General features: G+C 51.1%; 4 protein-coding genes across 8 annotated transcripts in view; 2 read left to right on the top strand and 2 right to left on the bottom strand.

The window, feature by feature from the left end:
- Positions 1–40,176, bottom strand: part of LOC144948475 (formin-binding protein 1-like) — a 73,660-nt gene extending 33,484 nt beyond the window's left edge. For 3 of the 5 annotated variants that reach the window (XM_078877969.1, XM_078877970.1, XM_078877971.1), the window contains exons 1-2: positions 39,694–40,176; positions 274–389 (exon numbers count right to left, since the gene is read on the bottom strand). In XM_078877969.1, coding sequence (XP_078734095.1) covers positions 274–389; positions 39,694–39,717 — 140 coding nt within the window. In that variant the 5' untranslated portion in view covers positions 39,718–40,176. The remainder of the gene's footprint in view (positions 1–273; positions 390–39,693) is intronic. The other 2 variants (XM_078877972.1, XM_078877973.1) reach the window with 1 other exon arrangement.
- A 6,243-nt stretch (positions 40,177–46,419) lies between these two features.
- On the bottom strand, positions 46,420–57,156 carry DR1 (down-regulator of transcription 1). The gene is made up of 5 exons (XM_078877968.1): positions 56,973–57,156; positions 53,440–53,721; positions 52,538–52,688; positions 51,750–51,913; positions 46,420–50,413 (listed from the first exon to the last, which is right to left on the bottom strand). Exons 2-5 carry the CDS (start codon positions 53,506–53,508, stop codon positions 50,270–50,272), a joined length of 528 nt encoding a protein of 175 aa, XP_078734094.1. The 5' UTR covers positions 53,509–53,721; positions 56,973–57,156; the 3' UTR covers positions 46,420–50,269.
- Positions 57,157–60,836: 3,680 nt separating this feature from the next.
- GPR107 (G protein-coupled receptor 107) lies at positions 60,837–97,395 on the top strand. Its single transcript, XM_078877967.1, has 17 exons — positions 60,837–61,049; positions 70,243–70,356; positions 71,423–71,473; positions 73,150–73,232; positions 73,965–74,145; positions 75,157–75,471; positions 78,292–78,399; positions 78,728–78,861; positions 79,766–79,841; positions 80,363–80,436; positions 80,866–80,983; positions 81,543–81,673; positions 82,951–82,994; positions 83,497–83,546; positions 83,963–84,046; positions 85,410–85,528; positions 88,161–97,395. Exons 1-17 carry the CDS (start codon positions 60,891–60,893, stop codon positions 88,255–88,257), a joined length of 1,938 nt encoding a protein of 645 aa, XP_078734093.1. The 5' UTR covers positions 60,837–60,890; the 3' UTR covers positions 88,258–97,395.
- A 4,655-nt stretch (positions 97,396–102,050) lies between these two features.
- Positions 102,051–132,841, top strand: LOC144948471 (sulfhydryl oxidase 2-like). Its single transcript, XM_078877966.1, has 12 exons — positions 102,051–102,709; positions 116,549–116,649; positions 117,133–117,181; positions 118,582–118,672; positions 119,659–119,764; positions 121,116–121,264; positions 122,431–122,583; positions 123,989–124,118; positions 124,847–124,969; positions 126,943–127,087; positions 129,553–129,738; positions 130,550–132,841. The coding sequence occupies exons 1-12, from the start codon at positions 102,478–102,480 to the stop codon at positions 131,209–131,211; spliced, it is 2,127 nt and encodes a 708-aa protein (XP_078734092.1). The 5' UTR covers positions 102,051–102,477; the 3' UTR covers positions 131,212–132,841.
- Positions 132,842–144,179: the final 11,338 nt, after the last annotated feature.

Raw genomic sequence — 144,179 nt, 5'->3', positions numbered from 1 at the left:
CGCACGTATTTAATGAATCGGATGCATTGTTCGATCAAGAACTCGGAGGCAGGAGCCGAAGCTCATGTCATCCAGAACAAGCAAGATCCTGGACAGCTGAAAAGCCTGGACAGGTGAGATCCTGAACAGGCAAGAAGCCTTGAGCTGCTGCCTGAAGGTGGATGATGGTGATGGCGCCTGGGTGCTGCTGGCGCGGGAGAGAGAGCGCTCCACCGCGCTGTGCGTGGTGCTCGGTGAGAACCAGCGGGGGGGGGGGGGGGGCGGGGACCGTACCGCAGCTGCTTGGCGTATCCGATCTCGATCTCGGCGCGCTCCTTCACGAACTTGGAGAAGCGTTCGAGGAACTCCACGCCCCACAGCGTGTGCCGCTCCACGCCCTCAAACTGATCCTGCACACGCGTCACGCACGCGCCGAGGCAAGGGGGAAGAAAAATCATGCACGCGCACGGGACTCCGCAACGCTCTCCGACGCCCGTGTGCCGCACGCTCGCGTAAGCGTTTGCTCGGCGATCGCCCAAGCGGTGGCGCTCACGTCGGCAGGAAGGCGGTGCGAGGAGATGGTGACACCCTCGGCCTCGCGCAGCCCACGGCACCTGCAGGGTTATGCCCCGTGACCTGCTGCCAGTGGGCGTTCGACACTTCATGCGATAGCCTCGAAGGGCACGCAGCCTGGCACAAGTGCCGCGGTGACGTCACCGCCACTTAGTCAGTGAATGGCGGTCGTTGTCGTTGGCCTTATCAAAAAGGAAACAATACATACATGACAGGCGACGTTTCGGGCAATGGCCCTTCTTCATAGCACCATAGATTGTGCTTGTGCACCACTGCCAATGCAGCATCGCCGAATACTCTGCTTATTTGCAAACGTTAGCGGTGACTTGCGTGACCGGAACACGCAAACTTCAACGGCGCACGTGACGCATCGACGAGGAGTGGGAGGGGTTGAGCACCTTGTCCCTTTGATTTTTGTCCTCCCGAAGGTTGATAAATATTACATCCACCGCCATTGAATAATAGATTCCCCCGATTAATATGGAGTCGTAATGCACTCAAAGCGATGGGCTCTGCATCCACTGAGATGTCCAATAAGTGGAGGGGGACAAAGGATAAATAAGTCTGAGCGGTGTTAATTTACAACCGCACCACGAGTAAACCACCCTGGTTAATACCGCGAGTATTAACCACGAATAAACCACGCCGGTTAATACTGTGGTGTATTAACCACGAAGTCGCCCACTTCACAGCAGCCGTTAAAGATTCCTAAAGATCCCGTGAGGTTTTAAAAAACGACGAAGGAGACCACTACGTGCTGGTGCGGTGTCGCCGTCCCAAACGCGTGGTCCAATTTGAAAAATGGCCTTCATATTATTTACCTGGGACACACAGAGTGACATTGTCGTCGTCGTCCCCCCTCTCTACTGTGAAACTATCAGAGAGCCTCCACTCGTTTGTGACACACACACAAAGCGGCTTCCTTCGCGCCGTAAGGCTGGCCGCGATTACCAAATGTACTTGCGGCACGGTCACAATAAAGCGATATCGAAAGAGCAACGCGGCTTCCGTGAGCGGTGTCCGAGTTACGACGAGCGAGCGACTCGAGGTCATGCGTACAAAGCACCGGCTGGACCCAGGGGGTCGGCAACCTTGCGGTTCCGGAGGCCCGCACGCGGTGGCTCTTGAAGGACCGCTTCAGGACGTTATTTATTAAGGGCCGTCGCTCCTGTATTCACCATGTGCATCGCGGCCCTTCAAACACCGAGGTCGAAAAAAAAAGGCTCTCCTTGTTCTTTTGGTTTGCCGACCCCCTGGGGCTAGACACACCACGGTCGCGGCGGTCTCGATTTTTTGCGCGGGCAGATGCGCTCGCTCGCGCCACTCCCGGCAGAAGGGCCTCCACTGGAGGGGAGCTGTAACGGGCGTGTTTCTTCGGCCTACTCCTCCACGCTTGCCAGCCGTCTTGGAAGAGGTGGGAATATCCCAGCGTTTGGCCCACCACACGCGACTTGCCGATGGACTGACCGTGGATGAACCGTCTTAAAACTGCTCGGTAGGCACACATGGTCGATGGGGGGTGGAGGGAGAGGGGAGGCAGGAGAGGGGGGTGTAAGAAAATGTTACCATTGTTCTAAATGCCGGGCCAAGATGGAACCGAACTGGTACCCTCTGAATTTTCAAGTTCATTGAGCTCGCAATTAAATTAAACAGTTTATTAAAAACATTTTTACCAGGTAAGGCCCAACTGAGCTATGTAGGCTCTTTTTCAGAAGCGACCTGGCTACAAAATGAGAGTCTAATGGCGTGGCTTATCACGTGGAAATCCAAGGCAGACAAATAATCTAAACACAGGCTTGTTTTTGTTCCATTACAGCACTGCGGCAGCATCCCTCGGCATAAGGTACAGAACACTATTATTACAGTCCTAGCTAGAGCCGGCATACCGGGCCAGAGGTCACAGTTCACGTGGGGAGAGTTCCTTAGTAACATCGCCGTGTAACGATCCTCAGGTTTTCTGTGTCAAAGCTCGACACTGCAGAGTGGCGGAGGGTTTGGGGGGTGGGGGGGGCGGCGGTGGTGGTGGTGGTAGTGGCAGCCTCAGTACAAGCCGCGAAAATTAAACGCATCTGGACGCCCGCTTCCTGGATGTGCGGCGGGGAGGTCAGAAGCGCGGCAGCCAGAAGCAGCGGGGAAGCACACGCGCACAGGAAGCAAGGCCGAACCCAGCCATTGTGTGTCCGTCGATGTATGCAGCAGCGTAGAATTCTTGCTGCGGACTGAGCCGACGAGATGTACATTCAAGTGTCTTGTCTGGATGAGCATTGGGAGCTCGTGTCAGAGAAAATGTGATCTCCCCTGGAACTAAGTGCACCAAGGAATAAATACTTGCTTCACCCCCAAGGAATCAATATTCTGGAATATCAGTGCATAGGATTTTGCGGTTTGTATTGTTTTTGTCACTGCTGTTCACCCACGGTGGCAAGATGTTAACTAGCTCGCCGAGTACACAGACAGTTGTGGGTTCAATCCCGAGCCTGACGCCCGTATGTCTGGAGTTTGCGTGTTCTCCCCGTGATCGTGGATTTTCTCTGGGTCCTCCGGTTTTTCCCTCCACATCTCGAAACATGCATTTACAGTAATTGCCTGCTATAAATTTCCACACGATAAGCCACTCCGTTGAGCTATCATTTGTGGCCAGGCTGCTTCTGAAAAAGAGCTACATAGCTCAGTGGGCCTTCCCTGAAAAAAATAAAAACAGTTTGTCTTTGTACCCAGGGAAAGCCTCGCCGAGTCTCATGACTCTTTTTCAGGAAAGTATTGCCAAGTTTTATGAAGTAGAATGGAGGGATGGTGAGGAGAGACGCTTGCTACGTGTGATCCCGGCTAAGAAATTTACGGAGTAGATTTTTTTTTACGTGGCAAAGTTGAACCACGATGGCCTGACACTTACCGAATGACGCCACGGGGATCTTTTAACGCCCACTGTGAAGTAGACGTCGCGCGCAGAACTTTGCTATTCATCTCCTAACACACGCGCGATGGTATAACCAGTGCGGCCTGGCGGATTCGAACCACGAACATCTGCAAATGCAAAGCGGTGAACGCTCCACCTCAGGGCAGCGCCACCGCCCCAAAGGACCAACATGCTTCGTAATTAAACGCATCATTTGGTGATGCTGCTGCTACTACTACCAAATAGCGCAGTTGGCTACGTATGGTGAGAAAGAAGTTCTACATACATCCATACAATGGTGCACAAGCAAAATTAGCCAATAGCACCGTGGCCTTAACAGGAAAAAGAAAAACCTACACCTTGTGCAAGGGGACAACACTATCCCCGTACAGGTGCAAACAGATGGCAATTAGTTCACTTTGCTGTACCGCCCTCTCCTAGCAGAGCCAGGAGTATGGCTCTTTCTCGATGCCCACGGGAGAAGAGTTTCGCAGCCCATCTGTCTGATAATCCACCAACCCTCGCCGCTGCTGCTGCTGCTGCTGCCTCCACTATGCTGGACTACAGGCAGCCATGTGCAGTAGCTTAGCCGCCACTACCAGCACCACCGCCCGGCCGACGTTGATTATGGTATCAACATCACACGGGGGTCGGCCTGTGATGCCCGGCACTGCCGATCGCACTAAGCAAAAGAGCTTGGCGGCTCATCGGATTCCTCCGGCCTTAATAAAGATCCCGACGCTTGACTCACGCGACAGGGATGGGTGACATTGCCCAGTCGCCACGACCTCCCCCGTAGGCGCTACGGGCCTGACCGCGGAACAGATTTCGTCAAATGTTCAATGAAGCGTCTGTCCTCCCTCCCCACTCAGTGGAGCAGGAAGACGGCAAAAGGGCCCCACCCCCCACCGCGGGCAGATGGGTTGGTGGGGGTAGATTGCCCTGAGGGCACTCGTGTTTATTTACAATACGCATACAAAGACAAAGACCGCCCGTATAGCCTTTAGCAGACTGTTTTAACGGGCAAGTGCTGATAGCGAAGTAGCACCTTTGAAGGTCGGCACGGCACAAAGCCCGGCCGCCTTTGTGGCGATGTTCACACACCGCGCCAAGTACTCATTTGAGGCCGAGTCGACCTAGGTGAGACCCGGGACCGGTTCAGATACTCCTCGCCGGTGCTCGCCGTGGTGAGCGAGGAATCGAACTCGAATCGCCGGGGCTCGGAGCGCAGGGCGCTAATCGCTGCACCGCCGCTCCACACCACCACCCACACACACCCCCTCACCCATAAAGGTTAACGATCTCCTGTAGAGACTCGGATGCCACAGGCGCAAGTGCCGTTCGCGAGCACCTATTAAAAACACACCGACACATTTGTATAGCATCATAGGGGCCCTTTAGACATGTGCTCAACAACTGATTTAAAAAAATAAAGCCTACATAAACACACGCGCACAATGGAGCTCACTGTAGCATGCGAGACTGTTTGGACAACCGCTGTTAGCGAGCACCTATTAAGGCCCGGGATGATACTCAAGGTGGTGGTGTGCCCAAACCATTCCCGGCCACATTTGTCTCCCCTTTGCTTGCTTGCTTGTTCATGTTTGCAAACTACACCGGGTACACAAATAAGTGTGTAAGCCTACACGTGCGTGCGTGTGCGTGTGTGCCTGCAGCGCTGTGAGTGTGCGTGTGTGTGCGTGTTTATGTGTGCGTGTTTATGTGTGTGCGTATTTGTGCGTGTGTGCGTGCGCCTGCAGCGCTGAGTGTGCCTACACGTGTGTGCGTGTTTATGCGTGTGTGTGCGTGTGCATGCGTGTGCGTGCCTGCAGCGCTGTGATTGTGCCTACACGTGTGTGCGTGCGCGCGCTTATTAAGGCTATAGGAGGGATCTTTGTCTTGCACGGCTGCATGCGTGCACGTGTGACTGCACTGCTGCGCATGTGTGCGTGTGTGACTGCACGTGTGAGCGCGTGTGCGTGCGTGCGCCTGACTGCGCGTGTGCAACCGACAAAGAACATCTGGTTGGGGGTGAGTCACACGCCATGATGTCAGGCGAGATCCCTTTGCCAAGAAAAATATCTCAAAATTAGTATTCACCCGGAAGGGTGCCTCTCACAGGACCAACACTGAGACTGAATTGTCGAGAAGAAGAAGAGGAGGAGGGGGAGGTGAGAGTGAGCTGATCCACATGGACTTGGGACACAGACAAGCGAGTAACACGCGGGCCACGCGTGGACCCGGTTGTGTAGCCGCCAATGCTGGAGGCCAAAGCCAGGGTTAGAGGTTAGAGGTAGGGGGGTGCGGAGTGGAGGGGGAGGAGGGGGTGAACATTCGGACGTGGGCTATGGGGGGAGGGGTGGGGGTTGTGGGAATAAGTGGATGTGAGGTTAAGGGTAGGGGGGTACAAAACAGGGGGGGGTGTAGTGTTAATGGGTTTTCAATTGGGGACGACGGCTAATAACTGGCCTATAAGGGGGCCCCTTTTGGTGAGAGTGTAATTATGGGTGTGTTGCTCATGCAAGAGGTACGCGCACACAGCTAAGAGTGTGGTTAGTGGGAATGCGTCACGCACCTAGGGGGGGGAGGTCAGACATTTGTGACGATGTGTGATGAGGGGGGGGGGGTGAGAAATGTGACGTCACCTAAAAATGCGCAACTTTAAATATAGACAACACGTTCTACTTCATTAAATAGACTTTTGATAAATGTTTCTTCTACAACATCAGAGTGCAGCGCCACATTAAATACGCACTACAATGACAATAGTTTAAAGCGATTTGAAGCATGTTTTATATTTTTTTTGGGGGGGGGGCAGAGGTCGCAACCGGGTACCTGATACCCGTACCCTACCCGATACCCGGCTACCCGATACCCGGCCGGGTACGGGTACCCGTTTGTGACCCTGGTGCGGCCGGGTACGGGTAGGCCGTGAGTCACTGGTGAGTAACCGTTTGTCACTCATTTCCCAACGTCTTGTCTCTTCTCACAATTCAAGTTCCTAGAATCAACCCACCCGCGCCTGCAACATGGCTTCATCCCAGAGGTCGCAATCGGGTACGGGTACCCGTTTGCGACCCTGGTGCGGCCGGGTACGGGTAAGGAATCAAAACCCGTTTGCGACCTCTGGGGGGGGGGGGCAGAGCTTTGTGACGTCATATTTGGAGGGGGGGGTCTGACTTTTTGTGACGCCGTGTGACGAGGGGGGGGGTCAAAAATCGTCCAAAATCGCGTGACGTCATTTATGGACGGCCCCTAACAGACCGTTGAGGCAAGTGCTGTTAGCGAGTGGCCCCTGTGTAGGCCGGGACTAGGACTACGACTACAGCAGCCGAAGAAGCAACGCAGATCGCCGTGTACCCATACCACGAGACAGACACTGCTGGATGGTATTGGTGCAATAAGCAACGTGGACGGTGGACGAAACGTTGTTATATTTTTGGTTCTTTCGGTAAAGTCACGTAGAAGGGAAATAATAAAAATTAAACAATTTAATTCTCACGACATTTCGATTGCAACACAAGCAATCGTCATCAGGTGATTGCTTGTGTTGTAGTCGAAACGTCGTGAGAATTTCATTGTTTTATTTTTTATAATTTTTTTATTTACCTTCTACGTGACTTTACCGAAAGAACCAAGAAATGAAATCCCTGCAGTAAAAAAAAATTGTTATATTTGCATGCAGACACACAGCAACGGGGTCTGTTGACATCACGATATTCGGAATAAAAATTCCACACCAACGCGACGTGAGTTTGTGTACCACGTGACTTTTTTATTCTTCTGATGAACAATTCCCCCACGATAGGTTAGATGGGAGTGCTCTTGCCAATAACATCTGGCACGCCCGGCAGTCATTTGTTTAACACGTCCCGGCCTAGTTATTGTTCCGGAGAACCGTGTGACCGATGGATGAACAACACACATTTAGACTTCATACACGGTGAGACACGGCGCACAATTGCGCTGTATATTTGTTATTACCCGAAAATGAGCAAGGATTATCGTTAGATATGTGGTGGCCGACATTCCGTAAGAGTAATATTCCACTCCTACGGAATGCGTGCCAAGGAATTCTCCCATTGCACCCACCCACCCCTCCACCCCCAACCCTCCCCGAAGAAAATCTCAAAAACGCACGGTTACAGTTGCTATCGCGTTACATAAAAGCTTCTGATCCTAATTACGCATAACCACTGCGACCCGTGGCGGTGTTGACAGGAAGCGGGCTGTGTGGAGGGAGGAAGTCGACGCCGGAGTTTTAGCTGAAGGGCCAACATCATGGCTCTGTTGTCATCCCGCATCTCCACGGGACCAGGCGAAGGATGTTAACTCCCTCGCCTGGTATGCGGGAGGTTGTGGGTTCTTTACCAACCCTGAGGGGCCGTCCATAAATGACGTCACGCAATTTTGGACGATTTTTTACCCCCCCCCCTCGTCACACGGCGTCACAAAAAGTCAGACCCCCCCCCCCCTCAAATATGACGTCACAAAGCTCTTCCCCCCCCCCCAAAACCATATTTCCATTTAAAAAATAAAACATGCTTCAAATCGCTTAAAACTATTGTCATTGTAGTGCGTATTTAATGTGGCGCTGCACTCTGATGTTGTAGGAGAAAACAATTATTAAAAAGTCCATTTAATTAAGTAGAACGTGTTGTCTATATTTATTTAAAGTTGCGCATTTTGATGTGACGTAACATTTCTCACCCCCCCCCTCGTCACACATCGTCACAAATGTCTGACCCCTCCCCCTAGGTGCGTGCCGTCATTTATGGACGGCCCCTGACGCCTGCTGCATATTTGCAGTTTGCGTGTATCTCTCTCTCCCCATGGCCGTGTGGATTTTTCTCCGGTTCCTCCGGTTTTTCCCTCCACATTTAGAATCAACGTCACGCGTTTAGAGAATCTGGCTGTTATCAATGTCCACACGTCATTTGTGATTGCCAAGTGGCTTCCGCAAAAGAGCTACGTAGCCCAGTGGGCCTTACCTGGTAGAATTAAAACACAATTTGTTTTTTATCTATAAATTGAAAAAATGACATCCACATTTGAATCACACTCACGGGGCCGTATTGCCACAGCTGGGAAGCCTCCTACACATTGAGCTCAGAGCAGCCACGACCTCTACACCATCCGCAGCGGCTCGCGGGAGTTTCAGGAACATCGCAGGTACACGGTAGGGAGTGCAACCGGGGGGCAGCCGCCAGTGGGGAGGGCACCAGTGGGAAGTTCGAACCAGGGGGGGGGGGGGGGCACCGGTGGGGAGTTCCACAACTGGGGGACATCCCCAGGAACGTGACCAGGATTGAGAGTTTGCTTACAGGGGGGGCACCATCAGCGAGATCTTTAGGTCCCTGGTGGGACATGAAGTGGAGCGAGAGACCTCGGTAAGGCCTTCAACATACGAGCATCAAAAATATTAAATTACACGCATCGGCATTTTACTCACGCGGCGATCTGACCCAAATATCAATACAGGAATCACAACATCGGGGGCGTGTGCCTGCACGTGGCGTGCTTGTGTGTGTGTTGAGGCTTGTAACAGGTGCATTGATTCACGAATTAAAATCGACTCTCGCGCCCCCATGGTCGATACGTGTGTTGAGGAGAAGTCTGATGGCGTCATGGGATAGTGGGATGACGTCACGTGACGGGGATTGTAAGGGGGTACACTTTAGGGGGAACCCGTGACGTAACGGGGGTCGTTGTGGGAGCCCGCGATGGAGAGGGGTTGGAGAGATAGCCAGGGGTAAGGCTGGGAGTAGTCTGCACGAGCCAGCGAGGGTTAGGTGAGGCGAGATAGCTGGGCTAGCAGCAGAGAGAGCCTGAGGTCCCCGTGAAGGACCCAGTGTAGGGGCACCTACCTCTGGTGCAGTTATTGCTCCCTTGTGTTAATAAACCGGCGCAAGCCCTCACCTGCAAACCTACCTCCGATTCGTCATTCACCACACGACACGTGTGACAGATTGTTTGATTCCCGCTCATGGCCAACGCCGATGACGATCATCTGAACCGGTGCTGGGCCTCCCCGAGGTCGACTAGCTAGTGTGGTGTGTAAACATCGCCATTGGGGAGACAAAAGCGGCCGGGCGTGGTGCTGGCCACCCTCCCCGTCGCGTGCCGTGCCGAGTTCGGAGCGGGGAAAGACTTGGAGATTTCCGAGGACACATAGCTAGAGGACGATGCTGAAAAAAAACCCAGGACAGGTGGCAACTGTAGCCACCACTGCCACCACCACGCCTGGTCCTCTGCCCCTGTTAAAAACTCCACCAAACACGGACGGCCTATTTTAAGGAAATGTTAACACTCACCATAAGGCTCCGTCGTGTGTGCATGGATGGGAGGCGTACGACATAGCGTTACAGGATGCAGAGTTACACATTTAGATACACAGCCATAGACCATCCATCATCATCGCCACCGCCACAAGTCAAAGGCAATCCACTGCTGGAAAACGGCCTCCACCAATTCTCTCACGATCCTAAATTTGGTCACACGAAGTTTAACTGTCACATCTACCTCATCCATCTCACCTTATTCTGTCATCATTGCATGCTACATTCGTAGAAGCCTTCTCATGGGATTACAGAGAATACAGGGTCAAATAGCTTGTAGTCTAGTGGCAGTGCCTTACGCCGGTAATCCGAACAACTCCAATGCCAGCCGAGCAGAGTTCCGGAAAATAATTTATGAGAAATTTTGCCCTGGTTGTAATCAAGCAATAGCAGGCAAATATTAAATAATTATTATTATAACAGTAGTAATCGCATAATAATTTGTAAAAATTCGTAGTTTGTATTAGTAATAACAATTATTAATCATAACAATTATTATTACTTAATTATTACTTATTAATAGTAATATTATTAATGTTCTTTTAACTACGCTTGTTTTACCGATCAAAATATCACCAAGTCTCAAGGCTCTTTTTTTTCAGGAGGGTCCTGCAAAGTTTTCACAGGAGAGCGGTGTGCGCGTGGGATATTTTGGGCCAAAATCGGATCGAGTGTATCGGGAGATTTGTATTGATTGGAGAAAACCAGAGGACCCGGAGGAAATCCGCGCAGAACAGGGGAGAGGCCATACAAACTCCACACTCACACACCACACTCTGCAGAACAGGGGGTGGAAACATACAGAATACACACACCCACACACCACACTCACACTCTGCAGAACAGGGGGAGACCACACAGACTCCACACTCACACACCACACTCTGCAGAACAGGGGGTGGAAACATACAGAATACACACACACCCACGCACCACACTCACACTCTGCAGAACAGGGGGAGACCATACAGGTTCCACACACACACACACCACACTGACTCTCACTGCAGAACAGGGGGGGGGGAAACATACAGAATCCACACACACACCCACACACCACACTCTGCAGAACAGGGGAGAGACCATACAGACTCCACACTCACACACCACACTCTGCAGAACAGGGGGTGGAAACATACAGAATACACACACCCACACACCACACTCACACTCTGCAGAACAGAGGGAGACCATACAATGACCAGAAAGGCACCCGAGTTTGGAGTCGAACCCAGGTCTTCTTGCCATGAGGCTCGAGCGTTTCCACCAGTGCACCACATGCCGATGCTATATCGCTCACGGATGCTCCATCTCTGCCAAACAATTCACAACTGCGATGACCCACGCAAAACCGTGAGTCACACACTCCACTCCACCAAACCCACTGCTTCCTCCGCTCAGCTTGTGTTTAACTCGGAGCCAAGAAATGGGGGGGGGGGGGGCATTCCAATCTACTAATGTCTCTAGAATCCGTCCTCCATTATAAAAAAAATTCTCTTCCATTTATTTATTGCCGGCTTAGCATCCATAGGGGGAATTTACACTGACGGAGAAAGAGTGACACGTGGATCGGAGGCAAAGGCGCAGCCTTGCAATTGCTCACGAGCGCCTCGCGCTGCTGGAACAGCCTCCACTGGAGGAATCTGCGGTGGCGAGTAGTTAACTCCCTCGCCTGGTATGCAGGAGGTCGTGGGTTCAATCCCGACTGACGCCTGCTGCTGTATATTTGAAATATGTGTGTCTACCGCTCTCTCCTCGTGGTCGTGTGGATTTTTCTCCGGGTCCTCCGGTTTTTCCCCTCCACGTTTGGAATCAACGTCACGTGTTTAGAGCACTAGGCTGTTCGTAAATTTCCACACGATGATAAGCCACTTCGTTGCGCTATCATTTGTGATAGTACGGTCGCTTCTGAAAAAGAGCTATATAGCTCAGGTGGGCCTTACCTGGTCAAATAAAAAAAAGTTTAGTAGTATATAGTAATGGCTCCAGATGGCACCCTCTGTGGCCAGAGGCTGACCCAGACCCTGGCCTGCAAACGGAAATGAGTCTGTCAGTCAAGGGCGATAATCGCTGTGTGCAATCCCAATTGAGTCATTTCCGTGGCACTTTTAAAATGCGAAGCCTGCACAAATCGGCCTACTCTTCCGAACGACGCCAAGGAATCAATAACGTCCCCGGTCTTTCCATAAATCATCCTCGGCATGATCAATGGCACAGCTGGATGAAGGCCTTCCCCATGCGGTCGCCGCACCTCAAGATTTACAACTGCCCCGTTTTCTCAGTGGACGACGCCATGCGATTCCCCCTCCTTCGGCTGCCACTCCGTTGCTGGTCTCGCCCGCCGGCCGCCGCCTTCACCGCTCCCCTGGCGATAATTATCCCGCAGCGAGCACAACAACGATCTTTTCCCGGCCGTGAAAAAAAAATCAACTTGTTGACCCCTAATAGGGTTTTTACCCTTTTTTCTGGCAACAAAACTGACACCTTTTGCAAGGAATCATGCTTACATTAACCACAATACTTGCAGTCAAATGCAAACAAAAAACAATACTCTGATAATTTATGCATTGTCTTCGACCAGATGACGCTTTTTGGCATCATCTGGTCAAACACCATATGAGACTAGACTCTAAAAAAGCTGTCTCTGGTGTGGACCAATCAGTTTAAAAAACAATGCATAAATTATCAGAGTATTGTTTTTTGTTTGCATTTGACTGCAAGTATTGTGGTTAATGTAAGCATGATTCCTTGCAAAAGGTGTCAGTTTTGTTGCCAAAAAAAAAGTAGAAAAACCCTATTAGTATATTTTGGTACTGGCAAAGGAGGTCCCATGTTGTTGACCCCTGTGCATCCCCCCCCACCAGCCCAGCCACCCGCCCCTCCCCTGAAGAGCTTCGCAGCTCATCGGATTCTTCCTCCAGTCTTAAAAAAAAATGGATTCCGATTCTGAGAAATGAATTCTGTTTTGACGTAAAATAAATGCGGTAAAATCTCGCAGCACCCCCACCCCCCCCGCGTCCACGAACGACACTCGGAACTATAAAAAATAAACGTGAGGCTCAGAAAGGGCGTGCGGGTGGCATGTGGAGGGGCGGCAAGGGGATTACGCTCTCTCTCCCCGCAGGGGTTCCCTGTTAATCATCAAATGTGGGGGGGGGGGGGCGGGGAGGGCGAAGGGGGGGGTCTCACGCGTAGCTCTGTGGTATTAACTTTCATGGGCAGTTCTCTTAGAACCACGGAGGGTTTCGCCGCTCTGCGGTCATTCCGAATTAATTTGCCGTCTCATGACGACGCGACACCAATAGCGCACTCGGGATAAAACTGCCGGGGTGGGAGGGGGGAAGATTTAATTATTATTACAACTACGCTTAGTGAGCGGAATTCTAATGGAGTAACCGCCCGGTGGCGATGCAACCCGGAACGAGGGCGGTGGTGGCGCCGCCGCTAAGAGGAAGCGGCGACTTCCCGCTAGCCCGGCGAGAATGGCACAACCCAGACGTGCGAACCCCACCCTGCACCGCCACGGTTAGCGGATGTCCAGGACGGGACAACAACAATTCACCCACAATAACTTGCTGATCCCGTCAAGGAGCATAGACCAAACCATCACGCGAACTCCGGTCATCCTCGCAGCGGCGGAATTTGGCCAACCATCGAACGACGACGTGTCACCGCATCGGGCGCGTTCAGATGCGCTTCTGTGGCCGTCTGGAACGCTCTTCCGATATCAGAAAGCCCCTGGGAGCTATACACTTGTAAATCATCATCTAGATCAGGGGTGAGGAACCTTTGTTCTGCCAAGGGCCATTTGGATATTTATAACATAATTCGCGGGCCATACAAAATTATCAACTTAAAAATTAGCCTGTTATATTTGGTCAAACATTTAATTAACTCACCCCTAATGTGATGGCTGGAACTGCTTCTCTTTGGCGAGGCGTGTGACGTTAGCTGGTATTGATGATGTTGCTACTCGCAACTGCTTTTCCAGGTTTGCTCCTAGATTTATTGAGTTTCGAGTCCCGCCTGCGGTTGCCTTGGCAGGGCCACACCAAATGATTTCGCGGGCCTTGTACGGCCTGCGGGCCGGACGTTCCCCACCCCTGATCTAGATTGACAAACTCATTTGTTTAGAACAGCTTTTTGTGTTTAGTTTGTTGTCCTTCCCACGTACCTCCGATTAGCGTGGTTGGCTACGTACGGTGTGAAAGAAGCTCATCACGCATACATACAACCACGAACGTGCAACTCAGTGCACGTTCACCACGAAGTGTTATTATTTCCGGGGCGGTGACGCGGCCCAGCGGTAGCGAGTTCGCGCCGCTTCTCGTAGAGTGTCACGGTTCGAACTCGGCGGGCGGCCCTGGTTAACACTGCGGTGCTGTGTTAACCGCAATTATAGTACCGTGTGCCGCCCGATTCAGGGTGGGCGTTGAAGATTCCCGTGACGTCATTCGAAATGAGTAAGGCATTACGCGTCGGCGTGACGGTCCACATTTGTTGACACGTTTTTTTTTTTAAGAAATTACACCGCAAAAAAATTACCCAATAGGGATTACAAATGGAAACATCGGCCCCTGTTGTGAAACTGCTGCTGACTGTGTCCATGAAACAGAGCAAGCAGCCATACTTGGTGATATCCCTTGCGCTATGGAAATGGCACAAACACCAAGTGCTGTGAAATATTGCGGATGTGAGAAACCCAACTCTCTACGAAGTGGGACATCAAATAACCTCGATATGATCGCATGCCCCCGCAGCGTTACGCTGTTACCACTCTACCAAACCATCACTGCCGCAATCCAGCTCGGACCAGATTTGAATCCGCTGTTGCCTGCATCGGCACACCCTCTACACGCCCGTGCCCCAATGCTATATTGACGCGCGTATTACACCAACGGCATAGGACGAGGTCGATTTTCCAGATCGTCAACTGCAAGGACGGGCGTCACGCAGAGCCATGCTAATGCTGGTGCAGCTGCTGCTGTTAAAGCAAAGGAAACCGAGGCATAAATAGGAAATGGAGGCAGAGCGCGTCACGAGAACAGCTGGAGAGAGATGAAATTAACTCCGGAGTGGAGACCCAGAGAAGGGCAGAGAAGCAGAGTGGAGACAGTGGAAGAGACGGCAGAGGTGAAATCGCAGAGTCCGGAGGCCACGACTGCACAAGAAATACGGGGAAAGGAAGGGATGGAGGAGATAGGAGAATCGGGGAGGTTTTTTATCCAGCAGTTGGAAGTTGCATGCTGAATAAATCAATAACAATATGCGGACATAGAGCCATAGACTGACAAAAAGAACCATCGACTCACACAGAGGCCCACAGTCACATCGGGACCCATAGACACGCACAGAAACCAGTCGACTCACACAGAGGCCCAAAGACTCGCAGAGGCCCACAGTCACATCGGGACCCATTGACTCACACAGAGGCCCAAAGACTCACACGCAGACCCATAGACTCGCACAAAGGCCCATAGACACAGTCAGAAACCCAAATACTTACACAGACATCCGTTGGCTCATACAGAGACCCAAAGGCTCGCACATAGACTCATAGACTGGCTAAACAAAGCAATGGGAGAAAATACGAGAGGCCTTTTCCTTTCCCTGCAGTGGGAAGTGACAGGCCGACTACAACAACTTCAACAAAATCCAAGGATGTGGGATTATAGGTGGGGGCACAGTAGGGGATGGCTGCCCCCTCCCCCCACCCCAGATTATGAACATGGGAGACAAAGCAACACGCAGTGGCCACTAAAATAGCAACGTTCATCGCAGCGCGGCCGCTAATGACTGCACAAATTGGTATCACTTTACATAAAAACTGGGTCTGCCACTTAATATGAATGAACTCCCTTAACGCATAAATGAACTCGTCACAGCGCCGTCACTGAGAACCGGGTTCCTGACATATCTCCCGGGCAAGTGGAGTGAAACCGTCGGACGTTTCGCCGCACAACATCGACCGCGAGAACCCGCGCTGCCCATCGCTTTCGTCCAAACCTTGACCCCGGGGGGGGGGCAGGGGGGGATGGCGGCTCTGTGTCAATCGGATCTCACAACCTGGCTTTTGAAACAACACACACGCCGGGAAGCCGCGCGCCGGCGATGATGACACTTCCGCAGATTTACAGCCGGCGCGGCTCGCTCGTTATCTCTTCGGCGCAAAGCGCGGCGACCACAATGGTGAGCGCCACTAACCTGAGCACTGCCACCACCAGCTGCATTGTGCCCCCCCCCCCCCCGTTTATGCAATCGTAATTTAACGCTCACCGGGTTTATTGTGCTCGCTGACAAAACAACGGGGGGAGGGGGGGGGCAACCGATAATTGACTTTAAAAAAAAATACATATCATTTTTTTATGTTTCAAACAGGGAAATTCACGCTACCCACCCACCGCGATGCCACCTGCCCGTGTGCCCACTGCGATAAGTGCGGCTCGTGGGGAGGTTGCTTAAACAAATAAATCCGCGCATTATCAACCCACGCGAAGGCCTTGCCTAGTGAGTGTCATTATCGCCGACACCACCACCATCGTCGTCGTCAGCCGTGTTCAATCTGCTGCTGGATGAAGCCCCACCCCCCCCCCCAAAGCAGTCGTCATCTCTCATGGTTTCTCACGATGCAACATTCCACCTAGCACCCTATATAAACACGTTGTCTCGTAATAACTCTCTTCAGACGTGGATATTTTTTGCTGGAGCAGTCAACACCTGATGACGGTTGCTTGTGTTGCTTCCGAAACGTCGCGATTTAATTTGATTTGTTTTAATCTTTATTTATTTTATCTTTTTTTACCTACGTGACTTAACCGAAAAAACCAAAGAGGATGGATCCTTGCAGTCACGAAAACTTCAAATCTAGAATTCCACCTAGCATAGGGGTCGGCTAACTAAAAGAACAAGAGCCATTTTTTTTCGAATTCAGTAAGAAAAAAACTCGACTCTTCAAGAGCCAGAATGCAATGTGCGTACGAGATGGTGGTCCTTAATAGACAACATCACGAAGAGCTACAGGTTGCCAACCCACTGATCAAGCACCTGCACACGAGCTAAATTCATTGCTCCATCTCCACAGCAGACGCCCCCTCTCTTACCAAGTCTTCAAGACGCCTTTTCAAGATTGGGATGTATGGCCACAATTTGTAATGACAGATGACACAGATGGCCTTTATTTATACAGGAAAGCCTCGCCGAGTCTCAAGAAGTGTCTTTTTTATTTTCAGGATGGTCCCGCTGCTACGTTGGGATGTTTGACCAAAATCCACGAATGAGTTTGGTTTCGTGCGAGAGGAAACCGGAGGACCCGGAGAAAACCCACGAAGCGCACGAGGGGATAACACTCAGCACCGCCACCCCAATGGGCACACCACCTCAAAACCCCGTGACAACAACACCTGGGCAAGCCCAGGAGCTGGTCCTGAGTCCATAATAATACTCCATAATGGGTGCCAGAAGAAAACTGAGAAACCGGAGAAAACCCCAACACTCGCGTGCGAAGGGATGCCCGCGTGTGGCTAAAAGGCTGCACAGACATGTCAGAGAGCCGCACTTTCTGTACTGCTACCTCCCGGCGATGACGACGACGATGATGATCTCCTTAGTGATCCACCAACCCTTGCCTCCTGGATTACAGCGTGTGCCGCCATCACCGCCGCACCTGATGGTGACAAGTCCGGGCGGGCTGTGTCAGGCCCGCCCGCCCGTGCGGTCGTGTGGCACGGTGTCTGTGCATGTGGCAAATAATACACCGGCACCAGCTCAACCAGACCAGCTGCTTTATAAATACACGGGCGCACAAAACAAAGATCCATCGTACAGCTTTGCACAGACTGTTGGGGGGGCAAGTCGAGAGAGAGACACCAGGATCTTCGCAAGAGCGAATGATTGAGTGAATGAGCGAGATGGTGAGTGAGTGAATTCATGATGAGTAGGCAGGTGGGTGAAGATGGTGGGTGAGTGGGTAATTCAATCTAGATTTGAAGTTTTCATGACTGCAGGGATCCATACTCTTTGGTTCTTTCGGTAAAGTCATGTAGGTATAAAATAAAATGAATTAAATCACGACGTTTCGGGCGCAACAAAAGCGTCCATCATCGGGTGAGTAGGTAATTGACTGAGTTCACGTTTATTTTGTTCTACCAGGTGAGAACTCAAGAGACCAGTTTAGCCTTATTCGAAAGAGTAAGTCAATGAGTAAGATCGTGAGTGAGTGAATGATTGAGGGAGTGAAAATGGTGGGTGAGTGGGTAATTAACTGAGTTCACGTTTATTTTGCTCAACGAGGTGAGAACTCATCCCCGAGCGTGTCCCTGGGGTGCGTACAATCCCAAATGAGTAAAATGCGAATAATTTTAGAATTCCAAATTATTGACCGTGGCTCATGACGATGGATTGCGAGCATCAGCATGCAAAAGCAGAGACTGCGAGTAAATATGAAACATGTTTACCTTCCCTATTTCAAGATGATGACATGCCTAGCCTAAAGTGATACTGTACTGGAGAATGCAAGTGTGTTAAACTGCACCAAAGAAGGCCTGCCAAGCGGTAATAAATCAGCTGATCCACGCGCTGGCTGCCAAGAAAACACAGACAGACATAGCATACATGCATTGTACTGTCCCCTTTTATCAATCCGCAGTTCGATGAGGCCTTCCAACACCGGTCAGTCGTAGAGGTTTTATTTGACCATGCTTTACCACGCTGGTCAGCACAAGTTGGAATATTGCTCGCCACTGATATTAGACGTGGAATCCAACTCGGGAGGGTGGGTTCATGGAGTGGTGCACTAACCACCACTACCACTACCACGTGTACAAATCAAAAAATATAATTATATTCGCTTTTACCCATAACACTATAATGAGTTTGCATACAATATTGTTTATTTTTCTTTCACTGAACAGGGCCCCATCTATCTATCTAAATTGGCTCAGGACTCCCGTAAACCACGTGGCTTTTGTGTGTGGCCACCCCCACTCTGAGCCCCTCCCCTCTCCCCATCACCGCCCACTGTGAGAACAGACGCCGCTCCTCCACTATACAGCAGCAGCAGCGTCAAGGCCCTGATTCAGCCTCCTCCTCCCGATCCTCCTCTCTGCTGAACCCTCTGCTGCCGTTCCTAGGTTCCTCTTCCCATAATTCTCCTCTCGATTCCCATCCTGTCTCTTTTCCTCTCTTCCCTTTCCCGTTCCTTCCTCTTTTTCCATTCATTACATCCGTAACCGCCCTTCCCTGTCATGTGGCACTGGTTACAGGTTGCTAATAGTTTATGTGCAAAGCCCTTGCCAATAACATCCGGTTCATCCGGCAGCAATTGCTTAACTAGCTTCGTTCTGCTGATGAAACCGAGACGGTCGAAACGGAGGTTGCTCGCTTAAACAAACGCTGCTCGCAATATTGGTCTGGAAAACCAATAGGCCGATGGACTAAGTGATTTTTAAATTCATCATCCTATGTCTCTGCACAACCACTCAGGGTGGAATTCTCCACAGCAGCAGCCCCACTCACCAAGGAGCAGGACCCTGGTCACTGCCTGGCGTCGTTTCTCCGTAGCAGCTCCCACACATTGTCCTGTCGCACATTACACTGGTCAACAAACAAAACAAAAATTCTGGCCTGGACTTTTGCAGCTGTTTTAGACTAATTTCAGGGTGCTGATTCCAAATCTGATCTCAGATTTGCTCTATCACATCTCATTTTTATGCTATCGGCATACCCCATTTTCATTGATTTTACCCGAAATTAACTCTGTCACTTATGATTGCAAGTTGTTGTGAGTCAGTGACTGCTTTAGTGTTAAAATATGGTGCTGTATTTTTAGGATAGTGTGTTTATAATATCATTTTATGTAGATATCCACATTTATTTAATATTTTTCTTCTGCAGTTTTTATTGAAAATGCAATATTTGATATCTCAAAAACCTGATGTGATAGACAAAAACTGAGGCCAGATTTGGAATCAGCACCCAAAAATTACATTAAAACCGTTGGAATACCTTATGCCAGAAAAAGTGTGTTGACCAGTGTTATCAGCGGCAGCATCGGCAGTAAACTAAACCAAACAATGTTTTTAATTTACCAAGGTAAGGCCCACTGAGCTGTATAGCTCGTTTTCAGAAGCGACCTGGCCACAAATGACAGCCCAACAAAGTGGCTCATCACGTGAAAATGTATAGCAGCCAAATACTCTAAACGCACGTTGATTCTAAATGAGGAAAAAACCGGAGTACCCGGAGAATAATCCACGCGACCACGGGGAGAGAGAGACAGACACAAACTCCAAATATACAGCAGCAGGCGCCAGGGTCGAGATCGAACCCACGACCTCCTGCATGCCAAGCGAGGTAGTTAACATCTCCTCGCCACCGGGGCACCCATGGTGGCGCCATGATAACAGCGTTCAATCAGTAGCCACGTTCAATCACAGGAGCTTTTGGCTAGTCATCGAACAAATACAGTCACCGCATCGCACACTTTCAGATGCGCTCCTGCGGCCTTCCGATATTATGAAGCCACTGGAGCTACGCACTTTAAAATCTAGATTTAAAACTAATTTCTTTCGAACTGCTTTTTGTATTTATGCTTTTGTCCTTCTCCCCCCGCACCTCCGATTAGCACGGTTGGCTTCGTACGTTAGGAAGGAAGTTTAACAAACATACGTAGAGGCAAATTAAGGCCCCATCTCGCTCTTTCTCTCCTGGCTCGCGAGTGACACGGAGCCCTGGCGCCGCGCCTCGGGTCACGGTGTCTGTGAAATATCGCCGCATCTTAAATTGCATTGCAGGATAATTATTATTTATTTGGTCGAGACACAGGCCAGAGTTCTGTTCATATTTGCCTCCAAGCTGTGCACGAGTGTTTCACGGAGGGATGCCTTCATTAAACTCGCAGACCCTTTGCCCACCCTCCACCCCCCCCCCTCCGTAAAGGTCTGTGGCTGCCTGACACTGCGCAGAGAGGGAAAAATATTGCACGTAAACAAATATTGCACGCGTTTATATAATAATGTACGATGCATAATGCAACAAAGACAAAAATTCCCCCGTATAGCCTTAACAGCCTGCCGGGGCAAGTGCCATTCGCGAGTAGCAGCAGCAGCGGCGATGAAGGCCGGCGCGGCACACGAGGGGGCGGCTGGCTAGCACCACGCCCGGCGGCCGGCGATGATATCACACCACCGCACCAGGTATTTTATTTGAGGCCGAGTGGATCTAGGGGAGACCCGGGACACACCGGGCAACTTCGCCGCGGCACACCGGTCGCGGGGCGCTGCCCCGGAGCTCCATCTGGCTGAGGGGCCCCATTTCCGGCAGCAGTGGCGGTGAGCAGGCGGTTGCAAGGGGGGGGGGGGCTGGCGTGACCTCAGGGTGGACGAGGCGCCGAGTTCGGCGGTCAAGACTCGCGGACGAAGTAACTGCGGAGAAACGTCGGGGGGGGGGAGGGGGGCACGCGACGGGAAGCGCGGCAACGTGCACGCCGTCTCTCTCGCGAGGCCGCCTGGCCCAACCGTGGGTGCGACAAGCTCGGCGGCCTTCCCGGCCGGGGAGCATGGTGCGCTCCCGAATGATGGGAAGCGACTCCGCCATCACATTGAGGGGCGGGTTGCAACATCCTTGGTAAGGGCCCTGCGCAAGGATGTCCTGGTTAGCGGGCTCAAGCGAAGCAGCCTCCCAAGCCTCTGCTGAGCTTGTGTAGCTGAGCGTGATGAGGTCGGGGCACATTCCCCGCGATTTCGGTCACAGGCAGTTGCCATTCATTGGGTTGGCGTTAATGATGAACGGGGCGCCGCCGGGATGTTATTTATTTATTTAGGTAGTTAGTTATTACCCCCCCCCCTTCCCCCTCTCAAGACGCTTTAGTCACGCACTCGTTTACTGCTGCTACTACTACTACTGCGAACCCACTTACACGTGTTCCTTTTTGGTGCCGGAAGCCCGGAATGGTGCAATGTACCAGTCACATGGAGAGCATGTGGGCTATTTGTAACAATGGGTCGTGGTGGTGATTCACTCTGGCAGATACACACAATCGTTCGCTTCTGACACAGATTTTTGTCTTGGGACCCACCCCCCCCACGCTCCCCAGCATTGAGCCGCTAACAGCACATCCTGCACAGCAGCCTTTCCAAGGATGCTGCCCCCCCCCCCCGCCTTAAATGTAATGATGAAGCAGCTTCGTTCTCGCCAACAGTGATGCAGCCGCTTCCGTTATTCAGGAGCGGCCCCTCCGTTCCCCCTGTCCCTCCCCCCAACCCCAAATGCACGTGGCGTGACAGAAAAGAGTACAACGTTGGTGCGGCGAGCTTTGAAATATCCGGAGGCCTTAAAGTTCAAATTGGATCATATTTACGAGAGAAAGTTGAGTTCAAATTGGACCATATTTACGAGCTTTTTTGTAAGACATTGCTGTTTTTTCCTGGATGATTCTATTGCGCGTAGTCACTTTAAGATGTTTCTTGTTCATGTTTTTGTTTGTTGCGGTTGCACCCGATTCAAGAGCCGAATGGCTCACAGGACTATACCTAACACGTAAATGAACTGAATGAACTGAACGAGAGGTCTGTCGGAAAGACAGCAGTCTTTTACCGAAAGAACCAAGAAGAAAAAAAAAGTGTTATTGTTGTTGATTCAGAGAGCCTACTTCAACTTGTGATCAACGCGCATTCGTGACGGACTGGACTCATAAGAGTGTGCAATATCAAATGTTCTTACTTACTTATTGTCGGGGGGGGGGGGGGTGGTCGCACTAAAGGCCGCCAGGGGGCCGCCAATGGCCCAGTGGGGGCCTTGCAACGAAGAACACTGGCCTAGACAGACAAGGCCTCAAATGAACACTGCAACAACAACCGCCATTTGCTACGAAGTGGCGGGGACGTCACCACGGCCCTTGTGCCAGGTTATGTGCACATTGAGGCCACGTGAAGTGTCGAACGCCCGCTAACACGAGGTCACAGGACAGACCCAGGTGCCATGTGTCAACTGACTGAGATGACTGGCCGATGTACCATCTGTGGCTCCTACTGTGCCAAAATATCCAACTAAAGAACACTGCTCTACTACTGCCACAAACGTGGCAGGAACTCCCCCCCCCCCCCTAAAATTAAGAGTCGTAAGACTTCTCTCGGTATGGTATAGAGGCAAAATAATTATAATCATCGTAGTAGTAGTAATAATGATAATACAGCATTCGAGGAGATTGTAAACTCGGTGTGACGTGCTCCTTGCGCGCCTATTCCTGGCTTACGGTGTTTCGCTCGCGAGCGGTGGTTGGGTCAGAGTCCTACAACGGGCCCCTCGTGACGGCGATGATGGTGATAATAGTGATGACGGTGATGACGGTGATGACGTTGATGATGGTGATGACGTTGATGATGGTGATGACGGTGATGATGGTGATGACGGTGATGATGGTGATGACGGCGATGACGGTGATGATGGTGATGACGTTGATGATGGTGATGACGTTGATGATGGTGATGACGGCGATGATGGTGATGATGGTGATGACGGTGATGATGGTGATGACGGCGATGATGGTGATGATGGTGATGACGGCGATGATGGTGATGACGGTGATGATGGTGATGACGGTGATAATGGTGATGAAGGTGATGACGGTGATGATGGTGATGACGGTGATGATGGTGATGATGGTGATGACGGTGATTACGGACCGTGCGACGATCGCAATGTCAACCCGGGGGGTGGGGGCGACAACGACGACCGCCGTCGACCGTGCCACCTACCCCTGACCCCCCCCCTGACCCCACCCCACCCCCCCTGACCCCACACTCGCCCCCCCCCCCCAAGGCTCGTTCGTCCGATACGAAACGTCGTACTCGAATTGTGAATGCCGCGGGTTTACTCTCCAACACACCGGTGTTGCTGAAGTAGTAACTAACTGGCACGTTTTTTGTGTTTACGTGACAAACCTTCCTAATTCGGGTGTGTCGATGGTGGTGGTAGGTTTTTATGACGCATTTATATTTACGCAATCTAACCCGCCCCCCCCCAAAAAAAGCTTGATTATGAATACGATTATACAACGCACACGTGGCCGATTAATTATACAACGCACGCACACAGCGTGGGCCCTGTATACGGCACGTAGAGCCGGAATGTTGACAGTGTCTCATCACGCTGCAAGCTACTCATTCGTAATCACATGCGGCAGGAGCAGCAGCAGCAGCATCAACAACATTGCTCCCACCACGACTGCGGCAGTCGCCCTCCTGGGTCTTAAGAGGACGATGTCTGGCCTCTCCTGCGTGAACACGTCTCATAACAAAGGACAAATGAGAGTAAATTCTCGTCCCGAACCCACGGTTGTCGTCCAGTAACAATTTACCGTCGGCACATTGTTCAATTAGGGGGCCCCGTAGCCTCTGTCATCAGACCCCCCTGCCTGTAATTAGACCCCCCCCCCACAGCCCCAGTCGCCCCACTCACTGTTTGCTTGCTTTTGAATTCAAAGCAAATATTTTGGTGCTTTTTGTGTCTGTGTGTGTGGTGTGTTGGGGGGGGGGTGGCGGGTAGCGCTACGCTGTGAACCTTGGCGAGCCGGGTTCGATTCTCGCTCGCGGCCAATACCAGGTGACGATTATCTGAACCGGTCTTGGGCCTCCCATGGATCGGCTCAGCCTCAAATGAGTAATAAACATCGCCACTGGGGAGACAAAGGTGGCCGGGCGCGATGTTGACCACACACCCCTCGTGTGCCCTGCCGGCCTTATTAGGTGCTGCTACTCGCTCACAGCACTTGCCCAAACAGTCTGTTAAGGCTACACGGGGGGTCTTTGTCTTTGGTGTGTCAGGGCCCGGTCCGATTGTGTGTACCCCCCTCCAACACGGCAGTCACCAAATTCCTCCCCTCCCCCTCACCTCTCTTACACCCCCCCCCCCCATTGTCCAAATGTCGCTCTCCCTGCAAGAGAGGGAGCTCTGTGTCAGATTAGCCAAGTTGCTACTGGCTTGCTACCACTGTATACATGTTGTTGGTATGTATATGTGGCACTTAAAGTGCACATAGCCTGGCACAAGCGTCGTGGTGATGTCACCGCCACGTAGTAGCGAATGACGGTTGTTGTATATGTTAAACTTCTTTTGCACCATACGTAGCCAACCGCACTAATCAGAGGTGCGGGGGGAAAGGACTACAAACTATGAGTCTCTGTGAATTTATAGGTCTCTGTGCGAGTCTATGGGTCTCTGTGCGAGTCTGTGGGTCTCTGTACGAGTCTGTGGGTCTCAGTGCGAGTCTATGAGTATCTGTGCGAGTCTATGTATGTATGTATTTTGAACTTCTTTCACACCACACGTAGCCAACCGCTCGAATCGGAAGTGCGGGGGAACAGACTACAGACTAAACACACATTGCGATGAGCCGCGCTCTCCTTGCCCGAGTTGATTGGTAGTGGGGGGATGTTTTTTTTTATTCACTCAGTTGCTGAGCACAAGCCCATAGTTCCCAAAAAAACTAGAGGTTGTCAGTTAACAAACATCTCTTATCACGGTTTTTATCGGGAAGAGTAAGCGCGTTTCTTGCATTGAGCAAGGTGAGCGAGTGAATGGGCGAGTGGGTGGGAGGATGAGTAGGTGGGTGGGTGAGTGGCCGAGTGATTGAGTGAGTGGGTGAGTGGAGCAGTGTGAGAAAATGAGTGGGTGAGTTGAGTGGGTGGATCAATGAGTGATCAAGTCGGTGAATGAGGGAGTGAGTGGGCGAGTGAGCGAGTGACACGCAGCGTGTGACACGGGTGGTGGCTGAACAACACGGTACGAGCAAGACATCCACCTGCACCGCTCTTCATCGCCAATAACGCGCTCTGGACCCGACATCCAACAGAGGCAACAAAACTCGCGTGTATATCTACCGAGCTACTGCAGTGCTTAAGAGTTGGACGATGCAGCCACCAAGGAGTTGGTTGGGCGGCGCGTATCTGGAACGAGAACGCCCTTGGCTACGTCTGCCTGGGCTTCCGTCGTCATCGTCTGCTCTGGGGTGCTTTGAAGGCGACGCCTCTCCCCCTAGGTGACTTACCTGGCGGTGGTGGGAGAGGGATGAAGGCGGCGGGGTGGGGTGGTTCTATCGGGGTTCGCCGTGTCCACATGGGGCGTGTGCGGCACGCAGCATTGTGTCACGAGCGGGGCAGGTGCGTCGGCGCCGCTGACATTCAATTGTGACATTTAAATTGTGAGCGGCCACACGCATACATGAGCGGGCGAGCGAGTGAGCGGGTCATCGAGTGAGTGAATGATTGAGCAGCGGAATGCACGAATGAGTGAACGGGTGACCGAACGAGTGAACGAGTTAGTGAATGAGTGAGTGAACGAGTGAGTGAATGAGTGAACGAGTGAGTGAGCAAATGAGTGAAAGAGTGAGTGAACGAGTGAGCGAACGGGTGAACGAGTAAGCGAACGGGTGAGCGAGCGAACGGGTGAGCGAGTGAGCCGGGCGATGTTGCCACTCGCGTCCATGAACCGCAGACGGCACGCTCCATTGCGGCACAGTAGGGGACGGTGAAGCGAGCAGTGCAGCTCAGGCGCGGTGCCGCTAGCCCGGCTCAAACGGAGGCGAGGATTCGAATCCCCGCCAGATGTTCACCAGGATGTTCAGCCGTCGCTCGCTGCACATGCGGTAAAGGTGCAGCCCTGCAAGTGCTTGCTCACGCTACACGATGGTGGTGGGTGGGGTGGGGTCACCACTTAGAGGGAGAGCCGCTTCTCTCCAGAGGGTACTTGGCCTACTCTTCCATGTAGGCCAGTACCGTCTTGGAACAGGTGAGGGGGGGGGGGGACCGCACACTTTACCTCACCCACACGTGGCCTGCCAATGGACTAAGCCGTGGTTGTACTTCTGGGTGCATGGGAGAAAAGGGAACACAATCTGAAAAAAACGCACGTGGAGATGGTACAACCGCCGTGGAACTGCACTTGCGAGGGTGAGGAGCACGCGCATGGGAGAACAAATACAAATTGGAGACATCGCACTGAGCGTTGAGCAAAGTGAATAATGGGGCTTGGGCAGAAAACGTGTCACCCGAAGTGAAAACGGCTCGGGGTTGAGACTGATGACAAAGTGGCAGCCAAATGAGGAGACTCTCTCTCGAGAGAGAGAGGGGAGAGCGGGGAGACGCTCTTTCACTCTCTCGAGACAGAGGATGTCTCCTCATTTGGCTCTCTCTCTCTCAAGGGAGAAAAAAGGAGAAAGACAGCGACAGGGGACCGTGCGGAGATGGAGCGAGGATTAAAGCGACATACGTTCACACACCCTGGCAGCCTTCCACGACAACCCCCACTATCGCCCCGTTCACTCCTCAACCTTTCCTGGAGCAAAGCACCCAACATCCGCTCTGCAGAATTGGCAAAGCATTACCAACTTCACCACCACCACTAACTAAAGACAAAGATCCCCCGTATAGCCTGAACAGACTGTTGGAGCAAGTGCCGTTAGCGAGGACCTACGAAGGCCGGCATGGCACATGAAGGGGGTGGCGTGGCAACACCCGGCCCCCTTTGTCTCCCCAGTCGCAATGTTTACACTTCGCACCGGCTACTCACTTGAGGCTGAGTCGACCTAAGGGTGTCGACTGTGAGCGGGAATTGAACCCGGTTCGCAAGGGTTTCGTAGCATAGCGCGCTATAACCGCTACGCCACCGCTCCCTACACCACCACTGCCACCAACGCTGCCAACTTCTCCTTCTCAGTGTGCCACCCACACACTTTTGGCCACGAATTTCCATCCTGCCCACTCGCCCGCCCGCTCGCTCGCTCGCTCCGAGAAAACATTCGCCCGCAACTTTACGCCCGCATCCGATCCGTTTGCTTGCCATCGAACGACGACCAAGTTCCACGCATCGGGATCGGCTGGGTGGATCGGCTGGATCGACTCAGCCGACACGGCCATGGACACTTCTCAAAGCAGTGCCGGATTATATCCTCGTAGCACAAGTAGCTACATAATGCTACGGGGCCCCCACACTTTCAAGGGCCCCGCGCTAAATGCTTTCAAGCTATCAATTCCGGTTCAGTGACTCTGCACTTTCTCTATTACTATAGTACTATACCGCCTTCAACTTTTATGAACGACTGGGTGTTTAATGTTAGCGATTTGTCGTATTATCTGGCAGTATAGCAAATAAAAAATACAATTACTTTACTACCCGGCCGGGTACGGGTAGCCGGGTATCGGGTAGGGTACGGGTTTCGGGTACCCGATTGCGACCTCAGAGCCACGTACGAGCGAATTCAAACCGCACAGTGGAGCACGTTTTCTGTAGGAATAGGTTAGCCGCACGTACGCGAGATCGCACGAAGCCGAGGGAGGCCTGTAACGACACCCGAGTTGACAGGGAGAGGAAACGCATCATGACGGTTGGATAAGAGCCGACATGTCGGCATATCTGTTCAGCGGGGCGGGAGGTAATGCCATACGGTTTAAATCTTGATTTATAGCTTTCGTGACTGCAGGGATTCATCTTCTTGGTTCTTTCGGTAAAGTCACGTAGAAGGGAAGTAATAAAATAATAAAAATAAAACATCATAAAATAAAGACAGCTCTGTCTTCACCTGAGGACGGCTGCTTGTGTTGTGGCCGAAACGTCATGAGAATTTTATTTTATTATGTTTTATTTTATTATTTTATTATTTCCCTTCTTTCGGTAAAGTCAGGTAGATAGAAAAAATAATAATAAAATAATAAAAATGAAAATAAAGTGAATTAAAATAATATAATTAATATTATTAAAATATAAATAAAGCGAATAAAAATATTAATATTCTTTTTATTCACTTATTTTTATTATTTTACTGTTATTATTTTTTCTATCTACGTGACTTTACCGAAAGACCCAAAGAATATGCCGCACGGTCTCCCTGAAAGTCGCGTTAAAAATGGCTCGTCGCTTCGCAGCGCCCGGCGCCCCTCTATAAATGGAGCTCCCGGCTTTAGACCGCATTCCCTGGATTCCAATCGGCTTGTTTTGTTTGAGGCTGTTGCTGCTGCTGCTTGCTGCTCCTGCCGAGGCTGAAGCTGCCCGGGATGCGTGGGCGTGCTGGAGGGTGGCGGACGGGGAGTGGTGGGATAGGGCTCGTGGGTTAATCAGGGTAATTTAAAAAACTAGGCACGCACTCACAGGCCCGGTTCACAATGCGTCACTTGCTGGTGCAGTTTAATCCTCCACCCGTCTTGGAATGACATGGGGTGACGAGGCAAGGGTGTATGTGTGCGTGTGCGTGCTAGTGGGGAGCGGTAGTGCAGCGGTTAGCGCGCTGCGCGACAAACCCTGCGGGCCCGAGTTCGATTCCCGCTCACGGCCAACACCAGTGACGAATATTTCAAGCGGCCTCAAATTAGTACCTGGTGCGGTGTGTAAACATCGACAATGGGGAGACGAAAGGCGGCCGAGCGTGGCGCTGGATACTCACCCCCTCGTACGCCGTGTCGGCTTTCATAGGTGCCATTCGCTAACAGAACTTGCCCCGACAGTCTGATAAGGCTACACGGGGATCTTTGTCTTTTTGCCGTGGCCGGCCTTCATAGGTGCTGCTCGCTAACAGAACTTGCCCCAAAAGTCTGTTCAGGCTATACGGGGGATCTTTGTTTTTGTAGTGGTTAGCGCGCCGCATGACGAACCCGCCAGAGACCCCAAAATCGATTCCCGCTCAACACGGCCAACACCAACGATGATTATCTGAACCGATCCTGGGCCTCCCCCTAGGTCGACTCAGCCTCAAATGAGTGTTTGGTGCGGTGTGTAAACATCACCGCTTAAGGAGACAAAGGCGGTTGGACATTGTGCTGGCCATCCACCCCCTCGTGTGCCGTGCCGGCCTTCATAGGTGCTGCTCGCTAACAGCACTTGCCCCGACAGTCTGTTAAGGCTACACGGGGATCTTTGTCTTTGTTGCTTTTCGGATGGGGAGACTTCTCGCACAATGAAGGTGTGGGAAACACCTGTATATGATGTCAGCGATGAGTGACAGTTTAGGGGTGTGAGTGATCGAATATGTCAGGGTATATGAATGTGGGTGTGTTTGTGGTTGTGTGTGTGTGTTTGTGTAGAAGCGGGAGTGTGTTTATGGTGGGAAGCGGCGGTCTTGTGGTTAGCGTGCTGCGGCCACGGACCTGTCGACCCGGTTTCGATTCCAGCTCACGGCTAACATCAGTGGCAAGTCATATCAGAGCCGGTCCCTGGCCTTTCCCGAAGACGACCCAACACTGGTGAGCTTTTGGCCAGACCCACCTATCACATGCCTTTATGGACTTATTAGGGGCTCGCAAACAGAACCTGCCCCAACATTCTTCACGTGTGTGTGGTGTGTGTCTTTGTCACTGTGTCAGTATCGTCCAGTAGTGGTGGGCGTAATAAACACGTGACTTTTGTTTAATGTTACGTGGATATGCTCACGCATTTCTAGCAAATATCACGTCCTATTCCACAGGTGGCAACGTTCGTCGCACTCGTTGTGGAGAAGGATTCAACAATAATCATCCATGGCTCGAGTTTCCTGGCTTGGCTGCTGGCTGGGCTCTTCTCCACGCTGACGACAACTCTGGTGTTCGTGCCTGCGGGCAGTTGCCAGCAAAGCCAGCCGTGTGAATCATTACACCTCCTCCCCATCAGCATCATCCCTCCCTCCCTCCCAGAGTCAGTAACATTGAAATCACCACTTTGTTGGGATATTTCAAGCGGTCGTCCTACGGACCCAACTTGCCCCCGTGATATGAATGTGGAATTTACACCCGCTGACGACCCAGGAGTGAAAACAGGAAATGAGCACCGATGCCACAATCCTCTACAGCAGGGGTCCCCAACCCCCGGGCCGTGGACCGGTACCAGTCCGTGGCCTGTTAGGAACCGGGCCGCACAGCAGGAGGTGAGCGGTGAGTCCGTGTGTGTACACACTCTACACACCGCATAGTGGTGAGCGGTGAGTCCGTGTGTGTACACACTCTACACACCGCATAGTGGTGAGCGGTGAGTCCGTGTGTGTACACACTCTACACACCGCATAGTGGTGAGCGGTGAGTCCGTGTGTGTACACACTCTACACACCGCATAGTGGTGAGCGGTGAGTCCGTGTGTGTACACACTCTACACACCGCATAGTGGTGAGCGGTGAGTCCGTGTGTGTACACACTCTACACACCGCATAGTGGTGAGCGGTGAGTCCGTGTGTACACACTCTACACACCGCATAGTGGTGAGCGGTGAGTCCGCGCGTGGCCCGCCCAATTATTTTATTATTGACCACTTCTGTCCGCGCCTCTTTCCCGCACTGCGCACTTGTCTCAGTCACAGTTTTGGTCAGCCCACAAGCTGCTAACCCCTAGCCAAAATGAGTACAAAACAAACGTCGCTGGAGAGCTTCTTTGAAAAGTTGGAAAGACCCAATGATGACCGCCCCCGGTCCGTGAAGAAAAATTGTCTTCCACGAAAACCGGTCCCTGGTGCCAAAAAGGTTGGGGACCGCTGCTCTACAGTACAGTGTATAGGCAGAGTGTGCGGGCCTGCAAATATATGTCTCACACCACTGCTGGCGGAAGGGCCTCCACTAGAGGGAGCTCCAGATAGCCCCTCTAGAGGGAGCCCTAGAGAGCCCCTCTAAGAGGATACATTTGGCCTACTCTTCCACGCCGGTCAGATGTGTCGGAAGTTGTGGGGGTACCCACACTTTGCACCCCCAATACTCGCAACCGGCCGCTCATAGACTGACCGTTCAAATTCTTGTGGTTGAATTCCCGTCTCTTACGAAATGTCTGGCAAGTGCCGCTTTGGCGATTTTCTCAATTGTTGTTGACGGCGGTCGGAGGGGGGACGACAGGGGCGGGAGGGAGGTGCAGGGGGTGTTTGGAGGGCGAGGGGATTGCGGCACGATTGCGCTCAAGAATTTTCGGCAAAAGGAAACATTCTCCACGACGTGAATCGGTCCCATTATCAGGGGGCATAAGTGGCCCTGCACCGGCTGAGTAAACTACGGCGGGCAAAACCAACAGATGCGTGGGGGGGGAGGCCCACAGAACCGAGGTCTGTGCCATCACCAGAGCCATCCCCTAGGGTATACGGCAAATCGGGGCGACCGTCCCAGGCCCCGCGCTGTGGGGGGCGGAGGGGGAGGGCACGCTTCGACGAAACGGGGTCATGCTTGATACTTCCGGTTTAGTTTGAAGGCGTCGGGAGGGTGGGCACGCAGTGTGATTTTCCACGGGCCCCAAACCTCCCATGTGGACAGCCCTGCCCATCATCATCATCTCCATCACCAGCATCATCACACCATCATCGCACACAACACACGGTCAGTTTGAAGACAGACAATCGGCTGCTCGTTGCTAAAAAGTCATATTAATTTCCTGCCGCTCAAATGAGCATCGAGACATTGGAGCTCATCTCCTGCTTAAAACCCTGCAGAGCCAGTGCTGGAAATTCCACATTCATGTGACGAGCAGCAGGCACAGCCCGCACCCATGACCCTAACATACAAGCTGGAGACACAACCCTCATCAGAGAGCTGCGCAGTAGCACAACCACAAAAACCCACACAGTGATACTGGACTTTGTGTTAAGACCGAAACAGGAAGATTTTCTCCACAACTCTGGCTGTCGCCTGATGATGCTGTTTGTTGTAATTACTGGCGAAACGTCACGGTACTCGAATCTTAAATGTTGTGAGTTTACTCTCCAACACACCGGTGGGCTGAAGTAGTAACTCATTGGCGTGTTGTTTACGTGACAAACCTTACTGGCTGTGTCAGGTGGTGGAGGGTTACGACACATTGATACTTATGCAATCTAACCCAAAAACCTTTATTATGGATGTGGTGTGATGTGTGAAAACAAAAATGTATGGGGTACTGGTAAGACTGGAGGAGGTGGCACGTGTCTTGTAGCCACAGCAGCAAAGTGGTTTACTGGATGTGGTCTGCTGTGTGCGGAAATATATTCTGGCCCGCCGATATGACTGCGATGTGTGGCACGTGTCTAGTAGCCACAGCCAGGGGGTATGCCGGATGTCGTGCGCTGCTGGGTGCGGAGATATTTTCTGGCTCACCAATCCAGACATTCCCAGCTGAAATGATGACACCCCTGGTGGCTGGTGACACAAATATTGGCAATGCTATATCGGAGGAAAATAAATATCCGCCAAAATGTAAGTCGGCTGTGATTGACTCCTCGGTACGTAACATAACTCTCCAGGCAACACTCTCTCAAGGTGTCAAGGGTGCAGAGCCAACGGTGCAGAGTCATTTGTAAGCGGGGAGAGCGACAGCGCAGTGGTTAGCGCATGGCGCGATGAGCCCAAGCGTTACCCGAAGGGAAAAAAACCTCGACAGAATAATCGTTAACGCCACGGCGGCCGTGATGTTACCTTCCTCCCCTGGTATGCAGGAGGATGTGGGTTCGATCCCGACCCTGACACCGGTATATTTGGAGTTTGTATGTCCTCCCCGTGGTAGTGTGGATTTTTCACCGGGTCCTCCGGTGTTTCCCGTCACATTTAGAATCAACATCACGTGTTTCGAGTATTTGGCTGCTACAAATGTTATCGTGACAAGCCACTTCGTTGAGATATCATTTGTGATAGCCAGGTCGTTTCTGAAAAAGATCCATACAGCTCAGTGGGTCTTACCTGGTAAAATAAAATAAAGAGTTTGGTTTAAGTGATATATAAGTATATAATAGGCAACATTTTAGGCAGTGGCCCCTTCTCCATTGCACATAAACAGAGGCGAGTAGAGAGACAGAGTGGATAATAAGAGTTGCTTGTTTACACCATGGGGTCCGATGACAATGACAATTTGAGATGTTTTCTGATGACCGGCTATTAAATCGGTATGTGATTAGTCGCGTAACGTTCAATTTGCGGATACGAATATAATCAGCGGTGAATGATATCTGGTCCTGTGTCTGCCCCCTCCCCTACCCTTCCTGTTGTACAAATTTAAGTCCAGCTCCCCCTTGCAAAACAGACTCCTGGCCTCAACCAGCTTTTAATAACAATTAGAATGATACACTGTAATGTACAGCCCTTCATCAATCCACAGCTGGAACAGTGCCTCCCAAGCCTTTCGGTCGTGGGAGTTCTTTAATTATACTTCACCTCACTGCTCATTGTTGATTTAGTACACTGCGCCACGGTGGCGAGATGTTAACTACCTCGCCTGGTATACAAGAGGTAGTGGGTTCGATCCCGACCCTAAAGCCTGTATATTTGGAGTTGGCGTGATCTCCACATGGAAGTGTGGATTTTTCTCCTGGTCCGCCGGTTTTTCCCTCCACATTTAGAAACACGCGTTTAGAGTATTTGGCTGCTGTAAATTTCCACTTCTTTGAGCTATCATTTGTGATGGGCAGGTCGCTTCTTAAAAAATAGCTAAAGAGCTCAGTGGGGCCTTTCTTGGTAAAATAAAAACAATAGTTAGATAACCTCGCAGCACGGTTAACACCGACGGTGAGGGATAATCTGGACCAGTCCTGGGCACCACTACCCACGCATTCATCGACGGGGTTTTTTTTTACTTGGTCGTAAAAGAAATGCCTCTCACTGCCCTGCCAATGTCCTGGCATGAGGCCTGACTGATGGAATGAAGCGATGTGTCTCGATTGATCAGCAACACCAATTCCCACCCACCCCGGCGCCCCTCCAGGGCCCGCCTCTCACTCAGGAGCAATAATAAATAACGTTTCAGAGAGGCCATGAATTTCCCCTGCTCCGTGTGGAAAAGCTCCTCCTGAGTCTGAACAAAGGAGGGAAGAAACCCCCATAAAGTGGGAAATTTACGGCTCCCCTCCCTTTTTAATCGATGCTTTCATAAGGATGCGCCCAGCGACAAGTTACTCGAGACACACTGTGCTGGGCGTGCATGTTCGTGTTATTCGTATTCACGGGAAGTTGTCAGTCCGCTGCTGAACGAAGGAACTCCCCATGCCACGGTTGGTTCATGTCGGAGCTGTTTGACCACAATCAGAGTATTTATTTACACTGCAGGAATCCAATGCGCTCTAAAGCTCTTTTTCACAGGTGTCCAGTAGTTTCACAGATATCCCCAGAAGACCATACTTCACCACGCCGATCTGCAAGGGCTGTTAGCCGCTACCCCGAATCGAACCGAGGTTTCCGGCTTCGTAGCACAGCGAGCTAACCACTGCGCCACCGCTCAACGATAAACATGTGATTAACACATTCCTGCGGTGGGAGCTGGTAGGAACGTTGGGTCGCTCGGTCAATGGCCAGGGTCAACGGCGGCGTGGTGTATTCCGCAAATATGCCCAACTGTGAGGGCGGGCACAAGCCGGCGTGAGTAGGTTAAACGTTGAGTTTTATAAGGGCACCACGGGGTAACCAGCCCCTCCCCACCCAGCCCCTCCCCACCCTCCCCTCCCCACCCAGCCCCACCCTCCCCACCCAGCCCCTCCCTGCCCACCCAGCCCCTCCCTGCACGACGGACACAATAATCCCCTGTGGGCTGGTGTAACCAGGAGGTTCCTACCAGTATAATAAGAATGTACAGCCCTTTGTCAACCCACTGCTGGATGAAGGCCTTCCCATGCCACGCTTGGTTCATATGGAAGTTATTTGACCATACTTCACCACGCAGGTCAGTGCGGGCTGGTGAAGGGATGTGGGGGAGGGTACCCAGGACCGTTTCAAATATCGCTCCCCCAAACTGATCTTGGCTGTGGTGAGGAAACGAAAGTCAGGTCACAGGGTTCATGGCGCAGTGCGCTGACCACTGCACCACCGCTCAACCCGCATCGCTAACAAAAAAATCACCCCCCTTCTCCTTCCTCCATAGTCTTTTGATGAATTGCCACGATTCTCGGTCAGCGATTCGATTTCAGAATCGGAGGAGTTTGGCCTACTCTTCTTGCAAGCGAGCTCAAGGAATGCCCGTCGGGCGTCACACATTTCTCGAGCCCACGCTGCATGTGGCTATGATTAAAATAAATTACTGTACGTTTCACACGTAATCAGGGGCTCACGTATATAATCCGAGCCATGTGAATCCACAGAGCTAAACAACTCCGAGCTTGGCCTTAAGCCACGGCAAGGGAGCCGACGGCATGGATGGCTGGGGGGGGGCAGTTTAACACAGTGGTGGCAGGGGGGCAGCAGAGGAGCGAAGGAGGAGAGGACTGCTGATTCGCTCATTTTTTATTTCATGCGGGTTGAAAATGTACGTTGCAAGTTTAATGGATTTTACATGTTCGTGAGCGGCTGCATATCACTGGCTCAAAACGGAGTCATGCAGGTTGGGGGAAGCTAGTGTTGCTTGGCTGCACAAATACAAATATCCCGCATATAGCCTCAACAGACAGTTGGGGCAAGTACTACACACATAACCACACATTATAGAGGTGTAGGGCACAGGTGTAGAGCACAGGTGAGAATCTATACACAGGGCACGCCGAATTAATCACTCCATCTCCCCGCAGGGGATGTCCCCTCCCGTGCTCATCATTCGGGAATGGACATCGTCTGGCTCACCCAAGGTCAGGAGGGGTCATACGCAGACAACGCTGTCTGTGGTGATTCCGCCGCATCTATAGCAATCGCTTTCTTCCTTTTGCTTATCAAGTCACACACCCAATGTTCAAGGGCGGCTTCTGCAGTCTCAGCGCACTCACTGCCATCCATCTGGCTTTAGGTCTTCCCGTGAGTCGCTGACCTCTGGGCGTCCCTTCAATTCCTGTCTTGGTAGCCTTCCCTCTTCCATCCTGCACCCGTGTCCCACCCATCGCAACCTCCTCTTCCTTACGACATCACCCGCACTTTCCTGCCACGTTCCATTCCCAACCTACAAGTTGCGTACCCTATCCTCCTCCATCCTGCACCCGTGTCCCACCCATCGCAACCTCCTCTTCCTTACGACATCACCCGCACTTTCCTGCCACGTTCTATTCTCAACCTACAAGTTGCGTACCCTATCCTCCTCCATCCTGCACCCGTGTCCCACCCATCGCAACCTCCTCTTCCTTACGACATCACCCGCACTTTCCTGCCACGTTCTATTCTCAACCTACAAGTTGCGTACCCTATCCTCCTCCATCCTGCACCCGTGTTGTCCTTTCCTCCGCACCTCCAATTATAAGCACAGTTGGCTACGTACGGTGCGAAAGAAGTTCAACATACGCGTACGTACATTACTAACATCTGCATGTGCGCCTGCGTGCTTGCCCGTTGCTGTAACGGGGATCTACATGGCGTGTGCTGTAGTCGCAGCGTCTTGCGACCGTGGCGGTGGACATGAGGCGCGCTGATCATGTTCTGCAAGCTGCCCTGTCTGTGGCCAGGGTCGTCAGGTGTAGGTGGTGAGACATTGGGGCGATTTGCGCATAACAATCGCAGGAGGCCTGGTCATTGACTCAGAAAACAATTCTGTGTATTTGTCGGGAGGGCTGCACGTCAGGGGCCGCACTAAAGGCCACCAGGGACCGCCAGTGGCCCCGTGGGCCTTGCAATGAAGAACACCGCTCTAGACATAGATCGTCGACGCAATCGGCCGTGGCCTATCCACTGCTGGATGAGGGCCTCCCCGACACGGTGTGCGTCATCGCAACACCGACACGCAGCCGGGGAAAACCAAGCGGCAGGTGACGCGACACGGCCACGGGGCAGGCCACAGACGGCGGGTCTCAGAGATCTATACAAGATGGGTATAGCAAGGGATCTGGTATCCACAAACATTATATATGAGGGGTGGGTGGGTAACCTGCCGTGCAAATCACAGGCCGCATGCCATATTGTCACATCAACAAGCATTCCTGCACACCACCCGAACCAACTGCTGCCATTTAAATGCGCCTGATCATTCCCGGTGAGAATCGGAATATGTATTTGTGCTGGAATGCGATGGGCTATTAAACTCTTTTTCACAGATGTCCAGTATCAACCTCATCACCCGATACCATCAGACGTGTGCTGTGACAGAAGGTGCATTGCCCACGTCACCCGTTATTTATATGAATCCAGTGACAATCGAGATTTGAATCTTTCGTAGGAATCCATACTCTTTGGTTCTTTCGGTAAAGTCACGTAGGTATAAAATAATATTATTTTACATTATTTTATACCTATAAATTAATATTAAATCATATTAAATAATATTAAATAAAATTATTTTATATTAATTTATACCTACGTGACTTTACCGAAAGAACCAAAGAGTATGTAATCCACAGTGTGTTATTGATCATAGTGTTGTTGTTGCTGTTGTTGTTGCTGTTGTTGTTGCTATGGACCTTTGTCAACTAAGCCAAGCAGGGTATTTGTGCCTGGACAGTGTTTGGATGTGGCTTGCCACTACCGTCATTAATATCGTATCGTTGGAACTTTCTTCTCACCGTCCATTGCCAACCATCCGTCACCTCCCTGGCCGCGACGTGCCCTCCAGGTGCCCATCAGGTTGAACAACATCGCGTTTGTAAACAACAGGCACTCATAATTATCCCACAGATGGGTGGGGTGGTGCATTACAGCACCGTATTTGTAAAATTCTAATTCAGCGCGGTTAACTGGCCATCAATTTTCATTATGTTTGGCTATAATCACGTTAGTCGAATACTCGTAAATATACTCGGTTGGCGTAATCGATTGCTTTAAGAATCCGAAAAGCCAAATACTAATACTGACCATAAGAGGTTTTTTGTTGGGGTTAGATCGCGTAAATATATAAAGTGTCGTTAAACCCGCCACCACCCGACACAGCCAACCAGTAAGGTTTGTCACGTAAACAGAACGTGGCCAATTCGTCACTAGTACAGCACTAGTGTGTAGTGTAGTGTATAGTGTAGTGTATAGTGTAGTATACTAGTACAGCACTAGTGTGTAGTGTAGTGTATAGTGTAGTGTATAGTGTAGTACACTAGTACAGCACACTGGTGTGTTGGAGAGCCAAGCCACAACATTTACAATCCGAGTACGACGTTTCGCCAGTAATTACAACCAGCTTCATCAGGCGACAGCCAGATTTGTGGAGAATTCCACCTGTTTCGTTCCTTATATAGAGCCGTAGATGTGTATATGGAGCCGTAGATATGTAATTGTACAAAACACGAGGATATTCTATGGGAACCTCATTTGCCAGTAAAAATATGATAATTGGTTTTTTTATCTTCTATCTGACAACAAAACTGACACCTTTTTACAAGGAGTCATGATTGCATCGACCGCAATACCTGCAGTCTTTGAGTTGTGCGCCTTTTGGCGTCATTGGTCCAACCCATGTGAGACTAGGCTCTAAGGAAAGCTGTCTCGGGTGTGGACCAATCAACTTCAAGGACAGTGCACATTATCAGAGTTATGTTTTTTGTTTGTATTATGACTGCTGGTATTGCGGTCTATGCAAACATGACTCCTTGTAAGAAGGTGTCAGTTTTGTTGCCAGATAGAAGGGTAAAAACCAATTATCACGAGGATATTATTACGGTAATCGATGTTGTGCCGTCGCCTGGAATCCAACCGGGTGGGTCGGTCTGAGAGGCGAAGCGCCGGTCACCGTTAACCTCAGAGGCGCCGCAAATCGCAAAATACAAAAGGTCAACAATCCCCTCCTGCCTCATCTCGCCCCGACCTGGTCCACCTCTACCTGTGTCCACCTCTACCAGTGTCCACCTCAACCCTCACACCCAGGAGCTGTCCACCTCTAGCAGTGTCCACCTCAACCAGTGTCCACCTCAACCCTCACACCCAGGAGCTGTCCACCTCTACCAGTGTTCACCTCACCCCTCACACCCAGGCGATGTCCACCTCTACCAGTGTCCACCTCAACCCTCACACCCAGGCGATGTCCACCTCAACCAATGTCCACCTTCATAACCCTTCTCCATCTCTCTCCATCTCTCTCCATCTCACACACACGTTGTCCACCACCACCTCGACCCGCGTCCACCCCGTCCACTCACCCACAGCTCAGTGCCCCAGCTCATGACGGCCGCCCGTGGGAGCCCGAGCGCCGTGGGCTCGGCTCCTGCCTCTCGCCCGCTTCCAGGGTCTCTGCTCTCCCCTCCTCCTCCCTCCCTCTCCGGCGTCTTCGTCTTCTTCGTCGTCTTCCCCTCAAGCTCCCCGGGGCCTTCGGTCCCTTTCAGCTCCCAAAGCGCTCGCCCGCGGCGGCGGCGGCGGCGGCTGAGGCTGAGGGGAGGTTCGGTGCCGGCTGCAGTCGCCCTCCTCCTCCTCGTTATCCTTCTCGTCGTTATCCTCCTCAGTTATCCCTCTCCTCGTTATCCTTCTCGTTACCCTCCCCCTCCTCAGTTATCCTCCTTCGCGTTATCCTCCACCTCCTCAGTTATCCTCCTTCTCGTTATCCTCCTCCTCAGTTATCCTCCTCGTCCCTCGCTCCGTCTTCGCCTCACTCCTCTCCCGCCACTCTGCAGCACTGAGGGGCGGGGCTACTCTGTGTGGTGGGGGCTGAGGGGCGGGGCTACTCTGTGTGGTGGGGGCTGAGAGGCGGGGCTACTCTGCGTGGTGGGGGCTGAGGGGCGGGGCTACTCTGTGTGGTGGAGGCTGGGGGGCGGGGCTACTCGGTGTGGTGGGGGCTGAGAGGCGGGGCTACTCGGTGTGGTTGGGGCTGAGGGGCGGGGCTACTCTGTGAGGTGGGGGCTGAGAGGCGGGGCTACTCTGTGTGGTTGGGGCTGAGGGGCGGGGCTACTCGGTGTGGTGGGGGCTGAGAGGCGGGGCTACTCGGTGTGGTTGGGGCTGAGGGGCGGGGCTACTCTGTGTGGTGGGGGCTGAGAGGCGGGGCTACTCTGTGTGGTGGGGGCTGGGGGGCGGGGCTACTCTGTGTGGTGGGGGCTGAGAGGCGGGGCTACTCTGTGTGGTGGGGGCTGAGGGGCGGGGCTACTCTGTGAGGTGGGGGCTGAGAGGCGGGGCTACACTGCGTGGTGGGGGCTGGGGGCGGGGCTACTCTGCGTGGTGGGGACTGAGGGGCGGGGCTATTCGGTGTGGTGGGGGCCGAGGGGCGGGGCTACTCTGTGTGGTGGGGGCTGGAAGGCGGGGCTACTCTGTGTGGTGGGGGCTGAGGGGCGGGGCTACTCTGTGTGGTGGGGGGTGGGGGGCGGGGCTACTCTGTGTGGTGGGGGCTGAGGGGCGGGGCTACTCTGTGTGGTGGGGGCTGAGGGGCGGGGCTACTCTGTGTGGTGGGGGCTGCGGGGCGGGGCTACTCTGTGTGGTGGGGGCTGAGGGGCGGGGCTACTCTGTGTGGTGGGGGATGAGGGGCGGGGCTACTCTGTGTTCGGGGGCTGAGGGGCGGGGCTACTCTGTATGGTGGGGGCTGAGAGGCGGGGCTACTCTGTGTGGTGGGGGCTGGGGGGCGGGGCTACTCTGTGTGGTGGGGGCTGAGAGGCGGGGCTACTCTGTGTTCGGGGGCTGAGGGGCGGGAGAATGTGAGGGGTGCGGGAGCGGTGGGGGCAGGGGGGGGTAAAGATTTCCCGCGCATGCGCACACGATGCTGCTTCGCTCAACTCTCGCTGTCACTCTTCCCTAACTCCGCCTCCACCCCCCCAAACTCATTTGCATACCCCCCGCCCTCTAACTCCTTATTAGGGGGGGATCACCCCCCGCCCTCATTCCTTATTAAGGGCGGGGTTTCGCCCTCCGCCCCTCTCGCTCCTTATAAGGAAATAGCTCCGCCCTCGTATTATCGCCCCGCCCATCACACCCATTACTTCAATTTTTAAAAACCCATTCCCCCCCCAATACCAACACCCGCAATTCCTCCACTAAGTGACGGCGGTGTCACCACGGCGCCCGTGCCAGCCCAGGGCGCACTTTGAGGCCACACTGAACGAAGTCGTCCAAGGCTCGCTGGCCAGGAGATCACGGGACAAGGCCACATGCGGTGGGGGCTGTCCATAAATGACGTCACGCGATTTTGGACGATTTTTGACCCCCCCCCCCCATCGTCACACGGGGTCACAGAAAGTCAGAACCCCCCCCCCCCCCCACAAATATGACGTCACAAAGCTCTGCCACCCCCCCCCCCCCCAAAATATAAAACATGCTTCAAATCGCTTTAAACTGTTGTCATTGTAATGCGTATTTAATGTGGCGCTGCACTCTGATGTTGTAGGAGAAAACATTTATTAAAAAGTCAATTTAATTAAGTAGAACGTTTTGTCTATATTTATTAAAAGTTGCGCATTTTGATGTGACGTCACATTTCTCCCCTCCCCCCTCATCACACATCGTCACAAATGTCTGACCCCCCCCCCTCCCCAGGTGCGTGACGTCATTTATGGACGACCCCTTTAAAGTATTCCCCGATTAATTGAAGCTGTAACGTTTTGTGGCAAAGCTCAGAGCTTAACAGCCCGATCGGTAAACATTTAAACGTTGTTGAGCAAACGTTTGTCCAGCGGTTCCAACCATATGCCCATACGTTGACCCAACGTTGCACGTTCAGTAAACATGTTTACGAGGGAAATATTCACATGCCAATTAAAAAACAAACTCGACATCAGATAATAACATTTTATAATTCTCATCAGGCCCCGTGGTGTAAAGTGCTGTCTCCCAACTCTTATCATTCGCCTATTTGCGCCATAAAGAAGGGCCATTGTTCGAAACGTCGCCTATTGCATTTCCCTCCCCCCCCCCAATTTTCAAGGCCACGGTGTTATTGGCGAATGTGTTGAGTTTAATGCGCGGCAAATGGGATTACTTGCCGACACTTTAGCGTATAAAGTGGCGGTGGTGAGTGTGGTGCGACGCAGAGAATTGCCCCCCTGGGCAATTAGCTGTTTAATCCAATTAGCGATGATGGAGTGGGGGTGGCGGTCATGCGCATTTCATTTACATCACAAGCCCAAATACCCCACGCTCTTCGCCTCGCAAAACTCATTGCATTCGTTGTGATTTTTATTTCATAAGTGACCAAAACGCACGGAGAGTTGCATTTTTTTTTTTGAGAAATCATTAATTGATGTCAAATAACAGGTTGAATTTCTTGAGAAAGAGGAAAACAAATCACAGTATTGGCGAAGTATCCTACGATGGCAGAATCTAATGTCTCGGAATGGGCCGACCTCCTCGGATCTCAGAAGCCAAGCAGGCTTTTTGAGTCTGCTTACCTGTCAACCCCTTATCAGTGCCAACCCAATTCAGACCTTATTAATCTCCCCGTGCCTCTTATAACTCTCAACGTTCATCCTACAAAGTCCCATCACAAGGGAGAAACACAAATAGACAAAGCATTGGTTTGCCCGTATTGAAACGGCTGTATGCCGTATAGACCTGAAAACTCAATCTCCCTGTCGAAGAATACGGGATAAACCGTATGGGTTGACAGCTATTCGTGATTAGATGCTTGGCTTTGACTTAAAACTTTCGTGACTGCAGGAATTCACATTCTTTCGGTAAAGTCACGTAGATATAAAAAATAATAAAAAATAATAAATTCACCATGGAGGTAGAAAAGGATGGCATGCTACCTTTCTTGGATGTCCTAATCAAAAATAGACCAGATGGCTCAATGAGCCATTCTGTACAGGAAAGTAACCCATACTGACGCCTACCTAAAACCTGATTCCCACCACCATCCATCCCAGAAGAATTCCCTCATCAAAACGCTACACCATAGAGCTCAATGTATCTCCGACCATGAACACCTAACCAGTGAACTCAAACACGTACACCAAGCTCTCAAGGTGAATGAATATTCTGACTACACAATCCGCAAAGCCATCACCCCCACGGTGAGGAAGGAGCCATCTGAGGATACAATAAAAAACATCACCCTGCCATACATAGCAGGGGTAACCAAAAAGATTTCCAAAATCATGAACGCACGCAAGATCCAGGTCCGATTTAACACAGTCCATAAAATTCGTGATCTGATCCCATCTGTGAAGGACAAGATTCCTGACATGCAATACCCCAGCGTCTATAAATTAAGCTGAATCTGCGGCAGCAGTTACATTGGGGAAACTAAGCGACATGTCTCGGACCGTGTTCGTGAACATAAGGCATATTTTAAACACGGTAGGACCAATACTTCTGCTGTGGCTGATCATTATTTTAATGCGGCTGGCTCACACGAAATAGATTTCTCTAAGACGATGGTACTTTGCAAGCCTACAGGCTATCAACAAAGATTCGTTCATGAAGCCATCCACATATACAGACCCAATTTCAACCGAGAGGAAGGTTATAGACTCAGCAATCATTGAAAAGATGTCATCAACCACTTTGGGTCATGACTTGCCTTGTGTTTTCTTGTCAATCAACCTCCACCGTCAGCAGTGTGGTGTGTGGAGCGGAGTGCAGGGATTTCTTGGCGGCCCTTTGCTGCATTGTCATTGCTGCTGCATTGGCATTGCTGCTGCATTGGCATTGCTGCTGCATTGGCATTGCTGCTGCATTGGCACTGCTGCTGCATTGGCATTGCTGCTGTATTGTTGCTGCATTGGCATTGCTGCTGCATTGGCATTGCTGTTGCATTGTTGCTGCATTGGCATTGCTGCTGCATTGGCATTGCTGCTGCATTGTTGCTGCATTGGCATTGCTGCTGCATTGGCATTGCTGCTGCATTGGCATTGCTGCTGCATTGTTGCTGCATTGGCATTGCTGCTGCATTGGCATTGCTGCTGCATTGTTGCTGCATTGGCATTGCTGCTGCATTGGCATTGCTGCTGCATTGGCATTGCTGCTGCATTGTTGCTGCATTGGCATTGCTGCTGCATTGGCATTGCTGCTGCATTGGCATTGCTGCTGCATTGTTGCTGCATTGGCATTGCTGCTGCATTGGCATTGCTGCTGCATTGTTGCTGCATTGGCATTGCTGCTGCATTGGCATTGCTGCTGCATTGGCATTGCTGCTGCATTGGCATTGCTGCTGCATTGTTGCTGCATTGGCATTGCTGCTGCATTGGCATTGCTGCTGCATTGGCATTGTTGCTGCATTGGCATTGCTGCCCTGCCCATGCTGCTGATACACTTGGGCTACGCCCATCTTCAAACCTTCATAAACAGTTTGCCTTTAGAGGCTAACCCCTTTTCCTTATGACGACCACTTGTGTTGCGATCGAAACGTCGTGATATTTGTATTCACTTTTTTTTATATCTACGTGACTTTACCGAAAGAACCTAAGAATATAGATGGTTGGCTACACGCAAGTTGTTAAGTTATGTGGGGGGGGAGGCTATGTTGTCGTCACTAGAGGGCAGTGTATAAACATCCATTGATGTGCTGTCCTTCTATGCTTCCACGTCTAAGCTCCCCATCTTCACCCAACCCCCACTGACCAGAGTGGTGAAGTATGGTCAAATATACCCTCATTACCCACAGGCGTTAGACTCCCCCCCCCCACCCCCAATCTAGTAATTGATTAATAAAAGTGTGTAGATTTCTTAGATGGCGATGGCTTGGGGAGATGAGGAGCGCTTGGGGAGGCCTCAATTCGGCAGCGGATAGATCATGGCCGATGACCACGGTCCTCAGGAACGACTTCGGGCACAGGGCCAGGTTCCGAAACGTCGAAGGACGCCGTTGTTTAGCAAAGATGCTTCACCGCGACAACGGACGGGCGTGTGACCCGCACAGACACATTATTATTTTGATTTTTTTTCTGTATTACGACAAATGTTGCACAAGTCACGTGCGCCATCTCCGCATTTCGCATGAAAATTTTTTTTACGAAAATTATTTTGGCGGGGGCTGCCTGGTTACGGGTCAAGACGGTTGTTTGACCATACTTCACCACGCTGGGCGGCTGTTATTGACAATAGCCGGGTTTCTGTGGTCTTTATACAAAGCGCTGAATTGGCTGTCATTACGGTCAACATCGTTACCCCTATATAGTCCCACGAGCAATTATGCGCATTTACAAGCGTGTCATAAACAAGTCAACTGTTTTGTGTGGACAGAGTAAACAGGGCTGTTACTGAACAAACAGCCTACCATTAATAACGTTTAATAATAATGATATTCCGTCCTGTCAAAACACTGCTGGATTAACGTCTCCCAATGCCGTGTCGCGATTGTTTGACCATACTCCCCCCACGTTAGTCAACATCACATGCGAGTTTCTCTCACCAGTGTCATGCATCGTGTTATTTTGGAGCGCTAACTAGATTTCCATCGTAGGCGTTTTTGTTGTTGTTGTTCACGACTCGTTTAGCGATGACAGACAACAGCCCCTCCATCGTAGCGAGAATTTCAAAGACGATGATTTAACTCCAAAGGCGAGTTTCTCTCACCAGTGTTATGCATCGTGTTATTTTGGAGCGCTAACTAGATTTCCATCGTAGGCGTTTTTGTTGTTGTTGTTCACGACTCGTTCAGCGATGACAAGACAACAGCCCCTCCATCGTAGCGAGAAATTCAAAGACGATGATTTAAATTTCGATTTAAAGCTTTCGTGACTGCAGGGATTCATCTACTTGGTTCTTTCGGTAAAGTCACGTAGAAGGGAAATAAGAAAATAATAAAACATAATAAAATAAAATAATTTTAATGTTTTATTTTTATTGTTTTATTATTTCCATTCTACGCGACTTTACCGAAAGAACCAAGAAGACGATGATATAACTCCAAAGGTAGAACCCCTCGGGGTACGTGGGGAACCCTTTGCGAAAGGATTTACGTTAAAATTTCACCGCTCACACGTTGGCCGAGGGAACCAAAAAGATAAAAAGTTTTTTCTTTTTTAATAAAGACTCTAAATTTCAGACAACACAGAAAGGTGGGTGGGTGCGTGGGTGGGTGGGGAGGCACATTTTTCAACAATGCATTCTCTTTATTGGTTAAAACACTTTGCAGATACGCTCGACTAAACACAACTTCAAACCCTTTAAAACATCGCGAGACATAACTGCTGGAAACAAAGCTCTCTTCTTGTTGTGTTTTTTTTGCTTCTTCTCTCACGAGAAGTTTTTTGTTTTAACTGGAGAGGCAGTAAAATGTGAGGCCACCAGCCAGGCTGGCTCCCATGATCTGCTCCTCACAGGTCAAGGGTCAGCAAGCTGCCCGGTACCAACACGACTGCAAGTAAAAAAAACCTGATCACTTTAACATGAAATTAAGACAGATAACGCGCTCTAAATTCTCCACCCCTTCCTAGTCTACGTTGGTTAATAATAAATAAGTTCCATAATATGAATTTGCGAAATTATGTTTGTAACGTCTGTGTTTTTGTTGTTGTCTTTGATTCGTTTTAACACGTAGGCTTTTGCGACCAATATCCATAATACAGTTTTTTGGGTTAGATTGCATCTTATAGATATGTGTCGTTAAACCCGCCACCACCAACTAGTAAGGGTTGTCACGTGATGAAGCGAGTTGTACTCAGATTGTAAATGTTGTGGCTTGGCTCTTCAACGCACGGGTGTGCTGTACTAGTGACGAATTGGCACGTTCTGTTTACGTGACAACTCTTACTGGTTGGCTGTGTCGGGTGGTGGCGGCTTTAACGACACGTTCATATATTTACACGATCTAACCCCCCAAAAAAACCTCTATTGTGGATGTCTTTGATACGGTCTATTCGCTCAATCACGGAACAACGGAGACGTCGACTGAACACAACTGGCCCGATGGGAAAACACAATCTTCACGACCGCACCACACACGGGCTGCCGAATGCGATGCACTCTACAATTCGTGCCGGTATATCTTTACGAGCGGGGGTTCTGGGGAAACCCGCCGAAATGTCAACCAGCCCACAAAAAAAAGCTGTTGCGTTTCTACAGCACTCCTAGAAAAGATGGGAAATAGACTCCGCTTTGTAAAACGATGCCGCCTTCCCACACACCCCCTCGCCATCAGCGATTCACTTCCCACTCCCCTCGTAAATCCCAACGCGCCGTCGCCATTCGCGGTCAATATTCAAGGATCCATTCTTTTCTTTCTTTTTTTGTCAATAAACCCGTGGATGTAGCGGCCTCTAGTGGCTAGAGGGTGGTTGCATATATACACACACACTGTATACAAGGCAAGGGTTGCAGCCCAGGAGGCAATTGCTTACGCCACTGCAAGCAGAAACATCTCTCTTCCAGAGGGTACATTCGCCTACTCTTCCACGACGGATAGATGTTTTTAAAGAGTTTGGAGTACCCCATTGGACTTTAGCCCACCACACGCAACCAGATTTTTTTTTGCATTTTCCTCACACCTCCGAGTTGCACGGTCGGCCATGTACAGTGCTAAAGAAGTTCAATGTACATACGCACACACGCGCCCATCTACGCTGCTGGGTGTAACGGAGACGTGGGGATTCCGGAAACTCGCACCTTCGTTTTAACTGCGGTGCCGTGAAATGGAACCGTACCGGTGACCTCTGGATCGATGACTTTTACACCACTGTCGCAGCATCCCACATACGTAACAGTTATATACGTGTGTATACAAATCTAAATATACCGCTGTCAGAAACATCGGCACGATGAGGCAGAAACTCCGAGAACCTGGGTTCCCATTCTAGGTTGCAGTCGCCCGTGATTTTCCCGCACCTCCGATAAGCGCGTTTGGCTACGTACGGTGCGAAAGAAGTTCAACATACATATATGTAAAGGCTCTCACATGTACAGAGTTGTTGGTCTCAAGCCAGTCACCAATCATCGGCAACAATCAACATCCTTCCAGCTATTCAACGGTGTTCGTAAAATGCATAAAAGACCATCGCCCTTTGCGCCGACTCCTGCGCCGTGCTCAAGAGGGTGAATAATTGGATCGTAAGAGTGCGAGCAATGTCACAGGGACTGTACCAGGGCCATTTCTTGACCAGCTACCAAGACATTGTTACGTCGCGTACGCACACGGCAAACCTCGATTTCAAACGGATTGCAACACGTTAAACAGCAACGTCGAGGAGTGGATCTTCTCATTGTGCACGCCACGAAGCCCTCGTGAGATATTTGGCAAAGCGAACACTTTGTACCGAGATGCGGCCTTTTTACAATCAAAGTGGCTGGGATGATCGCACACGAGTCTTTAATGCCAGACATTAAACCAGCTATTCACTTAAAAAAAGAAAACTGCTAAAAATAAAACTTACTCCACGTGAGCGTACAACGAGTGAAGGACACGGTTAATTTGATCAAAGGTCAGACAATGCTATATACCTTCCAGTGTGCACGAGGGACGTAAGAATTCAACCCCGCAAGCGAATCTGTGAATTGTCGCAGCTCGCCGCCACTGCTTATTGAACTCCAAGATATATTTTTCGTCGCGCGATTGCGGTAAATGGTCAAAAGCGGCATTTCGCGGCCGCAAGGGTGGCGGCTGTGGCCGTGGCACGCGGGACGCCCCAACGGACGACGACACGCGCGTGATTCATCGCACGCTGGCTCGCGAGCTCGGGGATTGAATACTAATCGATGGACGTACGAATCCTTACCACAACCTCCGGCGCGTTTCGCCCGCGCGGTAACGCACGTTCGACATCGTTTATTGCCTGACAATACAACTCTTGAGGCTCCAGAAATTTTACTGGAAAATGAAACATGGTGACAGAAGAGGGTGTGGGGGGGGGGGGTTGGGGTGGGGGGGGGAACTAAAACAAACTATATTCAGTATTGTGAATGAGTAGACACCTAGAAACACCGCAGCCGTCACCTTGCTCTCCAGTGATTACGTTTGTACGACACTGCGAGGTGCATTAAAAAAGCCCGCAGTTAATATTACAGTCGGATCAAAAAGTTAAAACATCGTAAAACTCTTAAATAAGTTCTTTCCTCGTATAAATGAACGGACGAGTTTTGGCGCGAAAGTTCCGAGTCGGGCAAACGTCGCCCAAGTAACGCAAAAGGCCTCTGCGCGATTTTCTCTCTCACTTAGCCGAATGCTCACGCGCACTCAACGCTATCGGAGGAATTCATTTTAGCAGCAGCATTAACACCCTCCGATAACACTCAACGAATGAGCCATTTGAACCCACGGCGCTCTCTCCCGTGCGCTTTCGGGCTGTGCCACGCTTTGTTCGGCACGATGTCCGATGTTTCGCGACACGTGCTGTGGAAGGAGAAGTGGGGGGGGGGGAAGCGTCTTCACGAGGTGATATAAAGTCTTCCAAAGACGCCTCCGGCAGGTGGAAGGAAATGTCCGAGACGTCACGCGTCAAACGAGACGCAGAACCCGAGAACACAGGGGGGGGGGGGGGGGGAGCTAAACAAGACAACGCACGAATACCCTGGAGTAATTTGAACTCAAGGAAACGGCGCCCTCTTCCAACACCCCAACCCACTCCCCCACTGGCTCCCCTTTGACTTGACGCCTCCTTCCGCTGCGTCGTTAAAAAGAACCCGCCACCGCACGATCGCGCGGGTTTTTAGTGTAGAGCGATCCACCGTTGCTCACAGCTGCTCCTCCTTAAACCTGCAATCATCGAGTTCGAGGCTGCAGACCCAGAACACACCGTGTCCTGTATCACGATCTGAGTTTATATCAGTAAATGCACACACGCACGCACTCTCACGCACACACACACACATGCCACGCGCGCGTACGCACACACACGTATGCAAGCGACCGTAACACTTTTCGACCAATCACATGTCATCGTCGTCGTCCCCCTGCGAGGACCCCTGTTGGGTGGTTGCCGCACTGCTCGCGGCTGCCTGCTGCGCCTGCAGAGCCGCCTGCTGCATCTGAAGCCACTGCTGCTGCTCAATCTCCGCCTGCTGCTGTCTTGCCTGCACGACCACACGAGAACGGGGGCATAGAGGTAATTGGTCACTGTCGAATTATTTTTTTTTTAAATTGCAAAACAACTCAACACGTTTACACCATTGGAACCTCATTTGCCAGAAGAAAAAATATGATAATTCGTTTTTTACCCTTTTATCTGGCAACAAAACTGACACCTTTTTTTACAAGGAGTCCTGTTTGCATAGACCACAATACCTGCAGTCATAATGCAAAAAACATAACTCTGATAATGTATGCACTGTCCTTGGAGTTGATTGGTCCACACCCGAGACAGCTCAGATGTGTCAGGGGTAAAAAAAGAGGTACAGTCATACCTCGGTATACGACCGCTTTGGAATACTTCGAATTTGGTATACGTCGTGTTTTGACGAAAAAAACATGTCTTGGGATACGACGTCTTGCTTGGGATACGAGGCGCTTGCTAGAACTTGTATGGGTCGTGATGAGTCACCGCGTAGACCCCGTTCATGACTCCTCCCCTTCCTCACCACCATCCTCGTAGGCTATCAACTCCTCTCAGCAAGGTAAAGCGACGTTACATTTTATTTGATTTCAATTTATTTATGCATTTATTTTAATTTATGTATGCATTTTAGTAATAAGTAGTGTCTAAATTATTTTATACATCCCCATTAATGTATAATATGCCATTTAAAATATAATTTCTTATACTCTGGAACGGATTATTTCCTTTCCCTTTATTTCTTATGGGAAAAATTTGTTTGGTATATGTCATTTTCGGTATAAGTCCTCCCTTCTGGAACGAATTAACGACGTATACCGAGGTACCACTGTATTGTGTTTATGCCTGCCTGCACACACAATACAAAGATCACACACAATACAAAGATCCCCCATATAGCCTTACCAGACTTTTGGGGCAAGTGCTGTTACACAGCATCTATGAAGGCTGGCACGGCACACGAGGGGGTGGGTGGCCAGCACCACGCCCGGTCGCCTTTGTCTCCCTAGCGGCGATGTTTACACACCACACCAGGTACTCATTTTAGACCGAGTAAACCTAGAGGAGGCCCAGGACTGGTTCAGATATTTGTCACTGGTGTAGGCCACGAGTGGGCATCGAACTCGGGTTTCCCGGATTTGTAGCGCGGCGTGCTAACCACGACACGACCACTCCCCGCACACACACACACACACACGTGTACACACACACACACGTGTACACACACACACACACGTGTACACGCTCACACACACGCGCACACACACACACACGTGTACACACACACACGTGTACACACACACACACACACGTGTGCACACACACACACACACACGTGTACACGCTCGTCACCGTACCTTGGCGAAGAGCTCCTGCTGCTGGCGCAGGAGCTCCTCCTCGGGTATGCCGAGGTTTTCGAGGCGCGAGCTGCCCTTGCGCCGCTTGAGCGCCACCGTCTTGCACTCCTGCAGCACGGCCTTCACCTCGCCTATATAGGCGCCGAATCCCAGGCTCTCCAACGCTGAGCGCGAGGGTGGTGGTGGAGGTGGGGGGGGCAGCAACACGTCAGGACATGTCGCGATGCTCGCAGACGTACCCCGATAACTACGCTACCACGTGGGGATTTCTAGGATGTGCCGTACAGCTGTCCGAGGAGCTTCTGGCGGGCGGAGCGAAACGTCGGACATCGTGCCCGACGACACGCGGCACAATCCAAACACACTCGCGACACGTGTATTTAAGAAAAGATGACTTTTGATTTTAAAAAACTAACCATCAACTATTTTTATTTTACCAGGTAAGGTCCACTGAGCTATAAAGCTCTTTTTCAGAAGAGACCTGGCTACAAATGATAGCTCAACGGAGTTGATCATCGCGTGGAAATTTATAGCAACCAAATACTCTAAACGCGTGTTTCTAGATGTGGAGGGAAGATGTGGAGGGAAAACCGGAGGGACCCAGAGAAAAATCCACACGACCAAGGGGAGAGAACATGCAAACTCCAAATATACAGGCATCAGGGTCGGCTTCGAACTTACCAGGCGACGTAGTTAACATCTCGCCACCGTGGCGCCCCAGGAGGTTACACTCAAAACTTAAAATATAGCAGAAGAAAATCGCTACGGCCCCGATTTGCGGGCGTCACCTTTGATGACGTGCTCCGGCGAGATGGTCTTCTTCTCCGACTTGTTGCAGATGTCGTTGGCCTCGGAGGAGATGAGGTGGATGAACTCGGTGCAACATGACACCACGAGCTCGCGCGCGTCGTTGGCAACGCGGACATTGGGCAGCAGTTCCTTCGCAGGGTGACGGGTGGTGGTGGTGGAGGAGGGGGGGGATGGAACCCAGACGGTCCACGGTGAGTAAATAAGCCATGAAAGAACAAATGCCACTCTACGCTTTGCGATTTAATTAATTTTTAATAAAAAATTTTACCTACGTGACTTTACCGAAAAAAACAAAGAGTATGGACCCTTGCAGTCACGAAAACTTCAAATCTAGAATAAATGCCACTGTAGGTTTTCATGGTTGTGCTTACGGGTTATACCGCGTGTCGCTTGGAGCGACGTCCAGATGTCCCGCTTCAAGTGCTGGGAGCTTAATAAGGACCGGCGAAGCTCCCCAGCGCACGTCAGACATCGAGCGGAACACCGAACATCACTTCATACGTACACATCAAGCTGAACAACACGCAGTACAACTCGAAAACACAACAGAAGACGAACAAACAGGTGAACTGACCAAGTGGACAAAACCATTTCTTAAGCCACACCGGTCTAAATGAACATCAAGTCCCCCGAAAATGTGTGCCACTGGGTGAACAGTTATTTGTTCCCACCAACAAACACCTGTTCTCAACTCCATGTGTGTGGGTTAAGCATTGGAGGTTAGGGCCAGGGTTAGATTTCCGTGTCCATATACAACCTGAACTTTTTGGATCTTTTGCAAACTGAAGGGACAACGCCCCAGCAGGGAAGGGTCCGTATCATGAGCGGCTATGTGTGTGTGTGCATGCTGCTTGTGTTCCAAGCAGTTTTAAGGCCAGACCTTGATGAGTTTGTTGATGGCTGCGCGTGGGATGGTGAGGTCGTCATCGGTGCCGCTGCTAGACGCCATGTCTCCTCCCACCTTCCGGGGTTCTGCTGTCCCTCCACGAATCTCTCTCCCTTTCCCTCTCCTCCTCCTCCTTCCCCTCCTCCTCACACGCGCTCTGCGTCTCCTTGCACCTCTGCTTCAGTCTCGGTCAGAGCAGAACCGTTCCCCAGATGCTCGTTTCTTTCTTAAAGAGGTGATGATTGATGGCCTGGTCTTTGCTTGAACGCCACAGCACTGTTAGAAAATAAACAAAACATCAAATGAAACAAACATTCTCTCCATTAACGCAAATGAACTAGCATTTTACAGCTGGACTTATTTAAGTCGACACTCTTATTACATTTAGTGTTGCTCATTCATTTGAATCCTAAAATGGAAAATTACAAAATCTCCCGATGGTGTGGTGGAGACTGTCGTCACAAGAACAGACCATGGAACATAAAACGACCGAATGACCGATTCACAAATACAGAAGTGGCATTATCACTGGGATACACTCCGCTACTCCCGACACAATCATCTTGCTCAACTTCATCGATGTCACAGCCGTTGATCTACAATCATCAATATCGGCCACGCAAAGAAGATTTTATTCTTTCCGAGCAAGCGTGGGCGAGTACACGGCACTCCGCGCACCAATGGCAATCCGAGTCAAAAGTGACAAACGAACGTGGAGGTGAACCTCTTCAGCGTTGGTGGCCCTTCAACCAGCGAGCGGAAATTCCACGTTCCCATAACGAGAGGCAGTGTCAATACAACCAAGCCTCTGTCAACTTCCCACAGGGCGTCGCTCATGTCGTTGACCCTGGAGGGATGATGGATTGAGCCTACACCCGTGGTAATGTAGCTCTCGAGTATGCAGGCGGTGCAATTGCACGGCAGCCTACGGGCGATGAAGAGGGGGGCATTTAATTACTTCCAACAGGGCACATGCTAACCACGCAACGTCACTGCCTGACCAGGATATGAACTCCCAGAATGCGTTAAGTACCCAAATCGCAACTATTTCAGGGGGTTTTGTTGGCAGCAGTTTAGAAGCTGCAAATACTTTGCCGCTTTCGTCATTGACAACGCCAAACAGTTCAGTAATTTTTTTCTGGTGACCAAAACATTTTCTTCGCTCGGGCGTCGTGAAGTTCAGCGCTTTGGGATGCGTTGTGCATGAACGACACCGCATACGATAAAACTATTATTACTGTCATTACTATTCTCTGGGCTTTCACTGATGTCAGATGCTTAAGTGTTCACTGTCCGTGGTGCTGACGTTAAGAAAAAAATACCACTTTTTTAAAATTTTCTTGCTGTGGATTTCACACCTGATGAAGATTGCTTGTGTTGCAGTCGAAACGTCATGATAATTTTATTGTTTTATATTTTCATTATTTTATTGTTTCCCTTCTACGTGACATTACCGAAAGAACCAATAATATGAATCCCTGCAGTCACAAAAGCTTTAAATCAAAATTTGGTTCGTGTTGTGTTTACCTCCGTAACTTTGATGGTGTCTGTCTTGTGTGGCGGGCAACAAGAGGCCAGTGCCGAAACATCAATTGCTGTCCTGTGTATCTGTTCTACGCCTATGCTCCCGTGGTGAAGTATGGTTAAATAACCCCCCTCCCTGCACGACCTGCATGGTGTGGGTAGATCCTCATCCAGTAGCTTGTCGCATTGTTTATCCTTTATATCGTCAGCCATAATCAATCCGCGCCCAACCGCCTCGTCTCCCCCAGTGCTTATGTTTATACACACCGCACCAGGTACTCATTTAAGGCTGAGTCGACCTAGAGAAGACCCGGGACTGGTTCAGATTATCGTCACTGGTGTTGGTGGCCGTGAGCGGAGGGCTCTGACCGCGACACTATCGCTCCCCACAATTCACTCATCCACCCACACACTTAGACTCATTCACTCACCCACACTTACCCACCCATCCACTCACTCTTCACCCACTCGCACACACTCACTCACCCACCCAACACACTCACTCACTCACCCATTCACTCACTCACTCACTCTCTCACCCACCCACTCCCTCCCTGGCACACACTCACCCACCCACCCATTCACCCACACACTCACTCTCTCACCAAACCACTCACCCACTCATCGACATACTCACCCACCGACTCACTCCCTCACCCACTCACTCACTCCCTCCCTCGCACACACTCACTTCCTCACCAAACCACCCACCCATTCACCCACACACTTACCCTCTCACCAAACCACTTATCCACCCACACACTCACTCCCTCACCAAACCACTCATCCACATACTCACTCACCGACTCACTCTCTCACCCACCCACTGACTCACTCTCTTACCCACCCACCCATTCACCCACACACTCACTCCCTCACCAAACCACTCACCCACTCATCCACATACTCACTCACCCTCACCCACACACTCACCCACTCACTCTCTCACACACCCACCCATTCATCCACACACTTACTCACCCTCTCACCCAACCACTTGTCCATCCAAACACTCAATCCCTCACCAAACCACTCACCCACTCATCCACATACTCACTTACCCTTACACTCACCCACTCATCCATATACTCACCCTCTCACCCACCCACCCATACACCGACCGCAAACTTCTCCCAATCGTCTCTTCTCCCCCACCCTCCCACACCAAATTATTACAACTTCGCTCAATACAAGAGGCGCGATCATTCTCGTGAATCACACTGAAGAGTGCCGTTTGTTACTGGCCGCTTGAGCGTTTTGGGCCTTTGAACCTACGCGTTAGACATCGTAGTCCACACGAGCACCGCGCTGCCGTAGCACGCACGCCATTGGCTCGAGGCACCCCACGTGACAGCACGCGGACCAATCGCGGCCTGGAACGTCGTGCAACTCGCTTATCCGCATTGGGAAAGGCAATCGCACAGGAGCGTAGGTGATAAGTGTGCAATTGGCGGCGGTGCACCGCTAAAACACGAACTTAACACGAACTAAACACCAGCACCGCTAACTCTGCCTTGTAGAGAAATACAACAAGTGACGTTCCAGGCAATGGTCCTTCTGCATGGCACACAAGAGAGGCCAGAATAGTAAAGTTTGCAGACACCCCCCTCCCACCCACCATATACACTAACGGGGATCAGGTAAAAGTTTAATATTAAAGTGAGTTTAAAGCTTTCCCCTACTTAACGTTGAACGAGCTACCTAACTCACCGTCTCTGTCCACCCGTGACATCTCTAACAGGGTCACCCCCCCCACCCACACGATGCACATCGTGCACGCCCGCGGTGTCTGTGTGTGTTGTGTTGCGTGCAGTTTCCCCAGCTGTTGTTATATCTTAACCAAGCACACGATCTTTATTTTCTCTCTCCGATACGAACACCAAGGACCCATTGCCCGAAACCACGCATTTCGTGTATTGCTCTAAGATGCGTGACAAGGAAACCGGTGGAAGAAGAGCTAAACCACCGGGTGTTATCGGGGACGACACACAGGCTCCACGCACCGTGATGGCTCTTATTCCTCCTCTTGTTTGCTCCTCCTTCTCCACCTCCTCCACCTTGTCGTCCACCTCGTGGTCCACCAACCTCCCTCCCTCCTCCTCCGTGGCTCTGAGGTTACCGGCGTCTTTCGCGAGGCAGCCGCGACTGGAGGCTCCCACCGCTGGCTTGGGGCACTGCTGCGCATGCGCGCGCGCGCGGAGTCGATTCCATGTCCCCCAACAAATATTCAGTTGAAATGTTAACAAATTCATGGATCGATTTTTTTTGACAATTTATTACAGAATATTTTATTTATCGGAATGTTTTTTTATCAGAAAATTACGGCTGTTATTCCAATAAATTATTGCTATTCCAAATTGTTTTTTTTTTATTCTAATAACCACGTGGTAATGTCAAAACGAATCGAATCCAAATAATAATAAAAGCTGGATCTTTGTAACACCTTCTGACATTGATTCCTCTCAGTCGGTATACAACAGCCGCGGTGATGTCACAACAGCGCTTGTGCCAGGCTAGGTGCACACCGCCGAGGCATATGGCGTGAAGTTGATGGCAAGGAGATCATGGGACTCGGGTGCTGTGATTTGACTGATGTGCCAGGCTAGGTGCAGGAAGATGTCTTATATTTCGATTTAATGCTTTCGTGATTGCAGGGATTCATATTCTTGGTTCTTTCGGTAAAGTCGAAACGTCGTGAGAATTTTATTGTTTAATTTTGTATTATTTTATTATTTCCCTTCTACGTAACTTTACCGTAACTTTCTAACCTGCCCAGACCAATATTATCCAGCAGAATGTGTTTAAGCAAGCATATTGTACCGTAGTAGTAATAGGTTTTTACCCTTTCAACTGGTTTTTACCCACCTGGGTCTAATCAGAATATCAGAATATTTATTGATACGGGAGGAATCCGATGAGCTTTGAAACTCTTTTTCACAGATGTCCAGAAGTTTTCACAGAGGTCCAGTAACACTGGTCTACAATTTTTTAGACGTCGTTTGCTTCAGAGATGAAATGTGCTGTTATGGATTTTGATATGCCGAATTAAAATATGACACTTAAACAACTGATTGGCTACTGTTCCCATGATATTTAAGTTTAAAAAAATGTATGTCAATGTATATTGTGTAGATAGAGTTTTACTCATAAATTGTAAACCTATGTCTTTTCTAGTGTTTATGGTTGCTTTACATGATAACATGTCACTTGTCCTGTTCATGTAACACTTAAAAAATCAGCAAAAGGGTTATATAAATAAAAAAATGAAACAAAAGGGGAAAAACACTATTATCAGTATTATGTATAAGTACATAGTTTAGTCTTTATTCAGTGTCTACTCGGTGCTTCTTGGCTTGTCTCTTGTATTCATTAAATGTAACATCTCTTATCACTGGTCAGCAATAGTCTACAAGCATTTATGGCCTCCATTTGCCCTGATAGCGTTTCTCCATTGTTGCAATGTCCTGGTGACATCGCTTGCCATGCTCACTGCTCCGTAGTTCGGTGGGAAAAAATCTAGATGAGAGTGCAAAAATGTATATTTAGTGACATGTTGCAACCAGGGCTTTTGTATGCCTTGAGGTTTTCCCCCAACTCGCTGTAGTTGTCTGCCTTGTTGTTTCCGAGAAAACGTTGTGCCACTAACTGGAAGGCGTTCCATGCTGTCTTTTCCTTGCCACGCAGTGCACTGTCAAATGTGTCATCTCGAAAAAGTTCACGAATCTGAGGGCCAACAAAGACACCTTCCTTTATCTTAGCTTCACTTAACCTTGTAAATTTTCCACGGAGGTACTTGAAAGCTGCTTGTGTTTTGTCCATGGCTTTGACAAAGTTCTTCATCAGACCCAGCTTGATGTGTAAGGGTGGTAACAACATCTTCCTTGATTGAACAAGTGGTGGATGCTGAACACTTTTCCTCCCAGGCTCCAATGACTGTCGGAGGGGCCAACCTATCTTGATGTAGTCGGAATCTCTCACAAGAGAAAACAGCAGTACTTTGTGTATCCATTCTGCAGACCAAGCAAGAGAGCAACAACCTTCAAATCGCCACTAAGCTGTCACTGATGTTGGTCATAGTTTATGCACCTCAAAAGATGTTTCATGTTGTCATAGGTTTCCTTCATATGGACTGCTTGACCAACTGGAATTGATGGCAAAACATTGCCATTATGGAGCAAAACAGCTTTAAGACTCATCTTCGATGAATCAATGAATAGTCTCCACTCATCTGGATCATGAACGATGTTGAGGGCTGCTATCACACCATCGATGTTGTTGCAGGCTAGAAGATCACCTTCCATGAAGAAGAATAGGACAAGATCCTTTTGACGGTCACGGAACATGGAAGCCCTAACATCACCTGCCAGGAGATTCCACTGCTGCTGTCTGGAGCCCATCAGCTCTGCCTTACTCTTGGATAGTTCCAAATCCTTGACAAGGTCTTTCAGGTTTTTTCGGTAAAGTCACGTAGAAGGGAAGTAATAAAATAATAAAAATAAAACATAATAAAATAATTCTCACGACGTTTCGGCTACAACGCAAGCAGCCGTCTTCAGGTGAAGAATGAGACACTGCCAAGCTAGGAGCTTATATATAAGCTGAGTTGGGGGTGGAAGAAGAGCGCCCCCAACTCAGCTTATATATAAGCTCTTAGCTTGGCAGTGTCTCATTCTTCACCTGAAGACGTCTGCTTGCGTTGTAGCCGAAACGTCGTGAGAATTATTTTATTATGTTTTATTTTTATTCTTTTATTACTTCCCTTCTACGTGACTTTACCGAAAAAACCAAGAAGATGAATCCCTGCAGTCACGAAAGCTTTAAATCGAAATTTAAGGTCTTTCAGTTCACCTTGTGTTATAAGGTGTGGTTCAGAGGAGGAGGATGGGAGAAAATATGGGTCATGTGACCTTGATGGTTCAGGACCAGAAGTTTCATCCTCTTCCTCGTCTGACTCAAGTGAGAATGATTCTGCTGCATGAGGAACCGGCAGTCCTTCTCCGTGGGGTACCGGGCGTATAGCTGATGGAATGTTGGGATAACTTTTTCACTTTTTCTTCTTTGACACACCACGCCCGGCCGCCTTTGTCTCCCTAGCGGCGATGTTTAACTACACACTGCAACCAGGTACTAATTTGAGTCTGAGTCGACCTAGGGGGGACCCAGGACCGGTTCAGATAATCGCCACTTGTGTTGGCTCAGTGGACCTTACCTAGTAAGATCAAATATAGTTCAGTTTTATTTGCACAAATGTTTAAAGTGATTTGTTTACTTTGCCTATAATTTGCACTCTTATCGTCTTATTTGTATTATTTGTTGTCGTAACATTCTGGCATGCCCCTACTGGACATGTGTGGAAAAAAAAGCTTCATAGCTCATCGGATTCCTCCAATGCAGATACATATTCTTATCAATAATAATTTCTGATCCTCAGCTTGGCTCCTCTGCCGGGTTCATGGGGCTAGCGGCGCTAACCGCTGCGCCACCGCCCCCCCCAACCCCCCACGTCACCCCCCCAACCCCCCACGTCACCCCCCCCCCACCTCCCCAACCCCCCCACGTCACCCCCTCCAACCCCCCAAACCCCCTACGTCACCCCCCCAAACCCCCCACGTCACCCCCCACGTCACCCCCAACCCTCCACGTCACCCCCCCCCCACGTCACCCCCAACCCCAACGTCACCCCCCCCACCTCATCCCCCCCCACGTCACCCCCAACCCCCCCACCACCACCACGAGGCGACACATCCGGCCACCCTCGCTTCGCGTCACGCCCGCCCCCACTACCCCCCACCCCCAATTGGCTCGCGTGAGCCGTCACGTGGGGCTCGCGCAGCCAATCGCGCGTAGGGGGGGCGGGGCTTCGTCCTAACCGCGCGTCACCCACACGACGCAGAGAGACGGAGCGAGAGAATCGCTTAGCCATGGCCGCTCTCACTTGCAAGCGTCGTAGCAGCAACAGCAACAACAACAGCAGCTGTCGTCGTCCTCCTGCTTCTCCTCTGCGTCTCCTCACACCACTCGTGCTCCTCGGCCTCGCTCTGCGTACCGGCGAGGCGCGCAAGCACCACCTCAGCCTGCGGGTGAGCGAGCGAGCTGGTCTGGTCGGTGATGGCGGGTGAGGGCGGGTCGGTTGTGGGGCTCCTGTGAGGGTTGTAGGATTGGTGGTGGTTGTTGTTGATGGTTGTTGATGGTGGTTGGTGGGGCAGCGGTGGCGTAGCGTTTCGCGGTGCTCCGCGCTACGAACCCGGCCGTCCCGAGTTCGATCCCCGCTCGCGGCCAACACCGGTGACGATTGTCTTAACCGGCCCTTGGCCTCCCCTAGGACGACTCGGCGTCGAATGAGATGTGTAAACATCGCCACTGGGGAGACAAAGGCGGCCGTGCATGGTGTTGGCTACCCCACCCGACGGCCTTCATAGGTGCCGCTGCACGCTAACAGCACTTGGCCCAACAGCCTCTTAAGGCTTTGGCGGTGGCATATTTGGTGATGGTGACACAAGCAGGCGGATGGAGGAGAATGGCGAGTTTTAGATGTTACTCCCGTCGTAGTAGGGTTCCGTCTGCCGGCACGGTGGTCTTGAACCTCCCGAGAATTACCACCTCAGCTTCACCGGGTCAAGCTGCGGATATTAAAGTTGCTTCGCCGCTGACCGCTCGTACACCACCTGGCCGATTAATTTTGGCTGCGTGGGGTGGTTGATGGTATTACGACACAACTCCGGTTAGATTTCCCAAAGGTGGCCTTAAAGCCAAACGATTAATTGTAAATAGGTTTAACAGTAGGAACAATTTAACCCGTAGGCTTTCGCGACCAATATTCATAATATAGGTTTTTTGGGTCCGATCGCGTTATTTATAAATGTGTCGTAACCCTCCACCACCCGACACGGCCAATAGATGCTGCTCTATTTAAGACCGGAAGCAACAGGAGAGCTTCACCATTCCTGCCCGATGAAGCTGATTGTAATTATCAGCGAAACGTCGTACTACTCAAATTTTAAAATGCTGTTGATTTTCTCTTCAGCACACCGGTGGGCTAAAGAAGTGAATTATTTTGTCCTTTGAAAAACGTGACACATCTTTTACTGTTTGGCCGTGTCGGGTGGTGGAGGGTTACGACACATTTATAAATAACGCGATCTGACCCAAAACACCTATATTATGAGTAGGAACAACACTAACGTTTGAAGCAGTGGATGTTCAGGGTGCATAGGCAAGTTTGCGGCATGAGAAATATCTTACGTGAACAAGGAACATCCTCAAAACCCAACGCGTTTCGTGAGGGTTGTTTTGACCATACTTCACCGCGCCGGTCAAATGCAGGTCGGCCCATGATCGGATCGGATATCTCTCCTGCCGCTGTCGTTAGCCGTGAATTTGCGAATTAAATTGGGTTATTGAGGTTCATAGGGCAGTGTAGTGCTGACCACTGTGCTACCAACCGCGAGTCTGCGTATGACACCTTAGGGACCCTCGAATTTGCTTTCATATAACAACAGTGTCTTCTCGGTTGCCCTCATTCTGGCCCTGTAGATTCGCTATACCCCATCACCGCTACTGTAATAAACAAAACAAAAAAACCCTCTTCAAACTCTGCTCGATGTTGGGGGGGGGGTCACACTTTTTGTGCCGGCCTCTTACGATGCGATCACGATTTAAATTCTGTTCAAATCCAAGTCGGGAATGAAGCGGTGAACTCGGCGATGACCCGAGAGAGTTCAGTGTCAGGCCACGGCTAGCATCAGTGGCGAAGTGACATTACGAATCTGACCTGGGCCTTCCAACCCCGCACTGGAACCAGCGTGGGTGAGGTATGGGCCAAATTACCTCCGTGACCAAACGTGGTTTTGGTGGGAGCCCTTCACTCGCAAGCAGTACAACGGCAGAGGGATGTAAGTAACTCAACCTTTTTTTTTTAGCCAAATAACTTTTTCGGGCCTTGCATTGAGTGTGAATTTAACGTGATGGGGTTTCTGCACCGTAATAAAAAAAAAATTACATCTGGTACACGTGCATTAACAACCCCAATTCATCATGGGACCTCCTTTGGCAGTACCAAAATATGAGAATAGGGTTTTCCCCTTTTATCTGGCAACAAAACAATTGTTAAGTTGTTAAAACACCAAACTGAAACCTTGTACAAGGAATCATGTCTGCATTAACCACAATATTTGTGGTCAAAATGCAAACAAAAAACATACTCTGATAATATATGCATTGTCTTTTAAACTGATTGGTCCACACCAGAGACAGCTTTCTTTTGAGCCTCGTCTTAAACAAACGGTGTTAGACCAGAGGACGCCAAAAGGCGTACAGCCCCATTCACTTACGTATTTTACATGGAAGCCTATGTACGGGCACCCTCTCCAAAATGTGAATTCAATCCTTTGGGCTCGTGTTACCACTGTTTCGGTTTTCCCTGTGGCCACCAGACCCTGTCTGCCAATGTCCGGTATGTGATTGTAATGAGAACCTCGGTTGACTGGTTTATTGAAGACGTTACTTTGGGGGGAGTGTGGCTTGAGGGATAAAATGCATCGATTCCGCGAATTCATATTTATTCCTTAGCTTAACATGCCATCGCTCGTGTGTAGGTAGGTATCCATTATTTCCATTCGTATTGTATGCACAGTCGAGAAAGCTCGATTAAATAATGTTGAAGGCACTGGGAAAACTCAATGTTAAGATTGTTCAGCCCCTTTGTCTGTTCACTGCTGGATGCAGGCATTTCCACGCCGTGTTCGGTCTTGGGGTTTTTTTTTCTCGTGACTATACTTCACCACATTGGCCAGGGGGGGTGGGGGGGGGATGATATTGAATGCCAGATGGTGGAAACTGTTAAAGTGTGTGCGAGTGGGGATTTATTTTAAACACACAAAAATTGGACCATTGTAACGAGGCACCACTCTAAACTAAAAACTACACATTTTTTTTATTTTGCCAGGTAAGGCTCACTGAGCTATAAAGCTCTTTTTCAGAAGCAACCTGGCCACAAATTATAGCTCAACAAAGTGGCGTCTTATCGGGTGGACTTTTATAGCAGCAAAATCCTCTAAACGCACGTTTCTAAATGTGGAGGTAAAAAACCGAAAGTTAAAACCGGAGGACCCAGAGGGAAATCAACGCCTCCACAGAGAGAGAGAGACACGCAAACTCCAGATATATAGCAGGCGTTGTGGTCTAATTGGGTCACATGACCCCAGAATCCACTGCAGGTGCCACAGTACCCACTCGCTGATCCTCGAATGGAACCACGGATTGTGACAAATTGTTAGGGTGATGGGGTTTGGGGCATGGTGGGACAAATCGTGAAGGAGATGGGGGGGGGGGCATGGTGGGACAAATCATGAGGGAGATGGGGGGTCATGGTGGGACACATCGTGAGGAAGATGGGGGGGGGGCATGGTGGGACAAATCGTGAGGGAGATGGGGGGGGGCATGGTGGGACAAATCGTGAGAGAGATGGGGGGTCATGGTGGGACACATCGTGAGGAAGATGGGGGGGGGGGCATGGTGGGACAAATCGTGAGGGAGATGGGGGGGGGGCATGGTGGGACAAATCGTGAGGGAGATGGGGGGGCATGGTGGGACAAATCGTGAAGGAGATGGGGGGGCATGGTGGGACAAATCGTGAGGGAGATGGGGGGGCATGGTGGGACAAATTGTGAGGGAGATGGGGGGGCATGGTGGGACAAATCGTGAGGGAGATGTGGGGGGGGCATAGTGGGTCAAATCATGAGGGAGATGGGGGGGGGTGGCATGGTTGGACAAATCGTTAGGCGCCCACTGTACAGCAATTTGCTTGTAAGATTGTATGTTTAAACAGTGCAACTGCAGAGCACTTAGCTGCTGACCGTGGCAGACGGTCACGCTGCCCTCCAGCTATTCAGCCGCCCACGTTGACGCTTTAACTCCGAATCGCTGCGTGTGCGTACACATCCCGCTCGACGCGACAAGAGACACGCTACGCCCGCCGTGTGTTTAGCTTGCCCCCCCCCCGTACGCACGCCCGATCAGCACGGTTTGTTCCGTACGATGCGAAATAAGTTCAACATGCATTCGTGCGTTACGCCGTCTGTTGCCACGTCGATAGTTGGTGGTGATGCTCTCGTGGGGGAATGTGTTTATGCCAAGACTTCACAAACCACCCCAGGGTTTTTTTTTTAATGTTCGTGCCAGACGTGTCTTAGAGGAGAGAGGTCACGGGAGAGACGATTTCATACAGGTCACAGCAGGTTTATCCGAAACAGGTAGACGGACGGGTTGTAAACTTAAGTATGTGCGCTTGTAACAGCAGCCCCCTTTTGTCACTCCACTGCTGGATGAGGGTCTCCCCACCGCTGCCGTCATCAGTGGCGAATAAATCAACCATTCTTGGCACCCCCCCCCTCCCCCGTGATGACTCGGCTTTAAATGAGTACCTGATGCAGTGTGTGTAAACAGCCAGCACTTGGGGAGTCAAAGGTGGCCGGGCGTGGTTTTGCCCACCACCCACTCTTGCACCGTGCCAGCCCTCCATAGGTGCTCGCTTACTGCACTTGCCCCAACGGTCCATTAAAGGCTACACGGGGATTCTTTGTGTGTTTTTTTTCGCGTGGCATTTCATAAGCTCTACTTGGTTTGAGTGGCGAGCGCCCTGGCACCAGCGGTGATTTGTTGGCGTTTGACTAACTGGAGTGTGTGTACAGGTAAATCACCAGGTTCGTGCGCAGTTTGCCTAAGGATGTTGGCACGGTGACGATTTCACAGCCTAATAATCTCGCGCTATCGCAGGCGGTCCGCCCTCTACCACAACCCCCCCCCTCCCCTGCTTTTTCTCTCCCCACCTGTGTGGATGGAACGTTTTTGGGGTGGCATAGATTGCGGCGTTCAGGTCAGCAGCGATAACGAAACCACGTCTAACCGAGAAACCTTTATGGTGAATAAGCCTCCGTGTTTAACCGGTGACAAACGTTGTAATCTCTCATTTACTTGATACAGCTGTCGTGGCTGTGACGGTTCCACCTGAAGACGGAAGCTTGTGTTGCCTCCGAAACGTCGTGATTTTTATTTTTATTTTATTTTACTTTTATGAATTTTAATGTTTTACCTACGTGACTTTACCGAAAAAAATTAAGAATATGAAACGTTGCCCTGTCTCTGACCAGCATCTTGAGATTGCGGTTAACGCCATGTTAATTTCTAATCCGGTACAGTTAATCCTCTCACCTTTTTTTTATTCCTGACTTTGTTTTCCCAACTCTGCTGTTTATATCTGGATTCGAATTCACGACGTCAATTTCGCCTGGCGGGGGGGGGGTTAGTTGTGCGTGTTTAAGGTAACATGGAAAGATGTAAATGTGGCCCATCACAGGACTGTTTCTGAAAAAAATACACCACGGTATTTAGCACTCGTTCCGTGAAGGAGGAACCACAAAACCACACGGACCGTCTTCGACCTGAAGCCCTCTCGTCATTGCCAGCAGCCCTCGACGTTGGTGTTTGGTTCCTGAATAGATTGCTGCTGCGGTCATGTGCAAGAATAGCATCGGATTTTCGGACTACCCACTTCTGATGCGTTTTGTGTTTTTTTTACTCAATTCGGTTTTTTCTAGTTTTTGAGCGGTGAACATTTTGGTCTTGCGTGGCTAACGTTCCTTCTCGAACAAGTAAACGTTTGTTTCCCAAGCGTGGTTAAAGAAGACGCAAGTAATAATTCTCCCCCCCCCTCCCCATTTCACCATCATCATCAGCAATGATCAATCCACTGCTAGATGAAGGCCTCCCAAGCCGACACCATCTCTCGCAGTCTTGCGATGGTACAATCCACCTAGCACCTGTACACATACTTGTGAATATGTTGAACTTCTTTTGCACAGTACACATCCAGCCGTGCTAATTGGAGGTGTGGGGGAAGGACAACAATCTAAACACAACAAGCAGTTCTAAAGGAATGAGATTTTAATTTAGATTTAAAAGTGCATAGCTCCAGTGGCATCGGAAGGAAGAGCGTTTCAGGTGGCCACTGAAGCGAATATGAACGCTCCCCAGTGCAGTCACCATCTTTGTTCGATGGCTAGCCAAAGATTGCTTCCAGAATGACCGGGAATTAGCGCGATGGTTTATGCTCCTTAACGAGATAAGCAAGGTGTTGTGGTTCATTTGTGACAACCGCTTTGTGTGTAATGTGCACGACCATATAATACACGAGCCGATATCATCGCTCCATGTACACGGGAGACGCCACTGCGATCAATGGTCTTGACCATCGGCCCATCATCCAACTCCCCCCCCCCCCCCAGCAATGCGTCCTGCCCAAACCCACTTGCTCATCTTGAATCAATATGTCCTCGAACTTCCATACGTTATCACATCCACGTTCCACTTCCTGCCTCCCAGTTTAACTCCGAGTGTGCGTCTCTCTCCGTTCTTTAAAAGGTGCACCCCGCTCGGAATATAAATGAGATAATTGTCTGTTATCTTAACTTTTCCATTGGTTAAAACTTTGCAAGTGGGCAGTCGCATTCACGCGCTCTGCCAGAGCAGGAGATTCAGCGTGTGCAACGCGCACAGCCCTCGTGACTGCGAGATGACTTACGCTGAGGGATGAGCCTCCCCATGACGACGTGCCGCTTACCACTTTGCCTATGCTTAAGGCAGTCCATCGATACGAAGATAACGCTTGTTGGTAAACGAATTTGCAAGCGGCTATCGCTGCTGGCGATGATGCCGCTGTATCCTGCCGCAGCCGGGACATGGAAGGCCTGGGACTGGTGGCTGGGATGGTTCTGGTGCAGCGTGTTGGTGTCTGCGTTGTCGATGCACTATTCGCTGATGGTTGCGTTGTTCTTCAAGGTGTTTGACCCCTGTGTTACGCAGAAGGAGCGTCATAGTGGGCGGTCGGCTGCCGCTCGCCACCGCCGACGACGTTCACGCAAAAACTCAAGAGACGCTCGACCGTTAGGAACAATCTCAACACCCGTCCCTTCGACACGTGTCAGGTTTTCTGGGATGCGACTTGTTTGTATGATACAAAATCGAGCGTTTGTGCCGGGCGAGTACCGTAAACAGGATACGATGTGGGCACCAGTGGAGGGCGGTGCAACATCCATTGCCGGAGCTGTACTTTGTATGTATGTCCAACTTATTTCTCACCGGACCAAGCGAACAATGCTAATTTGAAGTGCGGGGGAAGGGACAATATAAACTAAACACAACATACAGCAAGCAGTTCTAAAGAAATGAGTTTTCAATCGAGATAATTCATATCACTTCTCTCGCTCGTGGTGCATTCCTCAAATCGTGCGTGCCAGAATTAATACTCTTCACAATTGGTGCAAAGTCAAGTGTTTTTTTTCTTTTCTCTTAGGCTAATTGCGCAAGATATAACCGTGAGCGAGACGGAACATATGAGAGGGCACCGATTGTACGAATGCGTCGGTGCGATGACATGCGCGGCGCACACAGCAGCCCAGACGGCAGTCTAAACAAGAGGGGACGGTGCCAATGAGATGGCACAAGAATCGTGACCACGAATTCAAAAGCCATGACCGCAACTCGTGACATTTTGCGGAATCCGGGGCAGGGTAGAGCTGTTGGGGGAAGAGTGCTCGCACGTACCGGTGTTGCTGCCCACGTTAATGTTTGTCCCACGCCACAGTGCAACGACGTCTTCTTGGCGCGGTTAATCGTGACGGAGAGCAACGGCTGTAACGTTACGCCGACGTGGGTTAACGAGCCGAGTAATCGCGTCACGAGTCGCTGAGCGGTGCAATCGTCGCCGTGATGATGAGGATGATGAATTGGGCCGTTTTAGGCCGTTGTGTGTTCCACGGTACTGTTCCGGGGTGACCGCAGTCGCTTACTGTACCAGAGATTTATTTATTTCCATTTGTGAGATGAAATATGCACATCTGCTGCCATGGTTTTTGTGCAGTGGATGCGGTTTAGGTTTGTTGCCCATGTGCTTCGTGGAAGGCTGATGCCAGGGATCTTCTTGATGGGGTGCCATGGTGACGAGATGTTAACTGCCTTGCCTGGTATGCAGGAGGTTGTTGGTTCAATCCCAACCCTGATGCCTGTACATTTGGAGTTTGCATGTTCTCCCTGTGCTTGTGGGGATTTTTCTCTGGGTTCTCTGTTTTTTTTTTCCCTCCACATTAAGAAATTTGCTTTCAGAATATTTGGCTGGTATACATTTTCACGTGATAAGCCATTTCTTCGAGCTATCATTCGTCGCCAGGTCGCTTCTGACAGCTATATAGCTCAGTAGGCCTTGCCTGGTAAAATTAAAATAGTTTCGTGTTAGTTTCTGCGTTGCGTCTCTTACGGGATGTTTTCTTCTGACTTCTTGTAAGCTTCGTTCGGCATTTCCAAGCGTCATCGTCGGGGTTTGAACCGTCGCGATTGACGCTCGCGTTTCAATTCAACACTTAATTGTTTAAGTCTCGTCTGTCTTGTGTTTTTCTAAGAAGACGTTGGCAGTGCTTACACCTACCGTCGATTTTGTCACACTGTCAAATAAAAAATAAATCACGTGCGAGCTGACATTTGTGACGGGAAACATATTTTCTTCAATATTAATTCGTGTTTGTGCAGTACAGTTGATCATCGATTATCCGGCGCGCGATTATCCGCTTTCCAACTTTATCTGGCGGTCCCGGGCCGATCTGGCAAATGCGACACCGTGTGCGTGGCAAAAAAAGGACCTACGCTTGATTTCAGTGTTAAATATTACACACAGTACATAGAACTTAAAACAATGAAAATTCTGCACGTATGTACATCACCCCATGCAGAGTCTTCGAGATTGGAGAGGCAAGTATGGTCCAGTAAAAGCAGTAACTTTTTACAGTAGAATATTTATTTTTGTCTATTTATTTATCCCACTTTCATATGGTAAGCACATTTATAACGCTAACAAAAATGTGACGCCTAAAAACACAATGTAAAATGCAAGAGTGTACAAAATAAGCTGTTTTAAATAACGACGATGCAGTGATTATTTGGCGTTCTTGAAAATCCGACGGCCCCCTCCTGCCCCCCCCCCTGGAGCCACCGGATAATCGATGATCGACTGTACTTTCGATTTCTCTACAATTGTTTTTGCTCCGATTTGTATTATTAATGAATATATTTTTGTCATTTTGGCGACCCGAGTCACCGTTGCCAGTGGGACTCTCTTGGCCTCTCAAGTTCTCTCCTGGATAAACAAAACACTTGAACTTGCACTCAATATTACGTGCTTGCGTGTGTGTGTGTGTGTACGCGCGTGCGTTTGAATGTTTACAACAGGAAGACACCAGGAGTCAGGTGCAGTTGAGTACGTTCGGCTACGAGAAGGGAGGGACTCTGTCTGTGCGACTCACGCTGCTGAAGCTGGGCAACCCCAAGCCGGCGGAGAAGTCGGTGAGAACGCGCACGCACGGACGCACGCATGCGGAGGAGCGAGTGACACATGCGTGTGTCTCTGTGTTGACATCACGTTGCTGGGTGCAGGACTGAAGGCTTGAAATATTAACTGGCCAGCAACACCGTAGCACTGTCACGGTTGTAAAAGATGAAGAGTTAACAAGGTTATAATAATAATGAGCGAGCGAAAAAGAGATGATGGGAGAGAATTTCAAAGTGCTCAAAACAATGAGTGGAGCGCCGGGCGGCTAAAATGCGGCAAGTTGGCATAGTGAGGGGCCACAGCTGATGCATCTGTCAGTCATCTCAGTCGGTCAACCCATGGAACCTGGGTCTGTCCCGTCACTTCCTGTCAGCGAGCCTTCGACACGTGACGTGGCCTCAAAGTACACCGCTACTTCTTGGCGAATGGCAGCGGTTGTTGTTGTTGAATAGTTGGATGAATGAGTGGTTGGGTGGATGAGTGAGTGTGTTATTGTGACCTGCAGTGCGGTAGTTGGATCCATCGTATGGACTAGACGGAACGGAGAGTCTCCTGGCAGATGGGAGTCCTCCACGTTGGTGGAGGAATCAACTGTGCGGTTAGATATTTTTTGTCGCCCCGAGTTGGCCGATGATGTGTGGGGCAGCAGCGCGAATTCTCTAGGGGACAATTTGACTTGTTGGCCAGTGCCGAACTCCCCCCGCCGGAATGGGGGCCGAGCGGCAATGTCGAGTTTTACACCCACTTGAGAAAGGACAGCCGTAAAAGAAATAGAGATGGAACGGTCTTGCAAACTTCCGTGCCATGAGCCTCACTCCCCCCCCCGACCCTTAACAACCTCTTCCCCTTCGCCAACCTGCAATGATGACCAGCGTGGTGAAGTATGGCCAAACAAACTGCCACAACCGACACGGTATGGGGGATGTCTTCATACGAGAGTGGCGCTGACAAATGGCTGTAAATCATTAATATTTCACACTCCATTTGCTCGAAGGTGCATGTTTAGACACTGCCTTGAAGTGGTGTTGAACTCTCTTTCTCTCCCTCCCCCTCTCTCTCACTGACTCGTGTCGTCTGCAGGTAGGGTTCAGCCTCTACAAGGCCAAGAACGACGGCCTGTCCTCCTATCTGGTAAGGAAGTGGTGACTGCCACGAGCAAACCACCAGGCGCCAGGTGGTGCACCGGGGAACCTAATAGAAGATTTTTATTTTAGCGCAGGCACGGATAACTTGCAACCCCGATAACCTGTCCACTTAAATTTCGATTTAAAGCTAACGTGACTGCAGGGATTCATCTTCTTGGTTCTTTCGGTAAAGTCACGTAGAAGGGAAGTAATAAAATAATAAAAATAAAACATTATTTTATTACTTCCCTTCTACGTGACTTTACCGAAAGAACCAAGAAGATGAACCTGTCCACTGTTAATATCTTGTTAACTATCTGAGTGTGTGTCTGTGCACCTAGCCTGGCACAAGCGCCGTGGTGACGTCACCGCCACTTGGTAGCGCAGTGGTTAGTGCTTGGCGCTACGATCCTAGCCACAACCGGTTAATAATCACACTGGTCCCGGGGCTCTCTTACGAGGACTCGAGTACAAGTAGAACGTCCCTTAACGACCACCCCTGTTAAAGACTAATCGCTTAACGACAGGCCTCCACAGAGCCCAATACGTAGTGTATAGTGTAGTGTATAGTGGCGTATAGTACTGTATAATAATGTAGTGTATAGTGTAGTTTACTGTAGTGTATAGTAGTTGAGTGTATAGTACTGTATCATAGTGTAGTGTGTAGTAGTGTAGTGTGTAGTAATGTAGTGCCTCCATAGAGCCCAATGTGTTTGCTTACCTACCATTCCCCTGTTTACGACGATTAACTATGAAAATAAACCATGTTTCTTCTAAAATTATATGTTTATAATGTTGTTGGTATCTTTATATATTATGATCCATTGTTTAAATATGATAATGTACGTTTTTTGGGTGAAAAAGGGTCACGCTTAATGCTATCGGAACGAATTAAGCCTTTAACGTGTATTCCCTATACTCGCTTAACGACCAAATCACTTAACGACTAGTGTCGTGGAACCAATCACCGTCGTTAAGAGGGGTTCTACTGTACCTGGTGCCACGGGCAGAGCCAGTGGGGGGGGGGGTTGGGTGGCACGTGCCCCCCCAATGATTCGATCAAAATCCCTAATTTCGATCGGATCATTGGGGTTTATTAGTAATAAATCGGCATTTTGCGACCCCCACTGCCACTGTGTAGCATATTATTACGTGCCAGGGACTTTGAGATGATAGGACAATAGTCTGAGTCCATAATTGGCAATAAGTAACGGCAAAGCAGTTATAAGTGACACAGAATTGTGCGCAGTTGCGTATACAGCTCACGACTTCCCTGAAGGCATCAACACCTTCAGCGAGCGCGATGCCGATCACACAACGCGGTTCGAATTCGACCCTCGATCGATGGCTGCGCCATCGCCGCAGACGCGTCGAATAAAAAGCAAGGGACAAGTCCTTACTTACTAACAACTTCTATCATTTCGCATTGCTAGAGGGGTTGCTCCCCTACCTAAAAATCCTGACTCCGCCATTGCCTGGTGCTGTGCGTAATGGGGAGACAAAGTCGGCCTGGGCGTATGGTGTTGGTCGCCCCACCCTGCTCGTGCGTCGCACCGGCCTTCATCGGTGCTACTCGCTGCTGGCAGCAGCACTTGCCCCCACCCCCCCTCCCTCAATGGTGTGCTTGTTGAGGCTGTACGCGTTGGGGTGGGGATCTTTGTCTTTGTGCGGTGCGCGCGCAAGGAGACGGATGTGGAGAGGTGCATGCTGCGGGAACAGACGCACGACCCCGTCACCCTCTTCACGTTCGACTTCGCGCGCAGCAGGTTCGTTTCCTTGGCGGAGGGGGCGCCGCCCCGACCAATCGCTCGCCGCGCGTTGCCCCACGCCGGCTTTGTCCGTCTTATTCTTTGGTTCTTTCGGTAAAGTCACGTATAAAGATAAAATAATAAATTAAATAATAGCATACTACGACGTTTCGATTGCAACACAAGCAATCATCATCAGGCATGAAAGAAATAGCAACAAAAATCTAACCAGAAAACTATAGACAGACATATAAGCAGACAGACATCATAAAGATACACAGAGAGAGAACACGTATCGGCACACGTGTTCTCTCTCGACGACTGCGATCCACGGGCCCACTGCGACGCTGGACGCGCTGCGGCTTCTTATATTTTTTTTCAGTTTTGGCGTCAATCCCCACATGGGTGTCGCGCGACTTTCACCACCGCTGTCTGTATGGCACAGTCGGGGTTGGCACAGCTGGTGTACCTGCCAGTCATCTCAGTCGGTGAACCCACGGCACCTGGGTCTGTCCCGTGACCTCTTGCCAGCAGCGAGCCTTCGACACGTCACGTGGCCTCGAAGTGCGCCTGTCCTGGCACCGGCGCCGTGGTGGCGTCACCGTCACTTGGTGGCGAATGGTTTTGCCAACTCTCGTCGAGTTGCCGAATCGATCCGCTGCTCTTGGTTCTCGGGGGTTCCAAGCGGAGCGGCGGAAACCGACGTGCGTGCACCGCCCATTAAACGTTCCTTGGCGTTGCCCTCCGCAGCGTCGTCATCAAACTCCCGAGCAACCAGACGCTGGGCGACGCGCTGCGCGTCTTCGGCAACGTGAGCGAGTACAACCGGACGAGGCCGTCGGCCGCCGCCGTGAAGGTCGCGAGCCACGGAAAACCGAGCGACGGCGCTGCGGGGGCAGCGGCTGACACGGCTGCTGATGGCACGAAGGAGGTGTGTGTCTATTCGTGTGTCTGTGTGTGTATCTACGTGTGTCTGTGTGTGTGTATCTACGTGTGTCTGTGTGTGTGTATCTACGTGTGTCTGTGTGAATCTACGTGTGTCTGTGTGTGTGTATTTACGTGTGTCTGTGTGAATCTATGCGTGTCTGTGTGTGTGTGTATCTACGTGTGTCTGTGTGTGTGTCTGCGTGTGTCTGTGTGTGTATCACCGTGTGTCTGTGTGTGTGTCTACGTGTCTTTGCATATCTACGTGTGTCTGTGTGTGTATCATCGTGTGTCTGTGTGTCTATACGTGTGTCTGTGTGTGTATCTACGTGTGTCTGTGTGTGTGTCTGCGTGTGTCTGTGTGTGTATCTACGTGTGTCTGTGTGTTTATGAACCCGGCGACTGGAATTGGATTCCCGATCACGGCCAACACCTTTGACGATTATCTGAACCGGACCTGGGCCTCCCCTAGGTCGACTCAGCCTCAAATGAGTACCTGGTGCGGTGTGTAATCATTGCCACTGGGGAGACAAAGGTGGCCGAGTGTGGTGCTGGCCACCCACCCCCTCATGTGCCATGTCAGCCTTCACAGGTGGTACTCGCTAACATCTCACCACGGTGGTAAGATATTAACTACCTCGCCTGGTATGGAGGAGGTTATGGGTTTGATCCCAACCACGACGCCTGCTGTATATTTGGAGTTTGCATGTTCTGCCCGTGGTTCGCATGGAATTTTTCTCCAGATCCTCCGGTTTTTCCTTCCACATGTAGAATCAACGTGCATTTAGAGTATTTGGCTGCTGTAAATTTGCACGTGATAAGCCACTTCGTTGTGCTATCGTATATGGCCAGGTTGCTTTAAAAAGGATCGATTTAGCTCAGTGGGCCTTACCTGGTAAGATAAAGATGGTTCATAGTTTTAATAGTTGTACGGTTTCGTAGGTGCTCGCTAACAGCTCTTGCCCCAACAGTCTGTTAAGGCTATACGGGTTGTCTGTGTGTGTGCGCGCATCTCTAGGGTGGCGATGCCTCCGGTACGGAGAAGGATGTGTCTAAAGAGGAGGACCAGACAGTCGCCAAAGTGCCTTCCGACCCCAAGGATACCTCTCACGTTTCCAAACGGGACGCCGCTGAAGGTGGCAAGGATGCAGCGGAAGATGCCGCCGCTGCCAAGGACGCTCCCAAGGAGGCTCCCAAGGAGGCTCCCAAGGACGATAAGAAGGAGGAGGAGGAGGAGGAGAAAAAAGAATCTCAACCGGCTGTGCCCGGCAACCCCGCAGTGCAGCTGCTGCCACTCCGGTTCAACAAAACCGACGGGACCTACGCCATGGAGGCAAGGCCACGCCTGCTGCTCGTCCACTCGTGCTGTTTGTCCGTGGCGAAGTGTGTGTGTGTGTGTGTAGCCGTGTGCGTGTCTGTGTCTAGCCGTGTATGTGTGTCAGCGAGCCTCCTGTCGGCGAGCCTTCGACACTTCACGTGGCCTCAAAGTGCACCTGGCCCGGCATAGGCGCTGTGGTGACGTCACCATCACTTAGTGGTGAATGGCGGGTAAAACTACGTGGCCGGGAGTCGGAGCCTTTCCCTGTACACCTTGGGGTGCGACAAGGATGTCCTCTGGCTCCTACATTATTTAACATCTATTTCGACTGCGTAGTTCGTGAAGCCTTCAATAGCTGTACCGGGGGAATTACCATTTGGTACAGATATAATGGGAGGCTGATCGACGCCCGGGTGCGATCAAGGGATGGCTCCCTATTGGTCAACCACGTTATGTATGCCGATGATTTGGTAATAGCTGCTCATTCAGAAGAGGAGTTGGAGACGCTGCTGCTGAGACTGGAGCGTGCCACTAAGAGGTGGGGCCTTACCATCAGCCCCACCAAAGCTAAGCACCTGCCTGGGTATTTTGTACCATCGGGCACTCCACCCCCACAACTCCCAATCGGTGATGGGGCAGTTGTGGAGAGAGTAGAGAGTTTCCCATACCTGGGCAGTGTGCTCATGACCGGCTCCAGTTTATCAGCAGAGGTCTCACTCCGAATCAGTCGAGCGGCAATATCTTTTCATCGGTTGCGTAACGCTGTGTGGAAGCTACCTGGTCTGTCGCTCCGCACGAAGCTTCAGGTCTTCTCGGCCACGGTCATTCCCTCCCTTCTCTACGCTTGCGAAACGTGGACCCCCCTAGTGGAGCATCTTCGCCGGTTGGAAACATTTAGGCTGGCCTGCCTACGATCCATCCTGGGTTTAACCAGGCTGGATTGTGTGAGGAGCTCACAAGTCCTTGAAAGATCTGGGCAAAGTCCCATCAGTGAGCTCCTCCGGCAGGCAAGGCTGCGTTGGCTGGGTCATGTAGCCCGCATGCCCAGCCACCGCATGCCTAAACAGCTTCTGTTCGGCCGGATCGAGGGGGCTAAACGGGCGCGGCACGGGCTAGAGAAGAGATGGAGTGATGTGGTACAGGAGGACGTGGAGCTGAGTGGACTTGCCGATGACTGGTACCAGCGGTGTCAAGATCGGCCTCAGTGGAGGAGGCTCGTGAAGGACGCTACTGGGCAGTTGGAGGCAGTCGCCCTCCAACAACAACGGAGGGCGGAGGAGCGACGCTCACAACAACGAGCGGAGCGCCGGGTGGCTAAAGCACAGCAAGTTGGCACAGTAGGGGGCACAGGTGGTGCATCAGCCAGTCATCTCAGTCATCTCGGTCATCTCGGTCAGTCGACCCGTGGCACCTGGGTCTGCCCCGTGGCCTCCTGCCAGCGGGCGTTCGACACTTCACGTGGCCTCAGGGTGCACATGGCCTGGCACAAGCGTCGTGGTGACGTCACCGCCACTTAGTGGCGAATGGCGGTTGTTGTTGTTGTTGTTTGTTGGGAGTGGTAGTGTCGCGGTTAGCGGTCTGCCCTTTGAACCTGGCGACCCGAGTTCGATTCTCACTCAGTGACAATTATCTAAACTGGTCCTGAGCCTTCCCCGAGGTCAACTCGGCCTCAAATGAGGAGACAAAGGCGGCCTGGTGTGATGCTGGCCACCCACCCCCTCGTGTGCCGTGCTGGCATTCATAGGTGCTGCTACTCGCTAACAGCATTTGCCCCAAAAGTCTGATCTTTGTCTTTGCTGCTGCTTTAACGGAAACGTGCGGTGTTTGTGTCACCGGTTGGGTCCACTGCGCTATTGCCATGTTCACGCGTTATAATTATCAAACGTTCTATCCTGTCATGATCGGCCATTGTCTATCCGCTGCTGGATGAACGCCTCGCTACCGCCGTCACTTTGCAGTTCAGTGCCGCTACCATCCCTCTCACTGTCATGCGGGAACTAATCTCCACGCTCCTGTCTCCACGGGGTGGGGGGCGGGTCGTTTTGTCTCCCTGCAACTGCGTTCATCCGTAGACACTGAACGCACCCTCCGATTTCCCACACCTCTGATTGGCACCGTTGGCTACGTATGCTGCGAAAGAAGCTCAACATACGTACGTTACATCTACGTGCCGCACTATAGCGTTGGTCACGTGTGGCGTTTGAAAGCAGTCGTGTAACTGACTGCTAGGTTGTGTGGGTGGACAGCACAGGGCAGTGCAGCCATATCCATTGTTGTACCATACTATTGCGCTCCCGCATCCATCTATGCTTATACCGGCCTTCACGAAGCAACGCGTACAAGTATGGTCAAATAGACTCTGACCCGCATGGTCTCGGGAGGCCCGCATCCAGCAGCGGATTGACAAAAAAATGACTGGACATGTTGTTAATCTGGTGGTCGTTCATATTTAACTATTTAGTACATTCGGCGTTTTGCGCCACTGTTGCGTTACTCAAGGCGCCGTGTGCCATGGCATCGCGGCACGGCGAGATTGTGCGGCTTGGGATCCCCAACTGAGGTCATTTGCGGTGTAATTTTTCAAAATTTCTTGGCAAGTAATGCCGGCGCACACGACGGTGGGCCTGCTCGTTCCAAATATGGTGCCGTAGAACGGAGTATTTTGACGTCAATGTGCGTCCCACAGTATTGACCAGGGCGGGCTGCCGGATTCTGGAACCTTCCGCGGCACGGTTGGCGCACGTGCCGCCACCACCCGGCGGAAACCTCCGCCTGTCTGCGCTGATCGTTTGGTGACTCGCAGCCTCTCTCTCGCCGTCTCTCCTCTCGCCGCAGTTCGTCGTGGAGATGGCGGGCGCCAGCGCGGCCGGCCTCTACACGTTCTTCTTCCACAACTGCGACAACGGCAAGCGCGACTCGCGCTTCGCCCCCTTCACCATGGAGGTGCAGTACCCCCACCGTCCCCCCCATCCCCCCCACCCCCCCGGGCCTTCGCAGGTGCTGCTCGCTAACAGCACTTGCTCCGACAGTCTGTCCAGAATATATGGGGGTGGGGGGAGGAGGCATTTTTGTCTTGGTGATAATATCACCGCCCGTGGTCGGGACGCCTTGGGTCCTGAGGGGAGCCTCTTAAGAAGATGCGGAGTGGGGGGGGGCCCTCAAGGAGACGCGGAGTGTCCGTCTGTTCTCTGCGTGGGGCGGCGATAAGATCACGAGCTAGATGCCAACGTCTGCTGCTGGCCATCTCCGTGTCTGCCCCATGGTTCTACAGATCGAAATGGTGGAGTTCAACCTGGACAGCTACCTCTCTGTCGGAGAAATCCCGCTGCCTCGCCTCTACGTCGGCATGGCGGTCATCTTCTTCATCTCCGGCGTCGTCTGGGTGTCCGTCCTGCGGCGCCACAGGTGGGGACGAGGGGCTGTCGGGCGGCGGTGCGCGTGCGCAGACGCCACGTGACGACCAGCTCGCGAAACGTGATTTGGGATTGCGTCATCAGTACGACCAGGCTGAGACCATCATTGATTTTTTTTATTTGCCAAGTACAGTAAAACCTTGGATTGCGAGTAACTTGGTCTGCGAGTGTTTTGCAAGACGAGAAAATTTTTTAAATAAATATTAATTTGATAAGCGAGCGAGGTCTTGCTATACGAGTAGTACGTGTTTACGCCTTGTCTGCCGAGCGTCACGTGATCACAACTGATACACGAGTGCTGGATAATGGATGTGCAGCGTTGTGGGATGCAATTGCATGAATGACGCTATATGAACTGAGAACCCGGAGGAAACCCATGCAGACCAGGGGGGAAGGATATACAAACTCCACACACGACAAAGATTTCCTACCTCCTGTTTAGCGTTATCAGACCGTTGGGGCAAGTGCTGTTAGTGAGCATCGCCTATCAAGGCCGGCACGGCACATGGGGCGGTGGGGTGGCTAGCACCACGTCCGGCCGTCGTTGTCGCCACTCGGGAGATGTTTACACACCCCGCCGGGTAGTCATTTGAGGCTGAGTCGACCTAGGGGAGGCCCAGGACTGGTTCAGATAATCGTCACTGGTGTTGGTGGCCGTGAGCGGGAATCGAAGTCGGGTTGCCGGGTTCGTAGCATGATGCTCCACTACCGCTCCCCACTCTCACACAGAACAGGGTGGGGGAATTTTTTTACAAATTCCACACGGAAAGTCGCCAGAGTTGGGAATCGAACCCAGGCCCCTTCTCTGACGTGAGGCGCGAGCGATGCCACCACCACCCCCACCACCACCACCCTGTCGTCCGAGTGAATGTGTTGTGTTCTTTTGTTCCTTGCAGGGCCAACGTGTTCAAGATCCACTGGCTGATGACGACGCTCGTCTTTACAAAAGCCCTGTCGCTCCTCTTCCACGCAGTGAGTGGCATCATCATTTTATTAAATACTCTTTTTTTCTTGAGCAGTAGCAATCGTACACCGGTTTTGCATTGAGGTAGCAGAACATAATGTTCATTTTATTTGCATACGTTGAAGATTCTTCCCGTTTTTATAAAAAATGCAGTTGTTTTTTCAGCAGCCCGCGGGTATTGGTGTGCTGTGATGTACGCATTGTTTTCATGGAAATCGAGTCGTCTGTGATTGCATGGAATTCATCACGTGTCACTAATTTCGCTGTGTCCTAAGTTAACGTATGAAAAAAAAACATAGCCGTCAAGGACGTGTGAATGTTTATCCTGGTCATGAGTACAATAGTTTATCTTGGAAGTGCGAAAAAACATTTTATCCGTCGTAGACATTTCACAAGGATCGAATATTCTTTTTTTTTGCATCTCATAAACGGCGCTTAAACTTTGAGAAGCGAACCGCAAACTTGGCAGTGGTCGTCCTCGAGAAGGGGCGCGACGAATTGTAACGGCGTCCTGTCGCTCGCCTTTCAGATCGACTACCACTTCATCTCCACCCAAGGACGTCCCATCGAGGGCTGGGCCGTGGTCTACTACATCACGCACTTGTGAGTAAAGTGTACAGCTGGCCTGCCTGTCGCAAACACCGGCGTTGTCCCTGCTTATCCCAATCCATCTCTGGCCACGTCATGTTTTGTCTTGGGGCTCCGCTGTGGCGATGTGATGTTACTTCCCCCGCCCACTACGCGGGATCTCGTAGGTTCAATCCCTGCCCCCTGACGATGCCTGTTGTATATCTGGAGTCCCCGTGTTTTCTCTCTCCCTGTGGTGGTCGCGTGGATTGCCTTCCGGGTTCCACGGGCTGTTCCCCTCCTCCACGTTTACAAATACGCGCTTACATCATTTGGCTGTCACCATAAATCATTCTCACGTGTGATGATGATGAAATCAGCCACTCCGATGGACTGTCATCGCGTTGTGGCCGTCCTGTCTAACCGCGTGCCCGGTTGCTCGTGCCAACGACAACCACAACGCAGGCTCAAGGGGGCCCTGCTGTTCATCACGATCGTGCTGGTGGGCACTGGCTGGACCTTTATCAAGCACATCCTCTCCGACAAGGACAAGAAGCTCTTCATGGTCGTCATTCCTCTGCAGGTAACCACGTGTGCTGCCTGCCCCCCACCCCGTCGTGTGGAGCGCCCTCCCGTCGCTCGCCCCCCCTATAGTCTGGAACTCCCTCCCCACTCGCCTCCCTTCCCAGCCATCTGTTTTGTTTGATTTCTCCACCGAGTTTGATTTCCCGCCCACGGCCACCGACAACACCGGTGACGATTATCTGAACCGGTCCTGGGCCCTCCTCTAGGTCGACTCCGCGTCATATTGCTACCTGCTGCGCAGAGGTCGCAAACGGGTTTTGATTCCTTACCCGTACCCGGCCGCACCAGGGTCGCAAACGGGTACCCGTACCCTTACCCGGCCAGGCACGGGTATCGGGTAGGGTACGGGTATCGGGTACCCGGTTGCGACCTCTGCTGCTGCGGTGTGCAGTGAACATTTGCCAATGGGAGAGACAAAGGCGGCCGGGCGCCGTGTTGGCCACCCACCCCCGTCGTGTGCCTTGCGGGCCTTCATAGGTGCCACTCGCTAACAGCACTTGCTCCTACGCTCTGTTAAGGCTACACGGTGGGGGGGGGATCTTTGTTTGTCTGAATAGGTGCTCGCAAACGTGGCTTACATCGTGCTGGAGTCGTCGGAGCAGGGCTCCAGCGACTACGGGCTGTGGAAGGAGCTGCTGTTCCTCGTCGATCTGCTCTGCTGCGGGGCCATCCTGTTCCCCGTCATCTGGTGACAGCGCAGCACGCACACGCCATCCTCCACGCACGCGCCACGCCTGGCTCCACGCACGCGCCACGCACACGCACACGCCATGCGCGCCACGCACACGCCACGCACACGCCACGCACACGCCATGCGCGCAACGCACGCCACTCACACGCCATGCACGCCACGCCATGCACCACACATGCACCACGCACACACACACCACACAAGTGCACACATGGGCGACGGTGACAGCCATGCCACACATGGCAACCTCTAATCGTCCGGCGCTGTGGAGGCGGCGATGGTTGGTGGATCACACAAAGATGTTGTGTAAACTACTTCTTTCCCGTGGGCGGTCAGGGAGGTGTGTGACGTACCATGGCTCGCCAGGGGAAAGAAGTGTAACAAAAAATTGGACTTCCACTTGCTCCTTCTACGTGGGATAGTGTTTCCCCTTTGCACGCGTGGGTTTTTACTGGGTGCTCCTTTCCACAACGCACTCTCCTGCCTCTTCCCTCTCATCTCACTCTACTCCCCTCCATGCACTCGCCTACCTCTTCCCTCTCATCTCACTCTACTCCCCTCCACGCACTCTCCTGCCTCTCCCCTCTCATCTCACTCTACTCCCCTCCACGCACTCTCCTGCTTCTCCCCTCTCATCTCACTCTACTCCCCTCCATGCACTCGCCTACCTCTTCCCTCTCATCTCACTCTACTCCCCTCCACGCACTCTCCTGCCTCTCCCCTCTCATCTCACTCTACTCCCCTCCACGCACTCTCCTACTTCTCCCCTCTCATCTCACTCTACTCCCCTCCACGCACTCTCCTACCTCTCCCCTCTCATCTCACTCTACTCCCCTCCACGCACTCTCCTACTTCTCCCCTCTCATCTCACTCTACTCCCCTCCACGCACTCTCCTACCTCTCCCCTCTTATCTCACTCTACTCCCCTCCACGCACTCTCCTACCTCTCCCCTCTCATCTCACTCTACTCCCCTCCACACACTCTCCTACCTCTCCCCTCTTATCTCACTCTACTCTCCTCCACGCACTCTCCTACCTCTTCCCTCTCATCTCACTCTACTCCCCTCCACGCACTCTCCTACCTCTCCCCTCTCATCTCACTCTACTCCCCTCCACGCACTCTCCTACCTTTCCCCTTTCATCTCGCTCTGCTCCCCCCTCTGCTCGAGATATCCAGGGCCTTCTGTTGAAGCCTTTATTGGTTTTTTTGTGACTGCTGCTGATGATGTAAAACGTCCTCAACCCTAACTCTCTCACCCCTGCTCTTCTCACAGGTCCATCCGACATCTGCAGGAGTCCTCCAACACTGACGGGAAGGGTGAGTGGCTCACGCAAATATAAAAAAAAAAATTCCCCCCTTATAGTGTTCAACAGGCTGCAGGGGCAAGTGCCAAATTGTGAGCGCCTATGAAGGCCGGCACGCTGCAGCCTGACGTTTGAAAAATGGTTCGCAGTTGGGTGGAATTAATAAAACACGGGCGTGTATTTTGACATTTCCTCATTGTGTGAATGCTTTCCCCTGGCAGGATATGAAGGAGGGGTAAAAGTTCACGCCGTTCATTATGCGTAGGAAGTAGTTTTTTTGGAAGGACGTTTCATTTTTTATATCTGTCCTCGCAAAATGTGCGGAAAGTTCCGTCGTCAAATAAAACGGGTGGATTGCAAACCCAGCGTTACCGTGCTAATGGCACCTCCGATTTAGCACGGGTTAGCTACGTGAGGTGCGAAAGAAGTTTAACATGAGTTACGCGGCTGGGGCAGTAGCACATCTTCCGTATTGACTGTTGAGGTGCACTTGTGCTTCACCTGTTTGTGTGCAGCGGCCATAAGTCTTGAAAAACTGAAACTCTTCCGGCATTATTACGTTCTGGTAAGTCTCTTTTACCTATGCCTGGCTTTCACAACCAATGCTTTTTTTTTTACTTATAATTAAGTTTATTTTGGGTTAGATCACTGTGTGTAGGTATTCTGTAAACCGGTTTTTAATTATTATTATTACTATAACCCTCCAATGCCCGACAGAGTCAGGCCAATCACATCAAGTCGTCGTCGCCGACGTGGGCGAATGCGCCGATTGGTTTGGTTTTGCGCGCAAAATTGGAAGAATTTAATTTTGGCTATTTTGTGTTCCTGGCCGAGGCGCTTTCAAGTTAGACGCGCACGACAATAAACTGCTTTGTTCGCACGCACGCCGGTTGTGAACCACGTGAAGAACAACGCTTCTGCAGTGAGGCCGCGCTCTTGTGTGCGTTCTCTCACCTCGCATTGCGCTGCTGCCCTCTCCAGATCATCTGCTACATCTATTTCACACGCATCATCGCCATCATGGTCAAGATCACCATTCCCTTCCAGTGGCAGTGGCTCTACCAGGTGAGATGGATTTGCTTGGAATGTGTCGTTCCGCCAACGGCCGACTTCGCCCCGTAACGTTCTCGACCTCGCTTGATGTCCCCGATGACGATCGGGTTTTTCGTTTTGTAGAAAGCAGCGTCGTCGTTCGTGCAGATTGCATGCCTCTCAGTCGCGGAGGAACCACAGATAAGCAGGCAAGGCAGCGGTTGCCCAAGCTCTGCAGTCCTCTATATATCAAGATGTGTTCAGCCAATTAATGAGCCTTTAATACACGTGGAAGGAAACCGGAGCAGCCACAGTAGACCCACACGTGCAAGGGGGAAACACTCTATCCCACACGGACGGAACAGGTGATATTAGTCGGCAACTTTGCTGTACCGCCTTCTCCTGGCAGAGCCACGGTACGGCTCCTCCTAGACTCCCACCCACGGCAAATGGAGTTTCGCTCAACGTCCGTGCGGTGAATTCGGTTTTCTCCCACATGTAAGCACTCTTTCATTGGTCGATAACACCTTGATATATAGAGAGGACCGCAAAGCTTGGGCGATTGTTGGCTCCAGCTCGCTGCTTGGACGCCTTCCCGCTTGTCCGTGGTTGCTCGCGCCTCTTGATTGTAAACTAAACTTTAAACTAAACTCTTTGAAGTGACCTGGCCACAAATGAGACCTCAACGGAGTGGCTTATCGTGTGGAGATTTATAGCAGCAGCCAAATACTTAAACGCGCGACGTTGATTCTAAATGTGGAGGGGAAAAACTGGAGGGTCCGGAGAAAAATCCACGCGACTACGGGGAGAGAGACGTGCAAACTCCAAATATGCAGCAGGCATCAGGATCGAACCCACAACCTCCTGTATACAAGGCGAGGTAGTTAACATCTCCTAGCCACCGTGGCACCCCTAAATCATCGTGATCGACACAAGCGCTGCGAATGTGCGCGAGTCTGTCAAGATCCTCCGAGTTGAAACACGTCAAAAACGAGACCAAAAAACTAAACCAAGATCCGATTCTGAAAACCCAAATTGCAACCGCACACACTGCCGATTCGTCGGATCGCATGTTGGGGGAAGGGGGGTGGTGAAGTTCTAGATTTGAAGTTTTCGTGACTGCAAGGGTCCATACTCTTTGTTTTTTTCGGTAAAGTCACGTAGGTAAAAAATAAAATAAATTAAGTCACGACGTTTCGGAGGCAACACAAGCTTCCGTCTTCAGGTGGCACCGTCACAGCAAAATTGCTGTATCAAGGTTTTGTGTTGCCTCCAAAACGTCGTGATTTCATTTATTTAAAAAAAAATTTTACTACGTGACTACCGAAAAGACCAAAGAGTATGGTTGTGAAGTGTTAACATTTTTACCGACGATGTCTCTGCCCTCATCTCCCAGCTGATGGAAGAGGCCGCCACGCTGGTGTTCTTCGTGGTGACCGGGTACCGGTTCCGCCCGGCATCGGACAACCCCTACCTCCGCCTGCCCACGGACGAGGACTCTGACAGTGATGAAGTGTACGTCCCGCGCCCCTCTTTCGTTCCTGTCTCGTCCTGTTTGACATTCATGTAGAGAACGCCTCAGCCCAAGGTGCTTTCCATAACAGGGTTTAAAAGCGATAACAAGGACAGAGCGAGTTTAACACGTAGGCTTTCGCGACCAATATCATCCATAATAGTTTTTTTTTGGGGTTAGATCGCTTAAATATGAATATATTATATCATTTTGATTTGAAGCTTTCATGATGGCAGGGATTCATATTCTTGGTTCTTTCGGTAAAGTCACGTAGAAGATAAATTATAAAATTATAAGACAATCAAATTCTCAGGACGTTTCGACTGATTGCTCGTGTTGCAGTCGAAACGTCGTGAGAATTTTGTTTTATAATTTTATTATTTCGCTTCTACGTGACTTTACCAAAAGAACCAAGAATATATATTATATAATGTAAACATATGTACGCGATTTACGCCGAAATACCTATATTATGGAAGAACAGAGTGATTTGGATGGCAGGGGGCGTGCATCGGCTCGAGGAATGAGCGGCCGCAACAGAAGGCACACGTGGTCATGAAAGGGCTCTCTGTGGACATTGTTGAGTCTATGGGCAGTGCGCAGTCTTAGTGCTGCAGTGTTGAGTTTATTGGTGGCAGTGCTGAGTCTATGGTGCATTAGTGAGTCTATGGGCAGTGCAGAGTCTTAGTGCTGCAGTGTTGAGTTTATTGGTGGCAGTGCTGAGTCTATGGTGCATTAGTGAGTCTATGGGCAGTGCAGAGTCTTAGTGCTGCAGTGTTGAGTTTATGGTGCAGTGCTGAGTCTATGGTGCATTAGTGAGTCTATGGGCAGTGCAGAGTCTTAGTGCTGCAGTGTTGAGTTTATGGTGCATTCCTGAGTCTATGGGCAGTGCTGAGTCTATGGGCAGTGCGGAGTCCTAGTGCTGCAGTGTTGAGTTTATGGGTGGCAGTGCTGAGTCTATGGGCAGTGTTAAGCCAATGGGCTGCAGTGTTGAGTCTATGGTGCATTAGTGAGTCTATGGGCAGTGCGAAGTCTTAGTGCTGCAGTGTTGAGTTTATGGGTGGCAGTGCTGAGTCTATGGGCAGTGTTAAGTCAATGGGCTGCAGTGTTGAGTCTATGGGTGGCAGTGTTGAGTCTATGAAGCATTAGTGAGTCTATGGTGCAGTGCTGAGTCTATGGACAGTGTTGAGTCTATGGGCAGTGCTGAGTCTATTGTGCAGTGCTGAGTCTATGTGCAGTGTTGAGTCTATGGGCAGTTTTGAGTCTATGGTGCAGTGCTGAGTCTATGGTGCAGTGCTGAGTCTATGGAACAGTGTTGAGTCTATGGTGCAGTGCTGAGTCTATGGGCAGTGCTGAGTCTATGGTGCAGTGCTGAGTCTATGGTGCAGTGCTGAGTCTATGGTGCAGTGCTGAGTCTATGGTGCAGTGCTGAGTCTATGGTGCAGTGCTGAGTCTATGGTGCAATGCTGAGTCTATGGTGCAGTGCTGAGTCTATGGTGCAGTGCTGAGTCTATGGTGCAGTGCTGAGTCTACGGGCAGTCGTTGTTCTGCCCCCGTTCAAATCCAGGTTCCAAGGCCTTTATTTTTCTTTCTCCTCCCTACGACTGACTTCCTGTCTCTCTAGCACAGGGGTCGGAAACTCGCGTATCCAGAGCTGTATGTGGGGCGGCCCTTTAATGCCCTGTGGCCTGAGCGTTATTGTTGAAGGACCACTGTCCCGTATTCACTTGCGTTGCTGTTCTCAAAATGTTGAGGTTTTTTTTTTATACCGAATTCATTCCTGTCAACCCCTTATCAGTGCCCTACCTTATTACAGACAAATTCAGACCTTATTCGTTACTCCGTGCTCTTATAGATCTCTACGTTCATCCTGCAAAGTCCCATCACAAGGGCGAAACACATGCAAATAGACAAAAACATTTTTGTGCCCGTATTGAAACGGCTGTACACCCCAAATGGACCTGAACTAAATTTCCCTGTAGGAGAATACGGGGTAAACCGTATGGGTTGACAGGTATGTGAATTTGAAAGAAAAAAAACGGCTGCCCGAGCACAAACATGCCCCACCGTTTCTCCGCAGCGTTTTGAGTTCCACTGAATACAAAGCGCTCCGCAAATTCGTGTCACGTTGTTACTTTGATTATTTTGCTTGTGATGAATTTCCGTGCGACAAGTCGCTTTTGTTGAGCTATCATTTGTGGCCAGGTTGCTGCTGAATAATGAGTTTATTGCTTGGTGGGCTTTGCCTGGTACAATTGGGGGATGGTTCGGTTTAATTTGATGGCTTTTGGGTGATTTGTTTACCTCCCCTGTCATCTTGTCACCGCTGTCGTGTCTGTTGCACCGTCTGTTGTTGTGACGTTCTGACCCCGTGCGCTTAACTGGGACATCTGTGAAAAGAGCTTTCCCTTCTACGTGACTTTACCGAAAAAGAACCAAGAAGATGAATCCCTGTTGTCACGAAAGCTTTAAATCGAAATTTAAGAGCTTCATAGCTCATCGGATTCCTCCTACAGTATAAACAAATCTTTTGATTCTGAATCGCTTCACCGAATCCGTTCTCGCTGTGCACCCCTTCCCCCCCCCCCCATTTTGCTCCGCCCCCCCCCACCCCGCCCCCCCCCGCCCAAACAGGCTGACGGAGACGGGCGCCGGCCACAACCTCACCCGAGTGAACAAAGGCAATTCCGAAACGGGCGAGCAGCAGCGAGGAAGAAGGCCCATGGCGTGATTGTCGTGGGGGGGGGGGGGGTGGGGGGGGGGAGACGTCGTCACGGAGCGTCGTGGACCTTTACAGGAGTATTGTAGCGTCAGCGATATCCTCGTGACCATCATCATTATCATCATGACCATCATCATTATCATCATGACCATCATCATTATCATGACCATCATCATTATCATCACGACCATCATCATTATCATCATGACCATCATCATTATCATCATGACCATCATTACCATCACCTCCATCATCATCATCGTCGCCACCACCACCGCCGCCATCATCGTGGTTTTACTATTTTTACCCACCTCTTTCGTTCCTTTCAGCCCTCTGTCTTGCCATCCATGCCACGGTTTTGGCTTTGCCGTTCTCAGTATGAGGTGGTGCGGGGGGGGCACGGCGCGGCGGTAGAGGGGGGTTGCCGTGATGCGAGTCCCACGTTCACGGAATCCTCTACGCCAAGCGGCACGCTGCTTTTTAGACGGCGAAGGTAAATGGACCCTACGGGGAGGAGTCTGGGCGGAAGCAACCGGCAAACGTCCCCTCGCGTCGCCGACGGTAGCCCGTCGCTCGCGCACCGTCGTCCGCTCCGCGCCCTCCTGTGCTTCCCGTCACCGCCGCTACTCGTCACACCCCCCCCCCCCCTCGAGCCCGACCTCCAGATCCCCTTTCCCTATCGCCCAGACGCGGCCGCTTCGGGAACGCGTCGGCGGGTGACGTTGGAGAGCAGCAGCAGCTGTCGTCGCTGCTGCTCTAACGAGTGCTGTGTCCCTCCGTTATTCGCGGCGAGGGATACGTTCCGGAGATGCTCGCGAAGAGGAAATGTCGCGGCTAACGACACTTGCTGCCGAAAACCTGTCTTTGTTATGAGTTGGCGTCCGAGAAGTTCTCTCTCCCTCTATCGCACTCATCACTTTATCGCTCATCACTTTATCGCTCATCACTTTATCGCTCATCACTTTATCGCTCATCACATTCACTCTCATCACATTCACTCTCATCACTTTCTCACCACTTCCTCTTTCATCACTTTACCTCTCATCACTTTCATTATCTCTCTCGATGCAGTAGTCGCGCAGAGTTCCCGAGGCGATTCACGGATAGCCAACTTCGCGGATCGCCAAAGGTCGTGAATAACGAGAGTATCGCTCGCTGGCCCCTTGGTGGAAAAAATTAGACTGGCCAGGTGTTGGTCAGCTTTGTGGTTAGAGGTCTACGTTACGGACGCATTCAATCGGTCTGGTCACGTGGTCACAAACGATGGGGGGTGGGGAGTGGTGGGGAGGGGGGGCTTTGGTGTACGAGGTCCGGATCATTTTGCGGTGGGGTGTGGTGTAGTCGAGTTCATAGTGACCTGGCATGGATGGTAAACTCGTAGGGAAGGGGGGAAGGTAGTCGCCTACCCCTTCAGACTACCGGTGTATAGTGTGCTGTACAAAATATTTGTGAATGTAATTATAGTATTATAATGAAAGAGAATAAAATAAGTATAGATAACCGTCAGATGGTTTCTTTATTATATACGTTAAAAAAACATACTCACGTGATTTTTTTTTTTATTTTGCATTGAAATTGGTTCTGGGTCTGGAAAAAAAAAAATCTCCCGTCGGAACTGTCACAGGCGAGAGTTCGTCCGCACGCAGACGACACGGGCGCGGGTGGTGGATGCTTTCATACAGCAGTGGATCCGCAGATTTTAAATTATTGTTAACTGCGTTTACTTCCATTACATATTTACGCACACCGGGCACGGCAACGGTGTAGTCAATTCGTCAGTATCAATCCTCAAGTTCGATATCGATCAAGCCCTCTCCGCTGCGTCCGTGTTATAATCAATTATTTAACACGTTGCATACGGGTTCGTTACTTACAGTTTGTTGAAACGTTGTGGGGTTAATCTTTAGCAAATAAGAAGACGAGAACTTGACTCAAATTAGATGGAGAAAGTAGTGGAGACCAAAGCCATTTCGAGTTGAATGATAGCCTCCCTCCCTCCAGATCATCGTGACAAATCGCATCTCTGCTAAATATTCCCACCGTTGTGTACAGCGTCTTGAGATGCAGTCGCGTTTATACCGCTTTGGAAATCCACATTGGATTATACAGACTCGCGGAGATGGCTATGAATCGCCGCCACTGTTAAATAAATAAATATACCCGATCTCTCTGTACAGCTGCTTGAGGTGCGACCCCACGTGTACACAGGATAATTCCGCGCGTTATTGTCCCGCGGTGGGGCTGTGAATCGTTTCGTGCCCAACGTTCACTCGCTCACTGCGGTGTTGCTGTGCATGCGACGTAGGCAGATGCAACTCGTTATTTGTAAGGACGGAGCCCTCTGTCTTTACGTTGTTTCAGACAAACATTGAATGCGTGGTTAAATTTCGATTTAAAGCTTTCGTGACTGCAGGGATTCATCTTCTTGGTTCTTTCGGTAAAGTCACGTAGAAGGGAAATAATAAAATAATAAAAATAAAACATTAAATAATTCTCACGACGTTTCGGCCACAATGCAAGCATCCGTCCTCAGGTGAAGACCAGGTCTGTTGTGGCCGAAACATCGTGATAATTATTTTATTATGTTTTTTATTATTATTTTATTATTTCCCTTCTATGTGACTTTACCGAAAGAACCAAGAAGATTGAATGCATGATGTCACATCCCGCGCGCCGCGGCTACCATCCATGGAGCTGCTTACCGGTGACGCACGTTGAACTTCCGCTTTGTACGTGGCCAACCGTGCTAATCGGAGGTCTGGGTGCGGGGAAGGGATGGACAACAAACTAAACACAACAAGGTTACCGGCATCACAAGCCGACCGGGAGAATGCGGTCCCACGCCCGCCCGTGTCGCCCCTCTCCTCGCCTCCCGTGTGTCGCCCGCTCTGCCGGGAGGCCTCGACATTGGCCTAGCTTCTATCACTTGACGGAACAACGCCTGTGTACGAGGAGACAGGAATGTTTCTGTCGCAAACGCGTGAGGGGACTCCCCCCCAACTCCCAACTTTGCTGCGCACTATTCGCCGTTACGGACGCCGCGGTGCGAACACCCAAAGAGAGGAGCAAATTCAATTTGACGCGAACGTTGAGGGAAGGTTTTCAGAGACGCCGCTGGAGGGTTGTGACGATCCGCTGCCCTCCCCCCACCCCCCCGTGCGCTCCGGACATCGTCGCGGGGACCTACTCTCGGAACCCTCGGATCCGGTTCACTCCACTCTGTAAACCTTTGGATGAAAATCCGCAGCGATTGATGGTTGCGGTTTCTCTCTCCCTTGTACGATAAAATCGTCGATTTGGCCGTCAAGTGTAATCGCCGCCGTTTTAAGGACGCGAAAATTGTACAGAGCGTTTACCGTTATTGACTCTCCGGGAGGGCTCCGACAAATGTGACACTGCCGCTTGCCCGTTGTTGCTGATGGGGGAGTCGAGTTTATTAGTTTTAAGTCTTCGAAACGGCTCGCAAAATCTGCGTCGTCAAATTTCGCGAAGCGCGCACGTCGACATTGCTGTAGACGCCCCAAGGCTTGGGCAAGACGGCGCGGATATATTACGGCAATCGGCGGCGGTGTTTAAATCCGCTTCCTAATTGACAAAAAAATGTAACTTGCGACGGTTGTTCATCATGGTGTAAATGACCATCGTCAATTTTGCTTTAATCGTTCGACACGTGTTTCCATTGTGAATTCCATGAGCATAACTAAAGGTACCCCTTTAGGCCACGGTATATATTTTGGGCCAAAGCTTTTGATGTGTACAGGTGTAAAAAACAAAAAAGTTAACGGTGTCGTTTGCAGTTTACAAACGCATTGCGATGACCCGCCGGGGCGCTTTCCACACCACGCGTGCGCCCTGGCGTGCGGGACATCCTGGACGTGTATAGGACGTGTCCCGGTGTGCGGAACACGTCCTGTACATGCGTGAGGGACATCCCGGGCGTGTACGGGACATCCCACACGTGTACGGGACACGTCCTGTACATGCGTGAGGAACGTGTCCCGGCATGCCGGACATCCTGGACATGTACAGGACGTGTCCCGGTGTGCGGGACACGTCCTGTACATGCGTGAGGGACGTCCCGGCGTGCGGGACATCCCGGGCGTGTCGGCGGCGGCGGCGTGTGACTGGTCACGTGCAACTCGGCCAGTCCCCCCCCCCCTCCTCTTTCCTCCTGTCTCTCTGCGGATGCGTGTGCATGAATAAAGTAACCCTGCATTTGGGTGCGTGCCCCTTGTTCTGCGGCCGTGTAACCGTTTTGATGGCAATTGTGATTTTTTTGTTCATTGTGTAAAAATCGGGATTATCATCCACAGGAAGGGACACCGAAAACCATCCAACTTTTGTTCCGCTGCTCACGGTTTAGATTCCCGCGGTGCGCATGCGCGTCGCCACGCGGCTATCCGACGTCACAGGCGCGGCGCCCGACGCTTCGCTCCACGTGCCGGGAGCCTCTTGGGTTTCCAGAAAGTAGTTCCCTGAAAAAGAGGCTCTCGGCACGTGGAGCGAAACGTCGGACGCCGTTTCCGAACAATGCCCAACTCCGCGTTCCGCCCACCGTCCGCGAGCGCAGCGCCTCTGTTCCCAAGCACGTTCGTACCTCCACTGCATTCGGTTTGATTCGAATCTTCAATAGGTACCGCTCGCAGAAGAGTCGCAGCAACCGAAGGTTCCGATCTCAAAGCGATTCGATTCCAGCAGGAGGAGCTCTCCCATTACACCCCGCATGCGTCTCTTGTCGCTGGCGTTTGCAAGCGCTATGCACCACGGTTGCCCCCCCCCAACCCCGTTGCTATGGCAATCGTCGCCGGAAGTTGTCACCGACAACTTTGGATACTTGTTACAGAAATACGTTTAGGATTCCTCTCAACTATTGTATTTCCCGGCGGGCCACGTAATGGACTTTGACGTGTGTTTACGGCGTTCCCACGTGACGCACGACGTCACGCGCCCAGACGTTGTGACGTCGTGCCCACATGACGCACGACCTGTTCACCTGAGGACGGCTGCTTGCGTTGTGGCAGAAACGTCGTGAGAATTATTTTATTATGTTTTATTTTTATTATTTTATTACTTCCCTTCTACGTGACTTTACCGAAAGAACCAAGAAGATGAATCCCTGCAGTCACGAAAGCTTTAAATCGACAGTTAAGTTTGTTGAAAAGTATGTTTGATGAAGAATAACTGGTTCTAGTGCAGCGCAAAACTTCGGAACGATTGGAGTTATCCAGGTTTTGAGCGGCTACAATCCTTCACGTAATGGAACACGGTGTGGAACATATTTCCAGCCGTGGGTTGCCCTGTGATATCCCGAGGGTATCGAGAGGGTCTGATTTTATTATTTAAACATGTAGTGGTGGGCTTTCACGACCAATATTATTCATAAAGGGTGCTTCAAAAAAATGTTAACACTTCTGAGAATTTGCAACCATACGATAAGAAATGTGCCTCTGGGCTCTGGAGACCACCTGGAGAAGATTCAAGGCACGCGTTGACAATGATGGCGAACAAGTGGAGATTCTTAGACTTTTTGAAGCTATAAACATTTTGTTATTATGTTAGCGTATTGTCCGTAATTTTTCCATTAAAAACCATAGTCCCGTACAAGTGTTAACATTTTTTGAAGCATCCTGTATAAATGTGTCGTTGACCCCCCACCACTCGACACAAAACGTGCCAGTTAGTTGCCAGCACACTGGTGTGTTGAAGTCGTAACCAATTTGGCACTTTTTGTTTACGTGACAAACCCGACTGGTTTGGATACGTCGGGTGGTGATGGCTTAACGACACATGTATTACTATTATGAGTCTACTTTTCTGTTCGGTGTGTGGGTGAAGTGTGAGATGAGGAAGTCCCACTCTTGGTTTGATTAACTCCCGTCTTTCCTCGCTGGTGGTGTTTGACCTTGGGTTTGTAACGCAATATTATTTTTAAATTATACTGTTAGATTAATATCGCTCGCGGCGTTAGCTTTGTGAAGCAAGAAAATTAATGGTTATTCGGGGGGGGGGTGTGGGGGGTTTAAAAACAAAAAAAAGTAAAATCGTGTGGATTATTATCAATTGTGCAAATGTGGGAAATTAAAACGTTTAACGGTGACATTCGGTGGGGCTGCGCTACGAACCCGGCGGCCAGAGTTCGGCTCCCGCTCACGGCCACCGGCAACAGAGCCAATTATCTGAATCGGTTCTGGGGCCTCCCCTAGGTCGACTCGGCCTCAAATTAGTACCTGGTGCGGCGTGTAATCATCGCCACCGGGGAGATAAAGGCGGCCGGGCTTGGTGCTGTCCACCCACCCCATCGGTGCTGCTCACGGCTACAGGGGTGGTGGGATTTCTGCATTTTGTTGTCCGCTGTATAAACTGGGCCGGCTGAACCTTGGCTCGGATCCGACATCACCAGAAAGGTTACGTGGCTATTGTGCTGTGCAGAGATACAATAAAATAATAAAAATAAAACGTAATAAAATACAATTCTCACGACGTTTCGGCCACAACGCAAGCAGCCGTCCTCAGGTGAAGAACAGGTCTGTCGGATTCCACAAGTAGTGACTAATCCCATATCAGCATTATTCATAAATATGCAAAATTACACTGTTGATATGCACATTCCTTTGTCAAGGTGCCCTTCTTCCCCTAACCCAGCTTAAATATACGCTGCGAAGCTTGGTGGTGTTCATTCAGACGCTGTCTTTCCGACAGACCTGTTCTTCACCTGAGGACGGCTGCTTGCGTTGTGGCCGAAACGTCGTGAGAATTGTATGTAATGTTTTATTTTTATTATTTTATTATTTCCCTTCTACGTGACTTTACCGAAAGAACCAAGAAGATGAATCCCTGCAGTCACGAAAGCTTTAAATCGAAAGATACAATAAAGTTTGAAAGTCCCCGTGACAGCGGATGTGCGTGGATGGCAACGTTCCTATCTTTTGTACTTGGCTGCGACAACGACTTTGCATTCCATCGCTACCACAACGCTCTATCATCACAACAACGCGTCGTTTATTGATGTATTTATATCATTGTTTTTGTTATGTTGACCAGAACCTAACCCCGTGGCTTAACCATCGCCCTCTTTCCCACCAGTATCTCGAATTCCGGCAGTACTTTACGAGCCTGGCTGCCAGATAAGGGCCAGTCGAGGCCAGTTCAGAGTTTCCGCTTCCTTAAATCGAGACCGCACCATAATATTCCTCTGGAGAGCCCCTGGGGGGAGGGGGGGGGTCTGACGGGCTGAAATAAATGACGAACTAACTGCACAGTCTGATGCTTCTGTTGGGAGGTGGGGAGACGGGATGATATTTCACTTCAGTCACCTGGTTTGCAGTGACACCGGCGCTTGTTTAATTATTTGCCCCTTTTTTTATTCGATTTTTCATTTGGTTTGGCGCGCACTTTTACATCCCCTTTTAGTGGGGATCGGATGATCGAACGCCCCTGGCCTTGTACGCTTCGGTCCTCGGTTTGTGGCTGCATCGTGCTCTCTCGGGTGCTGTTAGCTTGGCGAGCATCGTTGGGGGCAGGGGGGGACACACTCGTGAAAGTAATCGGAACGGTGACACCTAAGCGGCAAGCCCTCCCCGTTTAACGCGGTAGATGCGTTCCTGGAGAGTGCTGCGTTCAGCGAAAAACTGCAAAATTATACACCGATCAAGTTTGGCGAGATGCGATGAACGCACCGCGAGTTGAGAGGGTGGGACAAAGTAACTGTGGGTACGCGGCCGCGTTGCTGTGTCATTCCTTGTGCTGTATCACTCCCCAGCTCCGCAGAGCAGCCCAAGAAAGTCGTTCGCCATCGACTGCTCAAAAACCGCGTTATAACGGGGGTCACGTCCCGCGAATATTTTTCCCAAATGGAAGAGTCGTGTTGTTGTAGCGAAAAAACGCATTGTGGTGGGAACGCACCGCCGCGCGTTAAGCGATGACTTGGCGTGTAATGAAACTGACGATGCCGATAACCGTATCGCGATTGGGACCGACGCACGCAAGGGATTTATTCAGGGAATTACAAACAAAAAAACGTCGTATGCATTTCACGCGCATGGCGGCGGAGTTGCGTCAGAACGTGCAATTGGACAACGAAACACTGTACTTCACGGCAATTTCGTGGTTGAATTCGCGTTCGTTGATCAGATAAACAACACAATTTGACGCGACGCTAAGCCTTGATTATAAACACGCCATAACAAACACTGCGACGTGTGGCGTGTTACACACACGCGCACACGCACAGAGACGTGAGTACACTCGTGTATGCTCAAGGTCATTGGAGCAGCCACATCGAGTGTGCAGGCGGTGTAACTGCACACCGGTCCCTATGGGCCCTGGAGAGGCCCAGGGGCCAGGCTGTGATACATTGAAACAGCTGTGGAGGTGGAGGGACGGGTTGGTGTGCCCACCATTTAATGTGATGTGTTGCGCAAGTGAATCGGGCCCGTACCTTTAGCACGCTGGCAACCCACTGCTTTTCAGACCCTTCGACGTGGCATGTTCATTCCTCCGTTCCATTGTTTGTTCTAGATTTGAAGCTTTCGTGACTGCAAGGATTCATACTCTTAGTTCTTTCGGTAAAGTCACGTAGGTAAAAAATTAAATTAAAATTAATAAAAAATAAAATAAAAATCACGACGTTTCGGAGGCAACAGCTGCAGCAAATCTGGCTGTGACGGTCCCACCTGATGACGGAGACTTGTGTTGCCTCCGAAACGTCGTGATTTTTATTTTATTTTTAATTATTTTAATTTCATTTTTTACCTACGTGACTTTACCGAAAGAACTAAGAGTATGTTTGTTTGTTGTTGTTTACGGCGGTGGTGCGTCTCACCATTCCTCTACGTTCACCGCCCCGGTGCGTGCTGATGTGCCCGCGCCACGCGACACGTGCGCTCGTGTCTCGTTGCTGTGGGTTCGTCGTATCGACAGCGACCCGCTGGGGTGAAGAGTTCAAAGGGCACATTCAGATGGAGGACGATCTCCCTCCTCCCCCCGCCCCCCATTTTGGTGTTTAAGCACCAATGACGTCGTGGTTACGTTGGTATGGCACTTGATTTTTTTTTCGTGTTTGTTTGTTCGGTTGTTTGGTTGCTTTGTTGAAGTTCTGAAAGTTGCCACTGATGGCTTTCCGGACGCGCAATAAATAAAATATTTGCAACGCGGTCCGTGAGCGGTGTGTCTCTCGTTCCTCGCCGCTACCCTTTTCATAGTTGTCAACTCATACGGGTTACCCCGTATTCTTGTACAGGGAAATCGAGTTTCAGGTCCATACGGCGTACAGTCTATTTGTTTGTGTTTCTCCCTTGTGCTGCGACTTTGTAGGATGAACGTTGACATTTATAATGTGCACGGGGTGACCAATAAGGTCTGAATTTGTATGTAATAAGGCAGGCACTGATAAGGCGTTGACAGGTATTCAATTTTGTTATGTTTTTTTGTCAACTCGTGCAGTCTAGTTTGTCGTTGTGTTCGTCTGGCCAACGAAAGCAGTAAAAATGCATTTAGTCACACTCCTGAGTCAAATGATCTGGCGATGCTGCTGCATTGGCAGCGGTGCACATGCAACGGACAATAACATTATCTCAGCTGTGGCCGAAAAAGGAGGGGGGGGGCGAAATCGATAATAGTCGACGTTTTTGGTAATGGTCCTTTAACCTCTGTCTCGTCGCCGCTGCCACCGTGATCGACCATTGTCTCAAACTGCCTGTAACTTGTCATATAATCGTCTGGCCAGAAACATTGCCTGTTATATATTGTAAAGGCCATACAGTTGGTCATCGATTATCCGGCTGTTTCCAAAATTATTCGGAGGTCCCGGGCCGATCCGACGAAACGGCTCCAAATGCGATCGGCACCTCGAGCGTGACAACAATGGATACGCTTTGATGTCAGTGATAAATATTATCCGCAGTACATGATATGCACGACACACAACTCAAACAATGAAAAAGCTGCACGTGTATACATCGCCCCATGCGCAGAGTGTCTTCGAGATTGGAGTGGTAAGTACGGTGCAGTAAAGTCATTTTTAAAAGTTTGGATGTTTATTTTTGTTAATTCATGCCAGTTTTACTAGTACGCACTAGACCAGGTACTTATTTTAGTCTGAGTAAACCTAGGGGTAGGCCCAGGACCGGTTTAAATAATCGTCACCGGCGTTGGCCGTTGAGCAGGAATCGAACTCGGGTCGCCGGGTTCCTAGCGCAGCGCGCTAACCACTACACCACCGCTCCCCACCGAAGCCAAACACACGCGCAGGCACGCACACACAATTGTCAGCGTTCGCTGAAATAACAAAAACCTACGCTTCGTTGCAATATTTTCCGTCGGCGATTTCACGAACATTTTTTTTTTACTCCAGCAACAAATGTTGGGCTCGTGGGTCCGCTGCCAGGTGGCGGGGGCTCCCTGCTGAACAATGCCCTTTTGTGTGTGCGTCACGTGGCAAAATTATAACCACATATGGCACGGCCCTGTGGGCGTGGGTGGGCGGATTCATTGTTTTCAACCACAACTCAAGTCCGGACGCGCGGTCTCGGTCACCCAGGGAGTCACGAACGACTTACCGCTGTGAACGTGATTGAATTTTTTTTAAATGCTGACGTTTGTAAATCCAATGACAATTTACAGCGCTTTTTAATCGGTGTTGTGCCACGCACGATCGTACGCACACCCGCACCTCCGATTAGCACGGTGGGCGTGGTAGGATGCGAAAGAAGTTCAGCATCCATGATACAGGTTTTTTTGGGGTTAGATCGCGTAAATATTTAAATATCTAGCTCAAAATCTAACCCAAAAAACCTGTTATTATGGATGATATTGGTCGCGAAAGCCTACGTGTTAAGTTCAGCTCCGTCTGCACGGGGACAAAGTTGCCACCTTGAGCAAGGCGTGGGTTTTCTCCAGGTGCCTCTGGCTTCCTTCTCCCACGTGAATATTAATATTAATAAACAACACAACTTATCATCATTATTAATTGGCTGAAATAATATTAAAACAATGAAAAAAAATCCCAATGCAGCAGCGGCAAGACCCTAACTGAAAACGCCTGAACATGGAGCTCCTAGATCAGCGGTTCTTCTTTACCCTAGGGTGGCACGCTGCACCATCTGGGAGTGCGAGATGCCCTTTTCTGGGGGGTTCGAGACACGGCCACATTTTGTTTAGAAGTTAAATCACCAAAAACACAAATTAAGCACGGGCTTAATAAGTACAACTTACTTTAATAATAAGGTTTTTCCCCTTTTGTCTGGCAACAAAACTGAAACCTTTTTTACAAGGATTCATGTCTGCATTAACAACAATACTTGCAGTCAAAATGCAAACAAAAAAACACACTATGATAATATATGCATTGTCCTTGAAACTGATTGGTCCACACCAAGGGACGGCTTTCTTTTGAGCCTCGATCCAATTGGTGCTCGACCAGAGGATGCCAAAAGGCGCACAGCTCAAAGACAATGTCACTATCAAAGTAATGAGGGCTTGGGTGAGCATTTACATCATTAGACCTCCTTTGCCAGAACCAAAATATAATCATTATAATAGGGGTTTTTCCACTGTTTTCTGGCAACAAAACTGAAACCACAATACTTGCAGTCAAAATGCAAACAAAAACACACTATGATAATATATGCATTGTTTCATCAAAACCTACGTATTTATTAACATTATATAACAAAAAATATGTAAACGATCGAGAAACCAAAGGCGTGGTGCTGGCTGCAGTCAAGTTTACGAACCACCGTCCTAGATAAAGACGTCAATTAATCATATAATCATTGAACGTGAGCGATGTTGTGTAGTACACAATGTGTACCCTAACACACGGGATGCGTGACTAAGAATAGAGCCCATTGCGTGCGCGCGTGCGATTGATTAGCCGTGTGATGAATCGGGGTTTGGGGACACAAGCTGCTGGATGGATGGATGATGACATCTGCAGCGGCCAGACGGCAATACTCCCATTGAAGCACCTTTGCCCGAGCGTGGCAGCCTAAATGTGCAACACAAACCCCTTTTGTCGAACACCACTGCCGGATTAGACACTTCCCCGCACCGGTGAGCGTGTGGGTTTGGTTGAAAGTCGGAGAGGGGTTTGACAGCAAAGGGACCGATTTTGAGATGTAGCTGAAATCGCCATTCGCTTGTCCACGCCGTTGCCTCTCGGCTCCCCGCAGAGCCGCACTTTTTGTTGTTGTGGTCGCAAACGCGAGGACATTGTCCCAAGGGCTCCGATCCGGTTAATCTTCAGAGCTCTGACGAAACTTGAAAGGCCGACAACATTAAGAGTTGGTGATAATCTCTTAGGCATGGGATGGCGGGTGGTGGGAATGATCGCTCAGCTGTTCAGAATCTGTATTTAGACTGGAGGAATCCGATGAGCTGTGAAGCTCTTTTTCGCAGACCTCAAGCACGCATTACATTTAATGCCGTGTTAAAGTGATGATGGTGGGGGGAGGGGTGATGACTGATGGTCGAGATTAAACAGGGAGCGGCAGTGAAATGGACAGTACGCATCCGAGAGGACGCCTTTGAAGCCACGGTTGGCGAGATGTTAACTACCTCGCCTGGTATACAGGAGGTCGTGGGTTCGATCCCGACCCTGACGCCTGCTGTATGTTTGGAGTTTGCGTGTCTCTCTCTCTCCCTCATCATCATCACGGTGGTTAGGATATGTTAACTACCTCGCCTGGTGTGCAGGAGGTCGTGGGTTTGATCCAGATCCCGACGCCTGCTGTATATTTGGAGTTTGCGTGTCTTTCTCATCATCTTCACGGTGGCTAGGAGATGTTAACTACCTCGCCTGGTATACAGGAGGTCGTGGGTTTGATCCAGACCCTGACGCCTGCTGTATGTTTGGAGTTTGCGTGTCTCTCTCTCTCTCATCATCATCACGGTGGTTAGCTGATGTTAAATACCTTGTCATTCAGACGCTGTCTTTCCGACAGACCTGTTCTTCACCTGAGGACGGCTGCTTGCGTTGTGGCCGAAACGTCGTGAGAATTATTTTATTATGTTTTCTTTTTATTATTTCCCTTCTACGTGACTTTACCGAAAGAACCAAGAAAATAAATCCCTGCGGTAACGAAATCTTTAAATCGAAATTTAAGTTTCACGTATTATTGGTTCTTTCGGTAAAGTCACATAGAAGGGAAATAATAAAATAATAAAAATATAAAACAATAGTATTTCCCTTCTACGTTACGTTACCGAAAGAACCAAGAATATGAATCCCTGCAGTAACGAAAGCTTTAAATCAAAATTTAAGTAGAACGTGTTGTCTATATTTATTTAAAGTTGCGCATTTTGATGTGACGTCACATTTCTCAACCCCGCCCCCAATCGTCACACATCGTCACAAATGTCTGACCCCCCCCCTAGGTGCGTGACGTCATTTATGGACGGTCCCTTAACGTTCTACCTTCTTCTCAGCTGTTGTAGGGACGTCTGTTAACAAAAAGAGCTTTTCCGCTCTTCGGATTTCCTCCTCCTCGAGTCTAAATAAAGATTCTGATTCGCTGCACGTCACTCGCGCTCATTTGCATAAATTAACATGAATCGAAATCGATCGATTCTCACGATTCCACGTACTTGTATGCCCCTCCATCTCCCCTGTATCACAACACAGGAATCGAATCCTCTAACTCCGGTTGGTGAATCGATTATGGGGTCTCGATTCAAAGACGCCCTCCCCCACGCACGGCACTTTAAATCGCGGACGCGGAATCGATTCCGTGACCCCCCCCCGCCACGCGCACTCTAAATCGCGGGCCAGGAATCGATTCCACCCCTCTACAGTCTATAAATGGCGCGCGCGGAATCGATTCCCATCACAACGAGTCGCCTCAGCCGTCAAGGCGGCAGGCGGCAGGAGGAGGAAGGCGGCGGCCGGTGCCGCTGCTGCTGCAGTTGTTGTTGTTGCCTCTGCTGCTGCTGTTGTTGTTGTTGTTGCCGCTGTTGTTGTTGCCTCTGCTGTTGTTGTTGTTGTTGTTGCCTCTGCTACTGCTGCTGTTGTCACCTCAGCTGTTGCCTCTGCTGCTGCTGTTTTTGTTGCCTCTGCTGCTGCTGTTGTTGCCTCTGCTGTTGTTGTTGTTGTTGCTGCCGCTGCTGTTGTTGTTGCTGCCGCGTAGCTGCTGTCGCCTCTGCTGTTGCCTCCACTTCTGTTGCTGCTGCCGCTGCGGCTACCACCGCTGCCACACAGCAGACACCCCCCCCCCTTCCCCCCTGTACGCAAGCATGGCGCCGCTGTTGGCCTTGCTGCTGCCGCTGCTGCTGCCGCTTGGGCCGCTGTCGGTCTCTGGCGGCCTGTACGACCGCAACGACCTCGTGACCGTGCTCGGCCCCGGGGAAGTGTCGCCCGCACTCCGCAACTCGTCCGCCGCCTGGGTGGTGGAGTTCTACGCCTCGTGGTGCGGCCACTGCATCCACTTCGCGCCCGTCTGGAAAGCGCTCGGCGCAGACGTCAAAGGTGACGGCGGCGATTTCTGTGGGGTTTTGCGGAGGTTTTTGTGGGTTTCTGTGGAGTTCTGTGGAGGTTTTTGTGGGTTTCTGTGGAGTTCTGTGGAGGTTTTTGTGGGTTTCTGTGGAGTTCTGTGGAGATTTCTGTGAAGATTTCTGTGGAGAATTCTGTGGAAATTTCTGTGGGGTCCTGTGGAGTTCTGTGGAGATTTCTGTGGGGTCCTGTGGAGTTCTGTGGATGTTTTTGTGGAGATTTCTGTGGAGGTTTCTGTGGAGATTTGTGAGGTCTTGTGGAGTCCTGTGGAGATTTTTGTGGATTTCTGTGGAGTTCTGTGGAGATTTTTGTGAAGATTTCTGTGGTTTCCTGTGGATATTTCTGTGGAGATTTCTGTGGAGAATTCTGTGGAGATTTCTGTGGGGTCCTGTGGAGTCCTGTGGAGATTTTTGTGGATTTCTGTTGAGTTCTGTGGAGGTTTTTGTGGAGTTCTGTGGAGGTTTCTGTGGAGGTTTCTGTGGAGATTTCTGTGGAGTTCTGTGGAGTTTTTGTGGATTTCCTGTAGAGTTTTTGTGGATTTCCTGTGGAGTTTTTGTGGAGATTTCTGTGGAGTTCCTGTGGAGTTTTTGTGGAGATTTATGTGGTGTCCTGTCGAGATTTCTGTGGAGTTCTGTGGAGGTTTTTGTGGAGATTTCTGTGGAGATTGTGATCTCGCGATTTCTCGACTCGAGCTCCTTGGGAACCGAAGTGATTGTCTCTCTGGCTCTGTTACAGGAGGTTCATAATGGCTGTGTCGAAGACACGTATTCGCGTGTGTGTGGAACTTCTTTCGCACCTTACATAGCCAGCCGTGCCAATCGGAGGTGCGGCGGAAGGACAACAAAAATCTGAGTCATGGGTTCGTGCTCAGTGGCTGCGGTGACCGTCAGTGAAATGCCTCCTTAGGAGGTTCTTAATGGCCTTGTCGGAGACGCAGAGATTTTGTGCTTCTGGTGAATGTGTCTCCGTCTCTCTGCGGCGTCATCGGAGGCTCGCGATGGCCAGGTCGGAGACATTGAAGTCCGGGGGGGGGGGGGGGGGGGTGGTAGGAAGCTGTGAAGGCCGAGTCACATCTGCAGGCCCCTCGTGAGATTCGCGATGGCTCGGTGACAGATCCCCAGCGACACCGCCTGAGGTCCTCCATTCAGGTTTTTGAGATTGGGGAGTAAACTCTCAGGGAGATCGTGATGGCCGCGTCGGCCGCACACTGGCCCTGGAATCATAATGACCGTGTCGGCGAAACTTTGCCTCTCTGGTTCATGAGGGATAGAGATGTCCCCTTTCAATTTGTACCGGGAGGTCGGACCGCAGAGGGTGGCGCAACAGCTGAGGTCCTGGGATCGAATCCGGCACCTCCAGGCGCAAGGTTCTCAAGTGTAGCGAGTTGACCGGGCTTGGTCTGGTCACCAGTGCGGCTTGCGTAGAGACCCATAGGTTTTCTCGCTTGGTCACCAGTGCGGCTTGCGTAGAGACCCATAGGTTATCTCGTTTATCCCAGTTTTAACTGGGAAGCCGCTGACCCCGCGGCGTTCTGCGCAGCAAGGCGGACTGCCGACCGAGGTGTTGGGACTGACCATTGCCAATGTTCCACTGGCACAGCGGAGGCAGCGTGCATCTGCCACATTGACGTACGCAGCACTTTGGCGTTTTTGTTCTCTCTCTCTGTTCAATGAAATTGGCAGATTGCCTTCTGCAGTTCGGGGCGCCGCTGCTGCTTCCGCCACGGCGGGCGGGCGGAACGGCGAGCAACGCCGGCGAGCACTGGCAATGCGCAGGGTCTCTCGCCGGTTCACATTCGATCTCCCCGGCGCGCGGCAGTTGAAACGGCGGCGGTAAAAGTTTCTCAAATCCTCCACCAACCCGCCGAGCCCTGTGCACCCTGGAGGGCGTGAATGGGTTCCCCACGGCAGTCGGGCCGATTGGGCAGAGCGCGTGCGGTGGGGTAGAGTGTGGGCACTCCACAGCCTTCCAAGACGTCCTGCCAGCGTGGAAGAATCGGACAGATGCCCTCTACTCTAGAGGAGGCGATCTCCAGAGCTCGCTCTCGCAGAGGACTCCTCCGCCATCGGTGGGCGTGAGTGAGCACTTGCAGCGCTGCGCCTTTATTTTTACTTTCGCAGCATACACTGCACGGAGAAGGCGGATGTGAACTTAAATCTGTTAACGGCGAGGGATAGGCGCTTGCGTGCACGCTTGTTAATTTTTGTAATTGGGAAGCGGCAGTTCCTCTTTTCACGACTTGATGCGTTGTTTCGTTTTCGAGGTTACAGTTGGATTCACGGATGGATTATTTTTGTTGTTGCACTTGCGGTGCATGTGCAATCCACACTGATTACAAACGAAACTCAACAATGTTTTTATTTTACCAGGTAAGGCCCGCTGAGCTATACAGTGGAGCTCTTTTTTACAAGTGACCTGGCCGCAAATGAAAGCTCAACGAAGTGGCTTATCATAACGTGGAAATGTATAGCAGCCAAATGTGTTGAACACACGTCGATTCTGAATGTGGAGGGAAAAACCGGAGGACCCGGAGAAAAATCCACGCGACCACCACGGGAAAAGAGAGAGACACGCAAATTCCCAATATACAACAGGCCTCGGGGTCGGGATCGAACCCACGACGACCTCCTGTATACCAGGCGAGGTAGTTAACATCTCCTAGCCACCATGATGATGAGAGAGCGACACGCAAACTCCAAATATACGGCAAGTGTCAGGGTGGGACAGAACCCACGACCTCCTGTGTACCAGGCGAGGTAGTTAATGTCTCGCCACTGTGGCGCCTTTTGACCTCCACTCCATCATTAATCTCGACTATTACCCGCTCCCACCTGCCCACTCGCGACGCGTCCTGGCCACCCGCAGAGTTTGCGTACGTTCTAACGTCGCTCGCACGTACCTCTAAATCCACGTGCTCCTCTTGCTGTTCCTAGGTCAGGGTTACGTGTCCCACAGAGCAAAAACACATATTTTTAAACTGCCCAGGAAATTTCCAGTGTTTAATCGTTGATTCAACGGCAAGTTCGCGCGGCTTGTGCGATGACTGACAAGGGACCATGGAAAACATGTTTATTGCGCTGGGTAAAAATAAACTACAAAATGCGCAAAGCAGGCTTCCGGGTCAAGGATTCGATCCAGACCCTATGACCTCATGTATACCGGGCGAGGTAGTTAACATTTCGCCACCGTGGCAGTTCACCGTGAGTCCATAATTTGGGCTTGCATGGCCACTGTTGTGGCTTGTCTTTAATGCATTGCAATGAGTGTCTGTGTATCTCGATGGGTGTCTATGTATCTGGCGTCACTATGGATCTCTGTGTGTCTCTGCGAGTCTCTGTATATATTTCTGTGTCTTTGAGTTTACTGAAGGGTCCATAGTTTGGGGGGTTGTGACCTTAATGTTCCATTGTTGCGAGTAGAATATTAGTGGAAACACGTGCGGCTATATGCTTCACTCGACTAACCAGGAAATGTCACGCGCACGCACACACATACAGAAAGCACTGAACCAGCACTGCCAAGAAATCGAGGTTCTGGAATAAACCGTTCTTTAGCAATGCGAGTTTTTTGTTCCACAAGTAAAACTGGGTTCTCGAACGGCAAGCCAGTTAATGGTCTCAGTTGGTCACCACCAATATCCGCACACCAAAAAAACCTCCCCTCCGAGCACCCCCCCCCCCCCCACCATGAATATATAATTTTAGCTTTTCACTTAATTTGGGTTCAACCGTGTCAATTGAAGGGGTGTCACAATGGCGAGATGATAACTACATCGCCTGGCATTCAGGAACGTCGTGGGTTTGATCCCGACCTGCTATATATTTGGAATTTGCGTGTCTCTCTATCTCACTCTGTGGTCGCGTGGATTTTTCTCCGGGTCCTCCGGTTTTTCCTTCCACATTTTTTAATCGGCGTCACGCGTTTAAAGCATTTGGCTGCCATAAATTTCCACGCGATGGTAAAGCCCACGGGTCCGGCCAACAAAACGCTTGCCTTTGTTGCTGATGAAGGGTCCTACCAAAGTGCCTGACAAAGGCACTCTTTCTGTCACACCACCTTTTGAGACTGGTGTGTGACACAAGGAGGTGCACTGCTCGCTTTTGATGGTACAGACTTGATAGTGTCTTGGTCTCTCGGTGATACGTTGCAAAGAGCACGTGGATTAGAATTGGCATTAAAGTAAAACTCTGTGTTTACTGTATATTGGAAGCCACTGGAGCTCTATGCACTTTGACATTTAGATTGAAAACTCACTTCTTTAGAGCTGCTTTTTGTGTTTAGTTTATTTCCCTTCCCCCGCACCTCTGATGAAGCACGGTTGGCTACGTACGGTGCGAAAGAAGTTCCATGTACATAAGCACGGGGAGTGGTGGCGCAGCGGTTAGCAAACTGCACTGTGAATGTGGTGGACCTAAAAGTTGGATTCCCAGCCGTGGCTCAACGTCGGTGGCGAGGTGAGATCTGAACCGGCCCTGGGGGCTCTGCAGTCACCCGTGGGCACCGATTGGCGTGGCCCGTTTACCCGCTAGAACACTCGACCACAACTTGATCCGTACCAATTGTATTCTAGTGGGGGCGGCGGGGGGAGGGGTGGAGCGGCTTTATCTGATTTAACCTATTTGTTTTGATTTAAAGCTTTCGTGACTGCAGGGATTCATATTCTTGGTTCTTTCGGTAAAGTCACGTAGAAGGGAAATAATAAAATAATAAAAATATAAAACAATAAAATTCTCACGACGTTTCGACTGCAACACAAGCAATCATCATTAGGTGTGAAATCCACAGCAAGAAAATTAGAAAAAAGAAAAATTTCTTACTGTGGATTTCACACCTGATGATGATTGCTTGTGTTGCAGTCGAAACGTCGTGAGAATTTTATTGTTTTATATTTTTATTATTGTATTATTTCACTTCTACGTGACTTTACCGAAAGAGCCAAGAATATATAACCTATTTGTGATTTAAACAAACGACAAAGGGGAGCGAGGTTGAGTTTCGATTTGGGGTCTAGGTGCGCGCTCGCTGAAACTTTCACCAGCTAATCCCGTGCGTGTGCGTCACGGCCTGTCCTCCGTGCACTCCGTCACCTGACTCATCCGGGCTTGTGCATCCGTAAAGGTGAAGGCGGTGGCGACGTGGCGCGTGACCGCACGTACGCACCTGTGAGCGTCCCCACACCCTCCACCTCGATCAATCCCCCCCCCCTCCCCCTGTCCTTGCGAGTCTGGCGCAGTTGGTACGACCCCGTTGGCTGTCCCCAATGTGATGGAAGCCACACACTGGGCTGCCCTGTTTTGCTTGGATATTTGTCGATACCATGATGAGGATTAATGTTGTTATATACATTTAGAGGGGGGGGGGAGCGTCGATCGTGCACAACTGCACCTCGCGACGACGCTGTTCAAGACAATGGCAATAGAATAGTAAAACAAAAATATCGCCCCTCGCAAGACACGTTGCATGCCAAAAGGCAACTCGATTTAAAAGCCGTTCGTAAATGCGCACAAGGTTTGCTTTAAAAATGGGAATTGATTAGTGGAATGGACTTAAATGTGCCGGATATGGAGTGGGAGTACGTTCCACTCAGTGGGAGCTGCGGACGGGAAATCACGCACGCCCACCATGTTGCGCTTAATCTTCGGCTGAATGAGCAGCTTCGTCCGTACTGGATGGACGAAGTCTCCTGAATGGGGGGGGGGGGGTGTAGGCTGGGAATCGTCGTCACCCATGTGTTGTCACCACCATCATCGCCGTCGTCTTTGTTTAACCCGAGTGAGACGCAAAAATGACAAGCAACTAAATGATACAACAACAACAAAATAGTTTCTGTACGTAAAACGGATTCTTTGCACACGTGTAAACAAATGTACGATTCGCAACAATTGCTGATCGTCAGCGTGCGGTGCATGCAGCGCAACGCATTTGAACAACAACGACAATTAACCAAAGACCAGTGCATGGTTTAAAATGAGAACTTAACTCTTCGGCGAGATGTATTTTACGCCGCATATGCGTGCTTGGGTTTGAGTGGTGTAACGGCGGTTAGCTAACTGCGCTGTGAACCAAGAAACATTTTGCGTGGTCAATGAATGAGTGAGTGGGGTTGAGTGGTGTAACGGCGGTTAGCTAACTGCGCTGTGAACCAACAAACATTTTGCTTGGTCAATGAATGAGTGAGTGGGGTTGAGTGGTGTAACGGCGGTTAGCTAACTGCGCTGTGAACCTAGTAACATTTTGCGTGGTCAATGAATGAGTGAGTGGGGTTGAGTGGTGTAACGGCGGTTAGCTAACTGCGCTGTGAACCTAGCAACATTTTGCGTGGTCAATGAATGAGTGAGTGGGGTTGAGTGGTGTAACGGCAGTTAGCTAACTGCGCTGTGAACCAAGAAACATTTTGCTTGGTCAATGAATGAGTGAGTGGGGTTGAGTGGTGTAACGGCGGTTACTGCACTGCGCTGAGAACCTAGCAACAGTTAGATCCCCGGCCACGGCAAGCATCAGTGGCGAGTGATATCTTAAACCGGGTCCAGTGCCTCTCCTCCACCGGGCCTGGTGAAGTATGGTCAGACAACCTTCAGGCCTGACGAGGTGCGTGTACACACGGATGAACTAAAAAGAATCTGTCCTTGCTTGGCAGCCTGCACTCTGCGGCAGGATCTGCTCGTTTATCACCACGTGGCAGAGGGCTTCTTCTGTGCGGTTTAACCCACGTGTACAACGCCAAGGCATACCGTTCACCGTGCCCCAACAAACAACAAATTCAATGAACCGTTACACAAAAAAAAACTGTGACCACGAAGGCGGTCGCCGCATCGCGTGGCGCCTTTGTATGCGCTTCTGCGGTGTGGTGGTGGCAATGTTGAGCGAGACCGGTCTCTATATGCAGCCAATTGAAGTGGATTGTAGTTCACCGTGTCTCGGCGGTCTTTCGAGATGCAATTGCACTGGAACGACGCAATATAAAGTGAAATAATCATGATAAATTAACGATAGCTTCGCCATCATCTCAGGTGGTGCCAACAAGTGAAATGCTCTGCAGTCTGGCCACCGTGGACTCGCTTCAAGAGGCTGTCCTTCCCAAGCTGGTCGCCGCATCGCGCGTGCGCGCGTCCAGATGCGCTTCTGCGGCCGTCTGGAAAGCTCTTCCTTCCGATATTAAGGAAGCCACTGGGAGCCGTGCACTTTTAAATCGTCGTCTAAATTGATAAACTCATTTCTTTAGAACTGATTTTTGTGCTTTTTAGTTTGTTGTGCTTCCCCGGCGCCTCCGATTTAGCGCGGTTGGCTACGTATGGTGCGAAAGAAGTTCAGCAAACATACAGTACATCACCATCCTCCACCCCGCTAAGTCGTGACGTGTCCTCCCCGAAGCCCCACTAATTTTTCTGATCTTGCGCGATGAAAGAGATTAACGGAATATTTACATGCCCACCATCATCGACCACGTACGTACCATCAACCGGATGCCGGCGGGAAAAGAAGTTCAACAACGGCAGACGTGAATGCAAGAGAAGGGGCGTCACTGCTCCACGCTAGAAAAAGAGCATGTTGGTCAAAGAGGAACAGTCTTCCTCCTTGCCTTTTACTCTCGGGACAGAATTAGAATTTTTAGGAAGTATCTGTGCCCTGCAACCGAAAGCGCCGCAAATGCGTAGCTCGGCAGGGGTCGAATAAGGTTAAGTGCTTGGATAAGTATCCACCAGGGATTTCCAGGTGTGGGATTTTTTTCATCCCCCCCCCCGTAGGCCTGGGTCTACGCTGCGGCCAGGAAATGCCAACGCTAAGTGTTACCCTCTCGTGCGTGTGTGTACATACGTGTACATGTGTCAGAGGTCGCAAACGGGTTTTGATTCCTTACCCGTACCCGGCCGCACCAGGGTCGTAAACGGGTACCCGTACCCGGCCGGGTACGGGTAGGGTACGGGTATTGGGTACCTGATTGCGACCTCTGGGATGAAGCCATGTTGCAGGCATGGGTGGGTTGATTCTAGGAACTTGAATTGTGAGAAGAGACAAGACGTTGGGAAATGAGTGACAAACAGTTACTCACCAGTGACTCACGGTCTACCCCCGTACCCAGCCGCACCAGGGTCGCAAACGGGTACCCGTACCCGGCCGGGTACGGGTAGCCAGGTATCGGGTAGGGTACGGGTATCGGGTACCCGGTTGCGACCTCTGACGTGTGTGTGTGTGGGTGGTAGTGCAGTGGTTGGCGCGCTGCGCTACGAACCGGTGAACTCAAGTTCGATTCCCGCACACGGCCAATACCAGTGACGATTATCTGGACCGGTGCTGGGCCTCCTCATAGGTCGACTCGGCCTCAAATGAGTACCTGGTGTGGTGCGTAAAAACATGGCCACTGGGGTGACAAAGGCGGTCGGGCGTGGTGCTGGCCGCCCACCCCCTCGTGTGACGTTTTGGCCTTCATAGGCGCTCGATAACAGCACTTGCCGCAACGGTCTGTTACAGGCTATATGGGGGATTTTTGTCTTTGGGAGCGGTAGTGCAGTGGTTAGTGTGCTGCGCTATGAACCCGGCCATCCGAGTTCGATTCTCGTTCACGGCCAATACCAGTGACGATTATCTGAACCGGTCCTGGGCTTCCCATAGATTGACTCGGCCTCAAATGAGTACCTGGTGCGGTGTGTAAATATCGCTACTGGGGTAGACAAAGGCGGCCGGGTGTGCTGCTAGCCACCCACCCCCACGTGTGCTGTGCCGGCCTTCAAAGGCGTTCGCTATCGGCACTTGCCTTTCGTTCTGTTAAGGCTATACGGGGGGGCAGGGGGGGGATCTTTTGCCTTTTTTTTGGGTTTCCTCCGTGTTCTCCCGGCTTCCTCCCCACACGAAGTTCCAACTCTCTCGTTGCTCATGGCGAATTCGCGGCAATGGATTTACACTTTCAACACGTGCGTGATGACGACTTGACACACTTCTCTTGATGGCACTTTATTGAAGACACGTTCACGTGACATCAAGCGGAGACCCCCACTGCAACAGCCCCGAGTCTCCCGCGCATCTCCCCCTTTTATACCAACACGAGGCCACGCTCCCTTGCCGAACCTTCTTGCTGACTCTGGACGCTCGCTCCACCGGTAGATTCCACCGTCCTCTTCCGTCGCCTGACCACGCTCCCTTCTCGAACATTCCCGTAGCCACCGGTCCCTTCGCACTCACAACTGACTCCCTCGTCATTACCTCCCGTAGCCACCAGTCCCTTCACACTCACAGCTGATACCTTCGTCATTACCTCCCGTGGCCACCAATCCCTTCACACTCACAACTGACTCCCCTGTCATTACCTCCCGTGGCCACCAGTCCCTTCACACTCACAACTGATACCCCCGTCATGACCTCCCTTGGCCACCAGTCCCTTCGCACTCACAACTGATTCCCCCGTCATTACCTCCTGTAGCCACCGGTCCCTTCGCACTCACAACTGATTCCCCCGTCATTACCTCCCGTAGCCACCGGTCCTTTCACACTCACAACTAACTCCCCTGTCATTACCTCCCGTAGCCACCAGTCCCTTCGCACTCACAACTGATACCCCTGTCATTACCTCCCGTAGCCACCAGTCCCTTCACACTCACAGCTGATACCTTCGTCATTACCTCCCGTAGCCACCAGTCCCTTCACACTCACAACTGATTCCCCCGTCATTACCTCCCGTAGCCACCAGTCCCTTAACACTCACAACTGACTCGCGTTGAGAAAACGCGCGGGCGTCGTAGCAGAACGGGCTGTGTCTTACGGAGTAAAAAAAAAAAGCCTCAAAGACAACTCCTGCTTAAGGTTCTCGTGGTTCAGTTGCTGAAGACGCTCCCACCCAGCACGTGGAAGAAAAAGGTGAGGGCATTGGTCCAAACGACATGCGGCATGACCCCGAAAAAGCATCGGGAGTGCACCCAAAGTTTGCGACGACGACGCTGAATCAATGCACAGGGGCGGCGGTGTTTGCCCAAAGGGCTCGAAAAATTCCTGCCTCGGTCGGAGCGGGAATGTTGACGCAGTCGGGGCCAAATCTGGAGGCTTGCGCTGCGTCAACCGCGTCTTTCAGTGGCTTTCTGCTACCGTGCGTGCGGCTAAACTGGCCCCGAAATAAAGGTGCGGTTACATTTGGAGTCTCCGGGGAAATTAGATGGCAGCATGAGCCCCAGTGGATTGCCTAAGTGTGTTATATACATATATATGTTGTTGAGCATTATGGGTAAAATAATTTTATCAGCCGAGCCTGTTCGCCCATTTGCCTTGCACATCGGCCGCAAATACGAAGGAGACGTCACAGCGATGATGATGATGATACACTACTCCCCCTGAATGTGATGGTGGTCGTTGCTCTGCATCTTCTCCATCAGCCGTACGAAGGAAAGAAGATGACCAATTCGCCTCGATTATTATTCAGAATTTTTATATTAAAGCTTTCGTGACTGCAGGGATTCTTCTTCTTGGTTCTTTCGGTAAAGTCACGTAGAAGGGAAATAATAAAATAAAACTTAATAAAATAATTCTCACGACGTTTCGTGCCACAACGCAAGCACCTGAGGACGGCTGCTTGCGTTGTGGCCGAAACGTCGTGAGAATTATTTTATTGGTTTATTTTAATTATTTTATTATTTCCCTTCTACGTAACTTTACCGAAAGAACCAAGAAAATATCCAGAAGCTCGCTTAAGCGAAAGCTGCCCGGATGATGTTGGTCTGGAGAACCAATAGACCGAATGGGACCATAGCGTTCGCTTCATGTTTCAGTCTTTTTAGTTAAACCAGGTGAGTACTCGAGAGAGACCAGGATGGGAATCTCATTTGCAAGAGCGACCCCCGGGGTAATCGAAATGACAAAAGCAAACTTGTATAAAGTTACATAAAGTTACAGCGATGACGCAAATAGGAATCGGAACAAAAACACACAAACAACTGTGTCGGCAAAAACGTGTAATTTATATGTGGAGACGCAGAACATCGTTTGACGCGTATACAACCCCCAAGAACACGCCACCCTTGGGGGGGGGGGGGTGGGGGGGGGGAGCCGCTGATGTGTATGTACGGTGAACTTCTTTACTCAACGTACGTTGCCAACCGCGCGAATCGGTGCAGGGGGAAGGACGGCAGACTGAACACAACGGAAGCAGTTCTAAAGAAGTGAGTTTTAAATCTTGATCCAAAAGTCCATAGCTCCCAGTGGCTTTCCTTATATCGGAAGGAAGACACTTTCCAGACGGCCGCAGAAGCGCCGTGTGACGACACGGTAACCACCGTCTTTTTTCGACGGCTTGGACAAAAAATGTGAACCTCTACGTGGCCACGCTTGTGGCTGGAGAGGCATGGGGGGTGGGGGGGACTGCATTTCTCACACTCGGTTGACCCAGAACCGAGCGCGTAGTTCACACAGCTGCGATGGTGCCCAGTGAGGTAATGTTTACCTGTTATAAATACCGTAACTATACATAGACGTTTGTGTGTATATAGATATATATATCTACTTATGAACGAGTTAGGTTCCAGAGATTTGTTCGTGAGTCCAACTTTACTCCTGTCGATTCCAAACGTGTTGTACGGTGTGTACACTAAACACGGTGAATGGCTTTAAAAGTTGTATCATCTTCACGCTCTGCAGACGTAGAATGCCACTGGTTCTTCACATTCTGCAGATGTAGGTGCCACTGGTTCTTCACGTTCTGTAGATGTAGATGCCACTGGTTCTTCACGTTCTGCAGATGTAGATGCCACTGGTTCTTCACGTTCTGCAGACGTAGATGCCACTGGTTCTTCACGTTCTGCAGATGTAGATGCCACTGGTTCACGTTCTGCAGATGTAGATGCCACTGGTTCACGTTCTGCAGATGTAGATGCCACTGGTTCACGTTCTGCAGATGTAGATGCCACTGGTTCTTCACGTTCTGCAGATGTAGATGCCACTGGTTCTTCACGTTCTGCAGATGTAGATGCCACTGGTTCTTCACGTTCTGCAGACGTAGATGCCACTGGTTCTTCACGTTCTGCAGATGTAGATGCCACTGGTTCTTCACGTTCTGCAGATGTAGATGCCACTGGTTCTTCACGTTCTGCAGATGTAGATGCCACTGGTTCTTCACGTTCTGCAGACGTAGATGCCACTGGTTCTTCACATTCTGCAGATGTAGGTTCCACTGGTTCTTCACGTTCTGCAGATGTAGGTTCCACTGGTTCTTCATGTTCTGCAGATGTTGATGCCGCTGTTCTTCACGTTCTGCAGACGTAGATGCCACTGGTTCTTCACGTTCTGCAGATGTAGATGCCAATTCCCTTTGGTTCTTGGGTTTCCTCTCTACTCTTTTGAAAAACTGACCAAGAGATGTCTGCACAGTTGCTGTCTTCTTCTTCTTCTCGTCATTAATAAACTTGTAACAGGCAATAGCTTCTTGAACGGCTGCAACTGGACATAGGGACAGGTTTGTTTGTATCTCTGAAAGTTTGTACTTCGAAAGTTCATAAGTAGAGGAGTCCCTGTATAGTGTGTGTGTGTTTTCCTTAGGCCGCACCTCCGATTAGCACGGTCGGCTATGTACAGTGCGAAAGAAGTTCAATGCGCTTACACGCGTCAAACAAAAATCGTGATGCTGCATTGGCGCAGTGGTGCACGAGCACAAACGAAACAAACTCGCGACGCTCCTCAACAACGCGGTGGTCCCAAAAGGAAACAAAACTTTACAATCGGCAACTATATAATTGACTAACGTGTGTGCACCAATACCAGCGCAGCAGCAGCAGCAGCACCAAACCATTTACGCGCGAGTAGATATTTAGTTCCAAACAAACCCTGCAAAAAAACTACCCAACTCATTCGTAAGTAATTTTGATAATTTGATTTTCTTATCAACAGTGGATGCAAGAGCATTCCAGTGAAGCTGGCGTGTGTTCCTCCCTTTAAACGATGCGTGTTTTTTCCAAGCCCCATCCCGTTGCATTTGCGATTTCAGCATGGCAGAAATTTGGCGCCCCTTGGCTGATTTTTTTTGTTTATCTCTTCCCCCTCTGACGCCTCCGCTGGAGCCACGATTCCAAATCGAGCCTGCATTGTCGTCTCGAGCGAGCCGTGTTCAAAAAGTCAGGAATTCCGTGCGGCGACGTTCACCCCGCTGCTACAACTTAACAACCCCCCCTCCCCCCGCCCGCTTAGTAGGTTTTTTTTGTTTTCCCGCTCGGCAGTTTCCTGCCGGTCGCTCTGCCACGAATTGTTCTCTCCGCTCGTCGTCGTTGTTTTTTTTTCCGCCGGTTCATTGTTGTTCCTGTCGTGGTGTTTAACGCTCTGCCCGTCGAGAGTGGCGTTTCCTTGTTTTGTGTCGGTCACGAAGGATGCGGAATCGTCTGTAGCATTGAGATCAGTCGGCCTGAAAATGCGAGGCCCACATTGCAAATGTTACCCTAAGCGCTGTATTTTGCACTCCCCCCCCCCTCCAATCAATACATACCATGGGAAGGGGGGAGGGTGGCTATACTTCACCATGACAGTCAGTGCGCGTTGCATCACTGGGCCGGTGAGGTGGGAGGGTGAGCCAGAAACCGGTTGGAATCTCGCTTTGCCCGCCGATGTTAGCCGTCACCGGGGGGATTGAACTGGGGGGTGAGCGAGCGCTGTGCCCCACGCCGCTCCCCATGCCCCCACGCGCAACCCGTGGACGTCGCAGGTGAACGATTCGACGTCGCGCGGCGCAAGGTGACGAACGGAGACTGCTCGACGGAGGAGTCTCAGCGCCGTGACGTGAGCGCATTCGCTTGCGCACCTCCGCGGAACGCGGTCCGTTGTGTTTTCTCTTTTTGCCGGTGCCGTGAGCAGAGTGGCGTCAGGCGGTGATGCTCGGCGCCATTGATTGCGCCGAGCAAGCCAACCAGAAAACCTGCCAGGAGTTCGAAGTTCGCTACTACCCCAGCATTCGGGTAAACGCTCACCCCCTCCCCTCCCTCCTCACTCACTCGCTCCCTCTTCACTCCCTCCCTCCCCTGCACCCCCCCCTCCCTCCACTCTCATCGTCCCTCCACTCTCACCCTCCCTTCCCTTTCTCTCCACTCTCATCCTCTCTCCACCCTCCCTCCCCTCATCCTTCCTCCCTCCACCGTCCCTCCACTCTCATCCTCCCTCCACTCTCACCGTCCCTCCACTCCCCCCCCCCCCATCTCGGTCGACCTCTCCGATGATTCCCTCCCCTCTGTTTAAGTCCAGATTCAAGAGCTACCTTTCCGTGGCTCTGATTTTGACGGTGGAGCCGGCGGCATGGGGTTTTAAATTTTTAGCGACGCCACGCAGCCGTACCCCAATGCCAGCGTGCGATCCGTTGTTGCCGTGAAGCCTCTGCGGTGTTTGTTCACGTGGTCGTAATTTTTTGTTGTTGTTGCTCTTTCTGATGTCGTTTTCCCTTCCAGTTTTTCCCACCCTTCTCCAACACCACGGACGTCGGTAAAGATCACTCCGGTGAGGGTCCGCGTCGTCGCACGTTTCCAGTTATTCGGCCGTTATAATATTTCCACGTGATGACGATGATGAGCCGCTTCGTTGCGCTATCGTTTGTGATAGCCAGGCCGCTTGTGAAAAAGAGCTACGCAGCTCAGTGAGGCCTTGCCTGGTAAGATACATAGAGCATGCGTGTTGAACTTATTTCGCACCGTACGTAGCCAACCGTGCTAACACGTACGCATGCCTACATACTTGGCAAGGAGAGCACTGCGCGCGTGCGCGTGAGTGAACATCCATCGTAACCGCCACCATCGGCCTCCCATCCTCCGCACTTCAACTAAAAGGCGACGGGGGGATGACATCGCAGCGATTCTACGACTGGATGTCCACAACAAGTCCAGGTTGGCTTGAAGGAATGCCCCTGTGTTTATGAAGGGCCATGCGGCAGAGGTCGCAACCGGGTACCCGATACCCGGCTACCCGTACCCGGCCAGGTACGGGTAGCCGTTTGCGACCCTGGTGCGGCCGGGTACGGGTACGGGTAGGCCGTGAGTCACTGGTGAGTAACCGTTTGTCACTCATTTCGGGTAGGGTACGGGTAGGGAACGGGTACCCGTACCCGGCCGGATACGGGTACGGGTACCCATTTGCGACCCTGGTGCGGCCAGGTACGGGTACGGGTAAGGAATCAAAACCCGTTTGCGACCTCTGCCATGCGGGCTGATGAGCTCTGTGTTTGTCGCTTATTACATTCTCCGCGATGACCACGAGTGATTTAAAAAAAAAAAGGTCATCTCCGTTTGCTTTTGAGTTTCGATCGTCTCTCTCGCACGGCTCCGTCCCGTTCGCTTACATCGGCACGAAACGCGTATCGTCAACATTGGCGGCAGCCACGATCGCTCCACTGCTGGATGAGGGCCTCCGCAAGCCTAGTGTGGGGCGGCGGTGCAACTTGTGTAAATTGGTAACGGGGTGTACGATGCGATTTTATCGTGTGCCGTGAGCATAACAATACATGCTCCGTATTTGCCTACCACGGTCTTTTGCCACGTGTGAGTTTATGGTGATAAAGGCGTACTCGGGGCGAACTCCTACCCAGATAGACGCCCTCCTGAGAAGAAGTATTGACCAAACAAGCCAATGCACTGTGTGGGAACCTGTGCTGCTGCGGTTTGCGCAGCCACGCGAGGCCCAGGTTCGATTCCCTGCCGTGGCTGACATTCCGTGGCGAGTGATATCTGGGCCGGATGCTGGGCCCTTCCGCCCTCAAACGAGCACCAGGTGCTGTAGCTGGGGGCGGGGAGACAAAGGCGGCGTGGCCTCCCCGACGGACCGTGAGAGAGGGAGCGTACGCGGACGGGGTGGGGTGCGGGGGGGGACACCGACACCCCGCTGTGTGTTTTTGTGTCGCCACGCAGAGCGGGAGCGCACCGTCCCGGGGCTGCGACGCAAGCTCGTGGACTTCCTTGAGAAGCAGGAGGCGTTCGGGCCTTCCCTCGCGGCCGTCAAGTGAGATTCTAAGAGTCTCTGAGGATTCCCTGCTCCGTTTTTAAAACGACGACAAAAACACGTTGATCGTTTGAGTTTGGCGCTCATCTCCTGTTCACGCCACCCCCACCCTGACCACTGAGTCAGGAATGGAAATTCCACATTTCGATGGTGTAGGGCCGGGCAGGCTTTTGGTTTAAAAAAAAAAAAGTGAGCCATGTCTTCGTTTTTTAGTTCACTGAGATTTTTGTCATGCAGAGTGGCTGCTGCTGTATCGTGTACAGTGCTTTGAGATCCTTGATGAAAGTCAATTTATAAATAGCATTATTATTATTATTGTTAGAACTTGATAGCTTCATGAATTCCGAACAGAAATGTCTTCTGTCTCATCGCAGCACGATGCCGACAAAACAGCAATTGTAATATAAGTTCGTAAACAATTTTTAACAAAAAACCACTAAGATGAGTGCACCAATGTGCGTGTAAAATTATTTGTGCGTGCGTGTGTGTGTGTGTGCGTATTGGGAGCTATAGTGTTGTGGTTAGCGCACTGCACTACGAACCTGGCGACCCGAAATCAATTCCCGCTCACGGCCAGCACCAGTGAGAATTATCTGAACCGGTCCCGAGCTTCCCCTAGGTCGACTCGGCCTCAAATGAGTACCTGGGGCGGTGCGTAAACATCGCCACTGGGGAGACAAAGGCGGCCGGGCGTGGTGCTGGCCACCCACCCCCTCGTGTGCCGTTCCGGCCTTTATAGGTGCTCGCTAACAGCACTTGCTCCAACAGTCTGCTCGGACTATACGGGGGGCGGGTGGTGGATCTTTGTCTTTGCATATTGGGGAGCGACAGTGTAGCGGTTTTTGCTCGCCGCGCTTTGAAGCCAGCGGCGCAAGTTCCATTTCCACTCGTGGCACAACATCGGCGACGAACCTCTTTCGATTTTCCCGGCGCTCTGCCTCGCTCTGCGGGGAGGGACATCACCGCCGCTTGTTTTGTGTGAGCAGCGAGGCCGAGGTGGATTCCCTGCTGAAGGGGATGGAAGGGGGACCCCTGGCGGGTGGCTACCTGGCGCTGGTCTTCGAAGACGACACCTCCTACGTGGGCAGGGAGGTAGGTCCAGGGGCGCGCGCCTAACCCCAGCCTCCGTTGTCCCGGTCGTGGTTGCCAACACGAGCGCAATTGTGTACAGCTCTTGACACCTGTGCTGCGTCCTCTTCCGTGGAATGCAGGAGGTTGGGGGGGGTTCGTTTATTCATTTGTTCATCATTGCATTTGAACGTGCATTCGTTCGACTGCCAATGTCCATTACCTCACCTGGTATACAGGAGGTCGTGGGTTCGATCCTGCTGTATATTTGGAGTTTGCGTGTCTCTCTCCTGCCGGTGGTCGTGTGGATTTTTTTCCTCCCGGGTCCTCCGGTTTTTCCCTCCACATTTCGAAATATGCATTGAGATTATTTAGATTATTTTGGTGCTATGATGTCCAAATGATGAGTCACTTTGTTGATGTCGCTTCTGAAAAATAAGTGAATGCCTCAGTGAGGTTTGCCTGGTAGGATGGGGGGATGGTTTAGTTTTATTTGTGTGCGTTTGGGTGATTTATTTACCTTTATTGTACAGCACTACCGTCGTGTTTTTGTGCTGTTTGTTGTTGTAACGTTCTTACTCGCCCCCGACTGGGCAGCTGTATAAATAAATATTCTGATTCTGTTTAAGAATTTTCATTGAAGGATTTTAGAGTAATTTGGCTGCTATACATCTTCCACGTGATGCCGCTACGTTGGGCTACCATTTTCGGCCCAGGCCGCTTCTGAAAAAACGCTACGTAGCTCAGTGGGCCTTACCTGGCAAAATAAAAAAAATAAAAAGTTTGTTTAGTTAATATTTGAATGGCATTTAAACCATTCAAATGTGCTGCTGCGGTGTAGCCAAATTTGATGCGACTAATCCGTCAAATTTGGCGGTGGCACAGTGGTTAGCTTCTAACACTATTAACCCAACAGACCCCCACTCGCCACAGCTAACGCCAGTGGCGAGTGATATCACACCAAGCCCTGAGGCTTCCCCTTCTTTGTCGCTTTCTTAAATGAGCACCTTCAGCCTTGTTGTATAGGTACGTGATGGGGCATGAACACATCGGCACTCGATAGACAAACGGTTGGCTACATACGTTGCGAAGGAAGTTCAGCATACATACAATGCGGCTCGGGCGTGGTGCTGGCCACCCTGCTCCCTAGTCTGCCGCGCCAGCCTTAATTGTAATCAGAATCTGTATTTGTACTGGAGGAATCCGATGAGTTATAAAGCTCTTTTTCACACACGTCCAGTAGGGGCACGGGGTTAGAACGCTACAATAACAAACAATACAAAAACACGATAGGCGTGCTAAGTATAGGTAAGGTAAGCAAACCGCCTTGCCTGCAACAGTCCGTTAAAGGCTACATGTCTCTGTGCTCTCCCAGGTGGTGCTGGATATGTTTGGCTACAGGCCGCTGGTGGTGCGGCGAGTTCGCGCGTCCCGGGAACCCGGCCTGGTTCAGCGCTTCAGCGTCACCGACCTCCCCTCGTGCATCCTCATCCGCGGAGAGGGCGGGTGGGAGCGGCTTGTCGTGTGAGCATCGCAGCTACGGCGCAGGCACATGCACGCACGCACGCACGCACGCAGACACGCACGCAGACACGCACGCAGACACGCACGCAGACACGCACGCAGACACGCACGCAGACACGTACGCAGACACACAGACACACAGACACGCAAGCATGCAAGTGCACGGCATGGAACGGTCGGTGGAAGTCGGCCGGAGTAAATTACGGTTTGTCGAGGGATTTTCTACGGGAGACCTTTGAATCTCGGTTAACTCTCGTTCATCTGGGGGTGGTGGGGGGGGAGGGTAACGGAGCAAGGGGTGTCTCGGATAGTATAGAAAAAAAACGGATGAGGCAGAACATCCACATTTCTAGGGCTGTACGACATACGTACAGTTCACCTGGTGTAGACCAAAGGGTGAGGGCGTAGAGACGGAAGGAAGCCGGGCTCCGGGCTCGCCAACCACCTCCGTCATGTGCCGCGTTGGTCTTCATAGGTGCCCGCTAACGCCTAGAAAACTAACCTCAACTATTTTTTTTTCATAGTTTTGGACGTTCGGTCGTAAAATCGCTGCGATCTCATCTGCCCCGTGGTGTTTATTTGAAGGGCCGGTGCTTGGTGGATGCGATGGATGTTTATTCGCGCGCACACCCACACACAGCGAGTTCTGTCATTGCAAAGTATGTCTGCATGTATACGTATTAGCACGGTTGGCTACGTGCGGTGCGAAATAAGTTCAACATCCATACTATATACTATACATACTATATTCATCTTGCCAGGTCAGGCTCACTGAGCTATGTAGCCAACGAAATGGCTTATCATCATGTGGAGATTTATTGCAGCCAATTACTCGAAATGCATGTTTCTAAATGTGGAGGGAAAATCGCAGATGACCATGTGGTGAGAGATACGCAAACTCCAAATATACAGCAGATGTCTGGGTCGGGACCGAACCCACGACCTCCTGTATACCAGGCGAAGTAGTTAACTTCTCCTAGCCACTGTGGTGATGATGATGAGAGAGACACGCAAACTCCAAACATACAGCAGGCGTCAGGGTCGGGATCGAATCCACGACCTCCTGTACACCAGGCGAGGTAGTTAACATCACTTGCCCCCGACAGTTTTCTCGGGGTACACGATGCTGATGGGTTGGTATTTTTGTTGCCTGCGTCTCTCTGCAGGGCGTACCAGGTCCGGACGTTCTACACCTACGCGCTGCGGCAGCTGCTTGGGGTGCAACGCAGCACGCACGAATCCAGCCAGACGCTCCTCCCCAAGTCGCAGGGACGACTGGAGGCAGATCCCGAGCAGACCCCCTGGAGAGAATTTAACAGGTTTGCCTCGAGCCCGGAGCGTGGTCTGCACAGCGGTTTTGCCACGTACAGGTTCAATTTCTCACACCACCAACACAGCCACCTCCGCACGCCGATCCCTACGCGGCGGTGGCTCTGCGGTCTTACATCTAAGTTGTCTTGTGGTTGTTGTTGTTGTTTGACTTGCATCCCACTGGGATTTTTGCACACAGTGTTGGTTTACGGTGCTTTTTCTGCAATATTTTTCTTGGATTTTCTGTTTGCACATAGTCACTTTAAGATGTTTTTTTGTTCATGTTTTTTTTTGTTGTTTGTTGCGGTTGCACCCGATTTAAGAGCCGAATGGCTCACAGGGCTATACCTAATAAATGAAACTTGAAGTGAAAACTTGACATGCTCATCTTTCACATTAACATAGCCACCTCAGCACGCTCGCCATGGAGCCGCTCGCCAATCTTACATTGACATGCTAATTGTTACCTGCAGCCCTTTAATTGGTGGAAACCCACCACCAGAGGTCGCTGCCCATCACTTACATTAACATTGGGTGCCCCACCCATGTTGTTGACATTTGGGCTACGCCCATTTTAAACCTTTATAAACAGTTTGCCTTTAGAAGCTAACCCCCTTTTCCTGATGTTGCGATCGAAACGTTGTAGTTTTTTGTTATTTTCTTTGAACCTATCTTACGTGACTTTACCGAAAGAGCCAAAGAACAAGGTGCTGGGCTATCCCCTATAGTTGACTCGGCCTCAAGCGAGTACCTGGTGCGATCGTCTAAACATCACCACCGGGGAAACGAAGGCAGCCGGGGCGTGGTGGGTGCTGGTCACCCACCCGATCATAGGTGCTCTGTGCCAGCCTTCATAGGTGCTCGCTAAACAACACATTCCTGCGGAGGGAGCTGGTAGGAACGTTGGGTTGCTCGGTCAATGGCCAGGGTCAACGGCTGCGTGGTGTATTCCGCAAATATGGCCGACTGTGAGGGCGGGCACAAGCCGGCGTGAGTAGGTTAAACGTTGAGTTTTATAAGGGCACCACGGGGTGACCAGCCCCTCCCCTCCCCACCCAGCCCCACCACTCCCACCCCCCACCCCTCCCACCCTCCCCACCCAGCTCCTCCCCACCCAGCTCCTCCCCACCCCTCCCCACCCAGCCCCACCCCTCCCACTCCCCACCCAGCCCCACCCAGCCCCACCCCTCCCACCCCCCACCCAGCCCCACCCTCCCCACCCTCCCCACCCTCCCCTCTCCACCCAGCCCCGACCTCTCCCATTTTTGGATGCACGACGGACGGACACAATAATCCCCTGTGGGCTGGTGGAACCAGGTGGTTCCTACCAGTTTAACAGCACTTTCCCCAACAGTCTGTTTAAAGGCTATATGGGCGGCGTGGATCTTTGTCTTTGTGTGTGTGTGGGAACAGCTCATTGGTGTACATGTCCGACCTGGAGTCGGCGCTGCACTACTCTCTGCGCATCGAGGTGGCCAATCACCGCATCCTGGAGGGCAGTGCCCTCAGCGCCCTGAAGGATTACGCGCACGTGCTGGCCAAGGTGACGAGCCGGACTGGCCCTCCCGCGTACATCGTGTGGACTCGTACAGGGTGCTGCTTAAAAACTATGTTAACACTTATACGGGGCTATCGTTTTTATGGGAAAGAAATCGGATAATACACTGTAACATGATAAACACATTCCTGCGGAGGGAGCTGGTAGGAACGTTGGGCTGCTCGGTCAATGGCCAGGGTCAACGGCGGCGTGGTGTATTCCGCAAATATGGCCGACTGTGAGGGCGGGCACAAGCCGGTGTGAGTAGGTTAAACGTTGAGTTTTATAAGGGCACCACGGGGTGACCAGCCCCTCCCCACCCAGCCCCTCCACACACAGCCCCTCCCCACCCAGCCCCACCCCTCCCCACCCTCGTACGGGTACCCGATTGCGACCTCTGGGATGAAGCCATGTTGCAGGCGCGGGTGGGTTGATTCTAGGAACTTGAATTGTGAGAAGAGACAAGACGTTGTGAAATGAGTGACAAACGGTTACTCACCAGTGACTCACGGCCTACCCGTACCCGGCCGCACCAGGGTCGCAAACGGGTACCCGCACCCGGCTGGGTACGGGTACCCGGGTATCGGGTAGGGTACGGGTATCGGGTACCCGATGGCGACCTCTGGTCAGGACTGTCCCCCTCTCCCCCCCCCCGGGAAATGTGACGACACCCTGTTGTGTGGCGTGCTGCAACTCTCTTGTTTAAATGACCCACGATGCTGTGGCTCGTGCAGCTGTTCCCTGGGAGGCCGGCGGTGCGCAAGCTGCTGGAGACGCTGCACGAGTGGCTGGAGAAGCTGCCGTTCAAGCGGCTCCCGTACGACGCCGTACGCGACGTCGTCAACAACGAGATGAAGGTGCGCGTTTGCTCTCGCGTGTCTCGGGTTCCTTCAAGGATTTGCGAGCTCGGTCGGTCAACCCACGTCACCTGTGGGTCTGTCCCGTGACCTTCTGCCAGCGCAGGGGTCTGCAACCTTTAAGACATAAAGAGCCACTTGGACCCGTTTCCGAAGGAAAAAATAAACTGGGAGCCGCAAAACCATTGCAACATTTAAAACAAATATAACACTGCATATATTGTTTCTTACCTTATTGCTATATATATAGGATCGTGCAGTCAGCTGTCAATCTGAATAAAAAAAGGACTTTTTCACTTAACAATGTAAAATATATTTTTGCAAATTAATAGCTAAATTACCTGGTTAATGGGATTTTTGCTCCTGAACCTCAGTGCACAGTGTCTGCACATCAGGGCTGTAAGACGTCACCTTCATTTTCACACAGGCTTGCAAGCTGTCATCTGTGAGGCGTGATCGATGTTTGTTTTTAATATAGTTCATGTTGGAGAAGACCTGCTCACATACATATGTGGAGCCGAAGATCGACAGGACTCCAAATGCATACTTTTTCATGTTTATATAAGTGTTGGGGATGGCATTCCATGTTTCGAATACAAGTTTGTCCTGTTTGGGAAGGTTTTCAATATCACTCCATTTATGATTCTGAGCCAGAATGGCCTTCTGACGGGCAACATCCTCAAGAGTAGCGGTCAAGCATTTGAACTTGGACACCCATATATCTTTGTCGGCTATATCGGCCAGTTCCATCTCAAGATCAGGTTGACTTACACCTGCAAATGCAGTCATATTCAATAGGGATGGATCGATCGCCAGGGGAGTGACAGGGAAGGATAATGTCGTTTTTTCCATTCTGAACTCACAGAATCGTTTCCCAAACGAACTTTGCATTGTGGTGATTGCAGACTTGAAATATTCCAAATTTATCGTATCATGACTTTGTTTGAACTCTCTCAAAGAGGGAAAGTGAGACAGTGTACCTCTCTGTAAATCTTTGACAAACACTGTCAACTTGCGCTCGAATGCCAAAACCTCCTCCAGCATGTGCAGGGCTGTGCCTCCTTTCCCCTGAAGGGTTGTATTTAGCGTGTTTAGATGTGCTGTCATGTCTACCATAAAATGTAATTTTTCCAGCCACTCTGGCTGTTCCAGCTCAGCAAAGGTGAGCTCTTTGCTGCCCAGGAAGGTTTTTACTTCTTCCAAACATGTGACAAAGCAACGGCAACGTTATTGCCTGTCACCGGGCGGGCAGTGTGGAGCGGAGCGGCGACCTGTCAGCAGCGGCAACGCCAGAGCAGGTGTCACAGTGCGCCTCCTCCCCTCGCTAGCATCCGCCCCGGAGCCGCGGTCAAGGTTCAAAAGAGCCGCATGCGGCTCCGGAGCCGCAGGTTGCCGACCCCTGTGCCAGCGGGTAACGGCCTTCCAGTATACGTAGCCTGATGCAGGTACCATGGTGACGTCACACTGCCACTTGGTGGCGAGTGGTGGTGGTGGTGGTTGTTGTTGTTATGATGTCCACTTTGACACCTCCTGGCTGATTGACTCAGCCAAATCATCCCTCTGGGGTCGAAGCTCATGATGAAGGTCACCTTAGTGGGGAAGTCAACATTGGGTTGGTTCTGTTTTACGGAGAGGACTCGTCCTCGCTCGAGGAACGTGGAATTTCTGCCACTGGCTCTGCCCTGCCAGGTTGTAAATGGGAGTTGAGCACCGATGCCTCAATGCGTGTTTCCATGAGCAAAAAAACAAGTGGGCAGGGCCCCATCTTATGGATGCAGTGATGTTGCCACTCACCACTCGAGCCTCTCCACCACCACCACTCACCAGTCTATACAACGTTGTGGGAACCCATCCGGGATTCAACGGTTGCCCTCCTAGACTCTGCACAGACCCCCGCCCCCATGGCAAATGCCGACCTCTCCCCCCCTCTGCCCCCCCCTGCTCCGCCCCTTCTCTGCACGATTTTTCACCAGATCCCCGGAGTGTGGCTGCCCGAGGGGGTGCAGTGGGTGGGCTGTCAGGGCAGCCACCCCCACCTCCGTGGCTACCCCTGCTCAATGTGGACCCTCTTCCACGTGCTCACGGTGGAGGCTGCCAGGCTCCAAGACCAGCTGCCAGGTAACAGCAACAATAATAAGTGCCAACTGGTCAAAGAAAATCTAAATATTTGTATTTTTCCAGGTTTAAGCCCACCGAGGCTACGTAGTTCTTTTTCAGAAGCCACCTGGCCACAAACGATAATTCGACGAAGTGGCTTATCATTATCGCGTGGAAATGTATAGCAGGCATATACTCTTAAGTGCATGACGTTGATTCTAAACGTGGAGGGTAAAACCAGAGGACCAGGATAAAAATCCACACGACCACGGGGAGAGAGAGAGAGAGACACCCCAAAACTCCAAATATATAGCAAGCAGCGTCAGGCGAGCTAGTTAACATCTCCTCGCCACCGTGATGATGATGAGAGAGAGAGACACGCAAACTCCAAATAAACAGCAGGTGTCTAGGTCGAGATCGAACCCACGACCTCCTGTATACCAGGCGAGGGAGTTGACATCTCGCCGCTGCTGCGCCTTGGCACAGTATTGTGCCTCTCACGGAGAGAGAGCGAGCGACTTGGAAGGCGTGAGACAGAAGCTACGTGACGTTGAGCCGGCACTCGGAGGTCGCAACCGGGTACCCGATACCCGTACCCTACCCGATACCCGGCTACCCGTACCCGGCCGGGTACGGGTACCCGTTTGCGACCCTGGTGCGGCCAGGTACGGGTAGGCCGTGAGTCACTGGTGAGTACTGTTTGTCACTGATTTCCCAACGTCTTGCCTCTTCTCACAATTCAAGTTCCTAGAATCAACCCACCCGCGCCTGCAACATGGCTTCATCCCAGAGGTCGCAATCGGGTACCCGATACCCGTACCCTACCCGATACCCGGCCGGGTATGGGTAGCGGGTAGGGTACGGGTATCCGTTTGCTACCCTGGTGCGGCTGGGTACGGGTAAGGAATCAAAACCCGTTTGCGACCTCTGCCGGCACTACCAACAAATTGCCCAAGCTCTGCGCTCCTCATTCTCACATGAAAGTCGTTAACGGTCAATCATTTCGTTTATTTTTTTCCTCTTGCAAGGAAACCAGAGAAAACCCGATGGGCGCGAGAGAGAAACGCTCTATCCCATGCCGACGAAACATTTTTGCTGTACTGCCTTCTCCTGGGAAGCCCACGGGGAATGGAGTTTGGCAACATTTGTGCGGCGATCCACCAACTCTCCTCGCCTCGAGTGCTGGATTATAGGCGTGCATCGCCGCCGCCACCACCGCCACCACTTAATCTGTTTTAACTCGGCGTACGGTGCAGTCCATCGCAGTTCACCCCCACAGCGCTTACAAACCCGGCCAAACCCCAGTCCGATTCCAGTGCCTGCGGTAAAATGACATCCTCACCCCTTTATCTTTTCATCAACCCGGCACGAGAATCGGTGCGGATGGAGTCTGGTTGAGCAGTCCCCCTTGACCAATAGGGCATGGGGAGTGGCAGCGCCGCATGAAGTTTCTTGTAGGCCCTAGGCACTTGTGTTTCGTAGGCCTTCAGTGGTAACTCTCCAGAGTTGGGACCGCTACTGCCCCCGTGTCACGGCTACCGCCGCTGTCACTCCGCTTGCTTCACGCGGTACTTGGTCCAGCCGCTAGACAGATCGACCAACCGTAGGACACGACAAAGCCACCTTGTTGTGTTGCCTTGCACCGCTCTCTATCGAGAATGAGATTGTGCGGAAAAACTCCACTTGATGTTTACTTGATAATTTTGCAATGAATTTTTTTTTTACATGACTGTATATGCACTGTGCCTATCCCTGCTATAAAAATATTTATTCACGATATCTTGGTTACAGTTTGTATCGTACAAAAAAAAGTGGTTAAATTATTTTCGTAGGCCCGAGGCACAGTGCCTACTCCATGGCCGTATTGGATAGTACGGCCCTTGAGAGAGGCCTTCATCCAGCTAAATAACAAGATTGTACTTTCTCCTGTGTGAGTGAACGGGGGTTTGTCTAGCTGTCGCTCGCCAACGCTGTCGGCTTCTGGGCCGCGATTCGAACCTCGGTGGCCTCTCGGGCGTTCTATAAGCGCGGTGCGTGAAACCACTTTGCCGCAACTCCAACCGGCAACGACAGTCTCTCATCCCCTTTGGCGTCTTGTTGTTACCACGCGCGTGTGATGTGTGTGTGCTGCGGTGGAGAGCGGTGGTGTAGCGGTTAGCGCTACGCTGCACTACTAACCCGGCAGCCTGAGTTCGATTCCTGCTCACGGCCAACACCCATTGACGATTATCTGAACCGGTCATGGGCCTCTCCTAGGTCGACTCGACCTCAAATGAGTACCTGGTGCGATGCGTAAACATCGCCACAGGGGAGACAAAGGCGGCCGGGCGTGGTGTTGGCCACCCCCACCCCCTCGTGTGCCGTGCCGGCCTTCACAGGCGCTACTCGCTATAACGGCACTTGCCCCAACGGTCTGTTCAGGCTACACGGTGGATCTTTGTCTTTGTTGCATGTCTGTGTGTTTCCGCGCGTGCGCGTTGCCGCAGAGCCGTGGGGCCCCGTGACGGTGCTGAGCGCCATGCGTGCGTACGTGCGCGAGTTCTTCGGCTGCCGGGAGTGCGCCGTGCACTTCGAGCTGATGGCGCGCGGCGTGGCGCGCTCCGTCAAGAGCTGGGACGAAGCCGTCGTCTGGCTGTGGGCTCGGCACAACCAGGCCAACCGCCGGCTGGCAGGTGCGACGAGATTGCGTTCACGTAGAGACGCCTAAAGCTCACGATCATATTCTTGGGTTTTTTCGGTAAAGTCACGTAGGTAAAAAAATTAAAATTAGTAAAATGAAAATACTTGATACAGCTGTCGGGCTGTGACGGTTCCACCTGAAGACGGAAGCTTTTGTGTTACCTCCGAAACGTCGTGATTTTTATTTTATTCTATTTTCATTTTACTAATTTAAATTTTTTTTACCTACGTGACTTTACCGAAAAAACCCAATAATATGAATCCTTGCAGTCACGAAAGCTTCAAATCTAGCTCACGATCATCTTATTTTCTTCCTTGCTTGGCATTCTGGAATAGTTTTTTTTCCTCCCCAAATCAAGTAGCGTTCTTGCCTTGCTCGTCTGCTTACTGCGCTCATCGCCGAGCTGGTGACATCATCTCCTCGTCCACTCCACATTCCTTCATATTCCTGGCTCACCACTTCGAACCACCACTTTCTAGGCCTGCCTCTCGGCCTCCGCCCTGGTGCTGCTGTTTCCTTCAACGTTCATCGCAACGTGATTTTTCTCCCTCCTTATGACGTGCTCTAGGTTATCTCAATGTCCACTCTACATTCCGATGTGTATCACGTGATGAAATTTACGATGAATGCCTCCCCGTCCATGCCATTTTTTCCCCGATGTCATTCGGCTTTAAATTAGTTTTAAAAAACACCCAGTGGGATAACCACGCGGACTGTGAAGTCCCCCCGTACTGGCCACGGGCTCTGCCTACGCCGGCAGAAAAGCAACGAATGAGCAACTCGGCGTGGCGGGTGCCTTGCAGGCGCCAAGAGCGAGGACCCGCGCTTCCCCAAGGTGCAGTGGCCCCCGCCGTCGCTCTGCCCCGACTGCCACAGCACCCAGGACGAGGGGGAGCACGCGTGGGACAATTCGGCTGTGCTGCGGCACCTCGCCAAGCACTACGGCCGCGACAACATTTCCCCCCTCTACCAGCGGCCGCCGCCGTCGTCGTCGTCGCAGTCGCACGGAGACGACCAAGAATGGCCGCAGCAGGTCAACGAGGCGGACGGCGTCTACCATCGCCGCAATCAAACTTCGCCGATCCGTGACGACGACGGCGACGACGTGAAGGAGAAGGAGGAGGTCGCCGGGCAGGGCCAAGCGGTGGCATCGGAGGAGGAAGCCGACGACCGGATCGACGCTGTTGGGCGGCACACCCAGGCGAGACCACCCCGGCTTCACGCGAGGGACCTGGGCTTGCGGGCCGAGGCGGGCCTGGCGGCGGTGGAGGGCGAGGGCAGGATGCAGACTCGCCGACAGCGGTGGGCGGCGATGATTGGGCTGGGCTTCTCGCGGGTGGACATCAGCTTGTGCATGCTGCTGTACTGCATGTCGGCCTCGTGCCTCCTCGGCATGTACGTGTTCGTGCACAGGCGGATGAAGGGCCGCAGGGGCAAGTGTGGGGGGGGCGGCCCGCGGGTCTGAGGGGCTCGCTGACCGGAGCCGGCGGTGGCGGCGGCGGCAGCGCCAAAACCACCGCCGCCGCCACTGCCGCCGAACCCGAAAAGTTCCCAACGCCAACCACAACCCCCACCCCCCATCGCCCTCTCACCCTTCGCATCGTGTTTACGTGTATAAAATAACTGAGGGAGGAAATCAAAGTATTTTTTTAAAGTTACGTACACACAAAAAAAAGTAAGACTTTTAAACCACTGTGGCAAACCAAAACTTGCCTAAAAAAACGACGTGTGGATCGGCAACTTGTTGAATCGGCGTACAAAACGGTGCACAACCGGGGGTCCCCGCGGAGAAGTCCAAACTCGCACGTACAAATACGTGGGTACAGCCAACTTAATTTTTTGCCAAAACGCTGCCGGATCAGGGCCTTGCTGGCGCCGCGCGGGCCGTGGGAGTTGTTCGCCGATTGCCTCGCCACGCTCGTTGGCGCTCGTTGGCGCTGGTTATCGGCGAAGGCGGGGGGCGGGGGGAGCATAGAAACGGGTGCGTGTCGTGTACCACAGCGTACTTTTTCTGCACTGGCCAAAACGTAGCAGACTTAGGGGGTAGGTGGGTGGGGGAGGGGGGGCGTATTTTTTAAAGGTGACGACGTTTTTGATTTGTTCATCCTCCAGAAACAAAAAAACGATAATCAGTTTCCAGGCTTTTAATCGTCACCATTTGACCTTGCTACAATTCTACTGTCTATGTCGTTCCCGACGCCGGGAGAGAAATTAACCGAGGGCGCACTTTCCAACAGCCATGCGCGCGTGTAGCAAACGGATGGTTGTGTGCATGCCGATCGTTTTATTGTTACCCCCCCGCCCCCCCCCCTTTGAGCGAAGTCCTTTAGAGTCGGCTAGTCGATTGTTTCCTATAGTTGAAAGTTGGTAGAATCCTGCGAATTTCTTTTAGGCCCCTCCCCCAAATGTAAGCCACTTGCGCCATCGTTGCTACACCCCGAGATGGAGAATCGTCGTGCGTCACAATGGCCCCCGCAGAAGGGGTTCTTTAAGAGAATCCTGAAAAAGAATCTTTAAATCCGCTACTTTAATCCTCTTCGCAGGCGGTTGCAACATTCCCACGATCTGCTATGAGATGGCTGAATGACGGTCAAATTAGTTTTAATCCTCCCAGCTGGAAATTATCCAAGTCAAACTTCGTGCGATTTGTCTTTTTTTTGTTTCGAGTGTGCAGTCGCCGAGACCGCCGGGCTCGCTTTACTTGAGATTCTGATTGTTACCACAGGGCAGTGGCTGAAACCGAGATTTTAAAAACCCGGCGATCTCAGCGGCGGTGGCTGGGCGCTTTGACGACATCCGAGCCACCTTAACCGCCTCCGATCCTACGGATTCTTTTTTTTAAGTGTGTGTGTGTGCGCGTCTGTGCGTGCGTGCGTACACGCGTCGTTGTATGGAGAAATTACAACGAGCAGCTGTCAAAAGTGGCACGGCCCAAGGTGAAAAGGGAAAACGATGCCATGATTTTTTTTACGGTTCAGCGGCCGTGCCAAGTTTAAATCGCTGGAGCGCGTGCTCCATACGATAGATTGCCATACCACTGCCACACCTATTTCATCTCGACAGCTTCTTTTTAATCCGTATAAACCCGATGACGACGAATCATTATAGGCAAATATGGCGAATCCGACTTAGTCGCGATTTCTTTGGCAGGAATGTCACGATGCTCTCCCAACAACGGGGGAAACCGTGTTTTTGGCCATTTCGTCAAAACGTGAGCCCCTGAGCTTTTAGAAGAGAAAAAAACCGATAAGCTACTTTTATTTTACCCAGGTAAGGCTTGGGAGTTTACGAACTCCGCAGGTGGCTCCCCATGCTGTCAGAACTTGAGCTTTTAATGCCAGCGATGGCATTGTGTAAAGCGAGATGGTACGCAAGGGGATGGAGATACGTTGACAGATTTGATCATCGCCGGAAAGGATTGAAACGGCTCAATTTTGCACTCCACCAAACAACCCAACAGTTCTGAAAGGGGCCCTCGACAGCAGCGGAGAAAGGTTCCGCCCCAGTGCGTTCCAGTCTCGGGTGCCAACGAATCGAGAAACTGGGATACGCCGCCGCTGCCAGGCAGTGGTCTCGTCAGCCACGGTTTTCTCCACTGGATTTTTCTCTCTCCCCGTTTGTCATTAATTTCACCTTCTGCACGTTGTCCTGCAACTCCGATTGTCATGGTTGGCTACGTACGGTGCGAAAGAATTTCAACATACACGCACCCGAGACTGGAAAGCCGCAAGGTCGTCCTTAAGGGTTGTATTCTCACTTGGTGATGGTTTGGCTCTGCCTTGGCCTCAGTGCGGCTAAGCTGAGGCTTGAGCCACTCCATTCCTGCTGTTTTTTCGGTCATGGCTCAGAGCTGGCTCAAGCTCGACGAGGGCTTTGAGCCGTGAGCCGTGGCTCACTCAAGGCAGAGCCGAGCCTAAGCCAAGCCGCGTATAACAATACAGGGATGCCTCTACTTAGGAACATTCGATTTACGAACAAACCTGTCCGTATGTCCAGTTGCAGCTGTTCGGAGCGAGTCGTAAGTTCGACCAACGCACAGTAGATGGCGGCGCTGGCGTATACAGCCGCAGAAGGTGAAGACACCAGTGGTATCTACATCTGCAGAACGTGAACATATCAGTGGCATCTACAGGAGATTATACAACTTCTAAAGCCATGCCCCTTGTTTAGTGAACACGCCGTAACAACACGTTTGGAATCGACGGGCGTAAATTTGGACATCGACTTGCGAACACGACCTCTGCAACCTAACTCGTTTGTAAGTAGGCGAGTCCCTGGATGGGCCCCTAAGCAACCAGCTACCACCGCAGCCTTTCCTCTCACTCTACCGCTCGTCGCTTTGCAAAGGCATTTGGGGAATTAACCAATACTAATGTCACTTTTAAGCCTGTATTACTTTTGAAAAGAAACCTCAACTCATACCACAGTACACCTGCGTGAGGGGTTAAAATCCTGTCGGTCACAGTACAGCCATTCATCCATGGTGTGTATAAACTGCAGCAGGGTATTGTGTTTGATTATTACCATTATTTGGTGTTTGACCTTTTGACGACATCAAAAGAATGAGTGCCACAATGAGGTGGTAGTGCGAGTAATGAAGTTGGCTAGCGATTATTTCGTGTTTTAATTGGCCACTGGATACTGATTTTTGTTAATATGTAACCTGTTACCACCACCACAAATCACTGCCTTCGTTTGATTTTAGAAGCCGAGACGAAGTGAAACGTTGAATGGGGGGGGGGGGGGGGGGGGAGGTTCGGGTGGGTGGTGTAATACAAAAGTCAAACTGTGAAAAAATAACCTGCAGATTTTAGTTTTACGTCATTAAGACTACTAACCTGAGCCTACGGTCACGTTAGAATAACATTTAGGCGCGTAAACGTTGCTAATTGTGTAGATTTTAGGCGATCAAAAAGTGTGTTTTGATTCATTTTTTTAAAAAAATTCAAAGGTATTGTAAACTTGCTAAGTTTTAATTTACCCCCGAAACCGTTGTAACATCTTGACCTCAAAATGCAGGCCCTGAGTAAATGGGGTGGGCTTGCCTGGAAGCTTCAGAGTAGTCCCCTTGGACAAAACTCGTCAAGGCTTTCAGGAGTTTCTAGGAATGCACATTTCATGCCATTTTTGCCAGAAGCATATTTTAAATGTTCACGCCGTGACCTCTCGTTGTTTGTCCTTCCGATGTACTTTCAGCAAGCCGTCTTTGTGTGAACCTGTAATAAATTAAAAGGGGGGGGGGGGGGGTGTCAAATGTCGAAATAAAACGTTTGTCATCTCGTTTCGTATCGGGAACGCGCTCGAGTCGACCTCAACGCCTTTGCTTCGTGCTCGCGCATAGCGACACCTAATAAATAAAACTGAAACATCAGCTCCCCCCCTTCTATCCATCCATTCGTAGGAAACGTTTCCCTTGCACCGGCCCACCAGGATCTCAACGTCTCTCACTGCCACCTGCAGCCTCTTGTCAGAGGTCGCAAACGGGTTTTGATTCCTTACCTGTACCCGGCCGCACCAGGGTCGCAAACGGGTACGGGTATCGGGTACCTGATTGCGACCTCTGGGATGAAGCCACGTTGCAGGCGCGGGTGGGTTGATTCTAGGAACTTGAATTGTGAGAAGAGACAAGACGTTGGGAAATGAGTGACAAACGGTGACTCACCAGTGACTCACGGTCTACCCGGGTCGCAAACGGGTACCCGTACCTGTACCCGGCTGGGTACGGGTAGCCGGGTATCGGGTAGGGTATCGGGTACCCGGTTGCGACCTCTGGCCTCGTGAAGTTGCGGAACCCTTCTAGACCATCCCCTCCCCCCTCTGCGCTCGCCCAACCTTCAACGATGCAACTTCAACCCCCATCGAAGCGTGGCAAGCCGAACGGGCGTTCAAGGAAACACGTTGCAAACGTCTGTGAGAGGTGCAATTAGATCCCTCGATTCGATCTTTCGTGAAGCAAATTTTCTATTATACTTTTTATTTTATTTTAGCAGGTAAGGCCCGCCGAGCGACGTAGATATTTTTTCAAAAGCGAAACTGGCCACAAAGTGACGGCTCAACGGAGATGGCTCATCGCGTGGGAAGGTATCGCAGCCAAACACTCTGACTGCATGTTTAAAAATGTGGAGGGAAAAATTAGAAGAACCCAGATTGCAATCCATGGGGAGAGAGACACGCAAACTCCAAATATACAGCAGCAGACGTCGGGGGTCTGGATCGAACCCACGACCTCCTGCATACCAGGCGAGGTAGTTAACTTCTCGCCACCGCATACACTGCGCACACACAAACATACCTTGGATATTCGCGCCTCGTTTCCCCGTTGATTTCTCACAAAATCGGTGTGTCAAGGCAAATTAGGTCCGAGCGTGCGATTAAAAAAAAATTCCCATGTTGACTGCTTTGTATAATCAAGGTGTAAATATTTACTGGGACCAAAGGTTGTCAAGCAGATAAAACATTTCGACATCGGGAAGACCACCAAAGTCACGTGCCACCTATCGTCCACCAACGTCCCGAAACAAATTCAGCGCACCTCCGATTAGCACAGTTGGCCACGTACGGTGCGAAAGAAGTTCAACACGTTCACAAAGCGAGAAATTAAGCCCCGCGCAAGTCGATGGGGGGGGGGGGGGGGTCTCTCTACCGATCTACGAGTCTGGGCACAGTGTGCGATCGGGCTTTAATTTCAGCCGGGTCTGTCCGGGTCGGCAATCTGTGCAACTCGTCGAACGACCCCGGGGTACACCACATCCAGTAGACACCGCTTCGATAGCGGCCGTGGGGTCTGCTCCGTCGCATTCCACCTACCCCAGTTGACCGGCGACTCGGATGACAAAAACATTTCCGATGGGGGGCAGGGGCCCCATTGCAAACACAACGCGTGTACCCCCCCTCCCTCTCCGCTGGACGCTAAATGAGAAACTGACAAAACGAATGAGAGACACCAAACTGTTGAGTTCAGTCAGTTTTTTTTTTTATCGAACTCCAACCAAAACTGGTCGATCTCCTTGGGTCCCGGTTGCCTGCCCGGTGCAGACGTCGCTCACCACCCCTTACCCCTCCTCCCCCCCCTTCTGCGTCGACCACACGTCAACCCGCTCGCGGTCAACCATCAACGTCACCCACCCACCACCTCTTTCCTTGAACCTTGGCGTCAGATTCTAAAGGCCAAGCAAGAGATCGAACCCGCAAGTAACGATTAATAGATATTATTGTTGTTGTTTGTTTTGCCCAACTTTTTTTCTTTTTACCAAAGAAAGCCTCGCCGCAACACACTTTTTTTTTCCCCACTTGCACATCCGAGCCGAACCCGTGCGAAGCCTTCGCCATACCGGGTGGGTTTTACTACCGGCGGGTTGTCAAGCAGAGCCAGATGTTGACTACCTCGCCTGGTATGCAGGAGGTCGTGGGTTCGATCCCGACCCTGACGCCTGCTGTATATTTGGAGTTTGCGGTGTCTCTCTCTCTCTGACTTTCCCCGTAGTCGCGTGGATTTTTCTCCAGGTCCTCCGGTTTTCCCCTCCACATTTAGAATCAACGTCACGCGTTTAGAGCATTTGGCTGCTCTACATTCCCACGCGATAAGCTACTTCGTTGACCTATCGTTTGTGGCAGCCAGGTCACATTTGAAAAAAAGAGCTGCAGAGCTCCGTGTGGGTCTTATACCTGGTAACAACAAAAAATACTAAGTTTAGTTTAAACCGTTATATGCAGGGCCAGGTCATCATCAATTTGGTCACGTTGCGTCTACGTGCAACTCGACTCGTCCCGCCGTGGGAGAAGATCGGCGGCACGGCTCTGGCCCGGTTGTGCGGTGGGTAGAAAACGTCGTATCATCGCGTACTCGGGAGGTTCCCGGCTACATTGGGACGTTCTGTCAATTAGATTCGTGAAATGATTGGCCTATTGTGCGAGAGAAAAACCAGAGGGACCCCCCCCCCCCCCATCTGCACGTAGGAGAGGGTGACACTTCAAACACTGCCATCGTCAGGGCTGGCTGCACCTCAAGCCCTCCTGCTCGGCGTGCGAGATCTGACAAGACGAGACGCGTTGGGGGCATTCGTCTGGTGTTGTTTTGGTGCGTGCGTGCGATCCCACACTCGCAGCGACGAGCCGCGAGTGTGGGATCGTGCGCCGAGGAATACCACGCGGTTACCATTCGTATTTGCCGTGCCCCGGGGTTCGGATAATTATCACCGTGGGGTGCGAAAGCCAGAATCGCCATCAAATCGTTACGGACTTACAAACCCCGGAGAGGGATGGGGTAGCGGGGGCGGGGATACTTAATGGTGACACGAACCCCCAACCCCCACCAGTTCAGCGGTCACACGAGGGGTGGTGGTTTTGGCCACGCTCCAAGCTCGAGTGAAGATCTTCCTTGCAGAGATGGTCCCCACCCCCCTCCCACCTTAAACGGCATCTTCCTACCCACGACTAATGACCGCGATGTTCCATGGCAATGGGTTGCAAAACTAGGGGTGTTCCCCCGTTGTCATTTTTTTCAATTTCGACGATACACATTTTGATGAAACGACTTTGACCGCGATATATTTTAAAAAACGTATCCATAAGTTTTGCACATTGTGTAGTTATTGTGCTTTGCTGCTACTTTCCTGTACGAATAACCGAAAGCGTTTCAAAGTCCTTCTCCAAATGCACTTCGCTTCGAATTAAAACACTGCCGTTATGTTATTATCCCAATGATTGCGACCTCACAAATCTGCAACGCGCATGATGTCATAGAACTCCCAAGCCGTCATTTACTCCGGAAAACGTTTCTCAAAAGCCGCTCATTATTTAACTGGGGGGGGGGGAGGGTGTAAACTTGTGTTAATTTCAAACTTGAATTACCGAGTTTGGTTTGTGAAAGATTTATCGTCGGGACGTAATAAATGTACAAAAAGGGGGGAGGGCCGACGCTTTGCGTACTGCTGTTGCAAAACGGCCGAAACAAAACATCGGGCGGGCCTTGCGTGTGCATCGTGGCCCCCCAAGTTGCAACTCAACCCATTGACACGGAACCTCGCGACGGCTGGCAAGGCGGGCCGTTAACGCGACCCGCGGCCGACTTACAACGAAACAAGTCGGCCCTTGCCGCCTCTCCACCCCAAGCTCACCGCCCCCCAAAAGAAACAACACGTGGCAGTTCGCGAGCCTCCGTCTACTCGTCGTTTAATCCACTGCTGGACGCTAGGCACCCCTCCCTCGTGCCATGGGGGGGGGGGGGGGTAATTTCACCACGATTCACCACACGATGGCGAGTGCGGGTAGGCGGGGGGGGGGGGTTATGCGTATGGAGCATAGAAGTACGGTGCAACAATGCAATGTGTTTTTTTGTTGCTGCACAAACGACATCTGCTGCGGGTCACCCATTCCAAGCAGCGTGCCGAGCTTCAGAGGTCACGTGACACCGAGCGCATTCTGGGTGGGGGTTGGTCACAATCGGCCCCCCCCGCCCCCCCTCCCAGTCGTCGCTGCGCCCAATTGATCTCCGATCGAATGGAAGTCGGAAAACGTGGAGAGAGGCGGATTGGAGTGAGGATCGCGAGGACTGGGAGGTGCAAAACCGATGGCATTTCACTCGAAACCGCCGCACAGCAAAACACCTCCGCTGTGAAGTTTTCAGAGACGTGAAGGCGTAACCACAAGGGGGGGGGGGGCTTAAATCCATTCCTTAAAAGTCACATTTCAACTCCACATCCACCATCATGGGGTTATACTCCAGACCGGGTCTTCCGACTAAAGATTCATTCAAAACGTGTGCATACCATTTAAAATACTGACATTACATATGTGTGTGTGTGTGCGTGCGCGTGTCGCCCATTCAATAGTGAGCACATCTCATCGATGTGGAGGTCACAAGTTGTGATTTAAGGAGGAGGGGTGGAAAGAAAAGAGGCGGTTCGGGAATTTGTGTCCCGTCTCGGTGATTGGAAAGTGTGGAGTTGAAATGCAAAATCTTCCGATATCAGAAGAGGTGGGGTGTGGAACCAAAAAGAATAGAAAACAAAAAAAAACATTTTCATTTAAAAAATCGTACTGTATACATACATACATACACGAAGGCGTCTAAAATAAAGACAGCGGTTACTCCATTCACGTATACATGTTACGAGGAGTCTCGTTTAATGCTAGAGCATACAACTGCTGCATCAGAGAGAAAAAAAGGTTTACCCTTATTTATAGTTTTTCATTCCATTCGCAGAATCGGTAAGGTCGCGACTGTGAGAAGAAGCGGAGTGGTGCTCAGAGCCGCGTGCGTTCGGGAGAAATTAAAATAAAGTAACAAAAAAAAACCCTAAAAATATCTCTCACCCCCACCCCCACCGTCTCTCGCTGTCTATCGAGGGGCTTTGTCGTCCAAACGGGCCGACGGGAAATTGAACAGCTAAAGCTGCTTCCCGAAATTTAAAACAAATTAATTCGTGAAGCGGATTTCGCCCGTAAAATTGCTAATGCCCCGTGAAAGAGTTTGAGGCTATGTTTGTGACTACTACTCCTACCACGGCATATACGTTTCCTAAGTGATACGTAAAATTGTAAAAATAGAAATGACGATTAGGTGACCACCCATGGGGGAGCCTTTAAGGCTCAATTTGCAGGAGGACCAATTCTACATTTTGAGATGTTTGGGCCAATTCTCAGGTGAGAGTCGGGTTGCGTGAAGAAAGTGTCGATTTAAAGCTTTCTTGACTGCAGGGATTCATCTTCTTGGTTCTTTCGGTAAAGTCACGTAAAATAATAAAAATAAAATATAATAAAATAATAATTCTCACGACGTTTCGGCCACAAAGCAAGCAGCCGTCCTTTATTATGTTTTATTTTTATTATTTTATTATTTCCCTTCTACGTGACTTTACCGAAAGAACCAATAATATAAATCCCTGCAGTCACGAAAGCTTTAAATCAAAACTCCTGGCATTGTCTCCTGGCCACAGCCCCACACCTGACTAAGCCCCCCACCCCTGCCCCCCCCCCCCCCGTGACGATGGCCACCCATCTAAACGGAGTTAACTCAACCCCCCCCTTAGCTCCGGATATCCGATTAAATTTGGGCGCACTCCTCCGGCAACTAGCGGGCGGTGTTCCCCAGGTAAGGTGGCTTGCGGTTTGCGGTGTCGGGAAACAAGAGTGCGCCATTGTAAGTTTCCCGTCTCGTCGTTGGTGAGGATGGGTCTGGGACATGGCCAAGGGGGGGGGGGGCCCGGACTGGTCGCAGTCTGTGACGCGTTTTCCCAATTTGATCAAGCCGGGCGCGTGCTGGATTTCACGGAAAATTTTCATTGTCTAAGTAATATCCCTAACATTTGTTGGTTTAAAACGAAGCAGGCAGCCATGGCAGTGGATAATCTGTCCATTCAATCCGATTACCTTAATCAGATGGATTTTTTTTTTCAAACAAACATAAATATATATTAAATAGATAAAACCGCGTGAACGTCGGCCGTTTGTTACGCGAAAGATTAAAAGAAAAATAAATTACGTTTCAACGACCGGGCAGGTAAACAAAAAAACTAAAATCACATTGGGACGAGATATAAAAAAATAAAATACGAACGTGCGTTCCTGCCCACTCGGGTTATTTCCTACCATTTATTATTTACGTGACGAAGCCACTTTAAGCGTTCGATTGGTTTTCGTGATTTGGCTTTTGCGGGACGAACGCACATTAACGTCCGGGTCTTGGGTGGAAACGTGGAGCAGACTCGAAGACCTCTCTACCTAGCGGATTCGGGGCTCACGACCTTTCCAGCCCAGCGAGAGGCGATCCCCTTGACCCCACGGTCTTACATGGCGGAGGAGGGGGGGGTGCTTTAGTTTCTTTGTAAAAGGGAATTCACCACTTATTGCAATTGCTCCCAAACGCACGCACCTCGCCAAACACGTTACCCATCGTACACCGATGGCAGAGGCCTTTAAAGCCCAAAAAAAAAAGATGCATTCCCATCTCACACTTTTAAAAAAAACAAACACAATTGAACGAATGCCAATAATAGCAATACCGAGAATTAAAATAAACTTAAATCACCAGCAATGTCTAATACAGACCTAGAAATATGTCCATCACTTTCCAAAGCTCGTCTTTTCAAACAAACATATAATTATTAATATTATTATTAAGCAATTCCTCATTCTTGCCCGATCCCCCCCCTCTCCCCCAAACAGATGTAGCATAACCTATAACAGCACAATATTTTATTTTCCTGAAAATAAACGCACACGCGGGGGAATCACCCCTACTTCCTAAGTGGTACGATCCAAGACGCCCATAAGAACAAATGCAAAGGGGTCTGCGTAACCCTGACCCCCCCACTTCCTCCGGAGCGGACCATTCCCGGGGGGGGGGGGGCAGAGGTGTGGGGGGGGGTGTCAACTCAAGTCCATTCGTTTGTAATACAGCACAATAGCTCGGATTTCACACATCTGTAAGATGTTTAAATATGAAGAGATTTATCTCCTATCTCCCTTTTTTAAACAAAAAGATTAAATGCACTACCATGAAGGACTTTTTCAGGAAAATAAAAAAAATTACATTTTCAACGACAGGCAGATAAACAAAAAGCACATCATAGGTTAAAAAATGAACAATTGAAATAAAATAAAATTACAAACTGTACACTCACTGTACTGTGCAGTTCAGTCACCACCTATTTCAATTTCCCCCCCCCTCCCGTCCCCCATCTGATAGTCGCTGACAGGTCGGGCCTCGGGGACAGCGATGGGGGGGGGGGGCGTGAGAGAGTGACGCTCGCGCAAAAAACACTGGCTACTTTCTGATACAAAAATAAGCGTCAATTAAATTACGACCTCGCTCCCGGGTTCCTGCGCGCGTTTCTCTCTCTCGCTCCCCCCCCTCGCTCTCTCGCTCGCGTCCCACGCGGCGGGGGAGGGGGGGGGTTCCTTCTCTCGCCTCTCACCCACGTCAGGGCCATCCCGTCGTGGAGGTCACGGCTGCCGAGTAGCCGCCACTGCCGCCGCTGCCGCCACCGCTGGGGGGTGGGGGTGGCAGACGCTCGGCTAAATTTCCGGCGAGTCGCCGGACACATCTAACGCGGCAGCTCGGAGCGCTCTCGACGCGCCGCTTCTCCCGTTTTACCCGCCTCCTCCTCCTCCTCCTGCCCCCGCATAACGAGAGGCACACACCCGGCCTTTCCATTCTCATCCAGTAGACATAACCCTCGCTCCGAATCGTATAAAAATATAACAAAACACAACGGCGGCGACAATTAAGCCCACGGCAGAAGTTGGTGGCGCCACAAGAGAGGTGCGGTCATTCTTTAGCGGAATCGATCTCCTACGGGCGATTAAACAAAAAAATTTGGCCGATAAGCTTCCGGCTTGGTGACGCGTGGCGGTCTGGCGCGATTTGTCCCGATGTCTCACCCACGTGCGCTGGGAGCTTTCCTCTCGGACGCGTCTCACGCAAAACGGCGCTTGGTGCCAAGAAACAAAAAAAACGGTGAGAGCTACATGCAGCGCAGCCGGAAAAAAACGCACGCGCAGATAGCGCGGCAGATTAATCGTTTAAAAAAAAATGTCTCCACCCGTTGGCCACGCAAGCAAAATGATACTGCGAAAGATGGGCTCACCGCTCAAGCGGCTGACGCGTAAAACATCTCTGCTCTGAGCCAGTGGAGTGCTCAAGGTGCCAGGTCGGGTAGGTGGGAGAGGTCCCGCTTCAGGTTTTCCAGCCGAGAAATTCATTCAACCACCCACGCACGCACGCACGCGGAGAAGTGGATTGGAAGACACTGGCGGCGGATCGCAACCCTCCCACCGCCCCCCCCCCCCTCAAAACTCTGCCCACGTCGAAATCTGCGGCGTCGCCGCCACGATTCCCTGCGCTCACCGGCAGCGCCGAAACCGCGACGGGGAAAACCGCACCGCGGCAACGCCTTCTCGACCCACCCACCCAGCTCCACGGCCACGCGGGCGTTACTCCTCCCGTTCGTTCCCCTTTCAAATCTGACGGTGCGTTTGGACGGGTCCGTTTTGATGCTGCCGCTGGTGCAGCTGGTGCCGGTTATGGGCCTCTCTCGACGCGTTTCCTCTGCGTCGTCGAGAGAAATGCCGAGCGAGCTCTGTCGGGGACAAACGCTCGGCTCGGACACTGCATTTTGCCCCGCTTCACAGAAGCCAGGGCTTCGAAAAAAGAAAATAAAAAAAACCTCGAGCCGGTGATCTGGGCCCGCCGTTAGCTCGAGAGCCGCTAAAGGGCCTGGCGGAAAGAGAGGCGGCGGGGGCGGCGCGGTGGAAGAATTGGGCGGAAGTGAACGCTCAAGAAAAACGGAACGGTAACGTGAAGAGGAAACGGGTTTTCTTCCTGGTGCAGGAATAAAAAAATTAAAATGCTTTCCAGTTAAGCACTCGGCGCATCACCCAACGTCGCCCACCTCTCCTGCCCAACCACTGTGAGCGTGGGCGCCCTCACCG

Source organism: Lampetra fluviatilis, chromosome 49 (assembly GCF_964198595.1).
Source record: "Lampetra fluviatilis chromosome 49, kcLamFluv1.1, whole genome shotgun sequence".
Lineage (NCBI taxonomy): Eukaryota > Metazoa > Chordata > Hyperoartia > Petromyzontiformes > Petromyzontidae > Lampetra > Lampetra fluviatilis.
Note: the sequence above shows the minus strand (reverse complement) of the source record. Positions and strands in the feature narration are given on the sequence as shown.

Coding starts and splice junctions, on each gene's coding strand:
- GPR107 (XM_078877967.1), top strand. CDS start 60,891: ATGGCCGCTCTCACTTGCAAGCGTCGTAGCAGCAACAGCAACAACAAC. Junction 73,233..73,964: donor TTCGACTTCGCGCGCAGCAG/GTTCGTTTCCTT, acceptor TGCCCTCCGCAG/CGTCGTCATCAAACTCCCGA. Junction 74,146..75,156: donor CTGCTGATGGCACGAAGGAG/GTGTGTGTCTAT, acceptor GCGCATCTCTAG/GGTGGCGATGCCTCCGGTAC.
- DR1 (XM_078877968.1), bottom strand. CDS start 53,508: ATGGCGTCTAGCAGCGGCACCGATGACGACCTCACCATCCCACGCGCA. Junction 51,914..52,537: donor GCCGGAGCACGTCATCAAAG/GTGACGCCCGCA, acceptor CCTCGCGCTCAG/CGTTGGAGAGCCTGGGATTC. Junction 50,414..51,749: donor AGCAGGAGCTCTTCGCCAAG/GTACGGTGACGA, acceptor GTGGTCGTGCAG/GCAAGACAGCAGCAGGCGGA.
- LOC144948471 (XM_078877966.1), top strand. CDS start 102,478: ATGGCGCCGCTGTTGGCCTTGCTGCTGCCGCTGCTGCTGCCGCTTGGG. Junction 119,765..121,115: donor CCTCCTACGTGGGCAGGGAG/GTAGGTCCAGGG, acceptor GTGCTCTCCCAG/GTGGTGCTGGATATGTTTGG. Junction 121,265..122,430: donor GGGTGGGAGCGGCTTGTCGT/GTGAGCATCGCA, acceptor GTCTCTCTGCAG/GGCGTACCAGGTCCGGACGT.